At 45.1% G+C, this 143359-nt stretch overlaps 3 protein-coding genes, 1 long non-coding RNA gene and 1 pseudogene across 6 annotated transcripts; 4 read left to right on the top strand and 1 right to left on the bottom strand.

The window, feature by feature from the left end:
- The first annotated feature begins 39746 nt into the window (after positions 1 to 39746).
- On the top strand, positions 39747 to 56648 carry LOC110219731 (cell adhesion molecule CEACAM21-like). Its single transcript, XM_021003329.2, has 7 exons — positions 39747 to 39941; positions 43235 to 43594; positions 47668 to 47779; positions 50143 to 50210; positions 52951 to 53009; positions 54921 to 54974; positions 55499 to 56648. The coding sequence occupies exons 1-7, from the start codon at positions 39878 to 39880 to the stop codon at positions 55589 to 55591; spliced, it is 810 nt and encodes a 269-aa protein (XP_020858988.1). The 5' UTR covers positions 39747 to 39877; the 3' UTR covers positions 55592 to 56648.
- A 36548-nt stretch (positions 56649 to 93196) lies between these two features.
- LOC110219732 (large ribosomal subunit protein eL15 pseudogene) lies at positions 93197 to 93803 on the top strand (annotated as a pseudogene).
- Positions 93804 to 111681: 17878 nt separating this feature from the next.
- DMRTC2 (DMRT like family C2) lies at positions 111682 to 122585 on the top strand. Its single transcript, XM_021004025.2, has 9 exons — positions 111682 to 111845; positions 117453 to 117662; positions 118094 to 118224; positions 118558 to 118637; positions 118850 to 119009; positions 119275 to 119401; positions 121267 to 121327; positions 121727 to 121907; positions 122342 to 122585. Exons 1-9 carry the CDS (start codon positions 111784 to 111786, stop codon positions 122461 to 122463), a joined length of 1134 nt encoding a protein of 377 aa, XP_020859684.1. The 5' UTR covers positions 111682 to 111783; the 3' UTR covers positions 122464 to 122585.
- A 327-nt stretch (positions 122586 to 122912) lies between these two features.
- On the bottom strand, positions 122913 to 131683 carry LOC110220131 (uncharacterized). Of its 3 annotated transcripts, XR_013482625.1 has the most exons (4): positions 131589 to 131682; positions 129221 to 130289; positions 123827 to 123945; positions 122913 to 123252 (listed from the first exon to the last, which is right to left on the bottom strand). It is a non-coding gene; the product is annotated as an uncharacterized LOC110220131 (long non-coding RNA). The 3 variants fall into 3 exon arrangements; XR_013482624.1 differs by having other exon boundaries at positions 122913 to 123942; positions 131589 to 131683; XR_013482623.1 differs by having other exon boundaries at positions 122913 to 123945.
- Positions 131684 to 131734: 51 nt separating this feature from the next.
- RPS19 (ribosomal protein S19) lies at positions 131735 to 134468 on the top strand. The gene is made up of 6 exons (XM_021004128.2): positions 131735 to 131837; positions 132063 to 132133; positions 132410 to 132510; positions 132731 to 132914; positions 133804 to 133858; positions 134399 to 134468. Exons 2-6 carry the CDS (start codon positions 132063 to 132065, stop codon positions 134423 to 134425), a joined length of 438 nt encoding a protein of 145 aa, XP_020859787.1. The 5' UTR covers positions 131735 to 131837; the 3' UTR covers positions 134426 to 134468.
- Positions 134469 to 143359: the final 8891 nt, after the last annotated feature.

Here is a 143359-nt window from a genome sequence, read left to right as displayed (position 1 = left end):
TTATTTATTAATCACTTACTGTGTGCCAGACGCTGTGCTAAGTACTGTACAAAAATGATCTCATAATCAATTGGGTTACTTATATTGGGGGCCAGTATGATGGCAGGGTCAAGAGTTCAGATAATCAGTAGTCTGGGGTGGCATCCAGACCAATGGTGAATCCCCTCAAAAGAACCCCAAATATCCTCAAGATAATTATAGAAAACAGATGAGGAGGAGCTAGAGAGTGAATCATGACCGATTGGTGGATATTTTTGGTTTTCTGCTTAACACCTTGGGTGTTAAGCCAATGTTATGCCCAAACATAAGTTTGTTAATCACTTATGTACTGGTCACATATGGGTCACGATATTCTTGTTATGGCTTTTATTGGTCATAGTATCTTAAGTTATGACTCAATGTCTAAGTTTTGATTCAATATCTAAGTTATGATTTTAATAGGTCACCATGTTCAGGCTTCTGTCTTTCACAGATTTTAAGTTTTTATGGCTTTTCACTTATTATTATATTTTATGGCTTTTCCCCAATTGAAACCCCACACTAAGGAAACTATTACTTTGTCAATGAAGATGTGCAAGTCTACTCCTTTTTGTCCATAAATGCCTTTTGCTCTTATGACAATTAATAGTAGTGGCATTGGGTACCCTTACTTCAATCTTGATCTTTTTGGCAAAGCTTCCACTGTTTCTCCATTAGCAATAAAGCTAAGTCTTGTTTTAAGGAAAATTCTTTGGAGTATATTAAAGAAAAGGGCTTTCCATATCCATGCTTCTTTCTTAAAAACAAGCAAACACAAATTAGGACTATATTTTGTCAAGGGCTTTTTTTGTATCATGCTATAATATTTGTTTTGTTATTACTATGACTTAGTATGCTAATAATTTTTGCTAATATTGAAACATTTTAAAATTTTGGCATAAATTAAATTTCACACAATGAATAACTTTAGAAATATGTCAGTGTAATCTCTTTGCCAGAAATTTATGTAATAATTTTGCATCAAAATTTATTAGTGATCTATAGTTCTCTTTCTCTGCTTTATCCCCTTTGGGCTTGGGAAACAATAGCATATTGTCTCACAGAAAGAGTTTATATAACATAGGAATGTTTGTTCTTTAAATATTTGATAGAATTTACCTGTAAATTCTTGTGGACTGAGAAGTTTTTTTTCTTATAGAAGTTCATATATATCAAGGGTTTTTAAACTGGTTACATGAGCTTGTTTTTAATAAATATTTTTATAACTATATTTTAATATAATTGATTTCCTTTACAAGTCTATGTATTTTATTTTATATGTTAAAAAAAAACTAATTTGAGAAGAGGTCCATAGACTGCATTAGATTTCCAAAAAGGTCCCTGACCCACAAAAAAAGCTTTACACTTCTGATTTATGTCTTGTTCATTTCTTTCTCAGATTGTTAGTTATCTATTTTCTGTTTAGGAAATCTGGGTATTCTATTTGTAGTACCCATTCTGAGCTATTCCCTCAAATGTGCACTTGCAAAATGCCAGAGACACTTATCCTAGGTTCAGGATAGTCTGCGGGTCTTCTAAAACCATAACTTATGAGCTCCCACAGATGTGTTTGACTACAAGAATCAGCCTGAGGACAAAGTAAAGACGTTAACTGGAATGACATAGTAAGACCAGGAGCTACATAGCATCCCTTTCCCCCATTCATTTGGATTGTACCCCCTCATAAATACACATGTGTAAGTGGCCTCAATGTACACAGAGTTCACAAGGAGAGAAGCATATTAGTAGGGAACACAGAAGGCAAAGACAACTCACATCAGGAACTGCAGAATCCCAATGTCTTTTCTCCTTTTGTGCTCTCCTCACAAAGCTCCCCCCCACCAAAGAGAGTATCTCTGCTGCCGTCTCTGGGATTGCTCTCTATTGGACCCAGCATCTCCTGCTGCTGAACAAGTTACTTTGCCATTGCCAATGATGAGGGACAAGAGAAAAAATTCCTTTGCCTTCTCCACCACGCACTGGAAGAGTTACAAAGGAAAAGGCAAAAAGAGCTCTCTTCTCAAGAGCTGGCTTTTTTCTTCCATAGCTGGCTCTTTTCTTAACTGCCAGGGATGACTGATCCCACGCTGCTCACATATGCATTTGAAAGCCACCAGTGGCAGGGCTAATCCTTTAGCCAGCTGATGGATAGAAGTCACCTATGTGATGTTAGTTGCTTTTATCCAATGTCTTATATATCTTATCAGATTGATTGAAGAACTTTTTCACATTTTGTTGTCAAATAATAGAAAAATCCCCTAACAACTCCCTTATGTTGTATGTGTGTATGTATACATATATACACACATATGTATATTTGTAGCTAGTTGTCCATTTCATTTGGGCTTTCAGTTTTGTTGACAAATGATTGGGTACCTGACCATTTTCTTAGCTTCTCCATTTGTTGTGAATTCCCTCTTTTCCGTTCAGGTTTTATTAATTTGATTGATTCAGTTTTTTTTTAAATTGCGTGAGATTATTAGTTCAATTGCTTTAAAATGTTTTTTTTCCAGTTCTGTTTTCTGTGTCATAATATTTTTAAAACCACATTTTTTTTTGGCCTATTTCATTGTGGTTCAGTTGTTTTCAATCATGTCCAACCCTTCATGACTCCATTGGGGGTTTTCTTGGCAAAGATAGTGGAGTGGTTTATCATTTCCTTCTCCAGCTCATTTCACAGATGAAACAACAACAGATGAGGAAACTGAGGCAAACAGAATTAAGTGACTTGCCTGGGGGTTACACATTCAGTAAGTATCTGAGGCCAGACATTTAAAAAAAAGTTTTTGGGGTTTTTCTGGTGACAAGATGGCGGAGTGAGGGAGGAACCCTCTGGATTCTCTGAGGAGCCCAAATTCCCCTTCAAAACAATTGGAAAAACCACCTCAGAAGTGATCCAGGAGCAGGGAAGTGGGTAACCAGCCCAGCAATGGAAGGGGATTGAGGTCCAAGAGCAGCAGCAGCAGCAGCAGCAGCAGCAGCAGCCAGCCAGCTTCATAGCAAGGGGCCTGCAGCAAGGCTCGAAGCCTGGGGCAATCCACCAGCAATGCTGACCTGTAGTAAAGCCCCTAGGCCTGCCAGCAGAGAGACCCTGTTTCCATAGCAACCCAGTAGCAGATCTATTAAGATTCTTCCTCCAGGGCCCACTGGCAGAGACACCCTGTTTCTTTTCTTTTCTTTTTTTAAATAGTATTTTATTTTTTCCAATTACATATAAAGATAGTTTTTAACATTCATTTTAATAAGATTTTGAGTTCCAAATTTTTCTCTCTCCCTCCCTCCTTTTCCCCCTCCCACCTCCTCAAGATGGCAAGCAATCTGATATAGGTTATATGTGTACAATCTTGGGAACATATTTCCACATTAGTCATGTTGTGAAAGAAGAAATAGAACCAAAAGGAAAAGCCACAAAAAACAAAAAAAAATGGAAAAAGTACACTTCAATCTGCATTCAGACTCCATAGTTCTTTTTCTGGATGTGGGTAGCATTTTCCTTAATGAATCTTTTGGAACTGTCTGGATCATTGTATTGCTGAGAAGAGCTAAGTCAATCATAGTTGATCATCGGATAGTATTACTGTTACTGTGTACAATGTTCTCCTGGTTTTGCTTACTTCACACGGCATCAATTCATGAATCCTTTTCAGATCATAATGCATAAAAATTATGTTCAATAAATGGACAGTGGAAAGATAGATTAAAAATTCATTGGAAATTAAATAATCTAATCCTAAAAAATAAGTGGGTGAAAGAACAAGTCATAGAAACAGTTGACAATTTCATTAGATCATTTCATTTAAAAAATGACAATCATGAGACAACATACCAAAACTTATGGAATGCAGCCACAGCAGTACATAGGGGAAAATTTATATCTCTAAATGTTTACATCAGTGAAATAGAGGAAAAAATAGATCAATAAATTGGGTGCTCAACCAAAAAAAAACAAAACTAGAAGAACAAATTAAAAATCCCCAATTAAACACCAAATTAGAAATCCTGAAAATCAAAGGACAGAATAATAAAATTGAAAGTAAGAAAATCATTGAATTAAAAAAAAGAGCAGTTTTATGAAAAAAACAATAAAATAGATAAATCATTGGTTAATTTGATTGAAAAAAGGAAAGAAAGCCAAATTATTAGTATCAAAAGGGATGAATTTACCATCAATGAAAAGTAACTTAAGACAATTGTTAGGAACTATTTTGCCCAATTATGTGCCAATAACTTTGACAATCTAAATGAAATGGATGAACATCTACAAAAATATAAATTACCCAAATTAACAGAAGAAATTAAAAAATACTTAAACAACCCAATCTTAGAAAAAGAAATTGAACAAGCTATCAATGAACTTCCTAAGAAAAAATCCCCAAGACCAGATGGATTCACAGGCAAACTTTACAAAACATTTAAAGAACAATTAATCTCAATGCTATATAAACTATTTAGAAAAATAGGTGGAGTTCTACCAAATTCCTTTTCTGATGCAAATATGGTATTGATAGCTAAACCAGAAAAGCCAAATCAGAGAAAGAAAATTATAGATCAATTTCTCTAATGAATATTGATGCAAAAATTTTAAATAAAACACTAGCAAGGAGATTACAACCATATATTACTGCAGATCATATGCTATGACCAGGTGGGATTTATACCAAGAATGCAGGGCTGGTTCGATATTAGGAAAACTATCAGCATAATTGATCATATCAATAAGAAAACCAACAAAAATTATATGATTATCTCAATAGATGCAGGAAATGCCTCTGACAAAATACAGCACCCATTCCTTTTGAAGACACTAGAGAGCATAGGAATAAATGGAGTCTTCCTTAAAATAATAAATAGCATCTACCTAAAACCTTCAGCAAGCATAATGTGTAATAGGGACAAGATAGAAACATTTCCAATAAGATCGGGGGTGAAACAAGGATGTCCATTATCACCACTGTTATTCAATATGTGCTGGAAACATTAGCTTTAGCAATAAGAGAAGAAAAAGAAACTGAAGGTATTAGAACAGGCAAAGAAGAAACAAAGCTATCACTCTTTGCAGATGACATGATGATATACTTAGAGAATCCTAGAGAATCAAGTGAAAAACTACTTGAAATAATAAACAACTTTAGCAAAGTTGCAGGCTATAAAATAAACCCACATAAATCATTGGCATTTCTATATATTACGAGCAAAGCCCAACAGCAAGAGATAGAAAAAGAAATTCCATTTAAACTTACTCTAGACACTATAAAATATTTAGGAGTCTACCTCCCAAAACAAACCCAGGAACCATATGAACACAATTACAAAACACTTTTCACACAAATAAAGTCAGATCTAAATAATTGGTGTTGACCTGAAAGTTGGTTAAAGGGACAACAGGCTAGGTGTTAAGTAAATTCATTTTGTTTTATTCCTTATTCCCTTAAGTAGCATATGTACATGGAATCAGAACTTTAACTCTGATTGACTCAAGCAATTTTTGGAGGACATTTAAACCCTGACTCAGGATGCCTGTGTTACCAAAAAAAAAAAATACAGCGTCCATATGTTTTTTTTTTAACATATAGCATTGGAAAGGAAGTTTCTTAGTTGAATAGGTTGTAAACACAATAAAATAGGAGAATGTCAAAGTGTCAATTGAAATTATAGATCCAGGGTGTCTGTGTTTCCCCTACATAACATATGTCCACAGGATACCAAGATAAGGAAAAGTCTCATTAACAACAGGATGAATGCTGGTCATTTCCATCTGGTCCTAGAATTTGCTGACACAGGAAAGTGTGTTTTTAGTTCACTCAGAGAGAAAAGATTAATTCAGGTTTTTGGCCCTTATTGGGGCTCAATTAATCTTAAATGATTGTCATTTCCTCCTTTTGGTCAAAGGTAAGCCAAAGGCTTCACCTGTAGACCAAAGAAAGGTGTAGGAAAAACCTTCTTCTTCCTCAGGGGGTGGGAAGAGAAGTCCACTTGGAGGAGGCATCTTCAGATGATCCCGGAGTCCACATCCAGAAGTTGGCAGCTATGGGAATAGTCACATAGACCTGATAGGGGCTCTTAGAAGATACATGAGTTGATAATTGAAAGAAATTTGCATAACATAAGTCTTTAGTTAAAGGCACATAGAGATGGTTCAGTTTTCCCAGCCACACAGGGCTAGGTCCAAACAACACAACAAAGTTTTCTCATAATTCACAAAATTCCACAATTACATCAAGTCAGGTAAAGATTAAATTACTTAGAGGGTTCAAAATAGACTAGTTTTGAGAAGGGAGATTTACATGTCACCAAGATAACCAAGAAAACCATAAACATGAACCATACAGATCAATACAATCATTATTACTGATGTTAACTAACATTAAGTTCCTTGCTCATGTGCAATAGGTTTAATTCATAGGCAGTTCAAAAAGGGAGCTCTGCTTCTCTGGTTTAGATCTAGAATTTCCCAGATAATTCTGTTTTAGTATAAATTAGTACAATGACTAAAATTTGGTTCTCCATTTTTGATATCATCTGCTGCTTCTGTTCTTACCTACATCCTGTACCTGGTATAAGAATCTTTTAAAATGTGAGGGTCCAACCATAAAATGAGCTCTCCTGCCTTTTAAAATCATCAGATATTTTAATAAAGGAGAAATAATTTCACTTACTTTTACCACTATCCTATACAATTTTTGGTGTAAAATCTAAATTTGAGATCTTATTACCTAAACATGCTTAAAGCTTGGATTTCCATGATAGATACATTTTGGAAGCCAATCATATAGATCTGTATATAATCCTTAGAGGAATCAGTCTAATCCTGTTGCTTTTCTCAAAATTTGCTATCCTGTTTAATCAAACATCTATCACATTGCATCTTTGTCTTATTACTTTGTCTAAACATTTCTTCCTTAGGAGGGTGTTATACCTATGCTATTATTATTATTATTATTATTATTATTATTATTATGCCATGAATGTAAGTTAAAATTGTAAGCTATTCATACTTACATCCTATTATGGTAACTCAGAGGTGTTCCAGAGGGACAAGGTCATATATCATATCAGAAGGAAAGAATGTCCTTAGCTGTATTTGATTCCAGGCATGAGTCGTATCTGATAGCCAATCATGTAGTCACTGGATGTTAAAAGCAGGGCTTAGGATTAATCAGGTGGGAATTTTCCTTTTCAGAAAGGAAATAGCACATTTGGGAAACAGAGTCAGGAAGATCCTACCTAGGCTCTGTCCAAGGTCGTCCTCAAAACTTTTCCCAGGCACAGATATCCACCTTTATCAGTTCTCAGCCTGTAGCACATGCCATTCTACTATTGGCTTCATGACAACTCAGACAATTATCCTGGTAATTAAAGCTCAAGACAATAGTACATTTCTGTCCCATAAAATCACTTATCTTAGATAATAAGAATTTAATCTCACACTGGTAACAGTAAGAGACTGATCACAGAAAAACACTACTGCTCTCATAATTCCTTTAAACAACAGGAACATCTTAAGGTGAGTCTTCAGAAGTTTGTATAAATTTCTGCACATGTTCGAATTCCAGATTAATAATAATATTAGATTTCCTATTAAGTTAACACAAAAGAGCCCAGAAGTTAATACTCTTCACTAACATAACTATACTGGAATCTTACTCCTTAAACAAAATATAGAGGTTACTAACTTTAACCTCACAAGTTGATGGATTTATGTCCTTGTTCACAAGCTTGTTTATTCTTCTCTAATTATGCTCACTCTGAAAGAAGGAGACACTTCAGGATTTGATTCTTATACATACAAGTTCTAACACTAATTTAACTCTTGTTTAGGCCATGGAATGACTACAGATTCAGATCAAAACAGCAAGATCTCTTTTGCTTTACAGCTCATTACAATAATTTAGCAATAAATTATCTTGCAAATGAAAATTTAGTAGACCTTCAAAAAAAAATCAAGACATTTCTTCTAAAAGTATTTCCCTTCTTTAAAATCAGTTTAAAATTTATCCTGATGTTAAGAATAATCACTAAACTTCTATGAAGAACATTTGTTGGAAATTTTTAAAGTGATAGATATCTTTCTTTTCCACCTTAAAGTAAAAATAAACCTTTAAAATTGGAATTCATTAAAACTAAGTTGGTGTAACATGTCCTTAAGTAACATAAATAACTTCCCAAAGTACTATAACAAACCAAATTCCTAGTTATTACAGAATTGCTAGATATCACAAAGTTCCTTAATCAAAAAGGTGTTTGTAATGGAGAAAAAAATTCAGTTTTTATAATGCATGAAGAACATACCCATTTAAATTAGCCTTATCACAATAAAAGATATTATCAAGCCTTTAAAAATTTACTCAGTATTTTTTTTTGCTTTGTCTTTAAATATATCACTGGAAATTAGAAAAAACTATTACATTCTGGAGTCTCACATAGATAGTGAATGTGGTAGTCTGTAATGCAGAACATTATTTTACCATTTGGGTAGTAGAACCCTTTAGGCCATGGAAACCTCCAAATTCCTTAGCGAGACCCTTATCTGGCTGCTCAGGCCACAGCCCTCAGATCATATCTCTGGAAGCCTCCATTGTGAGAAAGTTTGCAGAGCATTATCATATCTACACAGAGGGAGAAGGGTGTCCTTGACCAGCCCCCCCCCCCAAAAAAAACCTCTTCCTCTTGCCAGACTTCAAAGATCCATCCCCTCCCTGTCCTGTATACTCCCTATATAAACCCTAGCTCCACCCCTGATGGGGGCTGCTTGATTTGGATGTGAATATCCCTGGCAGCCGCGCGCTAATAAAGTCCACAATTTAAATTAGCTGGGTGTCAACTCGCTCATTTCTCGGTATACCATTTTGGAGGCCCCAGCGAGATAGCAGCGTACCGTGTCGCTGCAGAGACCCACCTGGAGAGGACATCGGCCTCGGGAGGGGGAATTGTTCTGTTCTGACTTCTAGGGGAGCCGGCCCCTGATGATGTTCCAGGGCCCCAGGACTCAGGACTAGGAGAAGCCTCCCTCCCCGACTCCGACTGTACCTCATTTCGGCCCTCGTGGACCTGGTAACCCTCTGGAGGTAAATGTTTGCAAACCTGTTTTCTGGTGGGAACGAGTGCCAGACGTGGCAGAGCACCTAATTAGTGCCTCAATCCCCCAGGCACCCCGAGACGTCGGGACTATGCCTGTATCTGGTTCCTGGTACCCGGTTTCTGGTTCCTGGTTTCTGTCTTAGTTCTGTTGGGCCCGTGTCTCGTTCCTGGTTTCTGTCTCAGTGTTGGTCTATTAGTTTATATGTGTAGAGATTGTGTTTTTAAGAGATTCTGTTTTGCAATCATCTGCCTGAAGCCACCTCTGTTTCATACTGAAAGACAGGTGTCAGACTGGATTGCAGACAGTTTTCTCCAGGGCAGTTCCTTTGACTTCATTGGGAGGATGTGTTAGTGTTCAGGCTCTTATTGTTTGTCTGTGTCTGTGTTCTGCAATAATGGGGGGATACGGCCAGTACATCATTTCCCTCCCTTTTGGGTTGTTTGCAGCCAGACAGCCTGCAGCAGGACTCTGAAAAGTTGCCTTCATTCTCCCCCTCTCCTCCCCAGGTAACAGCAGCTTCAAAGCAGTGCGTGGATGGGAGAGGGAAAGAGAGAAGAATACTTTATTATTTAGGTTATATGGTTGGTAGAGGGCAAGTTGGGAAGGATTTTTGAAGTGTCAGGTCAGAATTAGAAAGGAATGAGATATGTACAGGTTTTAAGGGGATTTTAAATCATTAGAAAGAAAGGCAAGGAAGTTTAAGCATGTAGGAGAGAGGAGTGTGTGTAGAAAATTTGAAGGGAATATGATTTAGTTGCATGGTGTGACTGGAGGTTTTGAAAGTGAGAAGGTTTTGGGACTTTTGCATGAGTAATAGTTTCTCTCTCTCTGCATTCTAACTCTGGCCAAGTTTGAGTGTGGAGACAAAGAGAAAAGTTCTTGTGTACCAGAACATAGACAAATGGTTATGCTGAGGACTATGGCTTGCTGGGTTTAGTTGATATTTTCCCACGAGCCCCAGCTCATCCAAATTGGTAAATATGTGAGGTTTTCAATTTCAGCATTTGTTACACTGTTTTGCACTTAGGTACATTGAAGGAAACTCAGACGTGGATTGTTTTGAGTGCACAGTGAGGGCAGTTTGAGGAGAGATGGAGGGAATTATGTCCACCCACCTTTCAGGCTAGATCCCCGGGTGGGTTCTTTTAAAGACTGGTCATTATGGGAAAGAAAAAGCAATCAGAATACTGGTCCAGTACATTTCTAAGCTTAACAAGGGTATTGCATTTGGGAATATATTCTTGTCTACCCCTCCAAAAACTAAATAAATAAATAGGGGAGAATGAATGGGTTAGAATAAACTTCCAAATTTTATGTGCTTTTAAGAGGAAGTTTCACCTATAATTCTTATCAAATCTGTGTAAACGTTTTCTGTGTTGTGAAATTCCTGAGTAAATGAGAATTCTTGAGAGAAAAATTGAGTAAATTTTTAAAAGTTTGATAATATTTGTTATTGTGGTAATGTTCTTCACGCATTATAAAAACTGAATTTTTTTTCTGTTTTTGACTAAGGAAATTTGATGTCTAGGAATTCTGTAACAACTAGGAATTTAGTTTGTTATGGTACTTTGGGAAGTTATTTATGTTACTTGAGGACATTTTACATCAACTTAGTTTTAATAAATTCCATTTTTAAAGGTTTATTTTTACTTTAAGGTAGAAAGGAAAGATATCTATCACCTTAAAAATTTCTAACAAATGTTCTTCATGAAAGTTTAGTGATTATTCCTTCTAACATCAGGATAAACTGTAAGCTTTTTTAGAAAGGGAAATACTTTTTACAAAGTAATGTTTTGCAAAATCTTTTTGTATGATTTTTAGAAGGCCTACTAAATTTCCATTTGCAAGCTAATTTGTTGCAATAATTTAATACTGATAACAATTATGTCTTAATCCACTGTGAATTTTCTAAGTTTCATTCCTATGTAAATGTGTCCTTGAATTGGCCTTAAATGGGTGCTTTCAGAGAAACAGAGTCAATGGTTCCTGCTTCAGGTAGCATAAGAAAGGGCACTGGTCTCAAGAATGTAGGTTTGAAAGTTCAATGCCCCACTCTAAGTTTTTAAGGGGTGGACATAGAAGTGAAAAAGATAGGACAGCTAAAACATCTTAGCAGATTCTGGAAGTTTTTGAGATTGATCATTAAGGAGTTTTTAAACACCTCCTTACAATCTTGTCACTCTTTCCCCCACTTCCTCCCCTTGAGTCAAGAGGGTATCTCTGTGTGGGGATCCCAAACAGTGCTGGGTTTCTCTATTAACCCCTTTCAGCCCAGATCAGATTAGGAAGAGAGTGTTTTACCCCCCTCTCCCCTGCCCGCAAAATTCACCTTCCCCCACCTGGCTATAGGAAGGAAGGGGAGGGGTAGCAGCTACAGCCTGGAAGTATCTTCCAGCACACAGCCATGGGGAGTAAAAGGGGATGGGTCAAGGTAAAGAAGCCAGTCTATAGGGATGGAGTGGCCCCAGGAGACTGTTGGACCTGGTGAAAGGGTCTAGAAAGAAGAAAGATTTTTTTATTGGGTCAATTGTATTAGTTATGTTGCTGGAAGGGCAATTTCTTTTATAATCTAGAATGTTAAATTAATTGTGTCTTCAAAAAAAAAAGGAGTCAATTTGGCTGTTGGGGCATTTTATATGATCCTGTTTTGTAACATTTCCTTTTAAATATTGTAATTCAAGGAAGTATAAAATTTTCAAATTTTGTCTCTATTGAAAGGGAATTTTCAGTTGAAATTGTTTTGTTATAATTTATAAAATTTGTGAGATTGTTAACTAAGTTATTTGGGGTTATTGTTTTAATATCAAAACCTAAGATTGTTAATTGATTACTTGTGTGTGAAAAGGAGGGGCACATGGCAATTCCCCTTATTTTGTAAACTTACCAGGATCCCTGGAAACTATGGGGGGGGGCAAGGTCATCTGCCCTGAAAAAAAAAAGTGCAGCTTCCATATGTTTGTTTGACATGTGGCATGGGAAGGAATTTTCTTAATTGAATGGGTTGTAAATTCAATAGAGCGGGGGGTGTCAAAGTGTCAGTTGAAATTATAGACCAAGATATCTGTGTTTCTTTTACCATTAACATGACATAGCATAGTCTATGTCCATAAGATACCGAGATAAGAAAAGTCCCATTGTTCTGGAGAGTGTTTGGTCCCAGACATCTTGGGCTCAGTGATAACAAACAGAAAGAATGTTGGTCAGTTCTATCTGGTCCTGGAAAGGGGTGTTTTTGGTTCACTTGAAAAAAAAAAGAATTAGTTCAGGTTTTTGGCCCTTATTGGGGTTCAATTGATTATACTCACCTCAAGATGTTCCCATTGTTTAAAGGAATTATGAGAGCAGTAGTATTTTTCTGTGATCAGTCTCTTACTATTACCAATGTGAGATTAAATTCTTATTATCCAGGATTTGTGATTTTATGGGACAGACATTTACTATTGTTTTGAGCTTTGATTACCAGGGTACTTGTCTGAGTTGTCATAAAGCCAATAGTAGAATGGCATGTGCTGCAGGCTGATAACTGATAAAGGTGGAAGTCTGTGCCTGGGAAGACTTTTGAGGACAACCTTGGACACAGCCTAGATAGGATCTTCCTGACTCTATTTCCCAATTGTGCTATTTCCTTTTGACAAGGGAAATCCCCACCTGATTAATCCCAGGCCCTGCTTTTAACATCCAGTGACTACGTGATTACCTATCAGATATGACTCATGCCTGGAATCAAATGGAGCTAAGGAAGTTCTTTCCTTCTGATATGATATATGACCCTGTCCCTCTGGAACATCCCTGTGTTACCGTAATAGGATGCAAGTACATTCATGGCCACATAATAATAATATAGGGATAACATCCCCCTAAGGAGGAAATGTTTACACACAATAATAGGACAAAGGTGTAATGTGATAGATGTCTAATTAAATAGGATAGCAAATTTTGAGAAAAGCAATAGGATTAGACTGATATGATTGGCTTCCAAGATGTATCTATCATAGCAATCCAAGCTTTAAGCATGTTTAGGTAGGAAGATCACAGTTTTGGATTTTTACACTAAGCCAGAGAAGCAGAGCTCCCTTTTTGAACTGCCTATGAATTAAACCGATTGTACATGAGCAAGGAACTTAATGTTAGTTAATATAGGTAATACTGATTGTATTGATTTGTATGATTCCTGTCTAAGGTTTTCTTTGTTACCCTGATTACATGTAAATCTCTCTTTTCCAAACTAGTCTATTGTGAGCTCTCTGATTGGTTTAATCTGTACCTGACTTAATGTAATTATGCAATTTTGCGAATTATGAGTAAACTTTGTTGTATTGTTTGAACCTAGTCCTGTGTGACTGGGAAAACTGAACTATCTCTATGTGCCTTTAACTAAAGACTTATGAGGGATTCTGGAATACTTAGGAATTCAGTTTCCTTAATACTACTCTGGAATTTGTGTTATTTAAGAACTTTTGTACCAATTTAGTGAGGTTTTATGAACAAGAGTAGAAATGCATGCAAGCTTTTAGGGCTCATTTTGGAAATGTTCCTTAGGCAATGTGACATCTTAGGGTACTATAGAACTGGGACTTGTGTTCTGTGTGTGTTCCTATATGAGTTAAGTTTCTTTACAATTCAGGGGTTTGTGAGAATGTTATTTTGTTATTTGGGTAATATCATACTTGTTTAAAGTTGTGTTACAATTAATAATGTTAAAAGGGAAATGGCTTGTGGTTTATCTTGTCCATGTCATCAGAGAAACATGGCATGACTGAAACATTTAAGATCCTATATGCACTGTGTTAAAATGGATTCTTTCATATATCTATGTATGTATTGGGGCCTGTGGATTAATGTAAGGTATGCATATTGTTGTTTGCTCTTGTTTACTATTTAGTGGGGGGTTGGCAGTATGGGTCCGGCTCTTACGGCAGTCCTCTTCCTTGGATGATTCCTTTGCCAAAAACTAAAAGGGGGGAGTAGGAACTCAGGGCAGATGGCACTAATTCTTCCTTAACCAAGTTCCTGCAGGGACTCCAGAAAGAAAACACAGAGGCCACTACTGATCATACTTCTCTTGTGTTTGTTTGGTCCATGTTTACTAAATATTCTTGCCAGATTCCTTTCTTCTAGGGTCGGAGCCATCAACTTCCAGATGACTGTATACCAACCCAAGGTCTCTAGTCCACTGAACCTGGCATTTGAAGTTTGACCCCTCGAACGGGACCCAGAGAGGCAGGGACAGCTCTACGCCCCTTGCCAGCAGGAAGCAGTTTCAGAAGCAGAGACCTCCGCCCCTTTTCACCAAAAGAATTTGGTTCCAATTTGTTTGAGGGGGGATGATGGGGGCGGAGCCCAAAACAAGATCTTCACTCTTTGCCTCAAAGGGAATCCGACTCACAGGCCCCAGACCCTCATCTCCCTTTGAAAGCCTTAGCCTTACCTTTTAATCTTATTCAGATCTGGCTCCCTTTGTCTATAGGCCCCAGAAAGGCCTTCCTTTATCTCCTTTTGAAAGTCCTAGCCCCACCTTGATTTTGTGCAGATGCCTTTCAAACTTCTGCCTTCCTGTTCCCTCCATTATCTATTCCCATTGTCTATTCAATCTCCCTTGACCCCCCTGCATTTCCCTATTCTCCCCTACCCCTCCCTGTTTCACATGCCCCCACCTACTTGCCCATTCTTCCTATTCCTCTGGCTCCTAGTAGGACCCCTCAGGCAGATCCTCCTCACCCCTCGATTATGAGACTGCTCTGACGCAGCCATCCATAGCGTTGTCAACTCCACCCAGCCTGACCTAGGACCTAGCTGCTGGCTGTGTATGGATGCACAACCCCCATACTATGTGGGAGTGGCAGTTAATGGTTCTGTTTCCCATAGCCCAGACTCGGAAAATTGTCGGTGGGAACAACCTAAGTTGACCCTGGGGATGTCCAAGGAAAAGGTACCTGTCTTACCTCATCCACCACATCCCTGAAAACTTCTCCTTACTCTCCTGTCTGTAATAGTACTGTGGTTGTTCCCCAATCCTCCTCCTTTTTTATTCAGCCATCCGGCACTTGGTGGGCCTGTCTGGATGGGATCACACAGTGTGTCTCCACTGCAGTGTTCCTAAAAGAATCTGAGCCTCTATGTATATTAGTCTCCATTATCCCCAGGGTCTCCCTTCTTCAGGGCCTGGAGGGTTGGGAGTACTTCAGTCATGAGGGCAGTGTGTCCTACTGAAGCAAGCGAGCCGTTCCCCTCCTCATCCCTATCCTCAGTGGGGTTGGGGTTAGTGGGATCAACTGCTGTGGGTACCGCTGCCCTAGTCCGAGGAGAGGCCAGTTACCAGGAACTTAGTGCTCAGGTCGATGCAGACCTCAGTCAGTCATGGAGCACTCTATATCCCAACTGGAGAGACAGGTCAACTCCTTGGCAGAGATGGTTCTGCAGAACCAGAGGGGTTTAGGCTTATTGTTTCTCAGGCAAGGTGGCCTTTGTGCCGCCCTAGGGGAGGCCTGCTGTTTCTATGCCAATAACTCAGGTGTAGTTCAGGAGAGCCTTTCCCTGGCACGGAAAAATATTGCAGACAGGCAGAGGGAACGAGAAGGGAACGAAAATTGGTACCACAGCCTGTTTCGGACTTCCCCATGGTTAACCATTCTTATTTCTGCCTTAGCCGGGCTTTGCTCCTCCTTACTATAGCCCTAATTCTTGGTCCTTGTCTAGTTAATCGGCTCCTTGACTTTGTTAGATCCTGTATTAATTTAGTTAAGTTACTGTTGGTTAAAGGTCCCCGTTATCAGACCCTGGTGCTGCCTTCTTTGCACCCTATAATGAGGCAGCCCCACCACGTCAAGGGTTTGACGTGGTACACAAAAGAAGTGGGGAATGTAATGCAGAACATTATTTTACCATTTGGGTAGTAGAACCCTTTAGGCCATGGAAACCTCCAAATTCCTTAGCAAGACCCTTATCTGGCTGCTCAGGCTCCAGCCCTCAGATCATGTCTCTGGAAACCTCCAAATTCCTTAGCAAGACCCTTATCTGGCTGCTCAGGCCACAGCCCTCAGATCATATCTCTGGAAGCCTCCATTGTGAGAAAGTTTGCAGAGCATTATCATATCTACACAGAGGGAGAAGGGTGTCCTTGACCAGCCCCCCCCCAAAAAAAAACCTCTTCCTCTTGCCAGACTTCAAAGATCCATCCCCCTCCCTGTCCTGTATACTCCCTATATAAACCCTAGCTCAACCCCTGATGGGGGCTGCTTGATTTGGATGTGAATATCCCTGGCAGCCGCGCGCTAATAAAGTCCACAATTTAAAATTAGCTTGGGTCATCAACTCGCTCATTTCTCGGTATAACAGTCCATAAATCTTCAAATTAACATATCTCAAGGAATCCACAACACAGGAACCTTTTACACCGATTTGATAAGAATTTTAGGTGAAACTTCCTCTTAAAAGCAAATAAAGCTTGGAAGCTTATTCTAACCCATTCATTCTCCCCTATTTATTCATTTATTTATTTATTTTTGGAGGGGTAATAATTCTTGATCTAACATCTCTAGATTATAAGAGAAATTGCTTTTTAAACAATATAGCTGATGCAATTTGTTTACCAGATTACACCATATAAAAAATCTCAAAAATATAACCATACCATAAGCGATTATCAGCTATTTAAAACTTGAAACAGAACCAATTAATTACCTGCTTATAACCAAATATACCTCATTAAATGTTAACAGTTTTCAAATTATCCAATTTTATCACATCCTTTTAAAAGAGTAATCCATATGCATCATTTCTACCTCACAATGATCTCTCAAATTTTACAATCTAAGAAAGTTTTAGAAATACAATTTAGAATCATACTAACAACACAAACAATAAACTTCAGATGATGACATCAGTTACATTTCCAGATTATCACATATAGAAATTATTGATCTTATTACTCATGGTATTTAAAAACCACTTCAAAGTTATCAGGTATGGAACAATTACATTAAATTAGAGAGATAATAATATTGTCTAACATATTCCAGTCATTGTTTTAAGCACTTTACAATCATTATATCATTTTGATCCCATAACAACAACCATTATTATTTTTCCCCTTACAAATCAAGAAACAGGGCAAACAGAGATAAAATAACTTGTCGTAAATTTCAAAACTGGAACACAGAAGTATGGGGCTTACCAATAGTAGAAGTTGGCTTCTCACCTCATCATGCTATTGCCAGGCCTTCCAGGGGTTTAGGTGGCTGATGCCAGGGCCTTCCCAGTGCTGATAATGCTTGGTGGCATGGCTTAGGGAATCTCATTGTAGGTCTCACCTGTCCACTTTTCCCCTCCCCACAGCTACAGAATTTACTGAGGCTGGTGCCATTTGCAGCTGCTGGGGCAGGGTGGGCAGAATGTATGGAACCTGGATGATACTCCCAGGCCTTGCCCAGGGGGGTGGGCTGTGAGGTGCCCAGGGCACAGGGCCATTAGAGCCCCTGCTAGTCTGTGATAGCTGCCCCTTCTCTCCTTTTGACAGATGGGGAGGGCTGATATAAGCTTTCCCTACAATTCTCCAACATTCTCTTTTACAGTCCCCTTATTGAGATGCTTATCTCTGAAGAGAGCGGGGGAATGCTGAGGAATCAGGATTAGAAAGAGGTGTTTTAGAAGAGGGTGAACTCCTGGAATTACCCCCAGTCTCAGAAGTTTTCTCCAACAGGCCTAAAATGAACAGCTTCCCAATTTCTTAATGATTAATCTCAAAACCTCCAGAATCTGCTAAGATGTCTTTAGCTGTATCTAACTGTTCACTCCAGGTCTAGGCTGGCCAGACCTGGACTCACAAGGAAAGTTTTACAGGTTTGTTGTTTCCCTAGCTGCAGCCCTTAGAAGTCTCTGGCTGCACGCACTTTAAATCTTACAAGGTACAGATACAGAGACACACACTGACAGACAAACTGACAGGACAAATACAATACAAACATAGTATGACATAGTACACACTTAATGACAGAGAGAGAGGGAATTAGAGGCTTGTTAGAAAACCCCCAACGTAAATTGGCTATCATTATTATTCTGAGGAAGGGGGGTTGGGGAATTTGCGGGGATCCAACAGGACCTGATAGTGTACCTGGATCTTGCTAGCCTTCCTCAGAGTGGCCCCGAGGTTGCAGATTTAAAGGGGCAAGTCCCGATAAAGTTAAGTTTGGGGATCTGAGTCCCTGTCAGGACCATAGCCTTTAAAGGAAAAGGGGAGGGGGAAGGGGATTATTCAGAGCCTGGGAAAGAGTGCTGAAGCAGCTTTGCGAGCCTTAAGGGAAGAGACTTCTGCTTTTCCTTCTGCCTTTCCTTCTCCCTCAGCCATCTCAGCAACCCAGTGATGAAAACATTCACACTCCTGGTTAGATATTTTGTTGGCCTTTAAACCTGATTTGGTTTTAAGATAAAGTAACTTTGACCGGTCAAAAGAACCCCATATTGTGGCCAACATAATTTCGGGTTATCTTTAGTTAACTGACATCAGTGCGGTTACTTGTGATCACCAGATTGGCAATGGCTTGACATATAAGAGGCTGTGGTCTTGTTAGCCGAATTTCTAGTTTTAGTTTCTGACTGACCCATAGCCAATTTCCCTAGATCAATCCTTACTAGAGGGGACCTGATACAGCAGCCTGAGTTTCTGAACCTCGACTTGATCCCTGACCCCACAGCTAACTTAAAGGGAATTTTCTTTTGGACTTCAACCAAACTAGTGGGAAGTCCATGGAAGCTGGGAATAGGAGAAACTTACCTGACCCCATCAAGGTTAGGACTCCAAGAACAAACAGATCTGAGGCGCCTGAGCCACTAAAGCATTACTGGGGTGGTCTGGAGTTTTCTCCCATTCCTTCAGTTCCAATCCGAGTCACAGCACCATTACTGTTGACCTGAAAGTTGGTTAAAGAGACAAGAAGCTAGGTGATAAGTAAATTCATTTTGTTTTATTCCTTATTCCCTTAAGTAGCACATGTACATGGAATCAGAGCTTTAACTCTGATTGACTCAAGCAATTTTTGGAGGACATTTAAACCCTGACTCAGGATATCTGTGTTACAAAAAAACAAAACATAACAAAAAAATACAGCCTCCATATGTTTTTTAACATATAGCATGGGAAAGGAAGTTTCTTAGCTGAATGCGTTGTAAATACAATAAAACAGGAGAATGTCAAATGTCAATTGAAATTATAGATCTGGGATATCTGTGTTTCCCCTACATAACATATGTCCACAGGATACCAAGATAAGGAAAAGTCTCATTAATAGCAGGAAGAATGCTGGTCAGTTCCATCTGGTCCTGGAATTTGCTGACACAGGAAGGGGTGTTTTTAGTTCACTCAGAGAGAAAAGATTAATTCAGGTTTTGGCCCTTATTGGGGCTCAATTGATCTTAAATGATTATCGTTGGGAAAACATCAATTGCTCATGGTGATGGGGTGTAGGCCCAAGCCCAGATCTTAGCCCCTTGCCCCAAAGGGAATCTGACTCCCATTTGTCTACAGGTCCCAGCCCCTCATCTCCCTTTGAAAGCCTTAGCCCTACCTTTTGATCTTATTCTGATGCACCTTTGCCCCTGGACCTAAAAAGAATCTGGCTCCTTTTTGTCTCTGGGCCCCAGAAAGCCCTTACTCTGATCTCAAAGTATTCCTTATCTACTCCCCTTATCTCCCTTTGAAAGCCCTAGCCCCAGCTTTTGATCTTATGCAAACTTCTACCTTCCAATTCCCTTCATTATCTATCCCCATTGTCTGTTCAATCACTGAGACCTTCCAATTGGAATTCTTACCTAGACCCTTTTCCCAGCCCCCTCCTCTGGCCACCCAAAGTTACTTTAGTGTATAAAAATCTACCCTGGCCCCCATTCAGATGCTGAGAATCTCTCATGCCCAAAAGGCTGAGACTTTCTTATGCCTGCTCATCCCCAGGGGCCTTACTAATGTTCAGATTCCTTAAGAGTCTGGCCTGCATAATTTATCTTTATTAAGCTGAGAATCTCTCATGACTCCTTGTCCTTATGGGTGTCACCTGGCCTGTATGATTTATTGCTAATAAACTTTTTCTCTGTCTGGAAGAAGATTTGAGTTGAATTCATTCAGGCAGGGCCTGGTGTTGCAATCTCAGGGGTTCCCAGCACCCCAAACATCTACACTCTTCAATGGGTAGGCAGAGCTAATGTAATAAAAATGACAATTCTACTTAAGCTAATTTACTTATTCAGTGCCATACCAATCAAACTACCAAAAAATTATTGTATAGAGTTAGAAAAAATAATAACAAGATTCATTTGGAAGAACAAAAGGTCTAGCATATCAAGGGAGCTAATGAAAAGAAATGCAGGGGAAGGTGGCCTAGCTGTTCCAGATCTTAAATTGTATTAGAAAGCAGCAATCATCAAAACTGCTTGTGTGAGAGATGATCTCTCAGAAGTGAAGCCTCCTCAGGGGATCAATGGTTCTTGTTAATGTTTCTTGATTGAAACCCTCCCTTCTGAGACCCTGTTTTTTAAATGCTTTGCAGGAAGAATAGCCCTGCCCCCAACCTGAACTGGTTGCCCTTTGAAAAGCTTCCCACCTTTTCTTGTCTCTGGGATAAGGGGGAAGGGGGGGAAATTGCCGTAAATTTCAGTTTCCTAGGAATTACCTAACTCATGGGAATTCAGCCCTAAACCTCCTCCTGATCACCACACCACTGCTACATCAGCATTAGGTTTACTAAATAAGGACATGTATGTTTGGATTGGCTATACCCTGTTTCCTTGTTCTTTGCCTTTGAATTTTCCCGCCTAGAATACAAGCCCTGACTCCCAGCTAATGGTATAGGAAGATTTTTCGTGCCCTTTTTGTCCTTGGTGCTGGTGAGAAGTTTCTGAGCTTAGACTGTGAGCTCTGAAGCCCAGCCAATGGGAAGAAGAACCAGTGGATGGGTGGGGGGGATTGCGGTTAGGATCTATATAATCTGCTGAGCTGAACACTCCTGCTGTCTTTGGTTGGTGCCATCTTGTGGGTGCTCTGAGAGAGCCCTTTCTCAAGAAAGCCAATAAACAAACTATTCTTTTTGCTAATACCTCTGAGTCTCCAATTTATTGGTAAGGTTCTTTGTACCCCACACACTTGGTACTGGTTAAGAAATAGAGTGGTGAATCAGTGGAATAGGTTAAGTATGCAAGACATAGTAGTCAATGACTATGGTAATCTATTATTTGATAAACCCAAAGACCCCAGCTTCTGAGATAAGAACCCATCCTTTGAAAAAAAAACTGCTGGGAAAACTAGAAAAGAATATGGCAGAAACTAGGCATTGATCAAAATCTCACACCATATACCAAAATAAAGTCAAAATGGGTTCATGATTTAGATATAAAGGCTGATACTGTAAGCAAACTGGGAGAGCAAGGAATAGTTTACCTATCAGATTTATGGAAAATGGAAGAATTCATGACCAAATGGGAGATAGAGAACATTATGAAAAGCAAAATGGATAACTTTGATTATATTAAATTGAAAAGTTTTTGCACAAACAAAGCCAATGCAACTAAGATTAGAAGGAAGGTAGGAAATTGGGGAAGAATTTTTACAACCATTCTCTCTGATAAGGGCCTCATTTCTAAAATATATAGGTAATTAAGTCAAATTTATAAAAATACAAATAATTCCCCAATTGATAAATGGTCAAAGGATATGAATAAGCAGTTCTCAGATGAAGAAATTAAAGCTATCTATAGTCACATGAAAAAATGCTCTAGTTGATTAGAGAAATGCAAATCAAAACAGCTCTGAGGTATCACACCACACCTATCAGATTAGCCAACATGACAAAACAGGAAAATGATAAATGTTGGAGAAGATGTGGGAAAATTGGAACACTAATACATTGTTGGTGGAGTTGTGAAATGATCCAACCAATTTGGAACTATGCCCAAAGGGCTATAAAAATGTGCATACCCTTTGACCCAGGAATAGCTAGACTATTCTCAAAGCTAGGGCTGTATCCCAAAGATATCATACAAATGGGAAAAGGACCCACACGGACAAAAATATTTATAGCAGCTCTTTTTGTGGTGGCAACAAATTGGAAATTGAGAGGATGCCCATCAATTGGGGAATGGCTGAGCAAGTTGTGGTATATGAATGTAACGGGATACTATTGTGCTGTAAGAAATGATGAACAGGCTGGCTTCAGAAAAACCTGGAAAGACTTGTATGGTCTGAAGCTGAGTGAAGTGAGCAGAACCAGGAGAACATTGTACACAATAACAACCAGGTTGTGCAATGACTAATATTGATAAACTTAATCCTTCTCAGCAATACAAGTACCTAAGACATCTCCAAAAGTCTCGATGAAAAATGCTATCCACATCCAAAGAAAGAACTATGGAGTTTGAATGCAGATTGAAGCATACTATTTGGTATTATTTTTTCTTCTGTTGAGATTTGTTTCCTCTTTGTGGTGGTTCTTCCTATTGGTTCTAATTCTTACTCGCAACACCACTACCGTGAAAATATGTTTAATAGGAATGTATATGTACAACCTATATCAGATTGTGTGCTGTCTTGGGGAGGGTGGTGGGAAGGAAGGGGGAGGAAAATTTTAAACTCAAAAGCATGTGGAAGTGATTGTTGATAAATCAAAATACACTAATTTAGAAAAAGAGAAAACACTAGAGAGCTTAGGGAAAAATGGGGTTTACCTTAAAATGATAAGTAATATTTATTTATTTATTCATTCATTTTAAATTTTTGACTAAAGAGTCTATCCTCTGCCTCAATTATTATTAAGCCTTAATCACTGAAATGGCATTGCCCCAGTCAGACTGAGACCTGTTAAAGACCTTAGCTTGAAAAGGCCTACATCCCCCACTGCATCCTGGGCCACCTGCAGTTGTCCTGATCTATATCTGGCTGCTGGAGCCAGATGGCTCTGGAGGAGAAAGCGAGGCTGGTAACTTTGCACAGCCCTGCCTCACTTAAATCTAATTCACCTGCATGTTGTGGCATTGATGAATGATGGAATGATGGACCCTTAAAAGGAAAAGACTATGTCTGTGGGACCAACCCCAAAGCCCCTGAACCCAGGTCTCTGGCATTCACTCCAGACACCCTGCCCATCTCAGTCAATAATCCTTTCAGCTGTCCTTTCATTGTGGCCCCACCCAGTCCTTCATTGTCTGTTACCTCCAATGCAATCCCTGAATGTTCCCATACATTTTAATAGTCCAGATCACTAGTGCCTCCACCCAAGGCATCTGGCCCATACCTGCTCACCTGGATTACTTAATTAGCTTACTTCCCACTCCTTAATCCCACCCATACCCCCATTCTCTGTTACCTCTGGATCACCCCAGGTTACTTGCCACTTCTAGATTCCATCCAAATCTCCCCACAATCTTTTTCCCTATAAAAATATCAGTCTTGTCCCTATTGAATGTGCAGACTCACTAGGGGTCTGACCCGCTTATATTGGCACCACAAATAAACTCATTACCTTAACTGGAAGGCTTGAGTTGTCGAATTCTTTTGAGGCAGACCCACAGCCTGTACCCTTTCGTTTCAGAGTTCCCAGCATCCACAGACCACAACAGCATCACCTCCCTGATGTCATGGTCCTCTTTGAGAATGATGGACAAACAACAGCAACTTCTAGCATGCACAAAGTCTTCTTTACCTTGAAGAACTTTGAAGAGGAACACCTTGTCACCCATAAATCTTCCATAAGGCTGTACAGAAAGGCAGCTTAGATGGGTGGGGAAGTCTAATAAAGTTTTGTACCCAAACCAGCTTGCCCAGCTGGCTGTAATATTCAGCAGGGATTTACTCTCATTGACTTTTTCACTTTCAGTGGGAGATAAAGAGGAAAACTGCAAGATTCTTTCTTTTTCTCTGCCTTCACAACCCCTGGCTAGGTTGGAGATTGTAAAGATAAGGGCAGACAAGAAAAGAAAGGAAATTTTTTTGTTTGTAGATATTTATGGCATTATAAACTATTACAGACTAAAAATTGTAACTGAAATGTGATATCCCAAATATAAATTTCTAAATTATGGTTTAAAGATTTTCATAACTTTTAAAACATCTCAGTGGATTTTTGGAAGTATATAGACAGCATTAAGATTAAGGGCAAAAAGCATATGCCTCTTCACTTCCTTGAAGGTGCTAGGTGTATATTTTTTAGTGGAAGGTGATTTCACCTACTAGAGAATAAGCAGAAATAAAGGTAGTTTGACATATTTTAACATAATTTAATTGTTTCAGTAAATTAGTAGCCAAGTCACCTAAATTGAAATAGACTATGGCACTCCAGAAGTAAAAGTTTAGTGATTAATTGGTATTGTACATGAAAATCCGTACAGGAGAGATTCAGTGGAATGTTCGACTAGAATAGGATCAGGAAATAAGATGACATGGATTTAAGAAAAGTAGCAAAGGAAAAATGAAGTGTGGAATAAGGGCGTCAAAAAACAGAGTGTTTTGAAGATGGTTGGCTTTAATCAAAGTTCACTGGAAGGAAAAAATATGCAAGAGAAGGTTTAAGCAAGTAGAGATAGGTAGAGAATAGGTAGAACGTTAAAAGAAGATGGAGCCTCTTTCCACTGACAGTGAATAGAGGGTTTGAAAGTCAAGGGTTTGGAGTTTTGGAAAGGTACGTTTGAGGAAGTTTTTTTCTTTATCTCACTGAAATAAGAAGGATATGAAAGTTTTTTTGGAGAAGTACCTACTACTAATTTCAGACAGATAGTATTCTATCAAGTTGTAACATTTACCAAATGGAAACTGTAAAAACAAATTTTGCAGTATGGAATTATTTGAGTATAGCATACTAAAATTCTGTCCTTGAAGAACAATTAGAAGGTTATGTCCTAATCCTCAGAGCCTCATGGATTCCAACAAAAAGGTGATGGGAAGGTGAGAATACCGCCATGAATCTTTGAAAGCGAGCTAACTGAAAGCAGATGACTCTATAATTTGAGTTAATTGGGAAAACTGAGATTTTGAATGTTACCATTCGGGATTGTAAATACAGATTTGATTTGGTTGAAGTTTATCCTGAAACTAAATTATGATGTGGTCTCATTAAGATTGAGGTGTGTTTTCCTATTAATTGTGGTAAATCCAAATTTAATGCAAAATACATTTGATATTTGGCATTAAGGTGATGTGCTTGGAAACTGCATGGATCAGAAAAACCTAAATTCAAATCTGGCCTCAGAAGTGTTTTAGCCGAATGAACTTGACCAAATCACTTAACTTCTATTTGCCTCAGTTTCCTTATCTGTAAAATGGAATAATAACAGTAGTTACCTTCTAGGGCTGTTGTGAGGATAAAATGAGATAATATAAAGTGCTTAGCACAGGGCCTGGCATATGGTGAGCACTGTGTAAATGTTAGCTATTATTATTTTTAATAAGTATAATTACTCTCTGCTGTTTTTCAAATGTGATTGGCATAGAATATCAAACTGATAGTTATATGATAGGATTTAGAGATGTATCAAAATGAATTGATGTTATTTGACCGGCAAAAAAAAAAATTGTGTTATGTTTTAAAACTCTAGGGGCAGCTAGGTGGCTCAGTGGATAGAGCGCTGGCCTTGGATTCAGGAGTACCTGAGTTCAAATCCGGCCTCAGACACATAACACTTACTAGCTGTGTGACCCTGGGCAAGTCACTTAACCCCATTGCCTAGCCAAAAAAATAAAATAAAATAAAACTCCAAAGATTATTTATGTTACTGTTGAGCTTCTAATTTTTTTTGTATTCGGATTTGGGAGAAATCATTGTATAAGAAATACTATTAATTTGAAAATGATACGCAAGAGGGATACAGTTGTATTATTAAAAAAGTAACTTCTCTTTTAAACTGGATGTGGTTAGATTATGAATTGAGTTGTTGAAGAATGTCGTAACAAAGTTTAAAAGTTAAGTATTTAATTGAGTATATTTTTCTTTACAATGGATCATAGTAGTAAGTACCACAGATCTCTTAAGTGTCCTTATTTGTGAGGTTCCTTGGGGCCTGCGGGTAGGAAAGGTCATAAGATTTTATCAAATCGGAGAGAAGAGGCTGACAACAGCTTGTGAAGTTCTAAAGAATTTATAAGTTTGCTCAAAGAGTGAGTTCGATCTGATAGATTGACTATTGCTTATGAAAATCATGAAATTGTGCCTGTTAACAAATAGTAGTCATTGAAGTTACATCTTTCAGCCAACTTAGAAACAATAGACCTTAGATTCAAAGGTTCCAATTTTGTCTTAGGGGTTAATAGGTAATACAGGTATATGTTAGTCTGAAGGCTTCCAGTACCCAGTATTTTTTCTAGAGTTTTTGAAACAACTGTCATGTATTCACTACATGTGCAAAATCCCAAAATGTGATTCCTGATAATTGATTTCTGCTCCAGAATGGATGTAAATTAGAAAGGATGAATTAGATTAGACCTTATATTATTGTGGGTTTTTCTTTTTTGTTTGTTTGTTTTTGTGGAGGCAATCGGGGTTAAGTGACTTGCCCAGGGTCACACAGCTAGTAAGTGTCTGAGGCTGGATTTAAACTCAGGTCCTCCCGACTCCAGAGCAGGTGCTGTATCCATTGTGCCACCTAGCTATCCTCTGTGTGCTTACTTACATATAGCTGTCCTGTGAATGAGGCCTATTCCAGAATTTCCAAGGGAAGATGTTTCTAGGGACCAGATGGCTACATGGGCACAGCTGGTACACAAAATATAGTTTCTGATTAAGTGGGCATTGGAACTGAGTAACCAGGAACCAGGAAGCTTGATGTTCTTTAATATTGAGGATCATTATTTTTAGTTGCATGGTGTTTATGTTTGCCTAGAAGAGGCATATGCCCTAATTCCTTCTATTTATTGTTCTAGGATCCAGATTATTCCTTCTGCAACTTTTGGTTAACTGAAAGCCTGTCTTCTGTTTTCATTAGCCTCCCAAAACTTCACTTATGGAATAATAATGTTAACTGTTTGACAAGGGGAACTTTGATATTCCTAAAGTGATTTCATTATTTGTCAGCTGCCCTAATTGGTGATATGTAAATCTCTTCTCTCAAAGCTGTCCATCCTGAGCTCTTTAAGTATTTTAAGCTTTAACCTCACTTGGCTTACCTATAGAGTCTGTTTAACAAGATTTGTCTCCTGAAGGGATGTGTGAGGTTATAACTCTGCTGACCTAAATTTGTCCAACTTTTATAACCTTAAAGGAAACATGGGATTATGATTTATGTGATACCCGTGGCCATAGCACACTCGCTTCCCAGTATATGCTTAAGTCCCCTGACTTACAATCCCGGAGACGTTCTCAAATTGTTGTCTCTGACTATAGGACGTTGAACAAAGTTTTTTCCCCCCACCAATCTGGCCCCTATCCCTACTTAAAGGAATGTTATAAAGCTTTAGATAAAGTGGATGAGGAGGACATTTCCATTGATTCAAGTTATTTTAATAAGCTCCATTTGAAACCATAACCCAGCTTTCTGCTTCTGTAATTATGCTTTTGCTAGTATGAGAATGTTGGACAAGTCCAAAAGAAGGGATTGTGGATTATTATTTATTACTTATCAATATTATTTGAGCCTAACTTTATGTAACTGAAGATTGTTTCAACCCAGAATATTACCTTGACATCAGTTATTCTCCAGGAATGCTGGAAATGGGTACAAGGTATTTTGGGCTCCCCCAGGTCTTGGATCCACCCAAAACATTCTTATTTCAGGTCCCACACCCACATCCAGTTTTGGATCTATTGAAGCTTATGTTTTGGGTTCCTTTTTTTGGGGGGGGGCTTCACCCAAATTTGATTGAATGTTTATATTCACTAGTATCTGTCTCAATCTCCCTAGTTTTCAAGATGCCATCTTGACAAAATTGCTCAACAATGTATGTGTGGTTGTGTGTAGATAACCTTGTCTACAACCCATATAAAGTAAACTCTTTGGAGCCTGGACAAGATGGAGCCACACCTCCTTTCTGGCTCACTCTCCTTTACCAAAAGACCTAATAAATTCCTTTCTAAAACTCTTTGAGACTTTGGGGTTTGTTTTTGCAAGTGACGTGTTTTAGAGTCATTTTTTTTCTTTTTTGTTTTGCTTAGGCAATCAGGGTTAAGTGACTTGCCCAGGGTCACACAGCTAGTAAGTGTCAAGTGTCTGAAGCTGGATTTGAACCCAGGCCCTCTTGACTCCAAGGCCAGATCTCTACCCACTAGAGTTATGTCTTGAGTGTCCCTGACACTATAGTAACTCATTATGGTGGAGTTCTTTTTTCATTTGCCCATTCTTTCAGCCAGCTTTTTGATATGAGCCTTGGTGTTAGGGCTGGACTCTGCCACACTTCTGGAGGGATGTGGACTAGTTCTGTTGTTGCTTTCTTGAGGTACTGAGTGTTTTGTTATTCCAGGATTTCAGGGACAGCCTGGGCACCTGAAAACTTTCAATGCTTCCAAAGTGATCTGTTCCAGGGCAAAATCTGATCACTACCCTCTTTGTCTGAGCTCTTCAAGTTCCTGACCTGGGTTTTGGCTTGAGCAAGAGTGAATGCTGCTGGACTCCACCCCTATCAGCCAGCTGGGAAGTCCTTTTGTTTCAAAGAGGCAGAATTGTAGGCTTCTCTTGGAATGAGATTCTTGCCTCGGTTATTCCTCTATAGGCTGGACTAGATGCTCGGAGTGAGGCCCTGATCTGAGCTTGGGATCTGATCCATGCCACTGATGTTATTGGCTTCTGATCTTCCTCCTTTCTGGGCATACCGCCCAGGGCCTCCCTACTTAGAATGCCACTTGGACCTGGGCAGTAAATGACAAAGCTATCAGTTGGTATCTATCCTGTTGTGGTGCCCCTGAGTGGGTCTGATGGTGACCCATTATGGCGTGGAGTGCTTAGAGCTAGGTCAGATACTGAAGACCCCAGGTCATCCACTGTATCCTGGGCCATTGCCAGTATCTTGACTTTTGTCCTGTCACTGGAAATTGATGTCCCTGGAGGAGAGAATGAGGCTGACCACTCTATGCTACCGTACCTTACTTCAATCCAATTCACAAGCAAGTTAAGACATCACTAGAGATGTCACTGGTTCTCTTCAAAGAAGAAGAAGTAGAAAAGTCACTAAGCTGTTCAGACCTTATGATGCTTTTGCTAAACTATGAAGACAGAGGGAAAGGTCCTGTAGATGCAAACATATTTATACCAGCACTTACTGTGGTAGCAAAACCGCCTCCAAATCCTAAGCCTAGAACACAGTAGGTACCTATTCATTGTGGAGGAGCTGGGCCAACTGTGGTGTATGAATATAATGGGATATTGTTGCCTTGTCAGAAACAACGCATGTGAAGGATTCAGAGAAACTTAGAGAGAGCTGTATTTGAACTGGTGTGGAACAAGGTTAGCAACTTACACAATGACCAGTCATGTAAAGGAAAAGAACTGAAATCAATACAGGAATAAAGCCTGACTCCAAAGAATGGACAGCACTCTCTGTGGAGATCGTGGTAGACCACAGGTGCTGTCCAATATGGCCAGTTTTAATGGCTTGTTTTCCTGAACTATTTTTCCTTGTTTCAAGGGATGTTTCTATGTGGAGGTAAATAGTCTGAGGGTGGGGGGAGATTACTGTGAAGTGCTATTAATGAATCCATCATTTCATTAATTAAATTTCAATTAACCAAAAGGAACAATTAGTTTTTACAAAGTGGAATTTACTGAGGAAGTATAGCAAGACCTACAATTTATCATTCTGAATACACCTCCATACCACCTTCATCCCTAAGGGGAGTGGGTTCACACTAAAGCAGTTGCTACAAACATTTCCCTTCCAAATTCACTTCCAGATCTGTATAACTGAAGCATGAAGTCACTCTGAAAAACAGCATCTTGGCTGGTGAATCCAATTTGTTGTTGGGTTGGGTCCCACAGTTCTTTTCACTCTTCAGGGCTTTGATGGAACTGTCATTGAACATTCAGTCAGCTAGCCTTTCACATTGCACAAGGTCATACCCTCATCCAATAAATACTCCTTCATCCAAGAGCAGGAAAAGACAAACACAGAGAGGCAAAGAACAGAGGCTGGAATTTAGGGACTCCAGGCGCACCCTCCCTCCAACCAAAGGCTTGCAGCACATTTTTCTCACTCAAAACATTCAGACAGGAAAGAGAAGTTCAAGCTGCCCCTATGGGAGTCTTTTGTCTGCCTGTCATTTCAGCAGCCAACCAAAAAAGTCCCTCTTCACCACAAGATTGGAAACAATGCCTAATCATACTCTGAAGTCCACATGGGGATTCCATCATATTAGGGAAGCACCTTGTTATTTAAGATTCCATGTTGGGATGAAATGAGGCACTTGCAGGTCATTGAACTAAGGAAAGGAGGTTGCCTTAGCCCTAACATAGCAAGGATAGCCAATTTAGTTTTGATAAAGATGGGGGCCCTCCCTGCCTTCTTCTTTATAAGGAAGTATACCTGGTCATCAGGGTAGGTGTAGCGACTCCCCTAGTCTTGTGATAGCCATCAAGTCTGAAGAATGCTAGGGGGTAGCTAGGTGGCAGCTAGGTGGTGCAGTGGATAGAGCACTGGCCCTGAAGTCAGGAGGGCCTGAGTTCAAATCTGGCTTCAGACCAAACACTTAACACTTACTAGCTGTGTGACCCTGGGCAAGTCACTTAACTCCAATTGCCTAAAAAAGAAAAAAAACCCAAACAAAAAAAAAAGCCAAGTCTGAAGAATGGCAATCCCAGATGGGTGGACATTTTGATGCCCTTAAGTAACCAGGAAGCTATCTCAGTAAGGTCAAAGAGGCATGGTCTGAGCCCTGCCCAATCACTCCTACCCCCAATTATATCCCAACTTTGCCACATTTTAGGAAAAATCTAGTCTCTTATTATGGAATGACCATTTATTAACCATCTATTATGTGCCAGGTACTATACTAAGCACTTTATAAATATTTTCTCGTTCAACTATAGACCTAGAGCTGGAAGAACCTCAGAAGTCATGTAGTCAAACTTCCTCATTTTGCATGTGAGGAAACTGAGGCCAAGAGAGAGACAATGATTTTAGGTAGGGTCACACAAGTGATTTTTATGTCACTGTTCTTTCCCCTAAAGCTCAGAAAAGTCAAGGGAAGATCACAAAGACAGTGGAGAGATAAGTCAGGATTTGGACCCAGTTCCTCTAGTCCTCAAATCCAGGTGCTTTTCCTTCTGAACCACCCTGCTTTATGGGGGGGGGGATCATTCTTGTTGAAACCTTGCTTAAACCAGATTGGGGTATTGACTTCAGTTTAAAAAGCATTTTCTTCACAACTACTCCTTTAAAGTGGAAAGTGAAAGTAATAAATCTCTGTTTTACCAAAGAGGAAACAGTCTCAGGGAGAAGAAGCAACCTGTACAAAGTCACAACATTTGTAAGAGGTAGAATGGGGATTTGAACCCAGGTTCCTGAATCTGATACTCCTTCTGCTGTATAACCTGTCTCCCAAGTCTGCTGATTATTCAGCTATTTCCTAAGAGCCTACTGAGAGAATTTACATGATTTCCAGTTTTTTGCTGTTATAAGTAATGTAACCGTAAACATGTATGTCCAGAAAATTCTTTTGTGCTTTGTTGTTACTGTAATGAGGCTGTTGCCACATGTAGCATGAAGGTGTCTTCCTATGACAAAATAGACATATCAAGCCTCTTTTCCCTTTATCCTTTTCCAAAGGAGATTTTAATTCCTTCAAAGAGGGGAAGCAGGAGGGTGCGGCCAGAAGCTTGGCCACTCACTGTGCTCTCCTCAGAAAGAGGGGCTGCTGGGCTAGAACTATATCTATCTGATCGCTCAAATGTTATTAGCCTAGAAGATTTAGCTTTCATCTTTCATAGATGGGGAAAGGAGGACCTCAAGTTTTATATACAAGGCTTAATAACCCTTCTCACCTAATACCAGTTTCACAACGAGCACAATGTAGCAAAGAGCAAGGAAGCCCATTTACATGAATCAGTAGCAAAATAGAAACCGGAGACGGTGTACATAGGAGAGTATATACCAGACAATACATAGTGGAGGAACTTTCCCATCGGGAGCAAGAAAATTCAGCTCAATCAAGAGAAAGAATCCCAGATCTTACCCAAAGGGGGAAAATACCCTTAAGTCTCTAGTGCAGGAAGCTATAAATAAGGACTCTGTGGAGTTCTATATGCCTGCTTCTTTCCAGAGTCATTGCTTCCCTTCAACAACCTAAAATGGAATTGGCGCCATCCATCTTCTTGGTCAACTCTAGAAGCTCCAGCTTCAGTAAGCTGGCCTTCATTCACCAGCCTTTTTTTCACTTAGGACTGCTATTTGGATGTGATACTTGCTGAGTTCTCTTGCAACGAGAGCTGCTCCGTCTTTCAGGTATGTTGAATTTTGTGCTGTCTATAAGTGTCCTGCATCTACTCCCTGTGCATGGCTTTTCATTTCCTGCCTCTGTCACTTTGCACAAGCTTTACCCCCTGCCTGACATGCCCTCCTTCTTCACCTTTGCCTCTTGGAACACCTGGCTCCATTGGAGCCTCAATTCAGGTTCTCCCTCCTACAGGTCTTTTCTAATTGCCTCAATAGCCTCCTCTTCTTCCCACAATGCCCTGCCTTCTACAAATGGCTTTGTATTTATTCTGTGTTTCTCTCCAGTGGAATATGAGTTCTCTGAGTGTAGGTTTTTCTGCCTGTGCATTATTCCAAGGGCTCTGACATTGCCTTAAACAAAGTAGATGTTTGTTGAATTGAACATTGCACTTGTCCTTGCTGCCACCTTGTGGCCACAAAGGGAGAGTGCATGTCCCTAAATCTTTCTTAGATATTAGGCAAATGCCTAAGGTAGAAAGAGGGACCCCTTGGCCTTCACTGAAGCCTGCTGTTTGGCGGATTCAGACTCTGGGTTCCTGAGAGATTTGTAGGGTGATATTGATGCCACTTCTTGGCTGGGGACCCCAGTGCCCAAACCTCTAAATATTCCAATGGGGTTATGAGATAAGGGAAGAGGGGAAGAGCCCCTGGCATAATTCCAGGTCACAAATTTTGGGGGTTGACCGCATGTACAAAAATATTCATAGCAGCTCTTTTTGTGGTGGCAACAAATTGGAAATTGAGGGAATGCCCATCCATTGGGGAATGGCTGAGCAAGTTGTGGTATATGAATGTAATGGAATACTATTGTGCTGTAAGAAATGATGAGCAGGCTGACTTCAGAAAAACCTGAAAGACATATGGTCTGATGCTGAGTGAAGTGAGCAGAACCAAGAGGACTTTGTACACAATAACAGCCACATTATGCAATGACTAATATTGTTAAACTGAACCCTTCTCAGCATTACGAGGATCTAAGACATCGCCAGAGGCCTCGGGATGGAAAATGCTGTCCACATCCAAAGAAAGAACTATGGAAGTCGAATTGCTATCACTTATTTTTACCTTCTGTTGAGTTTTGTTTCATCTTTCTGATGGTTCCTCCTATTGGTTTTAATTTTTACTTACAACTTCACTAATGTGAAAATATGTTTAATGGGTATGTAAATGTAAAGCCTATATCAGATTAGGGAGGATGGGGGGAAGGAAGGGGGCAAAAAATTTTCAGCTCAAAAGCATATGGAAATGATTGTTGATAAATCAAAATAAATTAATAAAATTTAAAAAAAACAAATTTTGGGGTTTTGAGTTCCTTTGAGTTCCCTGGGTGAGAGAGAGAGGGAGAGCTACCAGATAGCTTTCTCCTTCCTCCTGGACTCTGTCTCCTGCCCCATCTTGGGCTCTATGGCTCCCATCTTTCTCTGCCTCTGTTCTTCCCCATCTCCATCTCCCAAAGCCCTAGGCTTCTACATTTTTCTGCCTCTGGCCCAAGGTCAAACACATCCCTCCCTTGTTCTGATTCCTTGCTCCAAGCATTCAAGGCCCCATGCTATGGCCTCAGCCTTCTGACCTTGCCTCATTCCTCATCCCTGCTTCTCTATATTCCAGCTGAAATGGACAACATGCCATGATTGGATACACGGGGCTGTTGGCTTTGATGACCCTAGGTGAAGGCTGATGGAGGTCAATGGCTCTGTGTGGACAAGGAGATAGAATTTCCCTCTCTGTCTGCAATCATTCATCCCCTTCTCCCCTCTGCCCCCAGAATGTCTGAATGCTGTCAGTATTAGTGTTAGTGGCACAAACGAGGCTAAAAAATAGGGCCTCTTTGTGTGGGGCAGAGTACGGAGTGGTTGTGAGTGAGTCCAGGAAGTGAGTAGGGGAGGCAACAAGCATTTATTAAGCACCTACTATGTGCCAGGTATCTTACTGGGGCTATTTCATTTGGTCCTCACAACAACCCTTCGAAGTAGATGCTATTATTGTTCCATCTTACAACTGAAGAAACTGAGGCAGACAGAGATTAAGTGACTTGCCCAGGGTCACACAGCTAGTGTCTCAGGCTAGATTTAAATTTTGGTCAAACTGAGTCCAGACCCATTGATCTCTCCACTGTGTCCCCAGCAGCCTCAGGCACAGTGGACTTCTGGTATAAGAACATTATAGAAATGTCTTGCTGGGCAGGCCCTTGGCTCCAAAGGACGTTCAGTCCCCCATTTAAGCATTTCTGCCACTCAAAAGTTTCTTCCTACCGTTTCTTCAGAAGTCCTCTCTTGAGGTGCCCCTACACCAACTGAGATAAGTCCAGGTTGTTCTCAACATTCTCTTAGCCAATCAGGAGTCATATCTCCCTTCACGTACCTAGCCCACAGATGCTCCTTCAGGCACTGAACAAGGGAATGGATTGAGTAAGTAGCAGCTTCTTTGTAGAAATGGGGAGTCTATGGGGTAGAAATTTAAGTAACTTAAGTATCTAGTTTGAAGTTTCCAAGCTAGTGGAAAAAGAACACTCAATTTGGCATCAGAGGCTTGGGTTTGAATCCTAACTTAGGGACACATACCCCAGTTTCTTCCCCTGCAAAATGGCGCAGTTGACCTGTAGGGTCCTTTCAAACCTTAGGCTTTGGTTCTGGATTCACTATTACTGGGGTTTTTAAGACTGTTACCTGGATTGAAGCATTTTTTCCTCTTTCTTTTTCTTACTTTTTTTGGGAATGGAGCTAATGTGGAAATTTGTCTTGTATGAATATACACACACACATATTTGTAGGGCAGTTAGGTGATACAATGGATAGAGTGCCAGGTCTAGAGTCAAGAAGACTCCTCTTTCTGAGGTCAAATCTGACCTCAGATACTTACTAGCTGTGTGACCCTGGGCAACTCACTTAACCCCAATTGCCTAGCCAAAAAGAAAGAATTTGAAACTGGAAAGAAAATAAAATTGAATTTTAAAAAAGGATATTGTAGCTATTATTATTTAATAAAAACATAAATAATCTTAATTTGGAGGTTCTGTTAGCAGATTTTCTCCATATCTTATGTGACTATTTTTCTTTGTTGTCTGTTGAAGGTGTTATAACACAAAAGTTTGTTTTTCTTTTTTAAAAAGCAACTGTCAACTTTGATGCAGTTCGGTTCTGCTAATGCTTTGCTCATCCATTGGTGACTGGACAGTGATCTCTTGTTCCGGATACCTGTAGGTTGGTGAAAATTGACCCTCCGATTCCATTGCAGCTACAATCTCTCACTGGGACAACTCAAGCATCTCCTTATTCTGGTTCATCCTTCACACTGCCTATTATAAGATGGGGTCTGCTGGTTTTGAGACCACCATGACAGTTTCCCCTTAAGGGAGGCTACAGCATATAGATTCTGTGCACGTGAGCCATTGTTACAGGATGGCTCAGTTGTTTTTTCAGCTGTGTCCAACTCTTCATGGCCCCATTTGGGGTTCTCTTGGCAGAGATACCGGAGTGGGTTGCCATTTTCTAAGGTTAGGCCTGATGGTTTTGAGGCCACCATGACCATTTCCCCTTAAGGAAAGCTATTGTCTTATAAAACATACTCATGGAAAAATACTGTCAATAATATTTTTTGAAGGTGAGTATAGTTTTGTCTCCCAAATAATATTTTGTCTACTGCCAGCTTTTTTTCTTCTTGATAACACCCCCCCAAAATAATATTTTGTCCTGATCCCTAATATGCAACTCAGCCAGCTCTAAATCAGCACCTAAGAACCCCATTCCCAGAAGAGCACTTTGGAGCACCCCCTTCCTACCGAATGGACCCCTGTCTCTGTGCTTCCCACCACAGTGCTGCTCTATGTTAGCACGTATGCCTGAATTGTATGTAGGGTCCCCTTTTCTTCTTTTCCTTTTCCCCTCTTCCCCCCTACTTGCAATAAACTAATAAAGCTTTGCATTGAACTGACTCCCATTGTTTACTCTTATTCTCAAAGCCTGAATCATTAAGGGGTCGTTTTCCGTGACATCTCTGGCTGGTCCGTGGACCAATTAGACACAAACTGGTAAGAGAAATGATTATTTCTCTCTTATATTAGTAACCAATTATTAAATTAAGCTTAAGGTTTTCCCTTCCCATTTCCTCATTCAGAAACCAACTTATTCAGTTATTCAGTTAGCTGCTGAAGAACATTGCTGATGGATAAGATTGCCCAGATCTTAGGGGTACGTGCTTTTTGGTCTTGGGTGAGATCCCAACCAACTATAAAACCTTACAAATAGAATCCAGTCTAGGCGAGATCTTGCCATTAAAAAATAAGTCCCTATCTTGGGACCTTCCATTAGAATTTAAGGTGATCCAGCTTATGAGGGAGAAAACCAGCCAGAGTACTCTGGTAGAGATGGATTCTTTTGTCCAGTTTGCTGGAGGCAGCTGAGTCTCATGATTAGGTCATGTTCTCTGCAGAAGGAGCTGAAGACTTTTTGCCCAGCTCCTCATTAACATGGCCACTGCTTCATTGATCGTTAACCAATCAAAGTTGATGGAAATCTTCAGGGACACCCCCTTTTCCGAAAGTATTTAAATATTCAAGTGGCCTCCATGAGGGGTCTTTGGTTTATGAGAGAAAGCCACTGACCACATTTTATTAATGATTTTCTAGCCATAATTAATAAAAATGATTGTTAATTTACCCAGAAATTATGTCCCTTAGACTTTTCATTCGTCATACTGGTTACCTGAACAAAGACTTTATCTATTGACACTAGGGAAATGGGGCACTGGGAGCCCAGACCTAGAAAGGAAGAGTCATTAGGGGAACCTATGTTTTCTCAGGTGGGGACTCCCTCATGCCAGAGCTGTCACAAAACACTAGCAAAGTGTTATTCTGAAAGCGAAGCTGAGACTGCCTCACTGCCCTGCTCAAGAAACTCCACTGGGTACCCATGGCCTCTAAGAAAAAATACAGGGGCAGCTAGGTGGCGCAGTGGATAGAGCACCAGCCCTGGAGTCAGGAGGACCTGAGTTCAAATCCAGCCTCAGACACATACCGCTTACTAGCTGTGTGACCCTAGGCAAGTCACTTAACCCCATTGCCTAGCCAAAAAAAAAAATACAAAAGTCTTTATTTGGCATTTAAGGCCCTTTATAACTTGTCTCTAGGTTAATTTCCCAACATTATTATTCATCACTCCCCCTTATGAGCTCTTCAGTTCTGCTGGTATTCCTGCCATTCCTCCTACGTGGTACTCCCATTTCCCACTTCCATTGCTTTGTATAGGCTGCTTCCTATGCCTGGAATATTCTCTCTCCTAACCTTTGCCTCTTGGAACCCTTATCTCCCTTCAAGGGTCACCTAAAAAGCCTTCTTCAAGAGGCCATCCCCTAATTCAGGGTTAGGGAACCTGTGGCTTTGAGGTCACAGGTGGCCCTCTAGGTCCTCAAGTGTGGACTCAAGTTTCAGAAGTTTGGTTTCAGTCAAAGGGCTGCACTTGAGGACCTAGAGGGCCACAGATTCGCCACCCTGCCCAGGTTGTTGGGCACCACTCTCCCCACACACAAACCACTGTGTATTTATTTTGTGTATATCCTCAAGAAGCACCTGGCATGTACCTGGCCCATAATGATGATGGTGATGAAAACAATACTAATAACAAAAGCTAATATAACATAGCACTTTGGGATTTGTAAAGTACTTTACATACGTTAATTTATTTGCTCCTCCAAGCAATCCCTGGACATAGGTGCTAATATTAGCCCCATTTTACAGATGAGTAAACTGAGGCGCAGAGAGGTCAGGTGACACAGCCTATGAGTTTCTGAAGCAGGATTTAAACTCAGGTGCTTAATAAACACTTGCTGATTTGACTGATTGGTTAGTGAAATCCAGTTCCGCCAAAAGCAACCAACCCACCCCTTCCTGCACTACTCTTGTCCACTTGAAGAACTCTTCCCTAATTTCTTCATAGAGAGCCCCCCCAATACATGAGAGACCTTCCTTGTATTCCCTCAACATCTATCGCTTGATTGCCAATGGAGGGCATGCGTCATGTGGCCAGCCCAAAGTTGTGACTGGCAGCCCATTTCCTTGATGATGTCCATCCCACCACCTCCCCAGTTGAATTCCTTTCTGAGTGTGTAATTACCTGCTCAGCCTGTCCATGCACCTCTCCATTGACTTTTGTGGGGGTCATCAATTTCAGTTGGGTGGAAGCCATCATGTTCTATGTGTCATAGCCTTGGAAGGTCACTGGAAGAATACTGGTTTTGAAAAGATGGGCCTTTGCTTCAGGGAAAAGATGGAGGTCATTTAGTGAGCACAGTGATATCCCCCAAAGCAGGCCATTCCCACCTTCCCCCTTCTGTTCAGTGCTGGGTCTGATTTGTTGTCCATGGGCACTCTGTTCGAGATAGACGGTCTGTTGGACAAGATGGTGTTCTAGCCAAATGCACATAATTGTGTGTGGTAGAACAGCCACTTTTCATCCATCAGGTGAGAAAACACTGAGAGAAACCGGAGAAAACTCATGAGGTGAGAACCTAGGGAGATAAGTCACAGAGGGAATCAGTGAATGGACCCATTGAAGAAAGATGGTGCTGAAGTCAAATTCTGGCTGCTCTTCACTCCTAGTCATCAGTCTGACTGTCTCCTTCCAGCCCTGCCACCCCACCCCCAGAAGCAGCTACACCCCCTCTCAGGTCCCAAGAAGGGAAGATCCTCCACCTGGCCCTGCTGTTGGGGAAGCGAGCCAAATCTCCTCCCGTGATTTTTTCCTTCAAACTCACAGGGAGGTTCCCAAGAAAGCCCATCCATGGTGCCCTTTGACCCAGCTGAGCATCTATCTTAGGACTAGGGATCAGTATAACCCCCAGGCCTTACCCTCACAGAAGCACCTTTGCCAGACCTCATGCCCTAAGGTAAGAAGAGATGTCAAGGTCAGGAGGGGAGGGAGGGAACCCATTCTGTTCTGGGCAAGGAGGCTTCTTTATCCTCTGAGGAGAACCTCAGAATGAGAATTTAGGAATGCCCTGGTCACCCCTTGCCTCCTAGATCTCCCCAGGTCTGAGGGCGAGTCAGGAGAAGGGGTAGTGGGGTCACACCAGTGGGAGGTCCTGGATGACCCTGGGGCATTTGCTTCCCTTCTTCTCCATGGGCAGAGGGAAGAGCACACTTCTTAGGGGAGGCAGGAAGCCATTGTATCCATCCAACAGTGGGGGAGGAACCCAAGATTTGGAACCTAAGCTTTTTTCTTAAAGAGCCCATGTGATCTGACCTTGAGGAGTTAAACAAGTGGGGGAGTGAACCATAGGCAAGACTAGTCCCAGAGAGTCCAAAGCAGAGTCAAAGTTGGAGGCGGAGGCAGAGGCAGAGGACCATCTGCCCTGTGGGGCAGGGTAAGAGAGAAATCTCAGCGTGGGAAGGAGAGCACAGACCCATGGAGACATACTGGGACCTTCCCCATGACTGGCCTAGCTGTTGGAAGGGATTTCTGTTCACAGGTGAGAGAGAGGCTGAGTGATAATTCACTGAGACACAGGCCAGGACTCAGGAGACCCCACCCTGGGGCCTGACCCAGTCCCTGCCTGGTCCCCCTGAGGTAGGGGACAGTGGTCTTCCCTCCCCTGGGACTTGGTTTTCATAGGTTGTAAAATGAGGAGCAAGAGTGGAGAGGTGGGGATCTTTAGGATTTTGGATGAATTAAGGAAGGAAGGCATAATAGAAATAGCATTTAGTAACCACCTACTATGTACCAGAAAGGGCAGCTAGGTGACTCTGTGGATAGAGTGCCAGGCCTGAAGTCTGGCAGAATTCATATTTATGAGTCCAAATCTGGCCTCAGACATTTGCTAGCTCTGTGACCCTGGGCAAGTCACTTAACCCTGCTTGCTTCAGTTTCCTCATCTGCAAAATGAACTTGAGAAGGGTCCAGCATCTTTGCCAAGAAAACCCCAAATGGACTCACAAAGAGTCGGACACATTTGAAAAACAACAGTTTGTACCAGGCACTGTGCTAATCACTAGTGATACAAATACCAAAAAAACAAAACAAAACAAAAAACAGACCAAAAAAAAAAAAAACAGGACAATGACTGCTCTCAAGACGCTTTCATTTTAATAGGTGAAAACAATCCAGATGGACTTCTGGTGGCCAGGAAGGGGTTTTGTTCAGGACAGTCATGTAGATGGTGAGGAGAGGCATGGAGTAATTGATGGCTTCTCCTTTTCAGGAATGGTGGTATCCATTCAATGACTGTCCCCACAACTAGAGTCAGAAGTCATGGGTAGGGGAAGGAGTGTAAAGATGGCTTGGGAGCATCATGGTAGTATGGGTTAAGCAGACTGGGTTAGGAAATGGTAAAGGAGGCCCTGGGCAGGAGCTAGAGGGCCATTGGTCAGAGATGCACAAGAACCTGGTTTAAGTTTCAGCTCTCCTATTTATTACTCTATGGTATTGGGCATCACCCATCCTCTCTGGGCCTCAGTTTCCCCATCTTAACAAGGTTAAGTGCTGCTAAGTGACCCTGGGAAAGTCACTACCTCTCAGTGCCCTGGTCAACTCTCTAAGCTTATAAATTGTAGAGAATGGGCTTGTCCATGTAAGTGGAGGGACTTTCCTCACCAGGAAGTTCCCTAGACCAATGAAGTCACAAGTGTAGATTCCATGTGCATCAAAGGACTCTAAATCCTGGGATCCTGTTCATAAGCTCCTATCAGAGGGCCTTGGATTGGAGGGAGGAGAGTCATCTCTGGGTTATTTATGGTTACATATAATATTATTATATTAATACAGTTTTATAAATATGAGGTTATTTCTACCTATATATTATTAGTAGGTAAAAAATAATAATGCAAATGGATTGTTTATATTTTATATGGTATTATTTATATGTAGATATCATTTATGGGATTACATATGTTTGTCAGTTATTAATAACAGGTAAATAATGAGCCCAGTTCCTCTGGTTGCTGAGTGAGGACTCTCTCCATCCCTTTCCACTACTTCTTTAAGGGAGGTCTTGGATGTGATCCTCATTAAGACCAACAGGAAGAGGGGGAGGGGGATTAATGATCCCTCTCCCCACCCTCCCTCTCCCTCTCTGGGGCTCTCTGTCACTTTCTAGTTCTTTGAAGTGAGATAGCTGAGCTGTCCCACACAACAGGGTCACTTAGAGATGCCCAGGGGGGTCAAGTGTTTCATAAGGGGGGGGTGTCTCCCTCAGGTACTTCTGATGGCAGTCCCACCTCTGAGGTCACAGGCTGGGTGGCGGGTGTTACCAATTATTGAGGTTAAGATGGAAGAAGGAAGATCCCAGATTTGGAGGTTCAGGGTGGGGATGGGGTCAAGAGGATGGGAGAGGGGATAGCAGGGAAAAGGATGGGGCATGAGGGGGCATCTATCAGAGATACCAGAGATTTCCCTGGGCTACTCCAATAACCTTAGACAAATCACTGAACTGTCCCTGGATCTCCTTCCTTGTATAAGTAGGGTACTGAAGGAGATGTCTAATGGTATTGGCAGTCTGAAATCCTGTATCAAACCCTGGGCTAATTATCTCTCTGGCTGAGTGTCAGAGAGGGAGTGAAAGAGGGAGAGAAAGAGGAACAGAGAGAGGGAAAAGAGCAGAGAGAGAGGGAGAGAAGGAAGAAGGGAGGGATAAGGAAGGAGGGAGAGAGGGAAGGAAGGAAGGAAGGAAAGAAAGAAAGAGGGAAATAGGCAGAGAAAGAGGGAAGGAAGGAGGAAAGGATAGGGAAGAAGAGAAGGAGGGAGAGAAAGAAGGAAGGAAGGAGGGAGGAAAAGAGAGAGAGAGAGGAAGAGCAGGAAAGAAGGAAGGAAGATAGGACCAGCTCAAAGACACAATGAAGCTAAGAATGGGGAGGTCCTTGGGCTTCAGGTATAGCCAGGCAGTGCTCCCACCTCAGGGACTTCCCACTTGACTCCATGACCTTGGAGAAGTTACTCCCTCTGCCTGGGCCTCATTTTCCCCCTCTGCAAGATTTAAGGCTGGACAAAAGCATCTTAAAGGATCCTAGCCCTAGAACTGGGTCAGACCTGAGAGGCCATCTGGCCCAATTGCCTCATTTTACAGATAAGGAAACTGAGGCTCAGAGAGGTTAAACCCCATATCCAAAGTCACACAGACAGTAAGGAACAGAGCAGTTCTAGAACCCTGATCCATGATTGGCTGAGGATTCCTCTCCATATCTTTCCCAGGGTGACATGGTAAATGTCTGAGGCATATTTGAACCCTGGTCTTCCTAATTCCTAGTCAAGATACTTAATTAGGACCAGATCACCAGTGCAGGTCCTCTCCATACCAAGAAGTAAGTATCAGAACTGGGAGTGGAACCCAAGACTTCTGGCTATAAGTTCTCAGCCCAGTGGATTCTAGGGGAAAGCCAGACCAACCAGGGTTGATTCTGAAGAGATGACTCTCCCTGGGAGATGCCCCAAGGACAGGTGGCAGGTCCCACCCTTCTCTGGGCTGGGGGTGGGGTATAATTCTGCCCTCAGGGTCCATTGCTGTCTCCAGGGTATCTACTTTCATGGATCCCATAATATCTGAACTAAGTCATATAGATGATTAGCGATAATTAGTGACAGTCATGTAATTCTAACAGCTCAAACTATCTCCTTTTCCCTGGTCCCTTAGGAAGATGAATGAATGAATGAATGAATGAATGAATGAATGAATGAATGAAAAAAAAATTTATTAAATGCTTGCTACATGCTGAGCACATGCTTAGGAGGGGGCCAGTGGTACTGACCTTGTCTTTCTCCCTTCCTTCTCAGCCACAATCCTCAGCTCTTCCGTGCAGCTAGCTTCTTTGGTCCAGCTGAGCATAGTACCTATTCCTTCCTATGGGTCAATCGGGAGCAACGTCACCCTGTCTGTCCATGGGATCCCAAAGGAGCCTCAGACTTATTCCTGGTTCCGGCAGATGATGGAGGAATCCAACAAGATTGTTAGCTATGCAGTCCATTCCAGAGAGCAGACTTTAGGACTCAACCACACTGGCCGGGAGAGCATTTTCCCGAATGGCTCCCTACTTATCATCAACCTTACTTCTAAAGATAATGGTGTTTACATTATACAAGTCGCCACCACCGATTTGAAGCCAGTATTGGGACAGGGGCATTTGCAAATCAATGGTAAGAGACTTCCCAAGGACTAAGGTCATCTAACCCGTTTCTAGAAGATTATCTCTCCTTCTCTCCCAGTGTCTAGGGGTGGGGGTGGATTTCAGAAGCATGGAGAGGCGCCCTGCGGATTCCTGACAAATTCATGGATTGTGCCTATTCTGATGGAATGTTAGCTCCTTGAGGGGAACGGTTGTTCCCATCTTGTGTTCTCACCTTTACTGCCTAGCACAGTGCCTGGCACGTAAATAAATGTTTTTTGGTTGGTTGGCTGATTCATCTGAGGATAAGACCAAGAATTAAGAAAAGGTGGCGAATCCTCTTTCTTGTTCCTCTTTATACTTCAATTAAAAGAATTATTAAGCATCTGCTGTGTCCCAGGCACTTGAGGCAGGGCCCTAGAGGACCTTCCTTCCCAGCTGTGGCAGGAAGGGATGAGAGTGAATCCAGGGAATCAAAGGACGAGAAATTGGAGATTTGCCTTTTCCATTCCCTACCCCAGGGGAGAAACACCCCCTGTCTTTATAAAGACACTCCAACAGAAGACACATCCATGTGTCTGGGCACTAGAACAGCTGAGCCTGGACAGCCTGGGCCATGTCTCAGGGAAAGGCCACATCTCGCCTAGAGGAGCCAACGAAAGCTAGGGTGAGGGTAGGGCATGGGGCATTCCACCCTCAGTCACCATTTCTTACAATGCTTTCCTTTGGCCTTAACCCAGGTCCAAGGCTCCACCTGCCCCATGGATCATGATAGGATCTGAGCAAACCCAGGAACTTAGAGGATCATTGAACCATAGATTTAGAGCCAGAAGGGACCTCAGAGGCCAAGCCCAACCCTTTTATTTTACAGCTGAAGACACTGAGGCACACAGGTGAAGACTTGCCCAGAACCACAGTTAGTAGGTGTCTGAAGTAGGACTTGGACACTGGTCTTCCTAATTCCTAGGTCCAGTGCTTTAGGGTCTCTGATCAGAACTGCAGGACATCAAAAGTGGGAGGAGCCTTAAAACAAAGAATGATAGAGCTGGGAGAATCAGAGAATCACAGATACTAATAACAGTTAGCATTTAGAGAGCGTTTTAGAAATAGTGCATTTGCCTCACAATAACTTGTTGTTGTTGATTCATTTCAATCTTGTCTGACTCTCCATGACCCCATTTGGGGCTTTCTTGACAAAGATACTGGAGGGGTTTGCCACTTCCTTCTCCAGATCATTTTACAGATGAGGAGACTGAGGCAGACAGGATTAAATGACTTGTCCAGGGTCACACAGCTAGGGTGTCTGAGGCCACATTTGAACTCAAGAAGATGAGTCTTCCTGACTCCAGGTCTGGCAGTCTATCCACTCTACCACCTAGCTGTGCTATCTCTGGAAGGTAGGTGCTATTATGCCCATTTTTACATATGAGGAAACTGGGGCAAAATTATTTGTGCAGTGTCAAACAGCTAAGTTACTGTCTGAGGCAGGATTTAAACTCAGATCTTTAGACTATAAGTTCATCACTCTATCCATGCCACCTAGGGGTATGTTTGTGTGTGTTGTGTGTGTGTGTGTGTGTGTTTGTGTGTGTGTGTGTGTGTGTGTGTGTGTGTGTGTGTGTGTGTGCTTTGTCTCAGGTACTAACATCTGAAGACTTGAGGGTGGGGGATGAAAGCAATCTTAATATAAGAGATGGGGTCACTGACAGTGGCAGAAGTGGGGAAGGAGAAGTATGGGACAGAAAATCTCTTTAAAACTGGGAACTCCCTGGAAGCAGAAACCTTGACTGCCCCCATTAGATTGGGGGCAGCCTGAAGGCAAGCCTTTCTCTCTTCTCTTACCTGCTATTTCCCTACAGCTTCTAGCAGAGGGTGCTGTTTTGGAGGGACCTTAGAGAATGTCAGAGATGAGAAGGGCCTTAGAACAGAAAATGTCCAAGTTAGGAGGGTCATTCCTACACAGAATGCAGAGGAAAGAGGGTAATTAGTGTTTAGAATGTCAGAGCTGGGAGGAACCTTAGGACAAAGAATGTTTGACCTGGAAAAAATGTGGAAATCATTTAACTCTAAATCTGAACACGAGAAACTGGGAATAAAGACAGACAAGAACACCTACCCAAGAGAGGAAGACTAGTCCATACAGGGTTGGCCTCTGATCCAAGAAGGCCTGGTTCAAATCCTACCTCTGAACCATCCTGGCTGTGTGACCCTGGGTAAATCACTTCAATTCTGAGTGGTCCAAGCAACTAACTCTCTAAGACTGTAAGTTGGAGAGAAGGTGCTGACCTGAACTGGTGGAGAGTTTCTCACCCAGGAGTTCTTTCTGCTAGTGAAATCGTTGGTCTATCCCACGCAGCTGGCCAAAGTAGAACTGTTCCTCCAAATTTGGCTCTCTCCATCCAGTCCCAAACTCTAAAAGCAGAGACACCTAGACAATACTGGAAAGTTGGTGTCATGTATTTGATGAGTCACAGGCATAACTTGGCTGTCTCTCCCCTGCACCCAAGCCTTGTCTTCTCTTGAATGGATTCTGCCCCTAGCCTGTTTGCTGGCTTCTTGGTCTCTGATCTTTCATTTTCTTGTCTCCCCTGTCCAGGTACTGGATCCCTCCCCTCTGACCTCTGCTCAGAGACCTCTGGCCACCAACTTCCTATTATTTGCATCTATAGCTCTGAGGGTGGGGCAGACAGGGCTTTCCCCTAGGGTAGTGATACTGGGGTGGGCACTGCTTCTTCCCCTCAGTTTTCCCACACTTGCTGGTCCTCTATTAGTCCCATGCCATATGGCATGACAAGGGTCCTTTCCTGTAGTCTGCATTCTACCACAAGTTTCTCATTCCTCTCGGACCCTACTACTCTGCTCCCTTCCTGCAGCCTCCTTGATGTGGTATCCTCCTCCCCTGTAACCCCCTCTTGGGGCAGAGGTCATGGGATTATAGATTTAGAGCTGGGAGGGATCTTTGAGACCATGGAGTCTAGCACCTTCATTTTAGAGATGAGGAAAATGAAGCACAGAGAGGTTTTGGTGACTTACCTAGGGTCATACAGCTAATAACAGTCAGTCAAAAAGCATTTATTAAGTAGTTACTAATAAAAGTGTCTGAGGTGGGACTCGAACCAAGGTCTATTCTGACTCTAAGTCTCATCCTCTGTCCACTACACCATGGTGCTGCCCAAGTATTACCTTGTATGACCACACCTGAGACTTGGAATAGAGTATTGTCCACACATCTCCCCTCCCACTCCTTCTGGGTGCCAGGATTCCTAGCTACATTTCTGTTAACAACAATAACAACAAGAAACATTGATATAGCACTTACTATGCACGTCACACCAACCTTGGGAGGTAGGTGCTATTACTAGCTTCATCTAGAGAGAAGTAAACAGAGGCAGACAGAGGTTAAGTGACTTGCCCAGGGTCAGAGATTTTGGAACTATCCGAGGCTGATTTGGTCTTCCTGACTCCAGGCCCAGCACTATCCATTGCACCATGTAGCTGTTTAGATTCTAGCTGCCCTGTTCTACTCGTGCTATTCATCCTGATATATAGGAGCTACCGAAATGTGCCCCAGACCCTCCTCCCAAGCCCTGTTCTCTAGCCATTCTCCACATTTCTTTTACTGCAGAAAACAGGGCTTAAGCCTCTTCCATGCACCTGTCTGTCTCTCTGAGTTTTTGGTCTCTTCCTCTTCCCTTAGCACCCAGGGAACTCTCCCTTCCTTGTCATTCAAAGCCCATCTGAAGACATGCAACCCCCGAGAGCCTCGCCCCAAGCACTCTTCCACAGGGAACTCTCCCTGCTCTGACCTGATAATGCCAGGGGCTCTCCCACATGTGCCTAATTATCTGCAGCCCTGCCTTTCCTCCCCCTCACAGAACATAAGTTCCCCCAGGTCAAAGTTTTAGCCTTCACTCCCCACAGAACTGAGAACACAGCGTCCTCCAGACACCCAGGTTCAAGGCTCAGCTCAGTTGGACTTACCGTGAGACCTTGGGTGAGTCCCTGACTCTCTTTGGGCCTCAGTGTTGGACACTATAACCCTAAATTCAGGGACTCAGGTCTTCAGGCTTCAGTCTCAGGCTGCACCCTCTCCTCTCTTGGCAGATTCTTCTAAGACCTCCCACTTTGGATTAGTCGCCAGCATTGTCCTCGGAGCCCTGGCTGGTGGGATCGTCGTGGGTGTCCTGGGCTATTTCCTCTTCAAGCAGACTCAAGGGTAAGGACTCTGCAAGAAAATGGACTTTACTGGGACCCATTCTTTTCTCAGGTCCAAGGATAAGCCTAGCCCCTGGGGGGGGGGCAATATGAAGAACCTTGATGATTAAAACCTCAGAGGCCTCATCATCAGCTCAGCCTCCCTGGGGGTCTCTGACATACAGCCAAGCACGAAGGATAAAGCCCACCTTGCTACCCCAAGTCACAACCCTTGACTGGCAGCAGGGTGCTAGGAGGTTAGTGCCTTGTTCTCACTCATCCTCCTGGGGAATGGAGTCCTGCCCTGGACCCCAATCCTTTGCCCAGCTTCCTGAGCCCAGTTCTAAACCCCTATGCTGCTGTGCCCCTATGCTTCCCCAGAGGCTCCCCAATGGGACACCTCTCTCTTAGTCTGTCAGAAAGATCCCCTGGCTGAGCCTTCCTGATGGACATACTCTGACTTTGTGTTTCCAACTGGGATCATTTTGCCCCCTACTTGTAGTCTTGGCCTTGGTGTGCTGCCTGGAACCTGGTTTTTGGCCTGTCCCCGTTACTTCTCCTGGAGTCCTTCCCCTAAATGCCAGCCCTCCCTACTCCACACCCTGATCTAGTTTTTGTTCTAAAAGGAACATTTTTTCCTAAAGTCCTGTATGCCTCATCCCACGTGCCTGCTGAGACACCCTCCCTCTCCCCCTCTAGCCCCCATGGTTTCCTGTTTCCAGTTGCCTACAGATAGACTCCCATGATGCCATACTCAATATACCTACCAGGTCCCATGTGTTATTCCCCACCCCATCCCCACCTCATATTCTTAATGTGTACTCACCGCTGGCTAGACTTCATCCTATTTCCTGCTGCCTGGTTTCCTAACATGAGATGCTTAGATTCGGTCTACTTTACATACATATGCATGTACACATATACATACATATACACATATGTATATGTAAATATACATATACATATATATGTGTGAAGTATTTAATGTGTGTATATACATATAAATATATAAAACAATATTTATATGTTTGTAATATACATATTTCTGAATTTAACCAAAAAACGAATATTTTCCTATTCAAAGTAGAACAGAGAGAAGGTTATTTGTGAAACTGCACATCTCTACTACATACAGTCTGCTGTTTTAAAAAAGTAAATTTGTATTGATATTGTTTGTTTTAACATTGCCTAAAATTTCCACTATATCTCTTCCTTCTGAGAGAGGAGGGGGTATATCCCTTATGTGTTATAACCCCTGTAACAAAGATTTTTTTTTTGAAGAAAAAGGAAAGCAGACAAAAACAAACTGATTGATATTGAAAAAAAACCCAACAATTGATACTATGTATGTAGTGTTCCACTGGACCCTACAGCAGCCCCCTGTCCCCGACTCTGCAGAGGAATGGCTGGGAAAGTGTTTTCTTCAGTCTCTTCTTTGGGAATCACTGGTTGCTATTTTAAAAAAGTATCTCCTAAAGTCAACATGTCACTTTCAAAGCTGTACTCTTTTGTGTATTAAAAAAAAAAAGTTTCCATGACCCACTTTTCTTTATTCATTTTTTGGCAACACTATCTCCTCCCTTCATTCCCTGATGAAAAAGAAAAACTCTTTGTAACAAATTAGCAGAGTCAAGCAAAACACTCACACACGAGTTACATCCAAAAAACTCGGTCATTCTAGCTCCTCGAGTCCACCCAGCCTCTGTCAGTGGGTGAGCAGCAAGATGTATTAGCAGCCCTCTACACTAGTGGTTGGTCATTATGTTGATGAGACTTCCTAAGTTTTTCAAGTTGTTTGTCTTTACAATACTGTTATTGTATAAGTTGGTCTCCTGCTTTGAGTCACTTTACTCTGCATCAGTTCACGCAGGTTTTCTCAGGTTTCTCTGAAACCTCTTCATTTGTCATTTTCTGCATTTCTCCTAATGTGCCTTCCTCATATCTGCTACGGTCTGCTTCTTGCCTGATAATCCTAATGCTTTACTTCTGCATGCCTACCAGGCTTCCTGTCTCCTCTCGATTGCCTCCTCTCAGTGATTCCTCTCATGACTTGCCTCCACCCCATACTCCTTCCAGCACATCCTCTGTTGAACACTCTTATATTGGCACTACCTGCTCCCAGACTCCCAGGAATTCCACCTCCCACTGCTAGGATGCCCACTTGGTTTCCCAATTACATCCTCACTCCAGGAAGTCTTTTTATTCTTCCAAGCTTGGCTTATGTCATTGCAACCAACTGCTGGCACTGATAAGATCTCTCACTGACCCACTAGCTTGGCTGTGCCCCTGACTTTGGCAGTTATCAGCATGGGAATGGGAGTGTAGCTGGGAAAGGAGAGTTGTTTTCATGCTGGCACAATGCTCTGCCTCTTCCTATATCCTCAGGTCTTCACAGAGCAAGAGGGGAGATTCTGTCCGAAGACGAAGGAATCATCCTGTAAACCAGACTAATGGTGAGTTTCTGAGTTTGGGAAGGGAAGGGTCTGTTGGGGTTGCCTCTTCCCCATTTGAGCATAACCAGTGCGGCTTAATGGGAGGAATACTTAGTTAGAGTCAGTACTTTGAGGTCTGAGGCCCAGCTCTAGTGCTCACTGTGAGACCCTGGACAAGTCACAAGGCTTTCAGAGCCCTAGTTTCATTGTCAGTAAAATGAGGGTGCTCATACATGTCACATCTTCCTTCAGATTTTCATTGCATCTTTGAGCTCACTTGGCCATACTTTTCCTACATATAGGTCATAACAGGAAAATTCATGAGTCATCGGCAAGTCCTCCCATAGTTAAGATACTCATGGGTGACTTAATGAATTTATATCAAGTTGAATGGATCTATGATTGATGAGGGTGTTTCCTACAGGAATACAAACCCCAGCCTCTCTGTGGACTTTCTTCCATGTGTTCCCAGGATAAGTTCACCACAAGAGAAGTCCACCCAACATATGGAGGAGGGGGGCTTCTTCCTGGACTTCTCTCCTCATCCCAGATGTACCCATGAAATGTGTGAGTTGTCACTGAACCACAGAGTTGGAAGAGACCTCAATGGTCATCTACTCTAGCCCACATGAGAAAGAAAGACACTTGACAGGTGGTCCTCCAGCCTTGACTAGAAGGCCTCTAGTCAAGGGGAGCCCAATATATCCCAAGGTAACCCATTCCACTTTGGACAACTCTTATTGGTAGGAAGCTGTTTCCTGACCTCAAGTCTCAATTTGCCTCTGGGCATCTTCTACCTATGGCTCCTGATCCTGCTCTCTTGGGGTCAAACAGGTCATGTCTAATCTCTTTTATACATGACAGCCCTTCAAATACCTGAAGATAACTGTCATGCTACACCCTGCCCTGCCCCAGTCTTCTGTTCTCCAATCTAAACAACCAATCCTCATATAACATGGACTCCAGGCCTTTTGCTATCTGGTTATCATCCTCTGGACACTCATGTCCTAGTCAGAACTGAGCAAATTACTCCAGTCAGCAGTCAGCAGTCAGCCAATAAACATATATTAAACCTCAAACTCTGAAATGCTTGATGGCAGTTTTTAAGCTACTTGCCTGTTTCTGTATATAAAAATGACAAATTAATATCGTAAAAAAAATATTGATAGACAATGTTGTAAAAAAAAATAACTGTGAGTCTGTGAACTAAACCAGTTTGGAAATGTTACCTAATTTCTATGCATGTTAAATGTCATACCAGAAGCACAGAAATGTAGTTTTATTATAATAAATTACAAAACCACAAAAACCCCATATATTAAGCACTTACTATGTACTAGGCACTGTGCTAAGTGCTAGGGATACAAATAGGAAAAGGAAAGTCCTTGCCCTCCAGAAGCTTACAATCTTTTCTTTCGGAGGTAATCAGGGTTAAGTGACTCGCCCAGGCTCACACAGCTGGTAAGTGTCTGAGGCCGGATTTGAACTCAGGTCCTTCTGACTCCAGGGCCGGTGCTCTATCCATTGTGCCACCTAGCTGAGCCAGGAGCTTGCAGTGTAATAGAGGAAAAAGGACACTCAAAAGAATACGATCTGGCTGGCTCAGAGTCCATACAGTGCAATTACTTTTTCCTTCTTCTTGAAGGCTGCGCCTATGTTTTTGGCCACCATATCACTCTGTTCACTTGAAGTCCACTGAAACACTTAGATCTTTTTTAGATAAGCTATTGTCTATCCATCTTTCTCTTGAAAAGTTGATTGTACCAAATGTGACACTTTTCATTTATCCCCATGACATTTCATCTCACTAGCTTTTTTTTTTAAGGCAATTGGGTTAAGTGACCTGCCCAGGGTCACACAGCTAGTAAGTGTCAAGTGTTTGGTCTGAGGCCAGATTTGAGCTCAGGTCCTCCTTACTTCAGGGCCGGTGCTCTATCCACTGCACCACCTAGCTGCCCCCATCTCACTAGTTTTTGAACAATGCTTGAGCCCACCAAGATCTGTTCTGGATACTAACTCTGTCATCCAATGTGTTCCTTCTCCCAGCTCTGGGGTTCTGTGATCTTTTTGGTGGGTCATCAGCCCTCATTCTTGCTAACAGAGAATCAAAGATAAACCAGTGCAATGCTCTTTAGCCTTTAAAATGGTGTGGAAATCCAATTATTATTGTTGTTTTGTTCTGAACTTGTGATTTGATCAGTGGTCCAGGGAATGGAAAGTCCCTCTGCCAACGCATACTGGTACTCACTCCGCAGCTGAGAAGCTTAGTGAGCTGTCTGGGCCACTGAGATTTGCAGAGAGTCACACAGCCAGGTTGCCTCTAAGGCTGAACTCAAACCCTGATCTTCCTGACTCTGAAGTCAGCTCTCTAGCCACCACATCAGCCTACCACTCAGACTCATTGCCATTGATGGCAATGACAAGCAGCTGCCAGTCTCCATGACTATTTTCACGTCTCAGATATGTTCCCTCCCTCCTCTAAGAGCCTAGAAGAGAAGAAGTATGGCCAATGGCTTTGCTTCGTGGAGTTGTCTCCCCCTTTAGCAATTCACATCTCACCTTGGAGAGAGAGAGAGAGAGAGAGAGAGAGAGAGAGAGAGAGAGAGAGAGAAAGGCAGAGACAGCAACAGAGAGAGAAGAGGAGAGAGAGGAGAGAGGAGAGACAGAGAAAGAGAGAGACGGAAAGAGAAAGACAGAGAGAGAGTGTGTGTGTTCTGGTCTTTGAGGTTCATAGAGGACTTCTGGATTTCTCCCCCTCCAGGTGGAGAAGATATCATGTGTGAAAATCAGTGGTATCAAAGCATGACCCTGATTCGCCAGGTGAGAACCCCCCCCCCCATTCTTAGCTCCAGGTCCCTGGCTCAATCCCTCCTCTCCCTTCCTCTCTGACACAGATTCCCCAACCCAGGCCTCATAGAGCAGGGTGTCCTCATTAAAAAGACCCGTAGACTCTAGAATGTTAGATCTGGGAGGGTCCTCAAAGCACAGAATGTCACAAATGGCTTTAGAATAGGAAAAGGTAGCACTGGGAGGGACCTTACAATGGAGAATGAGGAGAACCTTAGAATACAGATTGTCAGAACTAAGATGGACCTTAGAACAGGGAATTCTAGAGCTGGGAGGGTCTCAGAAGTTATCTCATATAATCCTTCATTTTACCATTGAGAGAGCTGAGATTCAAAAAGTTTAAGTGACTCGCTCAAGGTTTCATGGGTAGCAAGTAGGAGAGTCAGAGTTCTTTTCCCATTGCCTCACCTTGGATTTTCCCCAGATAAATCAGTGATGATTTATCCAAACAGAAAAGCTTTCGACCCCATCCCTGTACCAGGAAAACTGACCCCTCCTCTCTGGAACATCTGTATGTCACAAAGCCCTAAGGACATGAGGAAAGCATATCTTGAGGAAGGAGTCTGCCATGCAAGCAATCAGACAGGCCTACTAACTGTCTATAGCGTTTTGACTCACAGGTATAGACTCAACAAAAGGGGAAAAAACCTACAACATATTGAAACACTGTCTGCAGCTTTTCCCATAACCAAACAGCCAATCAGTGAGACTTTATTAAGTGGCTACAGCCTGCTAAGCACTTTGCTAGGGTCTGGGAATACAAGAACAACATTGAAATAGGCCCTGCCCTCAAAGCGCTTACATTCTAATGAGGGAGACAAGGTATAAACATAAATATATGCACATATAACGTGTATTTAGGAGGAATAACTATACGCACACAAGATGCATAGATATTTATGGAATAAATGCACGCATATGCAATATGCATAGATAGAAAAAAACCAGAAGAGTTCCATCCTCAGGAAACCTACCTTTTTTGGTTGGGGGGGGCACACAAAATGTAGATAGACTGTTTAGGAAGACACAATGTGTATCCATACACATATGTATATTTTCTATATACTTATATGAATATGAAGCACTCTGAACACTGTGTGCATGTCCTAAAATATTAAACATGCTCAACTCTCAGAAATTTTAGGAAAGATGAAGGCCAGGTTGAATCCCATCAACCACTTCTGCCATCGTTCTACAAGGAGGGAACAAAGTGAATTCAGTTAATAAAGCATGCATCCTAAATGCTGTCCTACTCAGCCTTCAGGAGGGTCATTGCCAAGTTCTTGAAGGACTCAGCAGCTCAAGGTGAATCAGTGCCCTTCAGCATCTCCTCCCTCACCATGTGAACCAGCTGCCAAGCTAAAAGCCACAGTCTTCATAAGGGAAAACTGGAGTTGAGGCCAGAGAGTTGTCTTCTCACTCCCATCACCATCTTGCTTTTTCTTGCCCCTATGTTGAATCATAGATCTAGGTCTCAGAATTCATCCCAAGGGTTAATATAATAGATTTCCTTTATAATCTCACGTATCTTATTTTATACATTTAAAAGCACAATTCTGGGCTTCACCAGACCGTCAATGGCATCCACGATGCCAAAAAGGTTAAGCAACCCCCACATTCTAGTTTATCTCCATCATTTTACATCTCAGGAAACTGAGAGTCCAGAGACATTGAGTGACTTGCCCAATGGCACGTAGGCAGTGGCAGAGTTGACATTTGAACTCAGTTCCTCTGACTGAGGAGGCAGTGCTCTTTCCACCATGCCACACTGCCCACTGTCACATTGGTGCTCCTTGGTGCTCTTTTCCTCCTCCATCCCTGAAGCCTTGGTGAGATGAGGGGATGGAGGGAGGGTGCAGCTACCTGTCTCTTATTTTTTCATAGGGAGAAGGCTTGTCCTCCATTTCCTCTCCAGAGATATCGGAGGCCCCCCACCAGGTAATGTGGGTGTGAGAAAGTCAAGGAACATGGATTTGGAGCTGGAAAGGCCCTTAGAGATCTTATAGTTCATCCCCATCTTTTTACTTCTGTCAGTCAATAAGCATTTTAAAAGCACCTACTATGTGCCAGACACTGTGCTAAGAACAGGAGTACACATGAAAAATAAAAAGTCTTTGACCTTGAGGAGCTTAAATTTTAATGAAGGAAGACAACACACAAAAGGATGTTGGAAAGGGGTGGGGGTAGAAGTACCTGGGATGGGGGTAGGGGTCATAATGGAGAGGTCAAAGGAGTACAGCTGAATGGGAAACAAAGAGATGCCTGGCCTCCCTCCTTAAATGGAGGTTTGGGGAGGAACTTGTCCTGCCCGATAATCAGAGGGACAGAAGGCATTAGGAGGAAACTGAAGCTGAGGGAGTTCATTGATTTGTCCACGGTTATAAGAGAAGTAATCAACAGAGCTGAGATTCAAGTCTGGGTCTTGTGACTGCCAGCCTCAACTATCTCTCCTTTCTTCACAGGCACTGGACGTCAGCAAAATGGATGTTTATGATGAAGTCATGGTCTGGCCAACAGCCCAAGCCCCTAGGGGAGAGGGGAGCCCTGCAAGATGATGAGGCTGTCCTTTTATTTTTCCCTTCAGTGATGACCTCCTTCACTTAGGGGCATTCCACAGAGACAGCCTGCATTTTGTGGTGGAAGAGAGCATTCACTCAGTAAACCCTGGGAGAGCCTCCACCCCAAGGAGCACCTGCCTCCAGCCTGGAAATGAGCCCAGGTGCCCCCTGGAGATCCTGCCATGGCCTTGGGCTTCAGATTTAGAGGTTGTTGTCTAGGGGCAATGGGGACTAAGGAAAATGAGAGCATCAGAAAAGGGGAGATCAGGGAGGGGCCTTAGGATATAGAACATGGGATGGCGGAACTGGGAGGAACCTTAGAAAAAGAGAACACGAGACTTCTAAGGAAACTGCAATGTTCTAGCTTCTGTTTTCAAGGGCTACTGCTTCCCTGCCCAGCCCCAAATGATTGTGTTCTAAGATCCTTCCCAGCTCTGGCATTCTAGAGTCTAGATTCCATATATGATCTGATTAGTGTAGACTGTCATCTCGCTTGTTCTAGGCACTTTATTTTTATTAATTCAGCCCAATGACGGCGTTAATTTAATTACATTAAATAAACATTTAGGTACCTACTACATGACAGATATTGTCGGCATTGGGGTGCAGCACCAGGTGCTGGGACCACAAAGACAAAAACCAGAAGAGTTCTGCCCTTAGGAAGCTAACCTTTTCTTGGGTGGGTGGGGGGCACACAAAAGCAAAAACAAGCTAAATGTAAAATGATGATGGTGGGAGAGCGGCAGAACACGAACAACTGAGCTGTGGGGAGGGGAGACGTGGAGTGGGTTGGGAAATGCTGTCAACAAAGCCTGAATAGGATCTTGGGATTCAGAGGCAGAGATGAGCAGAGGTGAGGGCAGATGAGGTGGGGGCAGCATGCCTGGGCAAAGACAGATGTACCAGCCCCTCTCCTGCCTGCCACAACTCACTCTGGTGGTTTCCTATCTCACTAACCAAAACTCTAAGTCTTTTTTCATATGACTTGCTGTTAATCTAATGCTCCTGGTTGGTTGTCCAGTTTCCTTCTTTTAGCCTAAGTACAAGACTTTACATTCATATCTATTAAATTTTGTCTTGTTCATCTGGTAATCCTTTGCAAAGATCACTTCTATTAAAAAAAATTATCTTGATACCTTCTATTTTTACATTGCATTAATTTTTAAAGAAATCAAACAATATTTATTGCGTACCACGGGGAATACTTAATGTAAAACAGAAACATTTTGATGCGAGCAACAGGATTTTAAAATTCGTGGAACTGAATATTCCTGCCAACTAACATTAACTAATACTCCGGTTAACTGAAGAATGGATGTTCTCAATTATTTCTTAGCTGAATGTAGTGACATTGACTTGGGCAAGTAACCTTTGTATGTTAAGAGTCATCCTGATTGGTCTCATGTATTGTTAGAAACACAGTCCTTTAACCATTTATTTAATTTAGTACCCAACCCATCAACTTAATTTCTTTCATCTGATTTCTTCTGTTTGCCTCAGTTTTCTCATCTGTAAAATGAGCTGGAGAAGGAAATGGCAAACCACTCCAGTATCTTTGCCAAGAAAACCCCAAATGGAGTCACAGAGAGTCAGATATGATTGAACAACAAATGCACAATCTAAATGCTGTTTTCCTGAAGACATCTGAGTCAGAAGTCAAAATTTGTTGTCTTGAAGCACATAGATGCCCTGATGATTTGTCCTTAGCTTATCAGTTTGTTTCTTGAAAGCTGTGGTCCAAAACTCTTTACAAATGAACTTCATGATATCTAACTCATCCTTGAATCTTGAAGTGTCCTCTGTAAACCTTTGTATCAGACCTTGTCCTGCTCTAAAACCCATGTTTTCCAGCTTAGTGGTGCATCTTCCACTTTCCAAAATTTTGGGGATATAACCAAAGCAGTCCATAGGGAATATGTTTTATTTCTATCCCCATTTTACAGATGAGGAAACTGAAGCAAACAGAGATTAAATGACTCATCCAGGGTCTCCAAGATAGTAAGTGTCTGAGGCCATATTTAAACTGAGATCTTCCTGACTCCAAGCCCAGGATTCTACTGTGGCACATGGCTGCCCCAAAGTTAAGCATCTTGCCCAGGGCCACACAAGCAGTAAGTAGTAAAACTGAGATTTGAACTCTGTCTTCTGACTCCAAATCACGCTCCCTAGCAAGACGTGGACTAGGGATTATATCATAGGAGCATTATTTGAAGGATTTGGGGTTGGCTAGCCTGGAAAAGAGAATACTGTACTGATTGTGAGCGAGTTATTCTGAGGAAGAGAACTTAAACTTAGCCTGCTTGGTACCACAGGTCAGGACTAAGAGCTGTCCAAGAGTTCAAATGGGCTGCCTCAGAGGGATTGGAAGAGAGATACACTTGAAGTCTTCAAGCAAAGGCTGGGCATCTTATTGGTCATATTGTAATAGGGATTCTTGGCAAGGCATGGGTTGGGCTAGATGGCCTCCGAGGTCTCTTTCCACTGAAGTTCTGTTACTCTGTGATACTATCTTTCATCTTATATTTTTCCATCTTGTCCACAAGTTTCCCATCAAAGACATCTGGTGACACAGTGGTTAGAGCACTGGAGCAAGACTCAGGAAGACTTGAGTTCAAATCCAGCCTCAAGTACTTATTAGCTGTGTGACCCTGGGTGAGTCGCTTGGCCCCTCTTTGCCTCAGTTTCCTCAACTGTAAGGGATAATAATAGTACTTAACTCACTGGATTGTTGTGAAGATAAAATGAGCTGGAACATGTAAAGTGTTTAGGCACAGTGCCTGGCACATAGTAGGCTCTGTATCAATGCATATTTCCTTCCCTTTACCCATCTGTATAATAAGGTGCCTCAACTAGATTATCCCTGATGTCTCTCCTTGTGCTTCATGTTTTGTGTTCTATTTTTTCTGTTCCCTTCTGGCTGTGACATTTTGAGTTATGAGACCTAAGGCTGGAAGGGACAGGAGAGGCCATTAAGTCCAACGCTCTCATTCTAAAGATAAAGAAGCTGAGGCCCAGACAGGGGAAGGGATTTGCCAGGGTCACATAGGGAGCAAATATCAAGAGTCCAGACGCGAATGCAAGACCTCTGACTCAATCCTATGTTGTTGTCGTTGAGTTATTTTAGTTGTATCAGATTCTCTGTGACCCCATTTGGGGTTTTTTTTGGCAGAGATACTGGAATGGGTTTGCTCTTTCCTTCTTCAGCTCATTTTCCAGATGAGGAAACTGAGGCAAACAGAGACAAGTGACTTGCCTAGGGTCACACAGCTAGTAAGTGTCTGAGACTGGATTTGAACTCAGGAAGATGAGTCTGATTACAAGCCCACTGCACCACCTAGCTGCCCTGAAAAACCCTATATACTTTCCACTATGCTAATGTTCATAGGTCCTCATTCATGTAATACTGGCTTTGTCTCTCTCTTATTCCTACCATCTATTTCATAAAATGATGGAATTTTAAGTGAGTTCCAAGGTCATTTATTCCAACCTTCTCATTTTATAGATGGGGAAACTGAGAACCAGAGAATTTAAAGAAAGTAGCCAGGTTGTACAATGGACAGAGTACTGGACCTAGAGTCAGGAAGACCCAAGTTCAAATCTGGCCTCAGACCCTTACTAGCTATGTGACCCTGGGCAAGTCATTTAACTTCTGACTGCCTCAGTTTCCTCATCTATAAAATGGGGATAATACTAGCACCTACTTCTCAGGGTAGCTGTAAGGCTCCAACAAGATAACATTTGTAAAGCACTTAGCTCAGTGCCTGGCCCATAGTAGGAGCTTAATAAATCCTTGTTTCCATCCTTCCTTCCTTAAAAGCCATGCTCCAGGTCACACAGATAGTAATCAGCAGAGTTGGGATTTGTGACCAGCCCAATTCCATGCCGTAGAAATATGAATTATTATTATTCTTTTTGGCTCAAGAGGGCTCGGCTGTACAAAAGGAAAGATGAAGGGGCTGGAGATGGATTCTACCTCCGTCAAGCTAAGATCAGCTGTAAGTTCTAGCAGCCTATGTCTTTGTTCCCAGTTCCTGGTCCCAGGCCAAAAATTTCCTCTAGTCCTCTGGGAGCAAGAGCAGGACATCCAGAACTGTGTGACGAGCTCTGGCTTTCTACATCGTATGATCTGAGGTTGCTGCCGTCCTTGCAGCTCCGATGTTCTACGTTCTTTTTTCAAAAGGCCTTTCCATGAAGACATTTTGTGTCATCGGGTCCTTCCTAGCTTTGGCATTGTCCTCTATTGTCCAAGATTTCTTCCAGAGCTGACATTTCATGATCTGTGTATGTATAACCCTTGTGTCAGAGACTCATTGGTGACATAAAGGACAGCTCAGTTACATAACAACAACAATAATTATAATAACTCAATTTATATTCATACTTTAAGATTTAAAAATCTCTTTACATGTCTATCTGACTTTATCCTTGCAAAAACCATGTGAGGTAGGTGCTATCATTATCTCTTTTTTACAGTTAAGGAAATTGAGCTAGACAGGGGTCAAGATTTGCTCAGGTCAGGGAGAATTCAATATAGATAACCCCCAAGGACAGAAACAAGAACCAAGAACTACATTCTCCCTACAATAAAATTCTTATTTAAACTAAAAAAAAAAAAAGATTTGCTCAGGTCATATATTTCAAGGAAATCTTTCCTAAAAACAGAGTTTCCACCTACATCAATATATTTCTTTTTCCCTCCCCACTTAACGATATTTTATTTTTTCCAGTTATGTGCAAAGACAGTTTTCAAAATTCACTTTTTACAAGATTTTGAGCTCCAAATTTTCTCCCCTCCCTTCCCTCCCACCTCCCCAAGATGACAAACAGTCTAATATAGGCTATACATGTACAATCATGTTAAACATACTTCTACATTAGTCATGTTGTGAAAGAAGAATCAGAACAAAAGGGAAATCCGCAAGAAAGAAAAAGAAAAAAAAACAAAAAGAAAAAAATGATATGCTTCGATCTGCATTCAGACTCCATAGCTCTTTCTCTGGATATGGACAGCATTTTCTATCATGAGTCCCTTGGAATTGTCTTAGATCATTGCATTGCTGAGAAGAGCTAAGTCTGTTAAAGTTGGTCACCACACAATGCACCAACACATTTCTAACAGTCCTTTTCGTGGTAGCAAAGAATTGGAAAGTGTGTGTGGACTAGCTACTCAGTATGCAATCTCTAGGTTAGCCACCAGGCGGCGCCCTCCTCCCTGAGCTACAAGCCTTTCTCGCTCAGGTTCCCTAAGGTATGAAAATTCCTAATGTCATAGTTATAAAATGATTAATGCTCCCATTACCATAAGTTTCTCATCTCCTTTCCAATTTCATGAGACGTAAATGGATTATATGCTCACGTTATCGAGTAGAGCATGTTTACCAAATGGAATCTAAGGCAAATGCAGTACCCTGAAAGTTTTGAGCAGCTGACTTTGCTGCTCCTACAATAGTTTGAAATCAAAGCCTTCGAGCAGCTGCAGCCCCTCCTGCTAACATCTATTTTTACCAAGGAACAGGTGCCCCAAGAGGCCACTTGTAGAGGGGAGTTTCAAGCGTTGACTCTCCCCATCAGCATTATAAGGCAAGGAATGGGAGCCATCCCATTCACCATGTGGCAGGTGTGGTGTCTTAAAAGGTTCGAGAGTTCTAATTTCTGGGTAATTTAGCCATTTTACTAATAATGCCAGCATTTTAATAAAAGGATGGTCATTTGACCATCTCTCTCTTAGACCAAAGACAATCCTGGCAGTGGGCTCATGACTTACATGCCCTTTTGGAAGATTAAGAATTCATCCCCACCCAAACCTCAGTAGAGCACAATGACTTCCCCACCTGGGTAGGGTCTGAACAAGAACATTCAATCTCATTATTAGTAATGTCCTTCAAAAGACTGAACTTTTCAAATCAGGACTTTTGAAAAAGGAGGAACTCTCGATCTCCCCAAGTTAATTATTATTGATTAAAAATAATTTCTCTCACAGGAGATGACCTTCACCCCAAATACTGGAGGGACAGTAATTACTTTCTGGTCTATCATCATGCAGAAGTTCTTTGCACCCCCTGATCAGCAGGATGGCCAGTGGAAGGTCTCTGGCATCTCCAACATCATCTGGAGCTGCCTGTGGGTTTAAGGTTACTTCCCCACCCCTTCACCTCTGGATACGGTTTGCCATTTCCCTCTCTATCTCATTTACAAATGTGGAAACTAAGACCAACAGGGTTAAGTGACTTGCCCAGGGCCACACAGCTAGTAAGTGTCTGAGGCCAGATTTAAATTCATGAAAATGAGTCTTCCTGATTCCAAACCCAGAATACCTGAGTTCAAATCAGGTAAATTTACTATGCAAACATGGACAAGTCACTTCTCTATGTACCTTGGTTTCCTCATCTGTAAAAGGGGGATAATAATAACATCTACCTTCCATGCTTGTAAGTGCTACATAAGTGTTAGCTATTATTCTTCTTTCCATGTGCCCTCATCTGGCATGTTTTCAATTACAAACAAACTTTTTTTTTTGTTTTTAAATATTCCAGTATAGTATAACACTAAAGTAAGCAACTCCCTTTATGTTAGAAACTCTCAACCAATCAGTTTCCATCCCCTACAATCCTCCTCCTCTCTGGTACCTAGAGACGCTAGGTCAATGGCAGGGAAAACAAAGGGATTTTGTCTGCAAAGGGATGTCTCCCCTGTATAGTACACATGGGTAACGCGTAACTCACAATCTCCTGCATTTGGGGTGGCATGGGTTTACATGTTTATTTTGCATCTTTTCCTATAGAAGCAGTGTGATGTGCCAGAGTGGCTAGAATCTCAGCTCTGTCATCTGTGTGACCTTGGGCTATGAAACCTCGAGCAACCTCTCTGTGCCTCGGTGAGTCCCAGGGACTCCCTGCTAAGTCATTCCTCTGCTGAGACCTGTGTCACAGAGGGAGTTCCTTCCCATTCATTATCTCCCCCACTCCTACCAAATGCTCCCTTATTCCTAACTTACTTATAGCTGTCGAGGGTACCAACATCCCCCAAGTCACCCAGACTCAAAATGGAGATCTCATTCTTGACTCCTCACTGTCTCCAACTCCTAATATCCAATCAGTGGTCAAGGCTTGTGGCTTTTACCTCCACACATCTCTCCCGTATGCTCCCTTCTCTCCTCAGACACTGCACCGCTCCGGTACAGACTTTCATCACCGCACGTCACACACAGGGCAACAGCTGGTGGTTGGTCTCTCTGCCTCAAATTGTTCCCCACCATCCTCTGCTCGGATACCAAACTGATCTTCCTGAGACAGGTAGGTGGTGAAGTAGACAGAGCACTGGAGCTGGAGTCAGGAAGATCTGAGTTAAAATCCAGTCTTAGACATATGCTAGCAGTGTGGCCTGTGGCAAGCCACTTCATCTTATATGCCTCAGTTTCCTCATCTGTAAAATGTGGATAATAATAGCACCTAACTCTCAGGGTTGTGAGGATAAAATGAAATGTTTTGTAAAGACTTTGCAAAGCTTAAAGTGTTACATAAATGCTAGCAAAAAAAGGAGAGGGTAAACAAGTCTGACCATGTCACCTTCTCTGCAATAAATTCGTCTCACCCAACAAATCCAATCTACTACCAGATCTTGTCATTTCCACCTTTGCAGCACCTCTCATGTGCTCTACCACAACCCTAGTTCAGGGCCTCATCACCTCTCACCTGGATTACTGCAATAGCCTTCTTCTCTCTGGTCTCCGTGCATCAAGCATCTCCCCACTCTGACCCACCCTCTTCTTAGCTGCTTGGATGACTTTTCTAAAACATAAACCTGGCCATGTCACCTCACTACTCTGTAAGTTCCAGGGCCCCCTTGCATCTCCAGAATCAAATATAGCACCTTTGTCTGCCATTCAAAGTCCTTCATAGCCTGACCCCCTTCCTATGTTTCCAGTCTCCTTATACTTTACTTCCTCCCATGCTTTCTACCACCTAGTAGGCTCCAGTAGTCTACTTGGTGTTTCTCACACAAGGCATTCCATTTCCTGATTCCATACCTTTGCATTTACCGGCTGTTCCCCATGGCTAGAATGCTCTTCCTCTTCATTCCTGGAATCCCTGGCTTCCTTCAAGACTTGGATCAAGCAGCATCTTCTACATGAAGCCCCTGGCTGCTGATCACACACACACACACACACACACACACACACACACACACACACACATATACCCCTATATAGGTATAGGTTGTCCCTCCTGTTAGAATGGAAACTCCCTGAGGACTAAGACTGTTTCATTTTGTCTTTGTATCCCCAGCACCTAGCATAGAACCTGGCACATAGCCATTTAAAAAATGATAAATAGATGGATTATGAGGCAATTAGGTGGCACAGTGGATAGAACACTGGACCTGGAGTCGGGAAGACCTAGGTTCAAATTCTCCATCAGACTTTTATTAGTTCTGTGGCCCTGGGCAAGTTGCTTTACCTCTCTCAGCCTCATCTATAGCATCTATAGCCTCAGTTTCCTCATCTATAAAATGGGGACAATAATAGCACCTACCTCCCAGAGTTGCTATGAGAATAAAATGAGATAATATTTGTAAAGCACTTTGTAAACCTTAAAGTCCTTTGTCATTGCTAATTATCTTTGTTATCATTACTAAATGCTTCATTGATTGTGTATGTTCTGAGGTCCTTTGGAGTTCTGTCCTACTTTCTAATGTCTGAGGGGTGAGGAAGAGTGAGGAAGAGCTGGTTTGAGCTCTGACTCAATGCTTAACTAGTTGTATGACTTTGAGCAAGTCACTTTGCCCCTACCTCAGTTTCCTCATCTGCAAAAAGGGAATAATAAGGTCTGTAGTAACTCGTATGAAGTTATCAGGAGGATCAAAGGAGCTAATATGCATGAAGTGCTTAGCAAGCCAAAAAGCAGCATAGAAATGTGAGGGAGGTATCATTACTGCCATCATCCCACATTCTTTGGCTCTACCTACATGAGAAAAATATTCACAGGTTCCCAAAGTTTGAGGACCGGCTCAAATAGAAAATTGTGTGTCCTTGCTGCCACCTAGTGGCCACAAGGGTAAAGGCATGTTCTTAGGAAACCCTGGATGAAGAGGCATTCTGGGAAGAGATGCAGCTCTGGCACATTGGGGTGCCTCTATGCTTAAGGGGAGACAAAGCCCTGGAGGCACCCTGATCTCAGGAATACCCCCGAATGTGGAGGAGGTATGTCCATCATGTCTTTGTCAGTGCATGGGTAGAATGATTCCTAGTCTTCTATACTTTCAGAGTTCTTAAGTCAAGGATATTTTCTTGACCTCATCCTCTCCTACCAGTTTCCCATGTACTCTCAGCCTTCTACCCAAAGTGGACAGACAGCTCAGCCTCTCCAATCACGCTGGTTGCTAAACTGGACAAGCACTGGGTTTGGAGTTAGCAAGACCCACTACTCTCTCTGGTTACCGTGCTCCTTAATGGCCAAAGCTACTAGATTTGTCTCAGTCCTCATCCTTTTTTACTTCTCTATAGCCTTTGACGCAGTTAATCAGCCTCTCTTGGACTCTCTTTTCTCTCTAGGTTTCTACACCCCTCTCTCCTAGTTTTCCTCCTACCTATCAGATCACTCCTTCTCAGTCTCCCTTACTGGATCTTCATCCAGGTCATAATTGTAGCTGTCCTGAGCTCTCTTATTTTCTCTCTATACTATTTCACTTGGGAAGCTCATCAGCTCTCATGGATCCAAATATTTCTCTATGTTGATGATTCTCAGATCTATTGTCAGCCCTAAGCTCCAATCTCACATCTTCAGTTGTGCATTGGACATATGCAAAAATGAACTCATTGTGCGCACACACACACACACACACACACACACACTCCATCCAAAATCCTTCCCTTTTCCTAACTCCTGTATTATTGTCAAAAGTACCACCATAATACCAGTTACCCAGGCTTGCAACCTAGGTGTCATCCTTGATTCCTCCCTCTCTCTAACTCCCCATATCCAATCTGTTGTCAACTCTTCTTGTTTTCACCTTCACATCTCTCAAAAATGCCCTCTTCTCTCCTCTGACACTGCAGCCACTCTGGTCCAGACATCCATCATCTCACTCCTAGACGGTTGCTGGTTGATTGCCCTGCCTCAAGTCTCTCCCTACTGTACTCCATACTTCATTCATCTGTCAAACTGATCTTCCTAAAGGACAAGTCTGACCACGTCACCATCCCCTAATAAACTTTGGTGGCTCCCTAGGATCGAATATATGACTATGTTTGGCTTTTAAAGCCTTCCTAGTGCCTTCCTACCTTTCTGGTCTTCTTCTACCTTACATCCTCCCTACCCCAAGTACTCTGAAATCCACATACATTGGCCTCCTTGCTGTTCCTTACACAGGACACTCCATCCACTGATTCTGGGCATTTTCACTGGCCATCCCCCATGCCTAGAATACTCTCTCTCTTCATCTCTGCCTCTTTTCTTCCATGGCTTGCTTCAAGTCCCAGCTAAAATTCTACCTCCTGGGACAGCTAAGTGGTGCAGTGGATAGAGTACTGGCCCTGAAGTCAGGAGGAGCTGGGTTCAAATCTGACCTCAGACCAAACACTTCATACTTACTAGCTGTGTGACCTGGGCAAATCACTTAACCCCAATTGCCCCCCAAAATAAAAAAAAAATATATAAATAAAATAAAATAAAATTCTGCCTCCTGCAAGAAGCCTCTTCTATTACCCTTCAATGCTAGTAATGTCTTCCCTCTATTAATTATCTCCAAGTACATACATGTGTTTATACACATATATTATATACATATATGGAGAGAGTATATATATATATGTGTGTGTGTGTGTGTGTGTGTGTGTGTGTGTGTGTGCATACATACACACATGTCTTGTTTGTACAAGATCATGGTTTACAAGTTGTCTTTCCCCATTAGACTATGATCTCCTTGAGGGCAGGGATTGTCTTTTGCCTTTCTTTGTATCTCCAGAGTTTAGCACAGTGCTTAATAAATGACAGCTAACTGACTGACCTGAGTTCAAATCTTGCTTCAGACACTTATTGGCTGTGTGACCATAGGCAAGTCACTTAATCTCTTTCTGCCCCTGTTTCTTCATCAGTAAAATGGAGGAGTTGTACTCAGTGGGCTCTCAGGTCTCCTCCAGCTCTAAATCTATGTTTAAAAGTTGCTTTTAAAGGAACATGACCCAAGCCTGCTTCTATGCCCCACCCCTTCAAGGGACTCTGGGTTCAAACAGGTTCAGGTTTGATACTAGGGAGGGTCTGACCCTTGGCGGATTCCTGTCCATTGTGTTTTGGTCAGAGACGTCAGTGTAAAAGTGAATTTCCCCCTTTTGTTTAGATTACTCTAGATAGGGCGATATGGGCATAGATAAGTCTTTTTGAGCAAGACTGAGTGATCAGAGTCACTTCTCCCAGACTCTCATTAGAATAGGGCCACCTCTCATTATAATATTCATTCTCAAATTACTTGTTAACCAATGAGACTTGATGTCCACCTTCAGGAACACCCACTCTTCCAAGGGCATATAAGTGTTGAGTGGGTTCCGTGAGGGGTCTTTGGCATTTGAAGTGTCACTGATCTTTTTTATTAATTATATGGTAGCATGATTAATAAAATGATTAATCACTCAGAAATTATGTCTCTCGAACTTTTATGCATCACACCACTCTCTTTCCATCCTCTTCTCAGGCTGTGGCAATCTAGTGTCTGACCTCATCGCTCAACTGCAATTGCCCTTTCCAATGTTACCAACGATTTCTTAATCACTAAATCTCACTATCTTTGGTCAGTCTCCTCTCTCTCAACTTTTCTGCAGCTTGTGATGCCATTGACCATCCTCTCATCCAAGATACTTTTTCCTCCCTAGGTTTCCAGGACAGAGCTCTCTTCTGGTCATTCCTAAATGTGCCTTCTCAGATTCCTTCGCTGCAGCAGCATCTATGATCCTTCCCACTGACCTTGAGTTCCACCACGGTCCTGTTGTGAGCCCTCTTGTCATCATCTCCAAGGAGATCAATGATCATTTCTATCCAGGTTAACTCCCAGATTTCTCTGTCCACATCTGGACAGAGTCCTGTATCACTAAGTACTGTTAACATTCCAAAGCGGATATTCCACAGATGTCTCAGACTCAACATGAACAGAGCAGAACTGCTCCTAACATCTCTCTTACTATTGAGGGCGCAAAATAATGACAGCTGGAAGCCTCTCCTGACCTCTCTTATTTCTACTGCCTTCCCTCTGTTAATTATCTCCTGTTTAGCCTGTATATAGCTTGCTTTGTGTATATTTGTTTGCAGGTTATTATAAGCTCTTTGTGGGCAAGGATTGTCTTTTGCCTCTTTTTGTACCCCTAGAACTTAGCAGTGTGTGGTACATAATAGGTGCCTAATAAATGCTTACTGATTAATTGAAAACTATCATTTATTTGTATAGTACTTCAATGTTTGCAAAGCACTTTACTCATACTATCTCATTTGATCCTCCCAATAATCCTGAGAGGTAGGTGTTATTATAACTCCCATTTTACAGATGAGGAAATTAAGGCTGAGACAGGTTATGTGACTTGTCCGTGGTCACACAGCTAGGAAGGGTCTGAAGCTGGATTTGAATTCAGGTTTTCTTTGCTCCAAGTTCAGTGTTCTATCTATTATGCCACTTCAATCCTCTGAATCACCCAGGTTTATAAATTGAAAGCGATCTTCCTTCACACTTCCCCATCCATATCCAATCAATATCCAATCAAGGTCTAGTCTATTTTATTTTCACAATACATATCGTATATGACTACTTCTCTCCACTAATACAGCACCCGGTCCAGGCTTTCATCATCTCTTGCTAGAGCATCCTAATTGGGCTCTTAGCTTCCAGCTTCTCCTCTCTCCGATCTATCCTTCATACATCTAGTCCTCGGTGTGGCATTTAAAAAGTTCAAGAAGCATAGTTTTTGGGTAATTAATAATTTTATTAATCATGCTAGCATTTTATTAATACAAGGAATGATTATTTGACTATCTCTCTTGGACCAAAGAGGAGTCATGGTGATGGGCTCACAGTTCATATGTCCTTGGAAGAGTGAGTGTTCCTGAGAGTGGCAAACAACTCTGATTGGTTGATAATTAATGATAGGTAAACTTATTTTAATGAGGGGCTGAGAGAGTGATGTGTCACTCTTGGACAAGGGGACTATCTCAACACCCAGACCACTCACAGCCTCAGACAACCTAGACAGAGGTTCTACTTCCACCCAAATTAGCTTGAGTGGAACACATTGAGCAAGAATTCATTTTAGAAGTCTGATCTAGTTGGGTTGAGAAGTAATGCCCAGAGTGAGGAGAATGCTAATCCTATCTTCCATTAACCCTGTCCTTGAGAGACTGGGCTTCATACAAGGAAATAAGACAGGGAAAAAAGCTTGGGTATTCCCAATTTTAATAATTGGCTATTAATATGAGAAAGAAAGTATCATTCTCTCATCTGCAAGTGGGGTGGGCTGCCACAACAGGTGATGGGCTCCACCTTTTCAGAGGTCCTCTAGCAGAGAATTGGATAATCAGGCATCTGGCTGTTACTATAAGTGAGGTTCAGGCGAGATGGCCTTTGTGGTCCCTTCCAACTCCCAATTTCAATGTTTCTGTGATGCCCTTGCAAGGCTCCAAAGGGCCGGCTCACTTTAATCTCATCTAAAAAAGCATCTTGACTTGGCCTGTCTCCATCAGCATCTGTCATGCTTCTCAGAATGCTGAACCACTGGCACATGCTGGAAGAAAGAAGAGGCTAATGGAAACATCACCACAAACATTTGGTAAAGGCAAACCTGGAACACTAGGTCAACACTGAGTGGTTTGTTCTTCGTCATTTTTCTCCAAACTGGGATCTTCCTGTGGTAGATACAGGCACATCATGTATCCACAGAGAAGGTCCTCTTTCCTGAACAGGCAGTGTGTGAGCAGAGCTAGAGACCAGACCGTCCAGCGATGCTGTCTTACTGGGCCATGGTTCTGCCATGCCCCTTCTCTCTACGCCCTTGATCCATGAGGACTGAATCAGAGGGGCTGGTTTATAAGCTCAAACACCAGCATATCTCTTGCTTCCTACTCCTCAAATATAGAGAGAAGTTATGTAGCCTAATGGATAGAGCACTGGACTGAATCAGGAAAATCTGAGTTTGAATCTTGCCTCAGACATTTATTAGCTGTGTGCCCCTGTGTGTCAAAGAAAAAAAATATCAGTACTGCACTTGAATTTTGGGCACAAGTCTGATGAGAACAATTTTATTTCGCATAGCATTAATCTCTAATATCCAAGCCATTTCTGGATTACAGAGAGAGGTCAAACTGGCACCATTCCCCCATACCTTCCATTTTCTCTATCCCAAGATGATTTAAGGAAGCATTTATAGGGATATCAAACAAGGAAAAGATTTTAATGTGATAAAATACAGTTTGGAAGATTAACATTCCAGAAGAGCTGAGTAACAAAATTACCATCCTGTTCCTTCCTGCATCACTCCTCTCAAAGAATGAGCCTCCCAGAGATCCCCACATCAAGGATTTCTTCTGAATAGGAGAGGTTAAATCTCTTCTGAATAATAGAAAAAGCCTCTTCCCTGTGAATGCAATAGAGGGACTTCCCTGGCCTAAGTCTTAGGCTAATCCCTCCAGGGGGTGAAGAAGAGAAGATTGCCCCTCCCACGGATCAATAGCCCAATCACTTTGTGTAAGGGAAGGAAATATTCTAGAGAGGAAATTTATTCTTTATTCATTCCCTAAGAAAAGCCCTTTGTCCTACATACTTTCCTAAGGGAAAAGCTCCCTCTGTTGACTATTTCCCATTTCTGCTTTGTCTGTGCCTAGCTGTTTACATCTGGTATCCCCCAATAGACTGTGAGCTCCAATTTAGTAGGGACTGCCTTTCCTCTCTTTGTATCTCTAGGGCTTAGCACAGTCCCTGGCAGGTAGCAGGCACTTAATGAATACTTACTGACTAAATGCTTATGTGCTAAAAAGATTTCAGGCTGGAGAAAATATTATTTCTGTCCCACACACTTTTAAGATTTTTTTAACATTCATTTTTTCAAAATTTCAGTTCCAAATTCTCTCTCTTCCTCCAACCCCTCTTCCCCTATTGAGAAGTCAATCGATATGATATCCATTATACATGTGAGGTCACATAAAATGCATTTCCATATTTGTTGTTGTTGTTCAGCCATTTTTCAGTCCTGTACTACTCTTCATGACCTCATTTGGGGTTTTCTTAGCAGAGATACTAGAGTGGTTTGCCATTTCCTTCTCCAGCTCATTTACAGATGAGGAAACTAAGGCAAACAGGGTGAAGTGACTTGCCCAGGGTCACACAGCTAGGAAGTGTCTGAAGCCCAATTTGAACTCAGGAAGATCAGTGCTTTATTAGCTATGTTATAAAAAATTAAATAAAATATAGTGAAAAAAAATGTTTCAATCCACACTCAGTTCTCTCTCAAAGTGGAGGGTAGTTTTCATCACGGGACTGGAATTGTCATGGACCATCATATGAGCTCTGTAACTAATTGTGTTGATTTTGCCATTCATGATGTCACACTCTTGTAACCAATCACACCTTGTTCCCTATCTGTGAAATCCTGGTCTTCATTCTTTACTCTCCATATATAAGAGAACTGCTCTGCTCATTTGGGGTCTTAGCTTGTTGAGGAAGCCGAGATCCTATTTACTAGTAAATTTGTGCTTTATTAATAAATTTATTGTGCTTCCGTTTACCCTATTTTAACCATTACAGTGGAAAGGCCCTGTGGTGCTTAGGATGCAACAGCAAGGGTGGATAACAAGGCCCCAGGGTCCTTACTGATCAGTTAGTTGCCAGGTAAGCCCAGTGCTGTGCCCTCTTACCAGAAGGTTTACGGTTAGTGATTCCTTGCTCATCCAAGCAACATGAGTGTCTCTGTCAATTCTGCAGCTGGGGACCGAGGCCCACAGCCCTTGAAATTGGGGAATCTTGATGGGATCTGAGAAGGAGATAACAAGTGGGGGGGAAAGGGTCGCACCCTGACCTGGTCTGCTCAGCCCTGTGGCACCTAGGAGTGACACCTGAGGATAGCTAGTTCTAGAAGGGACGTAGTACTTTGAGTCACTGGCTAATGGAGAGTCAGTATGAAGGATCTCTTGTTGATGGGGCCTAGGGTCTGGTGAAACAAAGACTAACCTATCCTATACCTCAGTTCTGCCCATGGCGAGGCCAGCCCAACTCCCCACCCCCACCCCCACCCCAAACCCTGTTGGAGGAGGAGAGTTCCAGTCCAAGCCCAGCTTAGGCCCCTCTACATCCCAGTCCAAGCTAGAACTTGGGAATATGACTTCAGGAAGGCTTCTTGTCACAGAAAGACTTGACCCTGGTACCATCCATTCCCCTGAGGCCCCAGGATACACAGAGAGGATGTATTCTTCCTTATCATGTAACAGAGTCCTTTCCTAACCTGCTGTGGGGGCCTTGAACTTCCCTTATTGTATTCTATCTAATCCCTTGACTTTCAATCATCTTGGGACTTCTTGATGTGGGTGTTAGAGTGGGGCTGACTCATGGGGGTCCTCCTTTCCCAGCACCCTCCCCCTCAGAGGCTTCTGCTACTTTGCCATCATCTCCAGGAAAAGAATGAGGCAGGGAACACATGAGTTCTGCTTTATCCTACCCTAGACTATGGGATCTGTCCTGCCTCTCCTTCTGGGGCCCTGCACTGGACTGGTGAGTGGGAGGACCAGGCAGTGGATGTCCACCAGGGAGCCCTGAGCATTCCTGGGATGAGGCCTGGCGGGGGTAGTGTGCTCTGGTGGTCAGAGTGAGGCATTCAGGAAGGCAACCCAGCCTATTTCCCAACTCTTACCAGCTCCAAACTTCCAAGAGCTAACCTGTGTCTAGCTCCAGCTTTCTGCTTCCCCAGGGAGCAAGTGTTTTGCCTTCTAGCCTCATTCCTCAGAACCTAATCCATCCTGGGCTTAGAATGCGGGATGCCCTAAGACCAGGGACTCATCACTTGCCTTCTCTACTACTGAGACTATTTTTCAGAGCAGGGAAATGAATGGGCCTAGGGTTTCTCAGGTTACCTGGGTCACCTTTCTACCATCTCCTGTTCTGTCTTTCTAGGTATCTCTGCAGAATCTGACCCTTTCTATGGGTTCACTCAGCCCCCTGAACCCTGTGCCTTCCAAAGACACTCTGTCTTCATTTCCCTCAACATCTCCCTCCCGCAGAAGTTGCACCATAGAGATAATATAAAAATTTACTGGAGGTGGAGGCACTTCCATGGGGGATTTGTCTATAAATTCAGACCCCTTTTCACACCCCTAGAGTACCAGGAGCAAATCTTCTTGATCTGGAAACCTGGGCCATTGCCTCTTCCTATTCCAGCATCTGAGGAAAAAAGATGCAAATTCAATATTATTGCAGGTCCCAAGCCCCTGCAAAGTGTGGCATGGGCATCATCAGGACAAAGCTCAAAGCGACTCCATCTCAGTGACCAGCAGCAAAGAGCCCCCTCCAACTGCCAGAACCACCCTCCTCTTCTCAGCCCAACCCAGGCCATTGAAGAAGGCCCCTGAAGCAGGCAGGGGTAGGGGAGACCAGTGACCCTTCTTACTTCTGCTTTCTGGCATGCTCCAGAACCATGGGAAGAGTCAGGTAGGAGGAGGGAATTATCATGGGAAGGGCCCTGGACAGGACTGCCCTGCCAGCTCCAGCAGTCATTCCCTGAGGGGCCTTCTCTTCTCTTTCCTTCTCACCTTCTCTTATTTATCTGGTCATGAAAGAGTCTTGAGGGGCAAAGAGAGTGGTTTCTATTCCCCTTTTCCTCACCCTATAGTCCTGGGGGTTTCAGATTCTGCACATGACCCACCCCAGTCTCCTCTCTTTTTTGTTTTGGTTTGTTTTTTTAGGCAATTGGGGTTAAGTGACTCGCCCAGGATCACACAGCTAGTAAGTGTGAAGTGTTTGGTCTGTGGCCAGATTTGAACTCAGGTCCTCCTGACATCAGGGCTGGTGCTCTATCCACTGCACCACCCAGTCTCCTCTCTCTTGCAGCCTTGAATCTCCCTTGTTGAATCTTAGGGCTAGGAGGGAAGCCCCCTCATTGGGGTTCTGCACTTGTGACTGGTGGGCAGTGATTAAGCATAGGCAGTGGGCCATTCTTAACTTCTTACATCCCAGTCTTCTAAGAAGTGTCTGGGCAGGCTGCTTTATGCTTCCTAGAGAGCAAAATTTTACAAACCCTCAAAATAAAGACATTTCCATGTGTCCATCTTTGGTGTCCAAGAAATCCACCGTATCTATGTCTAGTTCTGGCTTTGGGGGAGATCCCAAGTTCCTCTCTCCTCTGGTCCTGGCTATAAAGCCTGAATTCTCTCTACATGCTGACCTGATGGGACTTTTCCTCTCTCCCCAGTCACTTTTACTGGAGACCCCTGGCCCAGAACACCAGACTCATTGGACTCCTGAGTCTCCCCGCAGCCCAGACTCCCAGCTTTTCTCCATCTCTCTTATACAGATCTGTCCTTGGTACTATCCTTCTGCCTCATCCAGAAAATTGGCATCTGTGGGGCCATGAGAATTTTGGTGCAATACCAAGGGTCAACAAGACAAGGAGGGGAGAGCAGAGGTCAACAGAAGATTCCATAGACCCTGACCAGGCTGGTTCTTCCAACTCTCTGTAGCTCTGAACGATCCCACCTCTTTTTTCCTTTTCAAGTTAAGTGTCTTATTGAAACCTTTATATTGCGATACAACCACCTAAAGTTGTTTATAGTTAACTTAATTTCAATGAACAAAATATCATACCCTGTTCCACCCACCATGATTCCAGAGGACTTGTGATGGCCCCCTACCTTCTGGTAGAGAGGTGATCGATTCAGGGTACAGACTGAGACATATTTTTAAGCATATGGTCAATGTGGGAATTTATTTTGCTTGGCTATTCATTTTTTTAAACAAGGATTTTGTTTTTCTTCCTCAAGTGGAGGTAGGGCTATGAGCTCATTAGATTGTGAGATTCTTGAGGGAAACTGTCTTCTTTTCTCATTAATTGTTTCCCCAGTTCTTAGGACAGTGCCAGGAACATAGCAGATGCTTAATAAATGTTTATTGGATTGGATTGGATTGGACATAGGAGAGGGAAAAAATAGTTTTTGTTCATTGAAAAAAATTAATTTAATTTTTAAAAGGAAATAAATGCTTATTAGTCAGGGGAAAGTAATTTAATTAAATTGGGGGGAAGAAGAATTCCACTGTGTGACCATCATTTTGTTTTTCTTTGCGTATTTCTTATTCTTGGGAATAATGGAAAGACATTTGGTTAATTTGTATGATGAGGAATTTGCAGGAAATGGGGGAGGGGGAAAAGTAAATGAGGGGTTCCAGATTAGAAAGGCAGCGGTGGCTCCTCCCCAAGTCTGGCATGGAGCCAGGGCTCTGTGGCTACAGGCTGGCTGATTGATTCTGGGGATCAGAGCTGCTCATGTTCCACGATTAGCATAAAGGCTGCTCGGCTGCTTAGCTCAGGCCACAGCTGCTCCGAGGGAGCTTTCCCTCCTCCCTCGGTACTGCCCCTTCCTCACCAGCTTCCCCCTCCCACCTTCACCCCCTCCTCTCTGGGGATGTTTTCGGACAGCCTGCACCCTGGCCTGAAGAAGCCACCCCAGGGAGGATGCTGCAGGGATTTGGGCCCCATGGCTGTTTATTAACTCGGTGCTGATCCAGTCCAGGGCAGCCCTAGGCAAAATTCCAACAGCAAAGCTCAGTGTGCAACATGGAAATGAACTCTGGAGAGTTCATTTTTTTTTTTGGTGGGGTGGCAGGATGGGGTGTGTGTGTGTGTGTGTGTGTGTGTGTGTGTGTGTGATGAATGCCAGGAGACTGGTTGGCAGGAGCAGGGCAGAATCCTGGCAAGCTCAGATTGTGGAAGCTGGGTTTTCATTGCCCCTTACCCACTCGACAGGCCAGGAGCTGTTCCCTCCAGGGCAGTTGAGCCTGGCATCCCTCCCCAAGCGCCCAAAGCCTGTCTGTCCTCAGGCAGCAGAGACTGGCTCCTCTCCTCCCCAGCACTCTTGCCACTAAACCTACATCTGGAAGGCAGATCTCCCTCTCTGGGTCCGTCACCCACCCAAGGCCCCTCTTTCAGTCCAGTGGAGCCAACCAGGGCTCCTGATTAGGTAACTCTCACTCTACCCCGTATGCCCTATGCCCAGGCTCATGGGATACCAGAGATGGAGGAATGAACTAGGTCCGGTTCAGGGAAGAGTCTGAGAGAGCTGAAAGGGAAGGACCATTTACCTTGAAGAGATATGTAAAGTGCTTCGCATGCTTTTAAGTGTTAAGAGCAAGCCCCTTTTCTTGCTTCACACAGTTCCCAGAGAGATCTTGGCTCTCTGCCTTCTTGAAATCTTTTATGAAATCTGGGCTGGCTATCTGTTCCAAAGGCTATAGGACCATAGTGTTATCCTACCTGTTGTCTTAGGGCCTCTAGGTGGAGCCATATTGGGTAAAGTGTGGGGCCTGGAGTTGGACTCGTCTTCCTAAATTCAAAACCTGCCTTCAGACACCTCCTAGATCTGTGACTCTGGGCAAGTCATTTAACCCTGTTTGCCTCAGTTTCCTCATCTGTAAAATTAACTGAGAAGGAAATGTCAAACCACTCCAGTGTCTTTGCCAGGAAAACTCCAAATGGGGTCATAGAGAGTCAGCCATGACTGAAAAATGACTGAACAACAGCCTGCTGTCTCAGCAGTGATATCTATACATCGTAATTTGAGGACTCTGAATTCTACCCAAGCTGTTCCCATAGAACCACAGAATTGGATCATCAAAAAGGTTCTTCTCAGCAGCCATACATGAAGGAGCAATAATATGTTGGGTGCTTGGGGAGCTTTGGGGCCATGGCTTAATGGCTATGCTCAGTGTACTTACCTAAGGGTCTAAGGAACACCCAGCACCCACCAGGTTCTCAGAGGGTCTTTCCCAAGGAGTGGGTTTTGGTACAGCACAACCATTATCTCCTTCCATCACATCACTGCTGAACTTGGAACCAGGAAGAATTGAGTTCAAATCCTGCCTCACTTTGTTTGCCATGTGACCCTGGACAAGTCACTTCCCCTGTCTGTCTCAGTTTCCTCAACTATAAAATGGAGGAGGTAATAATGGCACCTACCTAGCAGTGTTGTGACAATCAAACGAGGCAATATTTGTAAAGAGCTTAGCACCCTGCCTGGCACCCAATAAATGCTTCTTTCCTCCCAGAGTTCTTGTGGTGTTTGTCTGAGCTCTCCACATCCTTTGTCCTTGGTGCCCTGTCCCCTAGTCCCCACACCTGGGATTGGTTGTCTGGGTTGGCATCCTCAAGAGGCTTGTCCTTACCTGCAGACCCCTCTGAGCTGCTTGTGAGGGATAAAGTTGGGCTCAGCTGCCCAGGACTGACCACTTCCCTTTGCTGGTGCTTGTGAGTGGGTGAGCTCAACAGTCCTTTGAGTAAAGAAGCAATTAATGAACAGCTATTAAGCACCTTCTATGAGCCAGGCACTGTGCTAAGCCCTGGGGTTACAGAAAGAGGCAAAAGATAGCCCCTGCCCTCAAGGAGCTTGCAATCTAGCGGGGAAATAGTATGCCAACAAATATATACAAAACAGGCTATATATAGGATGAATAGGAAATCATTAACAGAAGGAAGGCACTAGAATTAAGAGGCATTAGAGAAGGCTTTCAGTAAAAGGTAGGATTTTAGTTAGGATTTCAAAGAAGCCAAGGAAATCAGCAGATGGACTTGAGTGTATTCAGACATTTGACTGGTGAATAGGCTCAGGCATCTGTTGTTATCTGTGGCAGACTTGGGCCAGGGGTCCAGCAGCCCCCACACTTCTCTTGTGCTCCGGTTGGGGCTCATGGGGAGCACTCCCAGGATGAGTCCAGTCCCCCACTAGAGGAAATGGAGCCCCTCCACTCTTTGGGGGCTGGAACTTTTCCTCAGCCCATCCATCTGGAGGAGTTTCTTGGCCACACTAATGCAAGGCAGATCTGTAAGTCAGCATTTATTAAATGCTTCCTATGGGCCAGGCATGATGCTAAGTGCTAGAGATACAAAGAAAGGCAAAAAGGATCTGGACCTTGAAGGAGCTCACATTCTAATGGCTTAGCCTGGTACATTGTTGTTGTTCAGTCATTTTTCAGTCCTGTACTACTCTTCATGACCTCATTTGGGGTTTTCTTGGCAGAGATACTAGCATGGTTTGCCATTTCCTTCTCCAGATCATTTTACAGATGAGGAAACTGAGGCAAATAGGGTTAAGTGACTTGCCCAGGGTCACCCAGCTAGTAAGTGTCTGAGGCCAGATTTGTACTCGGGAAAATGAGTCTTCCTGACCTCCCCCTGGCACTCTATGCACAATGGTGCCACCTAGATGCCCAGTCTGGCACATAGTAGGTGCTTAATAAATGTTGACTGATTGATTGGTTAATTGGGGATGAGGTGTGGAGGAACAACATGAAAAAATATACATAAAAGATATACTTTTTTGAAATAAGATAGTGGTTCTTAGCCTTTTCTGGGTCATGGACCCCTCTCTTGTCAGTCTGGTGAAACCTGTGGACCCTTTCTCAGAATTATGGTTTCAAATGTACAAAATAAAAACATAGGATCAAACAGGAAATCAATGATTATTAAAGAATGTTCAGAGATGTAAAAACAAAAGATATTGATGACATTTCAAAAAACGTATATACTATATAAATGGAAAGTAATCTCAGAAGGGGATTGGGGAGCCAGGAAAGGCCTCCTGCTGAAGATGGGATTTGAGGAAATAACGAACAGAAGGAAGGCTCTAGAATGATGAAGGGTTGGGGAAGGCAACCTTCTTGGAGGAGAAAAGAAGGTAAGTGAGAAGATAGCCAAGGTGACTGGGCACTCCAAATCCTCAGGGTTGGTTTATCCCATTTCTACCCTCAAGCAGGACTTGGGGCATGAGCTGGGGATCCTTCTTTAGCCTCTGAACAACACCCACTGGGAAGGTGATTTCTCTAAACCCCCAGATGCCAGCCACATAGGACACTTTTGGGCTAACCACCGAGAATTCCTCCTACTTAGGGTAGCTGAGTGCCCTTTGAGAGGCCCGGACCCTGGTGTCAGAGGCAATGACAGTGACCTTCAGTCCAGCTGGGCTGGGCAGAGGCTTCTGCAGCAATGGCCCCCTGGCCCATAGCTGGGTCTTGGAGTGTCTCTTCCTGGGTTGTGCCTTCCAGGAGACACAGATCAGGGCTGAGAGTCCTGGGATGCCCCAAACATCCCTACAACCAGTCAATCAGCTGATCCCATCCTGCCCCTACTGCCTTTGCATGGTTCTTTCTTCAACTTACAAGTAAACCCAACCAGTGCTGAGTTGCATCATGTGAAGGAAATGACTTCTGATAATTAATCTTATCCCTACCAAGGGTGTGGTTCATTCTTCACCATCAGCTTTCCTATTCAGAGGCCTCTTCTTTGCTCACATCCCCAAGAGGAGAAGGCACAAAACACTTTGGTCCTCTCTACCTGGATCTATCACTGCGTGGATCATGCAGAGTCTCTTGGCTCTGCTGCTGGGGGCCCTGAGCTATGTTGGTGAGTGAGAGATGAGAGAGGGTGACTAATGAGGAGTCCTGAGCATTTATAGGCAGGAAAACAGAAGGAAGAGGAGTAGTTAGAGGACTGGGCTGAGGGTAAGGATGAGGTAGATGAGATGGTTCACTCCCCGGGCCAGATGGGAAATTTCATTTATGTCTTGTTCTGGGTTCTCCCTTCCAAAGACACAGGAGTCCTTCCTCCAAGCCAGTAATTCTGTCCCAGACCTTCACTTCTCACACCCTGGTCCCCCTCTAAGGCCTAGAAGGTGTGGTACCCCAGGACAAGGAGCTCAGCCCTTGCCCTCTGATTTACTGGATTCTCCTGGAAGCAAGGGATGAAGGACATTGGAACTCTCTGTTTGGCTCAATCCACAACCAAAAGTCTCTTTGTCTCTCTAGGTCCTAAGTCATCATATGAGGTCACTCAGCCTCCTGAACTCTCAGGCCCTCTCCATGACCCTGTCAACATCACCTTTACATTCTCCTTCCTCTGGAAGTTGAAGCAGAAGTCCAACACGAGGATTTCCAGGACCCAGGAACAACTATTTGAGCAAGTAATCTACAACTCTAGCTTCGCACACCACCCACTTTTCTGGGGCCAGCTCTCCCTCACCTGGACGTCTGAAGAGCAGAATGGCTTCCTTCTCATCCAGGACCTGAGGAAGGAGGATGAATGTCAGTATTATTGCACATTCTGGGTTTCCACAAAGCACCATGGAGTTAAGAACGTATCAAGCTTCTGTGGGACCAAAGTCAAGATTACTGAGGGTGAGTCTCTTTTCTGTGCTCCCCCTCTGAGGAGTGATTAATCCTTTCAATTCCCCCAAGACCCAACTCTCAGCCTGGGTAATAAAAGATTAGAGGAGATTAGAGACTCCTTCACCTCTGCTTTCTGATGCATGGAACCCCTGAAAAGAGATAGGAAGGCAGGTAGGAGATGGCCCACGGGTATGCTACCAGCTCATGCCAGTTCTTGAGAGCTGGCTGTTAAATTTTCAGTGTGAGCATTTCCATCTTGGAAATTTGGCAGACTACAAATCAGGGCCTGATATCTTGTTTTGTTGGTTATGCAACTTTAAAAAGTAATGGAGAAAGCATTAATAATGCAGATTAAATTTACAATGTAAACTTTCCCACCCAAGAGCTGGTTGGTTTTTTAAAAAATATTTTTAACCATTCATTTTTTTAAAATTTCAAGTTCTAAATTTATCCCTGCCTCCATTCATTGAGAAGGCAAGCAATATAATAACCGCCATACATGTGAAATTATGTAAAACATATTTCCATATTAGCCATGTTGGGGGAGAACAAGAAAAACAAAGAAAGTGAAAAACAATATGTTTCAATCTCTGCTCAGACTCTATCAGTTCTCTCCGGAGATGGATAGTGTTTTTCATCATGTGCCCTTTGGAATTATCTTAGATCATTGTCTTGTCTTGATCAGAGTAGCCAAGTCTTTCATAGTTGATCATTGTACTGTAGCTGTTACTCTGTACAATGCTCCCCTGGTTCTACTCACTTCACTTTGCATCAGTTCATATAAGTCTTCCCAGGTTTTTCTGAAGCCATCCTGCTCATCATTTCTTATAGTACAGCAGTATTCCATCACAACCACATACCACAACTTGTTCAGCCATTCCCCAATTAATGGGTGTTCCTTCAATTTCCAATTCTTTATCACCACAAAAAGAGCTGCTAGAAATATTTTGTACATATAGGTCCTTCTCCTCTGATCTCTTTAGATCTATATATACATATAGATATGTATATATATGTATGTATATATGTATATACCTATGTATATGTGTATATACATATGTGTGTGTATATATATCTATAGAAACAAATAAATGTATACAAAGTCAGCTATGTACAGGATAAACAGGAAAAAAATGAACAGAGAGTAAGCACTAGAATTAAAAGGGTTGGGGAAGGCATCATTAGCATTGAAGGCTTTGGGGAAAGAATTCTTGGAGAAGGAAGCCAGGGAAGCCTGGAGGCAGAGATGAGGAAGATCATTCCAGGCATGGGAGACAGCCAGGGAAGATGCCCAGAACCAGAGATGAGTTGCTTTGGTATTTGATCCTTGAGAGGGTAGGGAGCCCTTGGAGTTTATTGAATAGGGCTGGGGAGGGCGATGTGGCCAGACCTGAGCCTTTAGAAGATTAATTTGACAGTTGAGTGGAGGATGGGCTGGGGGAGAGGGAGAGACTCAAGGCAAGCAGACCCATGAGCAGCTCGTGCCACAGTCCAGGAGTGAGGCAATGAGGGTCTGCCCCAGAGTGGGGGCAGTGTCAGATGACAGAAGGGGATGGATAGGAGAGATGCTACTGGGGTAATACTGACTGGACTTGAGCAGCACATTGAATAAGAGGGCTGAGAGAAAGAGACTCCAGGATGACCGGAAGGACAGTATTGACCTCGACAGAGGAAAAGAAATTGAGAAAGGAGGAGAAATTGAAGAGGAAGCTAATTAGTTCAGTTGGAGACATGTTGAGGTTGAGATGTCTATGGGACATGTAGCTTGAAATGCCCCATAAGTATTTGGGAATGACCCACTGGAATTCAGGAAAAGTAAACGGAGGGGGTAGGGGGCAGAGCATTTGTATATTAAGAAGGGATCCTCATGAGGAGACATCTAGGAGCCAGAAGGAAGAAGCAGACAGAAAGTAATCGGGTGAAAATCAATGGAGGGAGAAAGAAAGTGAGACTAGATATGGAGACCTGGGGGTCATCAGCATGGAAGTGATCATTCAAACTCATGGGAGCTGATGAGATCATGTCCTTGGTCCCAGATTTGGAGAGGTCCTAGGGCACTCCCCCTCCACCCCTCTCCTCCTGCCTCTGTCTTCACTGGGAAGCCTGAATTCTCCTAGCAGCCAGATCTAATGAAGCTTTTATTCTCTCCCCAGTACCTTTTAATCAGAAGGCCCCCCCCGCCCAAGGAAAGGACAAATCACAACCCTGGAACTGCCCTGGATCTAGTCCCCAAGTTTTTCTCCGACTCCCAGGCAAATCTTGCTGTGATCTTATATCTCTGCCTCATCCATAAAATTGGAGTCTGTGTGATTATGGAAATACTGGTGCTGCCTAAGGTATGGCAAGTACATCATCTTTGTGGTGGTCCTAATTAGCATCAGAGGTTGGGTGTTGCCTTAGACTCACCCCACTGACTCTCTGTAGACAGGATCATTTCAGAGTCAGACAGTCAGTCAATCAACAATAATTTATTCAGCACTTACTATATGTAGAGTAGGACAACTAGGTAGTGCCCATAGAGCACCAGGACTGGAATCAGGAAGACTCATCTTCCTGAGTTCAAATCTGGCTTCAGATATGTGCTAGCTGTGTGACCCTGGGCAAGTCACTGAACCTTGCCTCAGTTTCCTCATCTGTAAAATGAGCCAGAGAAGGAAATGCAAACCACTCCAGTATCTCTGCCAAGAAATCCCCAGCCAATTAGTGCCCAAATTGTGTCCAACTCTTCATGACGCCATTTGGGGTTTTCTTGGCAAAGACATTGGTCCATTCATCCTGCTCTGTTTCCTCATTGACATGCCTATACCAAATACCGCCTTTCCCCCCTCCCCAAAGTATGAGAAGCAGAAAATGATAAGAGCTTCAGGATTAAATCAGAGAAAAAGGAGAAGATGAAGTCAAGAATCCTACAGTCACAGATGAAGAGAATCTTAGAGACCATGTAATCCAAGCCCTTCATTTTGCAGATGGGAAAACTGGGGCCCCAACTGGGGAACTGACTTCCCCAGCTTCCCACAGGGAGTTAAGAATGGACCTGGGACAGAAATCTAGGTCATCCTGGCTCCCTGTTGAGTGAAGGTTCTGACTGGGACAGCATTTTGCCAGAAATGAGGCGTGTTCGTAAAGGAGTGTGTAAGTTTGTGGGAAACAATTTGACAGGTGATTAGAATTGAGTGCCCCCTTTGGGATTCAGAAGACCAGGATTTAAATCACCCCTAGTTGTATGAGCCTGGGCAAGTCGCTTAATGGAGGATACTGAGCCTCAGTATCCTCATCTGTAAAATGGGAGCGATAATAGTGTTTTCGTGGCTGTTGGGAAGCTATGTGAGATAATGACTGTAAAACACTTTGCAAACCTTCAAGCCTGTATATTTGTCCTGGGGTGTGTGTGTGTGTGTGTGTGTGTGTGTGTGTGTGTGTGTGTGACCTGCTCAGGAAAAAAATCTTTTCCTTCTACAAAAAAGGAAAAGGATGGGACAGGACATCTCACCTATTCAAGTGAAAACTCCCTAGAGAAGGAAACCTAGTCTGCCCTACTCAGATTGGGGGCATTTTGAAGTGAGGGCCTTCTTCCCTTTCCTACATCTTATTTCCCCACAATTCCCAGCACAGGGAACTGTCCCTAGTGCTGAGGCCAACACTCCCCTGCAAGTAAGGGGAGATAGAATGAGAAGGACAAACCATTTGGGAGCATTTGCACACCATACTGGACCCTTCCTGATCATTGGGCTCCTATAAGGAGGATGGGGGCTGGTTTCTGATGCCCTTTATCCTGTCCTCACAGAACCGTCACCTGTCGTGGAGGGGAGCCTTTCTTCTTACCAGGGACCTCCACAGTGGGGCTAATGGAAGACAGTGCTGCCTACTACCATGCTTCCTTGAGTCAGTGAATGAGGGGCTGTGCTCATAATTATAATCCCATGCTAGAGGTGGGTTCTTGGGCTTTGGGCTTGGAGCTCATCACCTCTAACATAAACTCATGGGTCCAAAAGCAGAAGTAGGGGTAGGGTGAGGTGGGGGAATCAATCAGTTTCAATCAATTGATTCACCTAGGGTCTTACTTCTATGGCCTGAGTTGAGCTAAGTGTGGGCCCTAGGAGGTGGAAGGTTTGGATCACTGCTTGTCACAGGGGTAGGAGCTCAGCCTCAAGCCCCTTGAGCTCCATCTCATGGGTGGTTATCGATACTGGATTTTGGTAGAGGTCCTGCGGTCATATTGACTTTTGTCTTTCTCCCTTAGGTCCTGGATTAACCCCCTAGGATCCCAGTCCAGGACCAGGCAGCCCTGGAACTCTAGGCATGTGAAAAAAGTGCTTTTGAGGCCCATCTCAGTGCCATTCCTCAGTATCCAGTCGTCATCAGATTGAACCTCTTGACAAGCTCCCTGGGCAAGAAAATACTACAAGAAATGATGAAGAAGCAATCCAGGGTAGAGGTGGGGATGAAACTTCATGGTGCTGAGAGACATTCAGAGCAGTGTTGGGCTGTGCTAAGAAATCTAGAGGTACTTTAGACAGGTCATCAAGCCAGCCTGAGAGACCCCAAGTACTTCATCCCCAATTCCCAAGAGGCTCTAGCAAGAGAGAGGGCAAGGGGTGAGCCCCCATCCTAGGGGTGTCCTTACATTCTAGGTCCTAGGACAGATACTCTTAATATTTGGGGGATCATGGAGACCTTTGGCAGTCTGAGGAAACCTATGGACCCCTTCTCAGAATGTTTTTAAATGCATAAGATAAAATACATAGGATTACAAAGAAAATCAATTACATTGAAGTGTCACTTAAAAAAAAAGTTCTTGGACCACTTGAATCTAGAGGAACTGGACAAAAGGGAACCCAAAAAGAAGCCATCCCAGGGTGGTTAAGACCTACTTAGAGTGTTCTATTCCAGAGGAGCAAGGAGAGGGGATATACCATGATGGTAGATTCACCATCCTGACTGAAGGGCAGGAAGACTGGGCTTTCTGGGGGAAGACTCTGTGGGATCAGGGAGCCAAGATATTTTCCAGCCTCACTGACTCCCAGGGTAACCCCAGGGAACCATCCCCATGCCTCAGTTTTACCATCTGGAAAAACACCTTTCCCTTAGTGCTGTAGCCCTGACATCTCAACACCACCCACTTTGGTGAATTAGGGACAGGAGCAGCAAGAATGGGAGGGGTCTCATGGTTCCACACCCACCTGGATGTCCTAGAGAACACAGTACCTTTGTCTCTACTCTGAGGTCCTTTGGGAAACAGGGTGAGAGGGGCAGCTAGGTGGCACAGTGGGTAGAGCACTGGCCTTGGATTCAGGAGGACCTGAGTTCAAATCCAGCCTCAGACACATAACACTTACTAGCTGTGTGACCCTGGGCAAGTCACTTAACACCATTGCCTATCCAAAGAAAAGAAAGGAAAGGAAAAGAAAAGAAAAGAAAAGAAAAGAAAAGAAAAGAAAAGAAAAGAAAAGAAAAGAAAAGAAAAGAAAAGAAAAGAAAAGAAAAGAAAAGAAAAGAAAAGAAAAGAAAAGAAACAGGGTGAGGATAGAGATGACACAGACATTTGGGGAGGAAAGGGGAAAAGCAAAGGGGTGGATAGTGGCAGAACCAGGGTAAGAAAGAACTGAGAGTTATGAAATTCCAACTTTCCTTTGAAATTCCTAGGGTGTTAGCCCAAGATTGTTTTTTCCCTTCCTCTGACTCAAGGTCTGATAGGCCCTCCTACAGCTTAGACTAGAAGGGCTCGATCCTGTCCTGGTTCTCCCAGAGTGGAAGCTGCCTTTGCTCTCTCTCATGCTCATGACCCTTCTTTGATAACGTAAATCTCTCCTTTGACCTAACCTGCATCCTTCCTGTAGCATTTTCAACCCACATCCTCTCCTGCCTCTAGCCCAAAGTAGACAAAGAGCTTATCTCTGTTCTGGGAAGATTTCTCAATTTCTCAAGGTCAACTCTAAGGAAGGACTTCCTCTCTGGGAGGGCAATGGCTCTGCTGAGAAGGGTGGAAATTCAGCACTCAAAGAGGCAGAGGGAGGGATGTAATGACTTTTCTTTCCCTCTGTGTATCTCTTGGCCTTCCCATGCTTCCATGGATAGAGTCCTGAGTTCTCACACTAGCTACTATGTGACTCTGAAATAGCCCCTGCCCCTCTCTATGATTCAATTTGTCCATCTGCAGCATGAGAAAAGTCCCTTCTTGATGTCACAATCAATTAACCAACCAGTTAGTCAATAATAATAGCTAACATTCACGTGGTGCTTTACAATTACTCATTCTATCCTCACAAGAAGCCTGGGAGGTAGGAGCTATATTATTATTATTATCCCTATTTTGCAGATGAGGAGACTGAAGTTTAGACAAGCAACTTGCCCATAGTCATATAGCAAGGAAGTGGCTCAAGGTAGGATTTGATCTTGGGACTTCCTGACTCCTAGCCCACCACCCAGCTGCCTTGAATCAGTCAACAGGAACTTAGGAAGCTTCCCCTGAGTGCCTGGCACTGAGCCAGTCTCTAACTTTAGATGATTGTGGAGTAAAAAGATTTCAAACTGGATGGAATCTTAGAGATCCACTGGTTCAGCCATTCTCAAATTTTTTGGTCTTAGGACTGCTTTACACTCTTAAACATTATTGAAGGATACCCCCCCCAAGAGCTTTTGTTCCTGTGGTATATATACACTCATACACATACATATACATATATAACATATATTATAGAAATATATATTTGCCATATTAAAATTGAATTCAGTATTATTATGAAAATAATTTTGACCTCATGGGCTCCCTGGAAAGGTTTTGGGGACTCCCAGTTCACAGACCATACCTTGAGAACTGCTGATCTAGTCTGATTCTGTCATTTCACAGATAAGGAAACTGAGACCCAGAGAGGAAAAGGGTCTTGAACATAGGCACATCCTTTTTTTCCAATTCAATTTCACTTGTTTTTCCTCTCTCTCTCTCTTCCTATACAGACAGTGATCATATCAGGCTTAGTGTCCCTGGAACATTGGGGATGGCCCCCATTTTTCTCGGGCTTTTCCTAGAAATAAATTCATAAAGCATAAAGAATAATCCTTTGTCTAAGACCACATGCTTTGATGTTTGATTCAGAACCAGAGGCAACTAATTATGTCTCATTTGGTTCTCTCCATGGTCTTAGGGTTGGCAAGGACTCTGTACTCCCTGGATTGATTTTCTTAGTGGAAACAGGGTCTTTCCCACTCTAACCCATAGTTCTAAGGTCTCAGACCTATTTCTGCAGGGCTCTCCAGATAGACTAAGAGGCTGAGTCAGGAAAGGGAAACCACAATGGCATAACTCAGGGGGCTATAGGAAAGAAAGTCTCTCCCATGTAGCCTTGGGGATTCTGGTCCCACACTGGGTCCCAGGGAAGGACAACGGGGCTACACATTGGATGGGTTTCAGAGTTGGGAAGGGCCTCATCCTTCTTCTTGGATTGGCTTTCTCCTCAATCTTATTCAGATCTCTCCCGGGTGGGGAAGCACATTGTGTTCTACTCAGGTTTGGGTGGGGATAAATTCTTTGATCAGATCCGCTGGGGAGTGGTTTGGAAGTAAATGATCAAAGTCTCATCCTCAGCCTCTCATTAAAATAGTCATTCTCTCTTATTACTTGTTAATGCATCACAGTTGATTGCCACCCTCAGGAACACCCACTCTTTCAAGGGTATAAAAGTGTTGAGTGGGTTCCATGAAGAGTCTTTAGTGTTTGAGAGTTCCACCAACCCCTTTTATTAATTATTGCTAGCATGATTAATAAAATGATTACCCAGAAATTATGTCTCTCAAACTTTTTATATACCATAGTGCCATGTTTCTTCTTTATCTAGGTGGAAAAAGGCACATGAGAGCTTCATTTAGTGTTAGCATAGGACAAAAGGGGAAGTTTGTCTACCCTTTATTATATTTAAATGCTGAACAGCATTTTGTTTGTTTGGTTTTTTGGTCCATACCTGTGATTGGGAATTCCATAGTTTCCAGCACAGAATCTTCCTCTGATCCTGTAGATCAGCATCTCATTTGTAATTTCTAGTGTTAGAGAATTGTCTGAGTCAGTCGATCAGTCAATAAATATTTATTAAATGCCTATAGTGTGCCAGGCACTATGCTAAGCACTAGGGATACAAAGAATGGTGAAGGACAGTCTCTGCTTTTAGGGAGCTCACAGCCTAATGGCGGAGACAACATGCAAATAACCAGGTACAAACAAGCTGTGTTTAGGATGAACTTGAAAGCATCCACAGACAGAGAGCATTAGAATTAAAGGCAATTGGGAAAGAATTTTTGGGCAGCTAGGTGGCACAGTGGATAGAGCTCCGGCCCTGAAGTCAGCAGTACCTGAGTTCAAATCCAGCCTCAGACCAAACACTTGACACTTACTAGCTGTGTGACTCTGGCAAGTCACTTAACCCCAATTGCCAGAAAGAAAGAAAGAAAGAAAGAAAGAAAGAAAGAAAGAAAGAAAGAAAGAAAGAAAGAAAGAAAGAAAGAAAGAAAGAAAGAAAGAAAGAAAGAAAGAAAGAAAGAAAGAAAGAAAGAAAAGGAAGGAAAGAATTCTTGTAGAAGGTGGGATTTTAGCTGGGACTCGAAGGAACCAGGGAAGCCTGGAGGCAGAGGTGAGGAGGGAGAGCATTACAAGCATGGGGGACAGCCAGGGAAAATGCTCAGAGACAGAGATGGATGGTGTTGTTTGTGGAATAACCAGGAGGCCAGGGACACTGGAATCAAAGAATATGTGGGGGTAAACAAAGTGTAAGAAAGATAGGAAAGATAGGAAGAGTCTGAGTTCTGAAGGGCTTCAAATGCCAAACAAAAGATTTCTTGTTGATCCTAGAGGTGATAGGAAGCCCATGGAGTTTATTAAATGAGGCTGGGGAGGGTGATGTGGTCAGACCTACTGAGCACCAGGCACTGTGCTAAATGCTTTACAAATATCATCTCATTTAATCCTTACAATAACTCTGTAAGGTAGAGTTACTCCCCATCCTATCCTTATAAGTTTGCAAAACACTTTATATACATATACATGCATACATACATACATACATATATATATATATGTATATATATATGTGTATCTATATATATATATATATCTATATCTATATCTATATATATATATATATATAGATATAGATATAGATATAGATATATATATATATATATATATCTATCTCAGGTAGTGACTTTGCACTCATTCTCTAGTCAGGACAGAGAATTAACTCTTCCCTCCTCCTCAGGGAGATAGCAGGGAGGAGGGGAGTTCTCTGGAGGTCTGTTCAGGAGAATGATTTTTCCAGTGAATCAATAACAGGTCAGATGGCAAGATGTCTAGGGTGCATGGTGATAATATTGATGTAAATGAATTTTGTGACTTTGGGACTATTTCATTAAGGAAAATAAAGACTCTCTAGCCCTTTCCGTTAGGAGATTTTGGCAGGGGTAGATACCTAGAGTCCTTGAAACACCTTTCTACCATACAATTCGGGTGATCCAAAATTTCACAAGGGAAAGAAACTGTCTAATTCAACATTAGCGGAGCTGAATTGAGTCGACAAGCCTGTTAACTACTTGCTCTCCCTCATTTTTTACTAAATGTATTGGTATAGTTTGTTTTAATGGTAGCTATTTCCCAGTAAATACCTTTTAAAAAAAAAAGCCCTTAAAGAATTCCGAGAGACCATAGTCTGATTTTCAATTATTAACCAAGAGGAAGAAGGGGTATGTTCTTTTACCTCATCAGTAAGGTATTAAATTGACCATTGTAATTGACCAACTTTCCTTTGATTTTATTAAATTCTTGTACATATCATGTATATGATTCTTTTGGTTATGTTTAGCTCTGCATCAGTTCACACAAGGCCTCCCACATTTCTCTAATTTTTTTCTTATCCATCATTCCTTACAATAATATTGTTATTTATTTCATTATTTCAGTCATTATTTCACAGGCAGTGTGTCATAATGGAAAGGGCACTGAACTTGGAGAAGGAAACACCAGAATAGCACTTCTGACACTTGCTAGCTATGTGCCCTATGAACATACTGAGATATATCATTTAAGTTTTGTGGGTCTCAAAACCACACCCCCTAGGATTTGCCTACAAATGAATAGCAATCTTTCTTAGTGTGGGCTATTCCCCAAGCTAAGGAAATCCCAGATCCTTCCTATACTGGTGTATTATTAAAATCTGAATCTTTCCTCCTAGAGGTGAGAAGGTAGATTTTGCTAAATTTAAATTAAATCAGATAGGGCCATTTAGAGCTTTGAACTCTGAAAAGAAAGGGAATTTCTGTGATAACAGGTAGTGGATTGTAGTTTTCAATGTGGATGCCAAGAATTAAATGGGGGTGGGGGGTGGGAAATAACTCTTATCAGCAACTCCTTAAGATAAAGGCAGTCTTTTAGATTTGTAGATTAAGGACTGGAAGGTACCCTCAAGTCATTTAACCCATTGAACCCAGATTCTTCAACTACAAATTCAGCATTCTTTCTCTGGCACCCTGAAGCCTGCTTATGCCATTTATAGACTTTAACCCTGGGGTAAGAAATTTGTTAAAAGGGATGATTCCAATTTCACTGTATCTTGATAGACAAACAGATAGGTAGGTAGATAGATTAGACCACTGGAGACAAAATAGATAAGGAATACATAAGTACATTGCAGTATATGAATGTAATAGAATGTTACCATGCTCTGAGGAATGATGAACGTGATAAGTACAGGGAGGTACAAGAAGGTTTATGCGAACTGATGCAAAGTCAAGTAAGCAAAACCAGGAAAACAAGTGTAATGTCTTCAGCAATGTAAATAGCAAAAACAACATCAAAACAATCAAAACTGAATGCTAATTCAAGAATTCTCCTCCCACCCCAGTGTCACCGCCTAGCAGAGGGGCTTATGTAGCTTAATGAGATTATGCCATTCAGGGTTACCTAAGATGGACAGCTCATAGTGAAGAGTTCTGACACAAAGTGATCCTCTGGAGGAAAGAAATGGCAAACTACTCCAGTATCTTTGCCAGATGATGAAAGGAAAGTCAAGCAATAAAGATTAGCATTGCATAGGAACCTGGAATGTAAGATATATGAACCAAGTAAAGCCGGATGTGGTCAAAAGATTAAACATTGACCTCTTCAGTGACAGTGAACTTAAACAGCTGGGAATGGGTGAATTAAATTCAGATGATCACTACATATAGTACTGTGAGCAAAAATCCCTTAGAAGAAATAGAGTAGCCCTCAGTCAATAAAAGGGTGAGAAAAGCAGTACTGGGGTATAATCTGAAAAATGGCAAATGATAACTGTTCAAATCCAAGGCAAACCATTCAACATTACAGTAATACAACCAACCACCAATGCCAAAGAGGTCAAAGGTGATCAGTTCTATAAAGATCTGCACCAGAAAAAGATGTCACATTCATCATAGAGGATTAGAATGCTAAAGTAGGAAATGAAAAGATCATTGGAATAACAAGCAATTTTAGCCTTGGAGACAAAATGAAGCAGGACAGAGACTAATAGACTTTTGTCAAGATAACTAGCTGGTCATTACCAACACACTTTTTCAACAAGCCAAAAGGCGACTCTACACATGGACATGGGTCAATACAGAAATCAAATTGATTATATACTTTGCAACCAAATATGGAGAAGCTTTATATAATCAGTTAAAACAAGACCTGGAGCTGACTATGGCTCAGATCATGAACTTCTTGTTGAAAAATTCAGACTTAAATAGAAAAAGTAGAGAAAACCATCAGACCATATAGGTATGACTATGTAGGTATATTACATCCCTTATCAATATGAAGTAGAGGTAATGAATAGATTTAAGGGACTTGATCTGATACAGTCCCTGAAGAACTATAGACATAGGTTCACAAAATTGTACGGGAAGCAGCAAAAAAATGAAATTAAAAAAAAACATTCCAAAGAAAAAGAACAAGAAAGAAAAATGACTGTCTGATGAGGCTTTAAAATAGATGAGAAAAGAAGTAAACAGAAAGGTAAGAGAGAAAGGGATATTAAATACAAAATTCCAGGTACTAACAAGGAGAGATAAGAAGGTTTTATTAAATGATCAATGCAAAGAAACAGAAAAAAGCAATGGAATGGGAAAGACAAGAGATCTCTTCAAGAAAATTGGAGACATTAGGGGACAGTTTCACACAAAAATGGGCACGATAAAAGACAAAAATGCTAGGGATTTAACAGAAGCAGAAGAGATTAAGAAGAGATGGAAAGAATATTATGACAATACTAATACAAAAAACTATACAAGAAAGGTCTTAACATCACCAATAATCATGATGGTGTGGTTACTAATCTAGAGCCAGACATCCTGGAGAATGAAGCCAAATGGGTCTTAGGAAGCACTGCTAATAGTAAGGCCAGTGGGGATGATGGAATCCCAGCTGAGCTATTTAAAACCCTAAAAGATGATGCTGTTAAAGAGCTGCACTCAATATGCCAGCAAATTTGGAAAACACAACAGTGGTCACTGGATTGGAAAAGATCAGTTTATGTCCCAATCCTAAAGAAGGACAATGCCAACGAAAGTTCAAATTTCTGAACAATTGTGCTCCTTTTACATACCAGCAAGGTTATGCTTAAAATTGTGCAAACTAAGTTTCAGCAATATGTGAACCAAGAGTTACCAGAAGTACAGGCTGGTTTTCGAAGAGGCAGAGGAACTAGAGACCAAATTGCCAAAATTTGCTGGATTATGGAGAAAGCAAAGGATTTCCAGAAAGAAAAACCATCTACTTCTGTTTCATTGACTACACTAAAAACTTGATTGTGTGGATCACAACAAAATGTGGCAAGTTCTAAAAGACACAGGAGTACTAAATCACTTTGTTTCCCAACAAACCTGTATTCAGGGCAAGAAGCAACCATTTGAACAGAACATGGAATAATTGATTGGTTTAAGATTAGAAAAGGAGTGCAATAAGGCTGTATATTGTCACGTTATTTATTTAATTTATATGCAGAGTACTTCATGCAAAATGCCAGGCTGGATGAATCAAAAGCTTGAATTGAGGATGCTGGGAAAAATATCAACAATCACAGATATGCAAATGATACCACTCTGATTGCAGAAAGTGAATATGAATTAATAAACCTCTTGATGAAGGTGAAAGAAGAGAGTTCAAAAGCTGGCTTGAGCTTTCTGGTTGGTAGCAGCCATCAGGCAGGCTAAGCGTGAGCCAGAATGGGGGCCTACAAATACATCCAGGAGCTATGGAGAAAGAAGCAGTCAGGATGTCATGTGGTTCTTCCCGCTCTTGCACTGCTGCCAGCTGTCTGCCCCGCACCAAGCCCCACGGCCCACCACATCCAACAAAGCTTGCATACTAGGGTACAAGGCCAAGTAAGGTCATGTCATCTACCATATTTGTGTTTGATGTGGTGGACGAAAGCATCCAGTTCCCAAGGGAGCAACCTATGGTAAACCCATGCATCATGGTGTCACTCAGCTGAAGTTTGCCAGGAGCTTCGATCTATAGCAGAAGAATATGCTGGCCACCACTGTGAGGCCCTAAGAGTCTTGAACTCCTACTGAGTGGGTGAAGATTCAACCTACAAATTCTTTGAGGTTATTCTTATTGACCCACTCCATAAAGCTATCAGACGAAACCCCGACACTCAATGGATCACCAAGCCAGTGCACAAACACAGAGAGATGCACGGGCTTACCTCAGCTGGCCAGAAGAGAAGGGGTCTTGGAAAGGGTCACAAAATTCTACCATACTATTGGAGGGTCTGGCCATGCTGCTTGGAGAAGGTACAATTATCCCCAACTACATCGATACCGCTGATTGATGCACAATAATTTGTAAACATCAATGTTTAATAAACAACATTTATGATGGGAGAAAAAAGCTGGCTTGAAGCTTAACATAAAAAAAAACTGAGATCTTGACAATTGGTCCCATCACTTCCTATCAAATAGAGAGGGAAGAAATGGAAGCAGTGTCAGATTTTATGTTTTGGGGCTCAAAGATCACTGCAGACAGCAACTGCAGCCATGAAATTAAAAAATGCTTGCTCCTTGGAAGGAAAGCTTTGGCAAATCTGGCCAGCATACCAAAAAGTAGACACATCACTTTGCTGACAAAGGTCCATATGGTCAAAGCTATGGTTTTTCCAGTAGCAGTGCATAATTATATGAGTTGGATTGTAAGAAAAGCTGAGTACTACAGAATTGACACTTTTGGACTGTGGTGCTGAAAAAGACTTTTGAGAGTCCCTTGGGCAGCAAGCAGATCAAACCAGTCAATACTTAAAGAAATCAGTTCAGGCTATTCACTGGAAGGTCAAATGCTAAAGCTGAAGCTTAAATATTTGGGCCACATAACAAGAAGACAAGATTCATTGAAAAAGACCCTGATGTTGGGAAAGATTGAAGGCAAAAAGAAAAGGGGATGGCAGAGGATCAGATGAATAGAAAATACCATGGAAACAATGAACATGAACTTGAACAGACTTCAAAAGATAGTAGAGGATCGAAGGTCCTGGTGTGGTATGGTACATGAGGTCATTAAGAGTTGGACACGACTAATTAACAACAAATTCAAGAATTGTAATGACCATGATTGTCTCCAAAGGGAAAAAAGAGAGAGAGAGATAAGAGAAGCATCTCTTCTCCCACCCTGCCCACTCTTTTACAGAAGTGAGGGACCATGGGTGTGGGATACTACATACAATGTCATACTTTTTTAATAGGTTGTCTAGTTTTGCAGAACCTTTTTTTGCCCTTCCTTAATACTTTATTATAAGGGAGGGAGCTGTGTGGAAAACATTAGTGGTATAAAAACAAAAGATACCAACCAAATTTATTTTTTTTAAATTGTAATCAGTGGAGGTAGAAAACTACGTCTTTCATAGAAACATAACTTTTTGTTGGAAAATATATATATATATATGTGTGTGTGTGTGTGTGTGTGTGTGTGTGTGTGTGTGTAACTGCTTTAAATTCACATAAGCTTTCCTTACCCATGCTACTAAAAAAAATTTATTTTGCTTAGCAGCAAAATTCTGACAATATAAATTGATTTTTAAGTGATAAGTATTGAAAGTGAGTGAAATTTCACAAAAGAATCAGTCAGTGATTGGAAAAAAACTAACAAAAGTGATTCAGAAAAAAACCTAATGTAAAATATATTTTATGTCAGTAGGATATCTTGAATATAGAGAAATTTATTCCAACAAAGCTGTAATGAAAAATAACTATATTTGAAAGTGTGGAAGAACTGGCCTGTGTCTAGTAATCAAACCAGTTAAAATGATGAAAACCAAAATATTAGATTTTTTTTTTAATGTAACATTTGGCTGGGCACTGCCTCCCTTAACCACAGAGGGTAACATCTCTGACTGGGTTATATCCAAAGGAGTTTGAATGTACATGACGTTCACCACCAGATGGCGCTCTACTTGAGTTTCTAGTCTAGGACTCTTCAGTCACTCTCTAGAACATGTTCCAGATGGCTATTTTTCAACAGGCTGCAGCAGCACCTTTAGTCCCTCAAGCTTGGACATGCCCGGGCTGCTCCTTCTACCTTGGCCAGATGACTTTGCCATGCTCGGCTCATAAACAGAAGAGGCTTTTTCTTTTTTTAAAAACTTTTTCTGTCTGTGTTCCAATTTAGTCTAAGAATGAAATGCCTCCCAAATATTAAAATATGAAACACACTATAGCTAATTTAAGCCCTCATCCCTTAGGGGTATTTTACTCTCTTGAATTACTCCTAGTGGTATTCACATTCAGCCTCCGCATTAATATTCAAACTCTTGGCATACTGTGATCACAAAGTTTTTAAATAATATAGACAAAAATGAAAAAGGAATACATTTAACTCTTATCTCTAGGTCCACATCTATCTAGATTTTTGGTGCAGATGGGAAACTTCCAAGTATATGTGAAAAAAAAAAGTAACAGGGTAAGGAGGGTTCACTCTCCCCTCTCCCTGATCGGGCTTTTGGATTAAAGGAATTCTGGGTAGATGAAGTTCCCTAGGAGTTAGATTCAAAGCAGCTCATAGTCCTCATCACAGTCTGAGCAATGCTGATCAAGACTGCACAAATCCATATGCCTGGTTTGGCCCAAACTATTCACACCTCTGTGCTGCCTGCCTCAGCCTCCAGCACAGCTATCTCTGCAGAAGAGGAAAAAGAACAAAGTGCAGACACCTTCCTTTTATCTTCTTACACTGGCTGCTGTTCTCAGTAGCAAAGAAAGGACCATTGTGATCTCAGATAGGGGTCGGGGAGGGGGTAGGCCTGGAAATAGAGCAGTCCTGTTCTGTTGCAGAATAATAGAGTTTCCAACTGCCTCTCTCTTTCCATGAATCATTTTCTTGAGTGCAGAGGAAAAGTTCCAGAGATAAAAGGGCAAAGATAGCTACTACCAGGATACATTCACAAGATCGAGTCAACATTCATTTATATTGCTTAAAACTTTTCAGAATCACAGAGCTGGGGAAAGGGGCCTTAGAGGTTACCTTGTCTAACCCCTTTACTTACAGAGGCATATGAAGATTACTTGCCCAAGTTTATGGACCAAGTTAGTGACAAAGCCCAGACTAGAATGCGGGTCTCCTTGCCTTATATTACTATTTTTCCTCCCATTAGACCATAATGCATTGCGGAACTGTTAGATTATTAACAAAGCAGGAGCTCCGGTCCAGTTGATCTCCTTCTAACTTTGATTCTGTTCATCTGTGAGTTGTTTTTCTGCTGGAATCTAGGGTATGTACACAAGTTGGATAAATGGTTTCCTTCGTCCCTTTTGACTTTAAAATTATCTGATTCTGTGCCTGGAAGATCCCCAATACTGAGTGAATGAATGAAATAAGAAGCATTTATTAAGCACTTATAGTATGCCAGGTATGATGCTAAATGTTGGAAATACAAAAGTAAGACTGTCCCTGCCTTCAAGAGTCTTACAATCTACTAGGGAAGACAACACATACAGATTGCCAGGAAAGGGAGTTTCGGTCTAGTTAATCATCAGGATGGTGAGTTGATCCTTAGTGTAGGTGATTGACAAACCCTTAGGAACAATGGCGGTATGGGTTTGGTGGCTGTGCCCAGAGCAGGAGAGGGAAAGTAGAACAAGAGAGAGAGAGATATACATGCAAGATAACTGGGCAGGTGACTGGGATGCAAACAATGGTCTGGTGGGATGGTTTCTGGAGGCCCAGGTCTGGAGTGTGCTGTCCAAGGTGATGAGAGGCAGAGCAAGATAGCTTGGGTCGATGCCTGGCTGGAATGGGAAGCAGAGTCTGGTCTGAGGCCAGCTAGAGTGAGTGTTTACACTCACCAAACAAGACATCTCAGCTTGAGGGAAGGAGTTCCAAAACTTAGTGGACTAACTCTCCTCAGAAATATCATAAGGCCTCCAACATGCTGGGTAGAGCCTTTATAGAAGATTTCTAGAAAGGTATGGACAAGGTTAGCATGAGATGAGAAGCCACTAATGACTGAGATATGCATCTGCAGAGAAACCAGCCATCCTTCATCCCTCCCATTAGAGACAGGGTATTTCTCTAATTCAGCTGCCGTCTCTTTGCAGATAACTCCCATTGATCCAGACCTTGTATCCTGAACACCAGTCCTGAATCACCAACTGCCTATCGGATGGCCCTACTTGAATACAACATAAGTATCTCTAACTCAACATTTCCAAATCAAAATTCAATACTTCTCCATTAAACTGCCATTAAACCTCTCCTGACTTCTCTGTGTCTGCCAAGGACACCACCATTCCTCCAGTTTTGCATCGCATCCTTAGCACAGTCCCCAACTCTTCATTCTCAGTCACTCTCCATATCCAATCAATCATCATATACTGTCATTTCTACTTCTACAACATCTCTCATAAACTTCCCCTTCCCTCTACTCACAAGGCTATCACTCTAATTTAGGCCCTCACTATCTCTTGCCTACACTATTGTGATAGGCTCCTAATTCATCTCCCTGCCTCTAATATCTCCCTTCTCCAATCCATTGCCCATGTAACTGTTAAATCGATGTTCCCAAACATGTGAACCATGTCACACTCTGGTTCAGGAAGTTACAATGGCTCCCTATTTCCCCTAGGATTGAAAACAATCTGCTTAGCATTTAAGGACATTCCAAATGTAGTACACTAATGCATTGTTGGTGAAGCTATGAATTAGTCCAACTCTTCTGGAAAACAATTTGGAATTATGCAAAAAAAAATCTACTAAGTCTATACTTAGTACAAGCATATTATATAAGTATAAGGAAGAAGGAAAGGACCCATATGTACAATGAATTGGAAACTGAGGGGATGCTCAACCACTAGGGAATAGCTGAATGAGTTATGGTATGTGAATGTGATGGAACAATATTGTACTATAAGAAATGATGAAGGGGATGGTTTCAGAAAAACCTAGGAGAACTTTTACGAACTGATGTAAAGTGAGGTGAGTAGAACTGGGAGAAAAATATTACAAAGGTGACCATCTTTGAAAAACTTAATAGTGCTGACCAATACAATGACTAACCAGAATTCCAAAGGACTCGTGAGGAAACATGCTACCCACCTCCAGATAGAGAACCGAAGGACGAGAGGCAAATTGAAACATTTTTCTTTTTTCTTTCTTTCTTTCTTTCTTTCTTTCTTTCTTTCTTTCTTTCTTTCTTTCTTTCTTTCTTTCTTTCTTTCTTTTTTTGAGCATACCAATGCTGGAATTTATTTTGCACATGAGTTTTGTTTTTCTTGCCTTCTTAATGGGTGGGGGAAGGGGAGAGGAAAAGGAGATAACTCAGAACAGAACATAAAATAAAATTGAATTTTTTTTAAGTATTCAAGGTCATTCACAATAGAGCTCTAATCTAATCTGTCCTTCCAGGCTGATTTCATATTACTCCCTTTCACACAATCTACATTTCAGCCAAACTGACTTATTTTCTGTTCTCTTTACATGAAATTCCATCTCTTGACCACAGACTTTTGTTCAGGCTGCCACCTCTGCATGGAATGTACTCCTTCCCTCACCACCTGCGCCTCTTAGAATCTTTAGCTCTCTTTATAATCCTGCTCTTGTCATCTACAAGAGGCCTTCCTAATTCCCCTAGATTCTAATGCTCACTTTCCCAAACATTTACAAATACATAACTCCTTATATAGCTATATACATATATGTACTGGGGCGGCTAGGTGATGCAATGGCTAGAGTGCCAGGCCTGGAGTCAGGAAGACTCATCTTCCTGAATTGAAATCTGGCCTCAGACACTTATAGCTGTGGGACCTTGGGCAAGTCACTTAACCCTGTTTGCCTTGGTTTTCTCATCTGCAAAATGAGCTGGAGGAGGATAGCAAACCTCTCCAATATCTTTGCCAGGAAAACCCCAAAGAGGTCACGAAGAGTTGGACTTGACTGAAAAACAACTGAAACACGTATATATACATACATATATGTATATACACGTGTGTACATGTAGGATATCCACATATACTATACACACGCATAAGTATATATGTGTGTATATACATGTAGTGTGTGTGTGCACGTAGGTATAGAAGCGATGGGGAAGGCAGTGACCAGGGGTGTTCAGACACTCTTGTCGTTTCTTCTTGCCTCATTGCCTAGATGGGTTTCCCTTCTGTATTGAGAGTTGTATGAAAGGATCTATAATTCTCTGTAATTTTTAGCCCTAAGTCCCCAGTCAGAGGCAGCACTTCTGACCAACTAAGGTGTTTCTCTTCTCTAGGGATGCTTGCCATCAATTTCCTCTTCCCATCTGTACTCTCGATAAGTATTCCCAGACGAGCATACGCCAATGGATAAACATTGTTTATAAATACAAAGAAAGGCAAGCAGACTTTCCGCTTGCCCAGAGGGAAAGACTTCAGGACCCTAAGAGGAAAGAAAGGAGATTCAGAATTATCTCCCCAGGGTGAGAAGGAAGAGGAAAGGGCTCAACCCCACCGCATCAAATATTCCTGGGGCCCCTTCAAAGTCCGAATGGCCTCTGTCCCTCCAGTCTCCCTGCACCTGATCTGAATTCTAAGGGTCCTTCAAGGGCATGGCTAATCATGTTCCTCCTCCGACTTTGCAGCCTTTCTGACTCATTCAGGGGACTTGACATAAAAGCTTCACCAGGTCTGGCCAGTTTCTACAGTTAATTTAACTGTCTCTTGTCAGCTCTTTTCCTTTGACTAGGTCCTGGGTTTTCAAGGACCACTCCCTTACATATGTTTTGTATGTATTTTGCACATTAGGACATAGATCTTCAGAGCTGGGAAGGGCAATTGTATTACTCAAGTGAGTTGTGTTTGAAACATCTTGGGTTCCTTTCCCCTGTGATTTCCTGGACCTTTTTATAGCCTCTAACAAATGCAGGAAAAGGCAAGGAGCTGGGAGTGAATCATTTGGGTTTGTTAACATAAAAGGAGCTTTCAAAAGTTATGTTAATTAACTGCCTATTAATTTAAAATTGTGGCAGTGGGACATTTATAGTGAGTGAATTACTTTAAGGAATTCACTGCCAAAGTGCCTCACAGTGGTTCCTCTATGGTCAGTGAGCCTGGTTATGCAGAGGTTCTGCATGGGGGTCATTCTGGAAAGAGGACCCACACTATCTCTTAGGTCTATGGGGATCAGGACAGGTAGCAGGTACTAATGAAGCCACCGCTGTCGTGGGGAAACCTGCCTGAGTCCAGGCAGAGACAGTGGGGCAGGGTGCTAAGCAGAGAGATTCCTCTACAAGTCTGATTGATCCCCAACCTTGAATCTCCCAGTGACACGGGTCCCAAAGCACTGGGAGCTGGAGGGAAAGTTGGCCACACAATCCCCCTTTCCCTCCTTGACTTGGGAAGTGGGGCAAGGGTCACTGTCTCCAAAAAGATCACTCTTTTGTACTGACTTTTTGTACTGACCCCAGACTGGAATCTGGGAAATCTCTACCGGAGAGACAAAGGGGGCCTGAGGGTTTTCATGCTGTATCTTTTGAATTCTGAATTGCATTCAGTGAATACAATCTATATTGACAGCCTATCACTTTGGGTGAGACTCACAGGAAGAAGCAGCTTAATGGGATGGAGGCCGGCTGAGCCAGTTTGGATAAGTTTGTAAAATATTGTGGCGTAATCTATTTTCTTTATGCTCCAAGCCTTGGATCGGGGAAAGAAAAACTGAGCAGGCACTAGAAGGCTGGGGGGGTGGGGGTGGGGCAGGGGAGGGGTCTTCCTGGTACATGCACAAAGATCCAGGAAGTGGGCAACATGCCCCTGGCTTGCTTCTGGAAGGGGCCTTTCTCTGGATAACTATTGTTCCCATCTATATGTGTTTGTCTTCCACCGGTCCAGTGTCTCCCTTGACAAAGGCAATGGGAGTACGGGAAGTTGGGAGAAAAGAACTCTTCTCCCTCCCTCTCAGGGGGCTGGCTCTAAGTGAGCACTTGGGGAGGGAAAGCTTAAGCTGCCTGAAGCCTGTGGGGATAACAGCAGCTAGTCCAGGAAACTGATAGAGGAATCATCAGTGACAGAGTGGGAGGGGCCTTAGAATAGGGAATGTCATAGGTGGGAGGGCCCTTAGAACAAGGAATGTCAGAGCTAGGAGGGGCCTTAGGACAGGGAATGTCAGAGGTGGAGGGGCCTTAGAACACAGAACATCATAGGTGGGAGGGCCCTTAGAACAGGAAATGTCAAAACTGGGAGGGCTTTTAGAACAAGGAATGTCAGAGCTGGGAGGGGCCTTAGAACAGGGAATGTCAGAGGTGAAAGTAATAATAATAGCTTTCCTTCCCCTAAGGCTTTTGGCATACAAAGTACTTCTCTCACCTCACCTTACCTCTGTATGGTAGATAATACAAATACCATTATCTCCATGTAGTCCCAAAGACTTCCCTTCATACGTGCCCCACCCCACAAATGCTACCCCAACTTTAAGTCATGTTGTGGTTCTGAGTCAGCATTGTCTAAAAGTCATGCTCGTGAAATCCCCACCAGTGTGTTTCATTTACTAGTCAGCCAGAAGACATATTGGATCAGAGAGAAAGATATTTAAATAAATAACGCAGCAAGATTAGTGGCAAGAAGAACCATGCACTCAGGGGAAGACTTTCCCACCAGTTACCAAATCACCAGGGGGAAAGGGACACAGAGAGGGAACACACGTAGGCAAGAGCACACCCACTGATAGAAGTCTCGTGTGTGTGTGTGTGTGTGTGTGTGTGTGTGTGTGTGTGGACATATATATAACCAGAATGCCCCAAATTCCCATGTGTGTCTGGGAAAATTCCCAGGCACTCTACTGCAGAGCTCTGAAGGTCCTCTGGTGATGACACCGGGGGAGCTGAAGTCCCTGCTACACACTTCTCCCTCCTCCCTCCCTCCCTGTCTTTCTGCTGAGATTTTCCAACAATCTGTACTCTCCATTCAAGGATCTCCTCCACTTCTGATATCCTATGGGTGCTGTGTGCCACCAAAGGTATCTCTTTGTCTTCATCATGACAGACGTGTATCTTTCACCTGTCTCATATAAGCTGGGTTTGGACCCTGGGGAGGGGAAGAGTTACGGGGCCTCCCACTTATTTGGGTGTAGCTCCTACTAGGAGTGGGGAACCTTTGGCCTCCAGGCCACACGTGGCCTTCTAGGTCCTTGAGTGTAGACTTTTGATTGAGTCCAAGTTTGACAGAACAAATCCTTTTATTAAGGGAATTTGTAAGTGAAATTTGGATTCAGTCACAGGGCCACACTTGAGACCACATGTGTGAGGCCATGGGTTCCACACCCCTGCAACTCTTTATCTACTACCCTTTGACTTTCCCAGGGAACTTTCCCATCTGCTCCCAAGCTCTGTACCACAGACTCTTTCTCCCAGATGCCTCTGGGAGGACTCAGAGCCTCTCACCCACCATCAGGTTCTAATGTACAGCTACTACTATGGCTTACAAGTCCCACCAGTGTGGTTCCCATTAAAATTCGTCTGACAGACACAATTAGCTCTTAGAAAAGGCATTTAGTAAGATGGCTTTGTAAGGCTAGAGGCTACAGAACCTCCCCTCATAACACTGAGGCTGATATAAAGCCCGTGGGAAAAGTGGGTACAAACTTCAGGTCAATGACAATGGGGTGCACATGTGGGGAGCACACATGGCCAAGGCTTGTCACCCAGCCTCAGAGTCTGTTCTCTGTTCCTGCAGTCCTCTGAGCCCATTGAGTCAATCTGGAGGCAAGGTCTCAGTTGTGCCTCTAAGTCTCTGTAGACTCCACCTCTCCTGGATGGTGCATGTGTTCTCAGGCTGATGACTGTCCTTAAGGCTTAGTAAGCCCCACCCTAGCCCCGAGGCCAACTGCACTGGCCCTCTAACTCCATCAGAGAGGTGTTCACATTCTGTACAGGAATCACTAGGAGTTAACACCAGATCTACAAGGGGGTTTCAGTGACTGCAGCCTTTAACTCCATCCACTGGTTGACTTGGAGGGGATGGACATGAGCACACACTTACAATGACAGTCTGCAATCCTCTGACCCTGCAGGGAGATAGGGCTCTAGGGAATAAGACAGCGAGGGCAGATAGGACAGGAGAGAGGATGGGATGGGAATGGAATGAGGAGAAAGAAGAGAAGGAGGAAAGAGAATAAGGCACAGAAGGGGAGAGATAGGGAAGGAACATAGGTTTACAAGATCATAGGTTTTTAGCTAGAAGAGAACAACTTTCCCATTTTATAGATGAGAAAACTGAGGCCAGAGAGTGCCCAGGATTACCCAGCTAATAAGCATCTGAGGTAGGATTCATACCCAAGGTATGACCCCAAGCTGAGTGCTCAATCAACTCCATCAACCTATTAGAGGCCCTGGGGGACGAAGGAAGAGGGGATGGTGGCTCTGACACTGAGCCACCCTGAAGGCCGTCCTGGCTGATTGATCTATATTCCAGGCTGAAGCAAATTTGGGGGCAGGGGAAGCCCGAGAGGATGGGGACACTAGGGACTGAGAAAAGCATTTGGTCAACCTCAGAGCAGAAATGGAAGTGGCTGGTAGTTCCCACCAAGCCACCCCCTCCTGGTTAATGCCAAGATTTCCCTCAGGAAGGTTCCCAGGGGGTCAGCCTGGGGTGGGAGATGAGAGGTAGAGGACCCGGATCTCCAAAGGGGAAGAGGCTGGTGCTGAGCCAGGCCCTTCCCCCTCTCCAGGTACTGAAGCCTTGACTTGTTATAAGGGAGTAAAATTTCACCTGGGACCAAACCTGGCCAAACAACCAAAGGGCCTAACACTGAAAACGTGATCACCTGTGAGGCTGGGGACGTATGTCAGGTGGCTGTGCTGATCCCAACTCCAGCCCCCTCAAAGACCCAGCCTGAACCATTGGCCCCTAAGCCCTTGGAGACCCAAGAATCCTGATCTGTAACCTGTCTCCTCAGGAGCCTGTGTCCCCTAATCCTCTAGCTCTCAAGCCCTCAGGGACCCAGGAGCCCTGATCCTCCATCTCTCACCCCTCTTGGTGACTCAGACAACTTGACTCCCTTCGTCGGTGCCAGACCTCGACCCCTTCGGGCCCCTGCCCAGGCCTCTCTCTGCTACCTGTCTCTATCTTTAGGGTCCCATGGCATCACCATGGGTAGTAAAGGGTGCATAGTGCATGGGAGTGCTTCATCTGGAAGTCTCCTATGGGGTTGGGCCTCCTACCTCTGGGTCTGCAACGCCAGCCTGGGTAATGACATCAGCAGCATAGCTTTCACCCTGAGGCTGCCTCCCTCAGGTAGCTCGGGAGGGAGACGAGGCCCTGGGGAGAGACAGGAACATGCACTGGGAGAGATTCAGCAGACCCTCCCTTTGGAGGGGAATTCACCATTGGCATGCGCCTGATGGCAGGCAGGGGCTCTGGTTCTAGTCCATCTCTGCCTGTGGGTTGCTTGGGCAATGCCATTGAATTAATTTCTTTTCTTTTTTTTACTTTTTTTTTTTTTTGGCAAGGCAGTTGGGGTTAAGTTACTTGCCCAGGGTCATACAGCTAGTAAGTGTCAAATATCTAGTCTGAGACTGGATTTGAACTCAGGTCCTCCTGACTCCAGGGCTGGTGCTCTATCCACTGCACCACTAGCTGCCCCCATTCAATTAATTTCAACCAATATTAAGTACCTACTCTGTTCAAGTCAAGAGGCAGCATAAACTTCAGTGGACAGAACCAGAATCCGTAAGATCTGGACTCTTGAATACTGGCTCTGGAACTGTGACCAGACCACTCACCCCCTCATGGTCCCTGGTGGTACTCTAAGACTGCTAACTCTGAGTTAGAGAAATCACTGCTTGGTGTGGGTGGGAAGAAGCTCCCACACCAGGAATCCCTTACATGATGAAGTCACAAACCCAAATGGGCAAGGCACCTGCTGAGCAGTGGATGTGCTGAGACAAAAACCCAACAATCACTTCCCTCAGAGAGCTTATATTTTATTGGGTAGAAGGAGAGATACAATGTGTACAGAGAAATAGATACATACGTAGCCCTTGTTAGAGACGTTTACAGATTGATGAGAGAGACAGAGACAGAGAGACACAGAGAGAGAGACTGATGATTGATGATGGATAGATAGATGGATAGAAAAAAAGATGGACATACAGAGAGATGGATAGAGATAGATTGACTGATGGATGCATAGATGATGGATACATAGGTGGACTATTAGAGGGATAGAAAGAGGGATGGCTAGATAGATCAACAGATGATGGATAGAAAGATGATCTTTTTGGGGTGGGGCTAGGCAATGGGGTTAAGTGACTTGCCCAGGGTCACACAGCTAGTGTCAGTGTTTGGTCTGAGGCCAGATTTGAACTCAGGTCCTCCTAACTCCAAGGCTGGAGCTCTATCCACTGCACCACCTACCTGCCCCTTTTTTAAAAAAATTTTTTTGAGGCAATTGGGGCTAAGAGTCTTGCCCAGGGTCACACAGCTAGTAAGTATTATGTGTCTGAGGCCAGATTTGAACTCAGGTCCTCCTGACTGTAGGGCCAGTGCTCTATCTACTGCACTATCTAGCTGCCAGATAGAAAGAAAGATGGACAGACAGATAAATGGAGGTAGACTAGCTGATGGATAGATAGATAGGTAGATAGATACTGAATAGGTAAGTGAATGGATAGACACACAGACACAGACAGAGAGATAGATGTTGGGTAGATAGATGATAGATAGACTGATGGATAGATAGACAGAGACACATGCACACATACATACAGTCATTCAGTAATTTCCAGAGAGAACACTAACAACTGGGTGAGGTCAGAGTTGCCTTTGAGTTGCCCCTTAAAAAGGCTAGAGGGAGGAAGTGTATTGCAGAAAAGGGTCCACTTGTGCAAAGGGGGTGGGAGATAGACAGTCATGGATGAGGAACATCTGGCAGCCCAGTCAGACCAGAACAGAGAGAACGTGAATCTAGAAAAATAGGAGGGAGCCATACTGGGGAGAGTCTTAAATTCCAAGCTAAGGATTTCATATTTTGTCCCAGGGTGATCAGGAGTTATTTAAGATCTTTGAGTAGGGGAGTGACATGATCAGATTTGTTATTTAAGAACATCCATCTGGAGGCTGTGTGGAGAATGGACCAGAAAGATGAGACTGGAAGCTGAGGGAGCTAGGGAAGGCTTCTGCTTAGAGTGTGTTGCATTTACAGTGGCAAGAGGAGATAAGGGTAATGGTTCTGGGCTCTGTCCGTCCTCCCCGCAGTGAAGATGTTGGAATGTAAGAAGGCATTGGGAAGGATGCACGAAGCGGGGTGGGGCCTTTCTAATACTGTCTGTCCTCCTGCCCCTAAACAGCTGCCCCAGCCCCCTCCCTCAGGGGTCCTCAGTGCCCAGTATGTTTGGGTCTGAGATCTTCCTGGAGCAGGATTCCTTCCCCTTGGATCCAGAAGGATCTATTCACTGTTACAACGGAACCTTCAGTTTCCAAGGAATGAATTCATCACCAGGGTCCTATGGAGGCAGGGGTCCAGCTTGGAGGTGTGCATCTGTGTGCCCAAGGGGACAGCAGGGCCCAAGGGCCCAAGGGCAGTTGAGCCTTGAGTTGAATTTGGGGAAAAGGGAATGTGAGATCAGGACACCTGGGTCTCTAGCTGTGGATCAAGAATGCATTCTCTTGGGGCAGCTAGGTGGTGCAGTGGATAGAGCACAAGCCCTGGAGTCAGGATAGACCCGAGTTCAAATCTGTCCTCAGACACTTGACCCTCGTTTACTAGCTGTGTGACCCTGGGCAAGTCACTTCATCCCACTGCCTAGCCAAAAATAAAAAAGATGTGCTCTCTGTCCCTGTCTCCATTTCTCTTCTTCCGTCTCCTTCTTTCTTTGACCCTTTTCTTGCCTCTTTCCCTGTCTCTTTCTCTTATTGTCTCTCTTTCCCTTTCTCTCTCTCCTTTTTCTCTCTCTCTTCAATTTTCCTTCTCTCTCCCTCTCCTTGCCTCTCTCTCTCTTTGACTCCCTATATTTCTCTGTCTGTCTCTATCTCTCTCTCTCTCCCACTCTCTGCGTGTCTCTGGTCTCCGTTTCTGTCTGTCTGTCTATCTTTCTGACTCCTCCCTCTCCCCTTATCTCTCTGTCTCTGTCTCTATCTGCTTGTCTCTGACTCTCTTTGTCTCCCATCTCTGTCTGTCTCTCTCTCTGACCAACCAGGTTCCACTGGCCATCTGATGCACCTATGAGCTGTGGCCCGCTGGAAGGGATGCAGGCTGTTGGGCCCACTGCTGTAACAGAGAATTGCTAGGCAGAACTCTTGAAGGTCAAAGGGCTCTCCCACTGTCTTCCACCTCCCAGATCTTCCTCCTTCCAAGCAGAGGTGGGGGCAGGGCTGCTTCTGGCCCTTGGGGAAATCTCCCTCTACCCTGATATACTCACTTCCTCAGGCCTCCTCCGGAGCCTCCACCTCCTGGGCCTATGGCCTCCACTTCTCCATGACCCTATTTTATTTTCCTGTGATCAAGACCTTAAACATGAATGTCTCTGGAATCTTCTGTGACCTGCTGAGCCCAGCAACTGAGTCCTGGCTCTGGAAGGTGGAGGTGGGGAGGGCAGAAGGTGGGATGTCAGTGCAGCTGGAGGATAACCTGGAGGATAAGCACCCCTTTATTGTACCTGTGCTGCTGCCAGAGGCCTAGGGGGAGGCAGTGGGAGGGAGAGGGGCCAAAGACACACCCAAATGCAGAGTATGTCTTGTCAGATGGTAGCTCTCTCCCCTCACCCCAGAAGAGCCCTCAGCTTTGCATACTGGATTCACCCGGCATCCCCCCTCTGTTCGTTCAGTGACATCATCCTCACACATCCCCGCCTCAGTGGTCCCTGTTCTAAGACCCTTCCCAGCTCTGTCATTCCCTGTTCTAAGGCCCCTCCCAGCTCTGGCATTCCCTGTTCTAAGGCCCCTCCCAGCCCTGTCATTCCCTGTTCTAAGGCCCCTCCCAGCCCTGACATTCCCTGTTCTAAGGCTCCTGCCAGCCCAGACATTTCCTCTTCTAAGGCTCCCCTCATTCCCCCGCCCAGACCTGACATTCCACATTCTTAGGGGTAGTATGGTACAATAGAAAGAGGGTCAGAGGGCCTGGGTTGAAATTCTGCACGTGTTACCTTAAACACTTCAACTTTTTGGGACTCAGTTTTCTCATCTGCAAATTTAGGGGGGGCCTGCAAGAGTCCTTCCAGCTCTACCTCTATGACCCCAGGGGTCCTCTCAGCTTCTGAGATTAGCGTTGACTGGCTGGCTTGAGGGTGGGGTCCTTTGGGGATCGGCTGCATTAGCACCTCCTCTGTATTCCTTCCACCACCTAGTGATGCCAGTCTGTATTGTGCACCCCTCCCTCACAGATGGATGAGATGAGAGGAAGCCCCAGCCTAGCCCTGGAGGAGCAGAGCCCTGGCCCCAGCTCTGGGGGGGGCCTCCAGCCCTCTGGAAGTCTGAGTGACCCAGGAAAGGCATCTCACTGTCAGCAACTGAAAAATGCGGTGGTCACAGCTTGCTGGCAGCTGGACCGCCTCTAGGGTCAGCGGGGCCAGCCCACCCCTCCTAATAGCCCCACTGTGACTCCTGCTTTTGTTTCTGGGCCAAGCAGAGGAAGAAGAATCTCTCTTTCAGGGGACAGACCCTGGAAACCTGGAGAACAGCTCCCTTGACATTCCCAGGCTTCTCCTCGGTGGGCATGGCATCCCACTTTCTTTTAAGGATCCTCCCGTGGGAACAACCTCAAGGCTCTTCACCACCCCCTGGAGAGGGTTTCTAGGGTATCCATCAACAGATATACCTCCCATGAAGGTCCCTTCCTTCTGCTGTCTTACCCAGTCTCTCTCTCTCCTCTGTCTGTCTGCTTCTCTGTCTGTATCTCTCCCTCTGTCTCTCATCTCTGGCTCTGTGTCTCTCTCCTCTTTGCATCTCCTCCCTCTGTCTCCTCTCTGTCTCTGTCTGCCTCTCTGTTTCTTCCTCTGTCTCTCCCTCTGATTCTGTGTGTGTATGTGTGTGTGTGTGTGTGTGTGTGTGTCCTTCCCTCTTGCCTTCTTTCTCCTCTCTCCCTCCCTCTCTCTGTCTCCTCTGTCTCTGCCTCTGAGTCTCTGTCTCTTTGTTTCTCAGCTGTGTGGCCCTAAAAAAACCTGTCATTTCTATTCACCCCAGACCATCAGCACTGCTCCCAACCTAGCCCCCTCGATTGAGAACAACCCCTGCAGAAGGTGGGATCCGCCTCTGAAGTTAGAATTTAGAAGCCCTAAACGCCCCTGCTTCCCCGTACAGCCACAGCGCTGAAGCCCTGAAAAGAAATTCTTTCGGCCAAAACCCTTGGCCTCCACCGACAAATGGCCCAGCTCAGAAGCAGATAGGTCTTTTCAGCGGGTGCCCTCCAAGGACCACGGCACCCTTCGATCTGCCCTGAAGCTAAGCCCCTTCTCTGCGCTGTCTTTCCCTTCCGGAATGGGGGCTCCCGGGGAGCACAGGCGGCTCTTTGTAGACCCTGCGAGGGGTGCTTGGGGTGGATAGAGAGCCGGCCTTGGGGTCCGCCTCTATCTAATACTACCTGCGTGACCCTGAACAGGTCACCCAACGTGGTGCAGAGAAGGTGCCCAACTGCCTGGGTAATAAGAGTGTTCTGTGTCTGAGAAAGCACGTGCTCGGTCCCTAGTCCTCTCCTGGAGCAGACGGGATGAGGGGCATAACAATTGTCTTCAAATATTTAATAAAAACATCAGTCTTCGAGGTAGGATAAGCTAGCCATCTAGAGATGGATGTGCAATATATATATATATATATATATATATATATATATATATATATATATTATACACATATTTGTGCATATACGTAGACATGTATATGTGCACATACAAGTATATATGCATAGGTATGCCACACAGCACAATTATCGACTTTTTGGTGATCAAGGAAGGAACATTTATTAAGCACCTACTGTGTGCTAAGCACTGGGGATACAGAGGGAGTCTCTGTCCCCAGGGAGCTTACAGTGCAGGGGGAGGAGACAGAGGCTCGGAAAGGCGGAATGGTTTGTCCAGAGAGGCTCAGCCCTTTGCCGCTGGGAGGATGAACTGAGGGGATCTCTTAGCTTGCAGATAGATACACCGCACTGTCTCACTCCACACAGTCATTTCCCAGCAGGGAATACCTCTGCCTCCTTGCCAGGTGGAGCTGGCCCTGGGTTCTGAGGGTGGGGGTGGGAGTCTTCCATCTACCCTAAGACCCCCCCCCCCAAGAACGGAATAATAGAAATAGAGAAATAGAAAAAGAGCCCAGTCCCTGCTCTAGCAGCGTGTCTGGCCAAGGGCAGCCTGGACAGCAGCAGAAAGCCTCCCCTCTGAGGACCCGCCTAGCCAAGCAGGCAGAGGCTGGCCCCCTGGTCACTGCTCCGTGGCCATGGTCAGTGCAAGTTGGCCCCCTCCCCTTCTGCAGCAGGGGCAGAGGGGGGCTGAGACTCTCTAGGAGCTTTGGCCCGGCTCGCCGTGGGAGATCCCACCGAGTGATGCCCAGCCTGACATCCTGCTGACCGGGGGGGGGGGGAGTCACGTGCCAGACCCCCCCCCCCCCCCCCCCCCCCGCCAAGCCCAGTCCTGCCTGCCCAAGAGGGCAGAAGGAGGGTAGGGGAGAAGAGACAGACTGATGAGGAGGGACTGTTCTCATTATCAGTTATCATGAGTCCTAATGAGTATTACAATCAATATAATTTATTACATCAAATTATCAGTAAATGCAATTAATGTATTCGCTAATGTGTCACCGGGTTGTGATCCTATACCACATCATGATGGGCATATGATTAGAGTATTCTATAAGAGGGGGCTAGGCGGCAGGGTGGTTAGAGCATGCGGTTTGGGGGGAGCAGAGAGACCCCAAGGTCAGGTCTTTGTTCAAGTTCGTCATTCTTCAGCCACTGACTGGCTGTGTGAGCCCCGCCCCTCCCCCTCGCCCCCCGCAGGTCACGTCTCTCTGTGCCTCCGTTTTCTCATTGTGAAATGGGACTAACGCTAGCCCCTGCCTGCCGGGCTTGTCTTGAGCGCAAAGAGATCGTTATTTGTAAAATCCTCACAATTTTGCTCCATAAAAGTTAGCTCCTCTCCACCCCTTCCCCCCCCGGGGGCGGGGCCAGCCTAGGTTCGAACTCGGCTGTCGACGCCTCATTGGCCGGCTCAGCTTCAGCCTTCCCCTCCCCCACTGACTCAACTCGACGGCCCCATTGTCTGAGAGCTGGAGAGAGGGAAGGTCGACTCGATGCCCCATTGGCCAGCGGCGGAGCTCGGAGGCGATTGGTGGAGGCTTCGGAAGGCGGGAAGGAGGCGAGGGAAGCGATGCCCCGCCCCCTGGCTCTGGGCTCCACGGCTCCCTCGAGCCCGCTCCCCCGGAGGCTGAGGTAAGTGGCCCGGCCACGCCCCGCGTGATTCCATCCCGCCCCTCCCCCATTCCTCTCCCACCCATGATTCCATGCCGTCACGAAATGCGACCCTCCCCCCCATTCCCCTTCGGCTTTCCCGGTGATTCCTGATTCCGCTCCTTCCCCTGTGACCCCCCCCCTTACTCCGGCCTGCCCCTTGGGGGGATTCCTGCCCCTCCCCCCGCTGACTGCGCCTCCCTCTGGGGGATCCCCCCCTACTTCTCTTCCCCTCCACTTTCCCACGATCCTCCCCAACCCCACCCGTGCCTTGACTTCTTTTGGGGTGACCCCTCCCTGATTCCAGGGGGGAAGCCATTTCTTCTCATTATTGTTATTCTGCCCCGTGTGCTGGTCTGTATTATAATCGCGTAATTTATTAAATCATCTTTAAATGTAACTAGTACAGGGAATGTGCCGCCATATTGTGACACAGTAACAGATCCTGGGAGCAGCCTCTCCCATAAGAGGGCCCCTCCCCCACTCGAGGCCAGGCTTTGCCCCGTGGGCCTGGCCCTCGGGTCAAAGCTGCTCTCCTGGCAGTCCGGGAGGCTTTCCTTGTCGGTAGCCATGGCCCACGCACACAAAGCCCTTTGGGGACCCTGGCCCATTCTTACAAGGGTTAAAGGTCTAAGGGGAGACTGCGGGCCTGGGGAGCTAGCACTCTGGTGGAGGGAGGAAACCGGGGAGCCTTGGGGAGGTCGGGGGGGGGGCAGAGGAGAGGGAGAGGTGCGCAGCCATCCGACAGGCCGGCTGGGCAGCTTTCGTTTCAGTTTTCTCCGGCAAGAATGGTTTCGGGATCGGGAGGGAGCCAGGAGGCATAGTCAGCAGGGTCGGGGCGGCGCGAAGGGCCGGCTCGCTGCCCTCAGTAAGTGTAAGCCCCTGGCCCGGTCCGCTGCCGGGGTCGGGTGGGAGCGTCTGGCCAAGGGGCTGCTGGGCCCTGGGGAGGCGCCCCCAAGGGCATGGCGCCCACGTCCCCGGCTTTCCACACCCCCCTTCTTATAACTCTAATTGTGAGCCCCTAGAATGGAAAGTGATGGTGACGGCAGCGGAGAGAACCGACATCCTTGCATGTCAGCTCCAGAGAATGCTCCTGCAGCCCACCTTCTCACAGTGTCTGTGAGGAAGGGGAGAAATGTGCTCTGAGTCACATTTGAACTCAGGTCTTCTTGAATCCAGGGCCGTGCGCTATCCACTGGGCCATCTAGCTGCCCCAAATATCACGTTTCTCTAACACCTAAGGTTTACAAAGCACTTTATTCACCAGACTCCTTAGAGACAGATAGTACAAATGTCATTATTCTGTTATTTTATATTTGATACTGCTGTTAGTACATTCTTACTTCAGTGTTTCAGTGGATCACATAGATATGAGTACTCCCTCCAGCAGTGCAGATCAAAATTCATCTGTTTCTTGGCCTGTGGGATTTTTTGCCCCTGTACAATGAGATAAGGTTGGAAAACCTGCATAGGCGCTACTTCTTGTTTGCATTGTGCTGCCCCACAGTCCTCTGCCAAGGAGATCCTAAGGCCCCGGAGGCCTTTCTCTGGGTCTTCTCATTCTCTAGATCCCAGGGCACTATTACGGCTGTCCATCTGGTATCTTTCTCCTGCTGCGTGACCAGCCCACCTTTCTCCGACCACACAATTCCACTGTTTAGGCCACTCAGGATTCTTACTCTTTGAGGGCTGTGGCCTTTCAGGATTCACAGACAGCACAACTGAGAGCATCCTGGTGTTAAAAAAAATGGCTTTTTGTGTCAGGGAACAGTTTCAGATCATTGAGCACTGTCCAGCATCTTCAGTGCCCACATTCTTCCTCCTGTCTGTGCCCAGCCCAGTTTATTATCCTTCTTCAGTGCCTGTCCAAGATAAACATACGGAGAGACTACCCAGTGGACTGCCCCTACAATTGCATGCCATGGTCTGTGCAGTAGAAATTCTTCATGCGCTTGTTTGTTTGATTTTTTTTCCTTTGTGGATGGTGAGGGCGATCTCTTTTGAGTATTCCTGGATCTGATTAATGCAATGGGGAGCCTAATGCAATCAGAAGGAGGTCATTGCCAATGACAGGAGCAGCTGCAGGGGCTCATCCTCTCCAAGAGATTCTTCTTCTATTTAGACTCCAAGCTGGGTAGTCTCCGAGATAGAGGCAAACACCCCTAGAGGGCGGAGGTCACACTCTTTTATGGATTAGTTGATATTTGATCACTAATGATTTGTTGAACAAAGTTATTCCTGTGGCTGTCTATTAAAGGACGGTATAAGACTTTAACATATGCATGGCAGTCTTACACTTGTTGGAAAAGAGCCTTTAAGGCAGTTTTGCACTACCAAGTCAAATGCCTTTTTATAATCAACAAACAGTAAACACAGAGAGACCTTGTATTATCTGTCTTTCAGTCAATTGTGTAGCTGTAAAGATGTGGTCTGCTATAGAAAATTGGCTGTGAAAGCCTGCCTTTTTCCTTGTCAGATTTTCATCAAGAATGCCCTCAATACATGAAGTTCATTCTCATAAAGATTTTATAGAGATGAGAAAGTAGGCATATGGGTCAGTAGTTGCTGATGCCTTCTCGTTCGACTTTTTTGGTAATAATACCATTTGAGATTTTTTTTCCAGTTGTTTGGTGTCTTCCCTTCTTTGAGAGCTCAAAAATCAATCCCTTCAGCGCTTACAAAATTGTGTTACCTTCAGCACAGATTTCTTCTCTGTGTGCTTAGTCCTGTCCAGTCTCTTCTTCTGCCTTCTTCTTCTGAGATACCCTTTCTGCTTCCTCACAGAGCTCTTATGGTAACAAAGCCCAGTGTAGTGAGACCACTGCTATCAGAGATGGGAATAGACCCCTAAAGGAATGCTGACACTTTCTCCATTTTGCTTCCATTTCTTATCCTCCCATTTTTATCTCTCAATGCTCTTGGGACGATCTGGCTTGGCTTTCTGAAGATTCATTTTCCCCTTCACTGCCTCTCACTGGTCTGGGGAGGTGAGACTGTGCATAATTTGCTTTTCCCCATGTCTGTGATGCGTTTTTTCCCCCATTCTTCTCCATGTTTTGCAGATGAGCTTGTTCCCTAAAGTTGGTGGCAAAGAGAACAAATGTTTAATTGCTGAGGTGTTTTCTGGGCTCTTTTGGTCTCCATGTTATGGTCACTGCTTTATTTCATTACATTTTTATAAGAAATGGTGATAATCAAAGTCACTAACTTTACCTTTATCCATTTCCTATTTTTCAGTCAAAGTAGTTCGTTAGAATAAGTTAGGCTGGGGCTATTGTAGTTGCAAACAGTGTCTTCTCATCTTAGCCTTTCTTTTAATTTGGTGTTGATTTTGACCTGTGCTTCAACTGATTGATGTCTGACTGCACCAAGACAGCTGGTTTTTAATGACTCCATGTAAATAAGCAGTCATTTGCTCTCCAGCTATAATTATTTTAGTTTTTTATGATGTTTTGTGGTCTCTGACCTGTCTCCCAACTGTCTCCTTAGAGAAAATATTCGTGATATTTGGCCATGATCTTTCTGAGTAGTCTGCAAACCTGTGGTTGCTTTTACACCTCAGCATGTTCTGGTGTGGGGTCTGCCCTCTCTCCTCATGCCCCCCTCACGTGAGGGTCTCCAGTATATACTTGAATTGGAGGACTTGGTCAGGATCGTGGTTTCTGTCATTTTGTCTCTACTTTTTCATTCTCTTTGATTTGTGTTAACACACATGCTACAGCCGTCTTCGGAAGGGTCTTTGGCTTGGGCTGGCCCTGAGTGAGATGACAGCTCACACGGTGTTTCTCTGTGCCTTTTGGTGCACAACAAAATTAGTTGCTGTGTCTGACTCACTGAGAGAACCTGTGAGCACCTTTCCATTTAGCCGCACCTTCCTCACATCTTCTGCTTTTGGCTGTCACGTGGATGTCACGTCATATGACTCGGTCTCTCTAGTAGCGTTGCATAGCACTGGGCAAAGATGTCACATTTAGAGCGGCAACAGTAAAATAAAGGTTTCAGGTCAGTCTGAAAATTGTGTGATCCTTCACCCCCTGCCCCTTTACCACCTTCCTCAGTTGTCCTTGAGGCCTCAAAGGGAGGGAGCCACAGAGGCCTGAGGGCCGTTTTATCCTTCTCTTTTCTTCATGGGCTCTCTGGGCTAGATAATTCCTTCCCTCAGGTGAGGAACATCTCATCTCTGCACTTAGCTCGGCTGGTCCACAGGCTCTCCTACTAGAGCTGTAGTCCTAGAATTAAAGGCTGCAAGGAATCTCTGCGATTGTCCAATCCAGCCTCCTTGTTTTACAGATGAAGGAACTTGAGGCCCAGAGATGTTAAATCAAGGTCACTGGGTCTCGTGAATATACATTCGGTGCCTTTTCTATCAGATTGTAAAACACAGCTCCCTCCCAAAGCTTGGGTTCTGTTGGCATAGTCTTCAAAAACCCAGGGGCTCATGGCATGGTGGCTGCATGTGAGCACATTTAGCCCCAGCTCTGTGCTACTACTGGGCCCTAACGAGGCAGCCAATTCAGAGAGGATTATAATAATTAGAAAACTAAATCATATCACAGCTAGCGGCAATCTAGAGGCAGTATGATATAGTGGATAGAAAAGTCAGCCACGGCACCACACACACACACACACACCACACACACACAATTGGCAGTGTGACTCTGGGCATGTCTCCTCAGTGCTGCAGGCAACTCACTAGGAAGACTAATAATAATAATAATGTCATCATTTATATAATACTTTACAAATATTATCTCATCTTCTCAACAACCCTAGGAGGGAGATGCTATTGCTATCCCCATTATACAGATAAGGAAACTGAGGCAGACAGAGGTTAAGTGACTTGCCCAGAGTCACAGAGCTAGTGTCTGAAATAATGGGTGCTGACCAGTATTGAGGTGGAGGTCTCTCTATGCTCCCGTCCAAAGGAACAACAAAAATACCCCGATCATTATACTGTAATAGTAACTATTACAAACGTATCAGTAACACAGTGTCTTGGATGGAAGGCCAGATTGGGAGTCAGGAACATACACAGTCACTAGGTGTGTAACAACAGATAAGTCACTTAGGGACCAGCTAAGACTACTCCCTCCCCCTCCCAGCCCCAGCCTATCAGGGCCTCAGGTAACTCGCTGAGACTATGAGTTGCCACCTGTATCAGTGAAGGGGGTTTCCATGCTGGGAGTTTCCTACATCAATGAAATTATAACTCTAGGCCCAAAAACATATTTGAAATTTTGTTATTTTATTATAATTATAATGAATTAATGTTATATATACCATATGTCATGCTGTTTCTATGTGGTTGTTATAATTATTCCATCCTGATATAATTTTATTCTACTATCTGGTTGATTATAAATACCTGGGGAGGGGGTACATAAGGAAACATGATTGAAGAAAAGGGAGAAGTATGAAAGGAGGTATATGCAGAGAGAGTATGAGTGTCTGAGGCAAAAAGGGGGTAGGCTGGATTGGGGCAGTGGCTGGAGACCCCACCGTCCACATGACCCCACCAGGGTTCGGTGAATGGCTGGGCCAGGATCCTTCTGGTTTGGCCTCTGTCCTCACTCCCTCATCTTCTCCCAGCTCCATGGAGGCAGATGGGGCACCTGGTGTCCAGAATTGCCCTTCAGACTCTACCACTGGAGATGGGGCCACACCCCCCGCCGGCCAGACCTTGAGCCGTGCCCCAACCTGTACCCGTTGCCGCAACCATGGCATCACTGCCGCTATCAAGGGCCACAAGCACCTGTGCCTCTTCCGGGACTGTGAATGTCATAAATGCATCCTCATCTTGTGAGTGTCCCAAGAGCGTTCTCATCCCTGGGGGGAGCTAATGCCCTAAGCGCTCCCTGTTTGCCTGCTGCCCCTATATATGGGTCCTAAGGGGGGGGCACAGCCTTCCCTGAGGGCATCAGCCTTTTGTCCCCTGCCATTAAATCACTTCAGCTTTTATCCCAAGTCTTAGGATCAACAGATTGTAGCAGTTAGAACTGGTTAGAACTGAGAGCGCATCTGTTCCCAACCCTCTCATCTTACAGATAGGGGAAACCAAGGCCCAAAGAGGATCGGTGACAATTACACATGTAGTAAGTAGCAGAACAGGAATTTGAACATGAGTCATGTGACTCCAAATCCCAGAATCCTACCGTAGCTGACCACACTAAAGAATGCCTTTCAACCCTAAGCCCTAAATGACCACTGACCTTTGACCCTTTCTCATTCAGGGAACGAAGGCGTGTCATGGCTGCCCAAGTGGCTCTTCGGAGACAGCAGGAAGCCCAGCTGAAAAATAGGGCGGCCCCCCTAAAGATTTCCAACCGTGGAAAGCGGGGGCCTGCCCCCCCACGGGCACCTGGTAAATGTTCTCCCTCTGGCTGAAGGAGGTATGCTGGGGCGAGAAGGAATCTGGGGGAGCTGGATACAGCGTGACAGTGGAGCAGAGTGACCCGGGAGGCCGGACACCTGGGCTCCCAGCCGTGGCTCTGTCACTGGCTAACTGGGACTTCAGAGTCCCTCCCCTCTCCAGTGTTCCCACTCACCCTGTGCCAAAATGGGGGTGATAAAGTTTGCCCCTTGACATGGCAGAAGTGCCTACTGCAGACTGGTTGTAAGAGATTATAATTATGGGGTAGGGGAGAGTGGGTATCTGAGAAGAGGGGTTCCTACAAACGTTTCCTGTCATTCCCAGCTGGGAAGGAGAATGTGAGCCCCCAGCCTGAGGGGGCCCTCCAAGGAGCTCCCCTGGCTCTGCTGATACCCCTTGAAAAGGTAAGGTGGGCCCCCTGCCCAGATAATTCCCTTCCGCTTCCCTCTGGGGTCCCAGCCTGGCCACTGCCCACCCTGTGCTCTGTACCACAGTCTGGTTCCTCTCTACCTTCCTCCATATTCCCAGCTTGGGCACCATCCACCCCTTCCCACCGTGGCTCCAGGCTGGTCCCTATTCACTCCTAGCCACCTCTCTTTGCCCATTGCCTTTCCAGGACAGCACCCCCCAGGCCTTGCTGCTAAGCAGGCCGTTGGACACCGTGCCGCTGTCCTGGCACCCTGGGCCCTGGCTTTCCTCCCCCCTGTCAGTGTCCCCCCCACTTCGGTGTCATCTGCTATACCAGGAGCCTGGCGTCGCCCTGCACCCATTCCCTGGTGAGAAAGTGGGAATTGGGGTGGGTTGGGGATTGAGGCCCATGTCCTCCTGTACCCATTCCCCAGTGACTGGGAGGGAGGATCAGTCCCCAGCCCTGGCCCCACCATCTGCATGTCCATTCCGTTCTGAGACTGCAGAGGAAGGGAGGGGCTGGAGAGAGCAGGAGCTGTGACCAAGCCTGCTAGATGCACCAGGAGCAGCTTCCACCAGGAAGAGACCCCAGTGCTGACCCCATCCCCTTCTCGCCTTGCCCACCTGCACCAGGCTTTGACTCGGACTCCTCCCTCTACCTGGCCAACCACGGAGCCCTCCCAGTCTGCCTAGGACAGGGCCAGCTACTGATGGCCGCCATGCCAGAGGAACCCTCCGGGCTTTCCAACCTGGCCCAGCCGTGAGTCCTGAGGCCCTGAGCTGTGGGTGGGAAAGAAGAGAGACTGTGTGTGTGCGTGCGTGCGTGCGTGTGTGTGTGTGTGCATGCACGTGCATGTGTGAGTGTGGACCATAGGATCTAGACCAGGAAGGAACCAGCCCCTGTAGGCAGCTGGTGGTGCCACCATGCACAGAGCACTGGACCTGAGGGCAGAAGATCCGAGTTCAAATCCTGTCAGATGCTTTCTAGCTGTATGACCCAGGGCAAGTCACTTAAGCTCTGCCTGTCTCGGTTTCCTCATCTGTAAAATGGGGATAATAATAGTACCTGCTTCCGAGGGTTGTTGTGAGGATCCAATGAGATAATCGTCGTGAAGCGTCCTGCCCAGTGCCTGGCACATAGTAGGGGCCGTATACATGTTAGTTCTTCTCATTGTGGTACCACTATCCCTTCCTCCTCCCCACATCTTCCTCCCTGGACCATGCCCCCTGGCCAGCGGGGCCTTAGATGGGGACAGCTTCCGTCTCCTGTGCCTGGGTCTTCTCTAGGGGTGGCCTTTAGGACCCTCTTTCAGGAGCTCCCCTGATCCCCTGCAGGTTTTCCCAGGGCCCAGTCTCTGCTGTCTTTCACTCCGTCACACCCCAGTACGGGGTATATTTGGCTGCATCTGTACTGTGTCTCTGCTGCACCCCCCCCCCAAGTTAAACTCCTCACAGGCAGGGGCTTCGTGAATGTTAGTGGAGGAGGAATTGCCATACGCAGAGGCAGAGGGACTTTAGTGAAAGGACACTTCACATCCCATGCAGTGATGGACAGCCAGAAAACCTGGCTTCTCCTTCTGACTCTGCCCCTGTTTCTCTGTGGGATCTTGGGCAGTTCCTCTCCCTTTGGGGTCTTAGCATCTTCCTCAGTAAAAGAAGCGGCTGGCAGTGTTGAGGCCTGCCCCCTTAGCAGGTGCAGGGATGGGCAACGTTCCCCAGCCATGGTGGCGGAGAGGGGAAAGTGCTAAATCATTGGTGGTCAGAGGACCTGGGTTCGAATCCTGACTACACCTTCCTCGCTGTGACCTTGCTCAGTCCCTGCATGCCTTTGGGTTTCAGTTTCCTCAGGTGTAAAGTGAAATTAGACTGGATGATAATGATTATAATAATATGCATCATGAGCCTTAAGGTTTACAAACTGCTCTCATAATTATTATCTCATTTATCCTCGTAACACTCGGGGTGGGAGGGGCAGGTACTATTATTATCCCCATTTTATAGATGAGGAAACGAGGCACAGGGAGCCATGACTAGCCCAGGGTCACACAGCTAGCAAGTATCTGAGGCTGAATTTGAATTCAGATCCTCCTGACTTCAGAGCTCAGCACTTCTGTCCACTGCACTACCCATCTGCCTAGATTGGAGACAGATTGTGGAGTCAGTCATTAAGCATTTATGAAGCACCTGCTGTGTTCCAGGCACTGGGAATAGAGTGAAAGGGAAGAGACAGTGCTGGCTTTCGAGGAGCTGGGGGACACATGGGGGATCTTAAATGATAAACTGGGGAGGTGTATTTCCTCCAAAGGGTTTTGGAACAGGGGAGCAACGTGTTAACAAGGAAGGTTATTTTAGTAGTTGGGTAAAGCATGAAGTGGAAAGAAGAGAGACCAGAGGCAGAGAGGCCAATTAGGAGGCCATGATGATAGTCTAGAAAAGAGGTAGCGAGAGTTTGAATCTGTGTGGTGGCTGTGTGAGCCGAGAGAATCAGACTAGTGTGGAAGACCTTGTGAAAGGACAGCTCACGGGCCTCGGCAGGGGGCTGGATGTAAAAGGGTAGGGGGCGAGGGCAGGGAGTCAGCCCTGACTCTGAGCTTTCCCTTCACCTTTGCTCCTTCCCTGTTCCAGATGCTCAGCATTGATTCTTGAGCCCTGTGGCCTCGCAGACCCCCTGCTGCTGCAGCCCCAGGTCCTAGGAGGGGAAGGGGGTGGTGGCCCCAGGTGTCTGGGTCCTGCAGGGAGGGGCAGGGCTGATGCCTGGGTCTTGGGGGAAGAGGAGGCTGGAATTCTGGAAACCTGGGGTTTCTCAAGGGCTTAGGGCAGGGGTACCCAAATATCTGAATCCTCGAGGGCCTGGGGCCGGGATGCAAATGTGGGCTAGACAGCCTTGCTGTCTGCCCCAAACGGGATCTTACATTAGACCAAGGAGGTGAGGACTGGGGCCTTGGGGGAGGGAAGAGCCAAGGGAAAGAACTGGAGGCCAGGGAGGGTGAGCAGGGACCTCGAAGGAGAGCAGAGGGGCTGAGGGAGGGAGAGGGGCACTGTGTGAGTTTCAGGCCAAATTCTGCCTCCCCCCCTTCTTCCTTAGGCCCCAGGGGCCTCCACCCTGGCCTGGGCGTCAGCCTCCGAAGAGCACCGGCTGCAGCGGGAAGCCGCTGAGGCCTTGGTGGGCCTGAGGGACTCCTCCCTTCCCCCTCGGAATCTGCCACCTCCTGAGGATCCCCCCACCCCTGCCCGGGGGACCCTGCTCTGCCCTTGCAGCCCCTCAGGTACGGTTGTGGTTTGGGATGGGGAGGGCTTCTGGGAGGGCAGAGACTCTGAGTGGGAAGTCGGGAGGAACCCAGGGAGGCCTGGCAAAGCAGAGAGGTCTGGGGATACAGGGTGTTCCAGATTGGGAAAGAGAAGTTGCTTTGGGGTGGGAGACCTTGAATACCAGTCTGAGCAGTGCGGAGCAGAAGAACCGTGCTCTGTTGTGGGGGAACAAGGCGCTGGTAGGATCTGAGCCAGGCTGGAGGAACAGGAAGCCACTGGCCAGGAGGTGAGGAAGAGCAGCAGAGGGGGAGAGCTGTGAGCCCAGAGCCAGGAGGGCTGGTCTTTAATCCCAGCTCTGGGTGACCTTGGGCCTCTGTCTATGCTTACACTTACACTGCCAGCCTCTGAGAGGCCCACGGAAGGAGAGGACCCACCCCCCTCCCACCCCCAGGCCCAGCTACCCCCAGGGAAGACAAGGAAGCTGAGGAAGAAGGGTCCTTGCTGCGGCCCAGCCAGGCCCCCTCGGTGGCCCTGCACATTGGCCGCATCGGATCCATCTCCCTGCTGGGCTGAGGCCTCTGCCCCCTCCGAGCAGGACGAGGAATCAGCCGGCTGGTGTGCCGTGGTATGGAGCGGGCTTTTCTCCTCACCCAGGATCCTTCCCCCCAATAAAGTGCTGTGAGACCTGACCTGAAGCCTTCTGTCTGAATGTGTAAGTGTGCCTTGTGCATGAAAGTGTGTGGTTGTAAACATGCCGCTGCAGTACAACGTGGGCACCTGCTTATACACCCCTGTGTATGTGTCGACACACTGCTAGGGGGCGCCACAGAGCAGCTGGCCTGGAGTCGGTGTGCCCTCAGACACTTCCGGTCTCTGTCATCCTAGGGCAGTCACTTTCCCTCTGTCTACCTCAGTGTCCTCAACTGTAAAATGGGGCTAAGGACAGCACCCACCTCGCAGGGACCTTGTTGTGAGGACCAGATGAGACCATGATTATAAAGCGCTCACCACAGTACCTGGCATATAGTGCACACTATGTTTATCATTTGTTATTATCGTATATTACCCACAAGCACAAAACCCACATGCACGTGTGCCTTCACGGCCTTCTCTCCCCAAATGGTGGATTCCAGGGTCCTGTTGTCTAGAAAATTCTCTTCTCTAACCGGAGGCAGGCGTTCAAGAATAATGCTTTTCTTCAGCCACGCAGATGCACATGTGGAGTTTCCACATGTAACAGGTCCAGCAAGGGTCTTGGCCAACCTTGGGGGTATCTTGGGGGTAGCTCCAGGCACTGAAAGCCGTATCCTCAGAGGCTCCCAACCAGTCAGTCCATCCTGGGGCAGTGCCCGTCTCTGAGACCTAAACAGGAGTGAGTGCCCTTTGTCCTCTTAACCAGGGCATCAGTAGGAATGGCTATTCCTACTGTTGGAGGAGGGGTGCTTTCAGAAGCGTGACTGAGGCTGGGGCCCTCAAAGGTCCCCACCTTGTCTGCAGGAGTTACCTAATTACAGGGATTATAGATTTCATCTGGGAGGCTTTGTATCAGGCCGGGGCTTGATGTAATTGGCACCTGTCATGTGCCATGTCTAGGACCCACCTAGTGCAGGCTTCTCAAGAGGGCATGAGGCTATAGCCAAAATCATCGGCTGTTTCCAAGTATAACGCCTACCTAAACACCACCTTTTTTTCAACAAAAGGAAATTCAGGTTGGTCAGTGACAATGGAATGAAAGGCAAAGCCAGGCCAACTGGTGGGGGCAGCAGCCTCGGGCCTCTGTGGAGCTCTCTGCTGACCCTCCCTGCCCTTCTCTCAGCCCCCAAGTGGCCAAGACCATCTGCTCTTTTGTCAGTGGCGTCTTCAGCTGCCTTGAGGCCTCAACCCCTCTTTTTCACCCTGAGGACTCCTTCCAATCCTCCCGCCTCTGAGTTCTTACCCAAGTCGTCCCCTTGGCACTGGTTGCTGTCTTCCTTCAAGTGTACTTCATCCCGTCCCTTGCCCCACACACCCCGGCCTTGGGTTACTCCCACTGCCTTTGGTCCTGCTCTTGTGCTGCTGGATGAGGGCAGAGAAAATCACACAACTCTCCTGCCTGGGCCAATTGCAAATGTGTGGTACCCAAGCCTGATCCCTTTACACCTCCCTAACTAATTGTCCCCCTCACAACAGCTTCTCCAAACCTTTTCATCCTTCCTCAAGCCCCTTCCCTATCACCCCACCACCACCCTCTCAGCTAGACCTTGCCTTATATTTCACTAAAAAAAACTGAGGCCATTCACCGAGAGCTCCCTTTCCTTCTCTGTCCCTCATCTCACATCACCCAGATGTCACTTCTGCCACTCTCCCCTCATTCTCTTCTTTAACATTAATTTTTTTATCAATTTATTTTTAGTTTTCACCATTCACTTCCACAAGATTTTGAATTCCAAATTTTCTCACCATCTCTCCCTTCCCCACACCCCAAGATGGTGTGCATTCTGAATACCCCTTCCCCCAATCTGTCCTCCCTTCTATCACCCCCCCTTTCTCTTATCCCCGTCCCCTTCTATTTTCCTATAGGACAGGATATTTCTATACCCCTTTGCCTTTATATCTTATTTCACAGTTGCACGTAAAAACAATTTTTAACACTCGTTTTTAAAACTTTGAGTTCCAAATTCTCTTTCCTCCTCCCCACCCACCCTCATTGAGAAGACAAGCAATTCAATATAGGTTATACATGCAAAGTCATGCAAAACACTTCCATAATAGTCATGTTGTGAAAGACTAACTATATTTCCCTTCATCCTATCCCCCCTTTGACCCTGTCCCCCCTCAAAAGTGTTTGCTTCTGATTCTCCCCTCCCCGAATCTGCCCTCCCTTCCATCATCCCCCCATCTCTTATTCCCTTCCCCCCTTTTTTGCCCCTCCCTTACCCTATAGGGTAAGATAGATTTCCATACACAAATGAGAGTAAGATTCACTCATTTCCTCTCACCTCCCCCCTCTTCCCCTCCACTGTAAAAGCTTTTTCTTGTCTCTTTCATGAGATAAGTTACCCCATTCTACCTCTCCCTTTCTCGTTCTCCCAGTACATTCCTCTCTCACCCCTTAATTTTTTTTTTAGATATCATGCCTTCATATTCAGCTCACCCTGTGCCCTCTGTCTATATATATTCCCTCCAACTACTCTAACACTGACAAAGATCTCATGACTTACAAATATCATCTTTCCATGTAGGAATGTAAACAGTTCAGCTTTAATAAGTCCCTTCTCTCATTCCCTTCTTAGCTCCACAGTCTGGCTTCAAACCTTGTTATTCACCTGAAATTGCATTCTCCAAATCTTTTAATCACCTAATCAAATGGAGTTTTTCCAACCCCCATTCTTCTTGACTTTTTCAATGCCTTTGACTGCCAATCGCCCTTTTCTCCTTGGTACTCTCTCTAGATTTTGGTGACTCTGTTGTCTCCTGGTTCTCCTCCCACATATCTGACTGATTCTTCTCTGTCTCCATTACGGGCTCTTCATCCACAACTTCCTTATAACAGTGAGTGTTCCCTAAGGCTCTGTTCTGGGCCTTCTCTTCTCCCTGTTTCTCTTGGTAATCTCATCAGTTCCCATGACTTCAAATATTACTTCTATGCAGATGACTTTCAGATCTATTTGTCTAGTCCTGACCTCTCCCTGACCTCCAATCTCATATCTTCAATTGTCAATTAGACCAATCAGAACCAGATGTTCTGTGGGCATCTTAAACTCAACATGTCCAAAGCAAAGCTCATTTTCTGTCCTCCCAGACCTTGTACAGTTATTTTTTCAGTCATGTCCAACTCTTTGTGACTCCATTTGGGGTTTTCTTGGCAGAGATACTGGAGTGGTTTGCAACTTCCTTCTCTAGCTCATTTTACAGATGAGGAAACTGAGGCAAACAGGGTGAAGTGACTTGCCCAGGGTCACACAGCTAGGAAGTATCTGAGGCCAGATTTGAAGCCAGGAAGATGTCTTCCCCTCTTTCTAACGTCCTGTTATTCATCCTTCATTTTTGAAGAGGACCGCTGACAACACGGGGTGATGTCTTAACTTGAATTGGATTGAAGAGCGGCAGAGCTGCACAGACTCTCTGCCAGGGTCATCAAGTCCAGTGGCAGGACAAAAGCTAAGGCAGCTGGCAACGGCCTGGCATGGCATTGGCATCTTCCATGTCTCACCAAGCTCTAAGCACTTCACAGTGCCTGCTTCAGCTGCCTTCATGGCTGTCGGAACAGACTGTTCTCATTCACCCTGTAGGGGAACTCCTCACATGCTTGGGATGGACATCCTCTAAGTCCCCAGTGGGTAACACCCCTTGATTATCATCCGTCTGGTTTGGCCCACCTGCCAGGACAGTTTTGCCAGGGTATGGCCGCTGCATATGCCACAGCTTCTTGAGTGATGACAGGCGGACACCAAAGGCAGAAGATCAGCCCTGCCATGGGCATGGCAGCCCCACCCCAGAGGTGCCGGCCCTCCTGAACACCCCCTACCTATTACGTCAAAGTAATCACAGGCAGCCTAAGCATCATCCTTGACTCCTCATTCTCTCACGCCATAGTGGCCAAGTCAGGTAGTTTTTAATTTTACAACTCTTTTTTACAATATTTTTAAATTTCATTATCTATTTCCCAATTACATGTAAAGAGTTTTTTTTAATTCATTTTTTTAAATTTTTGAGTTCCAAATTCTCTGCCTCCCCCTTCCTTGAGAAGGCAAGCAAGTTGATATTGACTATGCATCACATTAGCTTCTCCCCTGACATGGCAGCCACCTTCATGCCCTCAAGCCCAGATTACTGAGACTGGTGTTGTCGGTGGTGGTCCTTGGTTCTGGAAGGGGACCGATGACACTGAGAGCCTTTGGGTTGGTCTCCTCTCGTTCCCCTCCACTCCGATTCATCCTCCATTAGGCCTGACTAAATTCCCCATGCAGTCACCACCAAGATCAAATAGAAAGCCCTCTGCTCAGCGTTCCGAGCCCGTCATAACCTGGCCCCTTCCTCCCTTTCCAGCCTGCTCACACCTTTCTCCCCTTCATAGATCTGGGGATTCAGTGACACCCCGTTCCGTTCCATTCCTCCACGGGACACTCCAGCATTTTCTAGTGCCTAGAACTGTCTTACTCTTCCTGCCCCTCCTCCCCATCTCCTGGCTCCTCTGGCTTCCTTTAAGTATCAACTACCAAATCAGGGCATGGTTTGTCTCAGTTCTTACCCAGCCCTCAGTCACTGAATGGGCTTTGCCTCAGACAAACAGGGACCTGGGAAGGACCCCAGTTAAGACAGGCCGTCGCTGGCCATCACCTGTGGTCTGGACTTTTGTCCTGCCTCTGGACTTCGATGACTCTGGAGGAGACAGTGAGCTGCTGACTTGGTGCTGCTCTGCCTCACTCATATACAATTCACACGTGAGTCAAGACACCACTGGTGAGGTTACTGGTCTTCTTCAAAAACAAAGGCCAAAAACAGCCCCTCTTGTGCAAGAAGCCTTTCCCAGGCTCCGGAATCTTAGTGCCTTCTCTCCTCCACTACCCCCAATCATGTTTGTCCACAGTTGTTTGTGTCCTGTGTTCCCCATTAGACGGGGAGCTCCTTGAGAGCAGGGTCTGTCTCGCCTTTCTTTGCATCCCTAGTGCCTAGCACAGTGCCTGGCATGCAGTAGGGGCTTAATAAATACTAGCAGACCGATTCCCAGGAGACATCTGAGGAGAAACCCCGAATCAGCCTGGGGGCACGCTCTCTGGCTTTTGTCAGCTGGGTGTGGTGAATAGTGCCGAAGAGCCGGAGCCATCTGGTCTGCCCTTAAGCAGGACACACTTCCTGCCCCTCTGTCCTAGCAGAGCAGTTCTCAAAGCTTCTCAGTCTGGGGTCTCCTTTTGACAGTGAGGTAGCCAAGGGGAAGAGCACCAGGCCCTCAGTGTTCCAGTCCCTCCCAGCTCTGTGACCCTGGGCAAATCACTTAACTTCTATTTGCTTCAGTTTCCTTATCTGTAAAATGGGCATAATAATAGCACCTCCCTCCCAAGGTGATTGTGAAGACCACATTAGATAATAATTGCAAAGCACTCAGCCCAATACCTGGTGCACAGTAAATGCTATATAGATGTTAGCTAGTATTCTTATTGTTGAAAATTATGGAGGACCCCCAAAGGGCTTTTGTTTATGAGGGTTCTATCTATTGAGATTTATTGTATTCAAAATTTAAATATCTCAGCATTATTGTGAAAATAGTTTTGACCCTGCAGATGCCCTGAGATCCCTAGGGGTTCTCCAATCACACTCGGAGGACCACCACCCCAAGCCAACTGAAGCTGGCCAGAGTGGCCCTTGAGATCAACAGCGCTTGGGTGACACCAGCGTGTCCTGGTGCCGCCCAACAACGTGCCCGGCTCTCATCTCGAGGAGACGGTGACCTGCCCCACAGAGTATCCGCCCAGCCAGAGGAAGGCCCTGTGAGAGCGGCTGATGGCATCCCCTGGCATCTAAAGCGGAGGGTGACACAGCGTGCAATGTCGGTGGGCACTCACAGGCCAGCATTTTAGGTGAATGAGGACCCAAGGTAGCCATTCTGGGCCCTCAGGTGTGAGACAGTACTCCCCTGGGTGCTACACGCAGGGAAGTGTCTTCCGTGTGCCAGGCTCTGTGAACTTTTTACAAATATTATCTCACTTGACCTTCACAACAACCCTAGAAGGCGGGTACTATTATTATCCCCATTATACAGTCCAGAAAACTGGAGCAAACAAAGTTAAGTGACTTGCCTAGGATCATATAGAGAGGTCGCATTTGAACTCAGCTCCACCTTAGCTGCTTAAATCTATTAACTTAAAAAGGAAGAGGGCTTTTCTACATAAAGTTTGGAAAGTACTGATCAGTAGAGAATCCTTCGATTTGGACTCATGAAACACTGGAAGTCAGAAGTTTTTAACCTCGTTCATACCCTGCAGCCCTTGGGCAGTCAGTCTGGGGAAGCCTTGGGACCCCTTCTCAGAAAAGTGTGTTTAAATGTATAAAATACCCAGGATTCCCAAGGAAATCAATTCTATTGAAATATGGCTAGCAAACACACCCCACCCCTTTATTTTATGAAGTTCATGGGCCCCAGGCTAAGTATGCCTACTCTAAAGCGAGCCTACATAACCCAAAATTAAGGCAGCCAAGAGGGCAAACATTTCTCGAAAAAAGGTGCAGGTCTGAGTGTGCTGCACCCTTGTTGATCAATTCCCTTTCGGCAGGACGGTGGAATATAGAACGCTGGCTGGCTTCTTTTAAAGCCCTTTGTACCCCAGCCCCCCTCCCTTTCCAGCCTTCTTACCCCTTACATCGCTGCCTCCAAGTACTCGGGGATCCAGGGCACTGGCCTCCAGCGGGACGGTTGGTCTCTTCCTCGGTGGCTCCTATGTCGGGAGTTCACCGCCTCCTCATTCTGCCTCTGGATACCTGGTGCTCTTTGGGTCTCAGCTAAAGACCCGCCGTGTCCGGGAAGCCTTCATTCTAGAGCTGTCCCTCTCAGGACCATGCCCAATTTACCCTGTCTATATCTTGTCTGTACATTTTCTCACTGTTGGTCAGTTGTCTTTCAGTCACGTCCAACTCTGTGACCCCATTTTGGGTTTTTCTTGGCAAAGATACTGGAGAGGTTTGCTATTTCCTTCTCCAGATGAGAAAACTGAAGTAAACAAGGGTGAAGTGATTTGCTCCGTGTCACCCAGCTTGCTAAGTGTCAGAGGCCAGATTTGAGCTCAGGAAGACGAGTCTCGCTGACTCCAGGCCCGCTGTGCACTATGGCGCCCCGTAGCGGCCCCCATCTTTGCACATAGTTGCACTACAGGGTCTGTCTGTACGCCCAGGGCTTACTTAGCACCCCGTCCCAACACATAGAAAGTACCAGTGAGTTAAACTCTGTAGAGGCAAGATTCAAACCCACCTTTCCTGACTCCAAGTCAGCCAAGTATGTTAGGAGGCAGCTTAGTTTATAAAGGAGCCCAGACCCTCAAAACTATTTGATAAATTCAACTGACTATAAAATAATCACAAAACATTAATTTTTGCATAATAATTTGCATAAAATGTAAATGTGTTATTTGGGGAAGTTCAGGAAGAGAACCTTACGAGTAGGGGACGGAGAGGTAACAAAGCATGAGCCAAGCCGAGTCTCCTGAGGAGGATGAATCATGTGGGAGAGGAGGAAAGAGGAGGAGAAGTAACCCCCCACCCTGGAAGTCTGCAGTGACAAGATTTACTAGTCTTTTGCACCCTTCTCTTCTATGGAGAGGCCTAGGACCCTAGCAGCTAGCGTACCTGACCGAGAGAAAGGACATCAACAGGTGAAGGGCCGCCATCTTAGCAAAGTCACTTTGGTCTGTCTTTGCTGTCTCCACGGCCTGGAGGACAGATGAATGCCCATGTGTTAAGGGCTGAGATCAGAGAGTGAGTCTAGCAAAGGCAGCCCAGTCAGCCCATTTCCCCACAAGCGCCTATAGTCACAGGATTGGTGTGAGGCTCAAATGAAATCTCATTAACCAATCAATAAATATGGACTGAGCCCTGGGACAGGAGACAAAAGAAGACTGTCCCTGCCCACAAGAGGCATACAGTCTACAGGGGAGGTTTAGGGGTGCTGGGACCCCAAAATCACAACACGCAGGTCCTGCCGAAAAGAATTCGACTCAAGCCTTCTTTCAGCCAGTTGGTTTGTGAAAGATCCGCCATATCAGCCAGACCCTTCAGGAATCTGAGCACCCGTGAGCTCTGGCTAGATTATGAGAATCTGAGCACCTTCATGGAGGCAAGATGGCCCTTACATATGGAAAGAGCGTGGGAGGGATCTAGGAGTGGCCAAGGAGTCAGAGGGGACTGTGAAGCAATGGATTGCCCAGGACTGGACCACCAGGCCAAGGGAGACTGGAGCCTAACTAGGATTAAGGGTGGCAAGTGGCCAGGGGCCATAGGGAGGTAAGACAATGGAGGGCTAGGCTAGGTTAAGGGTGAGAGAATTGGGAGGTGAGTCGTAGACAATAACAAAGGGGCCAGTGGTGGGGATTATAGCCTCAGGGGAAATCCAGACACTTGGCCACAGGAAAGTCCAGGGTTTTTCTTTCTGGGTCCAGATCCCAACCCCATGAGGGGGAGGACAGGACACGCGCCCAAATGAGTAATAACAACACTGACGTGGTTCAGTCGCATCCGACCCTCTGTGACCCCAGTTGGGGTTTTCTTGGCAGAGATACCAGAGTGGTTTGCCGGTTCCTTCTCCAGCTCATTTGACAGATGAGGACACTGAGGCAGACAGCATGAAGTGACTTTAAGGTCACACAGCTCATGTGATTTGAGCTCAGGAATATGAGTCCTCCTGACTCCAGGCTGGGGCGTGGTGGATACCTTTAGCCCTGAAACACTAATAGCTAGCATTTACATAGGCATACAAGGGAAGGGGAGGGAATAAGCCTTTATACAGCGCTTTCTGTGTGCCAGGGGCGCTGCCAAGTGCTTTACCAACTGATCCTCAGAATAAGGTCATCTGAGGTGGGGGGGCGAGCAGCATAAGGCTTCAAGAAGCTGAGGGAGGGAGGAAGAAAAGGATCCGGCTAGGAGCCGGTGGGCAAGAAGGGGCCAGCGTGGGCAAAGGCACGGAGGCAGGGGATGCCGAGCCACGTGCGGGGTTCTGGGCCCAGGGGACTTACGTGACGCGCGGAGTCGCACACGCCTGGTACTGTCCGAAGCACTTCCGCCCTCACTAGCGAAGCCGGGCGGGAAGGGGCGGGGCCGAAGAAGCCACTTCCGCCCGGCTCTGGGGAATAAAGCGCGGTCCGTTATCGCGAGACCTGGGGGTGAGCGGGACTAGCGGCTCTCGCGACGTTTTGCTCCCTTCTTGTGCGGCCGGGAAGCCCTGTTTCTCCCTTTCCCCTGGCTGGCCGCGCGGAGCCCGCACGGTGAGTAGTGCCTGTGGCCGGAGCCGGGGCCGGAGGGCTCCTGGGGGAATCGGGGTGGCGGCGGGGAGTGGCCGGGCGGGGAGTGGGACGCGTGGGGCCTTCCCCACGTGGGACGCCGGCGGGTGGGGGCCGCGGGGGCGGACGGCCCGGGCCCGGGGCTGAGGCGGGCGGGGGTCCCCGGCTGCGCCCCCGCCGCCCACCTACTGCTGCGTCCGCCCCCCGCAGATGCCCGGAGTCACGGTGAAGGACGTGAACCAGCAGGAGTTCGTCCGGGCCCTGGCCGCCTTCCTGAAAAAGTGAGTGCCTCAGTTCCCCCCTCGTCCGCTTCCGGGCGGGCTCAGTCCCTCCACCGCCGGGCCTCAGTTTCCCCCGTCGTAAAGCGAGCGGACGAACCTCGCGGCCGCTAAAGTTGGGCGGGATCGCCTTAGATAGCCAGCCTGGGGAGGGGGCGCGGCGGGGCCCGGGGTACCCTGCAGTTATTAGGTGCCTGCTGTGTTCCCGCACTGGGTGGGGGAGGGGGGTCTCTGCCGCTTCCTGGGGCGACCCACGGCCTGACACCCCCCTCCCCCCAGGTCAGGGAAGCTGAAAGTCCCCGAATGGGTGGACACAGTCAAGTTGGCCAAACATAAGGAGCTGGCGCCCTACGACGAGAACTGGTTCTACACCCGGGCCGGTGAGTGGGACCTGGGTTCAGATCTTGCCTGCCTCCTGGGCTTCTGGGCTGGGTCAGCAGGCCGGGTGGGGGGGCTGGTCCTGGGCTCCCGGCCCAGAGGAGGCCTGGCCCTGTCCCGGGGCCGGGTGGGGGGGGGAGCAGGGGCTGGGCACTGGAAGCCAGGCTGCGGAGGTAGGGGCCCTGGGACCCCCACCACCAACCCCAGGCCGCCTGTCCCCAGCCTCCACAGCCCGCCACCTGTACCTCCGGGGCGGTGCCGGCGTGGGCTCCATGACCAAGATCTATGGCGGGCGCCAGCGCAATGGGGTCATGCCCAGCCACTTCAGCAGAGGCTCCAAGAGCGTGGCCCGGAGGGTCCTGCAAGCCCTGGAAGGCCTCAAGATGGTGGAGAAGGACCAGGACGGGTAAGAGGGTGGATGGGAACGTCGCCTGACTAGCCTGCCTCAGTTTCCTCATCAGCAAACTCAGACGGAGCAGGTGGGCTAGGCCTTTAATTTTCCAGCGCTGAATCAAGGAGGTAGTTGGGTGCAGGGCGGGTCTGTCTGTCCCCAGTCTCCCGAGGTTGTGGATTTAGTTAAGTGCTCGATCTTGGTGGCCTGTTCTTCCTTGTCTCTCTGGCTGAGTCTTCTCCACCCCCATCCCCACAAACACAAACAGCCGTTGGCAGTAAGGGGTGACTGCCTTGAGCCGGCTTCTCCTCGGCTGAGCCCAGATCCCGACCTGTTCCTTCGCTTTAAAGAGGAGCCTTGAGCGACCTGCTCAGTCTCTTAGCTGAAGTCTGATGTGGCATTAGAACCCAGGTCTTCCTGATTGTGATCCACTGCCAGGCTGCCTCTGAGCCAGAAGCCGGTGGTGCCTGTACAGTTACTTTGGAAAGCAGGGGAGACATCCCTCCACAAGGCTGGGCTCAGTAACCCCTGGCCCCAAACTAGCCGAACATTTATCCCCAGATCCTGCCCCCCCCCAGGGGGGTTGTCAAGGTTCTGAGCAAAGCAAACAGCGATGGCTCACCCGACCTCTCTGCTGGCAGTGCTGGGGGCTCTGGGAAGGTAATTTAGTGACTGTCAGCTCTCATTAGGCTGCTCGTTAACTTTTCCCAATTGATTTTTTTTCCCTCCGAGAGCTCTTTGACACCCCGTCAGCGGGTGCTGGGCCTGAATGGCTTGAACAGGATCAGGGTTGTAGGTCCTCACTGGGGCTGACTGGAAACCCTTGGGGGGAGGAGTGGGGCTGCAGCCCAGCCTCCCATGCCTTCTGAGTGAGGCCCTAACCTGCTCCCTGTCTACCCCCCAGGGGCCGGAAGCTGACACCTCAGGGACAGAGAGACCTGGACAGAATTGCCGGACAGGTGAGGTCCGAGAAAGGGGGCTGGTGCACTGAGGGCATCCCCCTGTCCGTGTTTGGAGTCATGGAGTTGCAAAGGGAATCCTAGTTACCCTGCCTGATCTCTAAGCCAAGGGTCAACAGCTCTCCTTCATTCTCACCGTCATTATGCTGGTCTGGTTGGGTTAGAGCCTTTGGTACCTGGCCTCTTATTTTCCTTGTGTGCTCAGAGTGGGTTTAAAAGGTGCCACCATGGCTCAGAAGGGCCTGTGTGGTGGTTGCGGGGTCCTAAGGCTGGCGCCTCTTCCCTCAGGGCTCCCAGGGGAGTGGTGGGAGGGCAGTAGGCCAGGGTGCCCTGTGCCTAGGTTAGGCAGGCTGGTCTGATGGTGCCCAGAGCTCTTGGGCAGGGGGGGGCTTCAGGAGGCTTGGGTTACAGGGCTCCCCTTTCTGCTCTGCTCGGCCTGGAGCTTGGTAGTCCAAGGTCCTTGTGTTGGGTGGTGGGGCGGGGCAGCACAGGCCGGGCTTGCCTGAGCCCCCACCCTTATGGTGCTCTTCTCTCTTCCAGGTGGCAGCTGCCAACAAGAAACATTAGGACAAACCACACCAGATTCGTTAATAAATTGCCTTGTTCGTAACCTGTCTGGGTCCTGTCTTCATCAGCCAGGGATTCTCACCTAGAGGGTCTGAGGGTGGAGCATATGGACACTGGGTGACCGGGGCTGGAAGTCGAGCTTCGTCCCAGGTCAGGGGGCTCGTCTCGCCCATCTGCCCGTGTCCCCATCTGACCTTCAGCTGCCACGTTGGCTGAGAGCCAAGAACATGCTGTCAGGGGCATCGGGCTGGAACCCCGCCAAGGCCCTGGGGGTCCCTGCTGCCACTGGTCAGCCAGGTGGCTCTTCTTGGATACCACCCCCAGCATCTTAGCCGGAAGGGACTTGGCCCTGAGGTTATGTCAACAGAGCAGAGTGTCAGCCCCCTCACGTTGACAGGAGGCCGTGGGCCCAGGAGCAGAGCCCAGCGGTGCCCTCTGCCCCTGTAAAGGGCGGGGTGGGGTGTGGGCACAGGAAACTGCCTCTTCTCAGGAATGGCAGCCTTGGACATCTCTCCCTCTCCCAGGCCCTTCTGTGGGCCTGGGTTTCCTGGCCTTCAACCAGGAGTCCCTAGTGCTGCCTCTGGCTACAGGCGTGACTGAGGGAGGGGGTGAGGGACGCTGTGGGCGGTGTTGGCTCTGCAGTCACCCTGTGTTTAAATTCCACCTTGGATGGACACTGTGTACCTAGGTAGGATCACCCCTTAGCTGGAGAGTGACCAGGTTGGGCTTTCCCAGGAGGCAGGCGGGCATCAGGTGGGCCTGGGTGCTGGCCAGGGTAGACGTAACCCAGGCCCTGGGGTGCCCACTTAGAGCTACCTGGAGCATGGGTCCATGCTGGTTGGTGACCCTGGGCAGCTCTAGCTCTGCCTGGATGAGCAGCCCAAGCACTTGGCAAGCCCAGACCCCTAACCTACTGCTCTACCCCAGGCTCAGGGGGATGACCTCAGCCAAGGACCACTGCAGTGATGAGTGTTTAGGATAGGTCTTGTTCCTCTATTGTTAGAGAAGTTTCCCCACAAAGGCCTAGAGAGGAAGTCACTGACCTCAGACAAGGGACCTGCCCAGGGTCTTAAAAACTCAAAGAGGCTCCCCTCCTGAAAACTGAGTTACTTTGGGTCCTGGGTTTGAGAGCATGACCCCAGGCGCATTTTGGCCATCGTCCTTGCCAGACTACTGAGGCTGCCTTGGGATCTGACGGACCCTGCTTCAGGCTGGCCAGCTTGCAGTTTTCCCATCTGTGCGCTGAGAAATGATGCCCCTCTCCCAGGGCTGCGGGGACTGCGGCGTGTAAGCAGTAGTTGCTGCAGACCCTGCTACTGGGTAAAGTCGGTTTGAGTGAAGCTTGAATAGCACCCCCAGCTTTCTGCTTCATGAGGGGGAGGCGGGTAGCTCTTGAGAGCCCCTTTCTCCTTTCACCCTCAGGCTGGATCCAAGCACGAGAGACCCTTCGTGGGGAATGAGGGGCTAGCAAGTGCTGTCTGCCCTCCACCCGCCATAGCTCGTCCCTGGGCACACGTGCTCCCCACCTGGTAACTCTTCTAGACTAAGTGGGTCTCTGCGCCTGCGCAGAGTGCCCGCCTTTAACCTCCGCGAAGGCCACACGGTGGCGCCAGAGGCCTGCATTCCCTAGTCCAGCTGGCCGTGACTCAATTGGCTCTTGCAGCACAGAGGGGCAGGGCCAAAGGGACGCCTCTGACACTGATTGGCTGGTATGGGGAGGCGGGGTTCGGCGCGGGAAATTGGTATTTGTCGCAGGGCTGCTCCCTTGCCCGCCCCTCCCCCTGGCGTACGCCGGAGCGCGTGGGGAGGGAATCCACGTGGAGCTCCGGGAGCTTCCTGGTCCGGGTGGGCAGAGCTGGGGGTGGAAGGAGCAAGGAGGCTGGTGTGGGCTGGGAACCCCAAGCAGGGGCTGGTGGGGTGCCAGAGAGCCCCTGGGGTCCCTTCCAACCCCGAGATAAGACCCCTGTGAGCTTAACGGCATTCGGACCCTGAGCCTCGTTAGACGAGGAGTCGGGCCAGGTCACTGCCCGCTCTGGATCCAGCAGCCTGAGAGTCTGGGGTCCAGGATTGGGGGGGGCCGTGGAGAGGATCTGACACGAGTGACAGAATGTCAGCCTGGGCCAAGGACCTCAGCGGGCAGCTGAGACACCCAAGAATTCCCTCGAGACGGTCCACCAGAAGGAGATCCCCCACAGCCAAGCGCAGTCTCCAGGGGACCCCCTTATTCTTTGGGGGTAGCTCTATCAGGAAGGTTTTCCTGACATCAGGCTCAAATCCACCTCTCTGCCCCATCTGCCTCTGTCTCCTAGTTCTCTGGGGCTGCTCTAACACGGACAAAATGGCTACTATGGACCAGGGACCCACTGGAGATACAAAGAGAAGGTGGAAAACAACCCCACCCTTAAAAACCTTATGTTGGCTCAGATTCTTATAATCTAGCCATTGCTCAGATTCCTAAAATCTAGCCACTGCTTACCCATGTTCAGACTCCTTAAGAGTCTGCCCACTATGACGGATGTTCTAATAAACCTTGTCTTTGGCAGGAAAAAAAAAAGTGTACCTTCTATTGAGGGGGTATAAGTTGGGTGAGAGGGGGCAAATATGAAGATAAAATCAATGGAACTTAGATTAAAGGAAATGGATTGGTCAGTCCCTGATCAAACTGGAATGTTTCCCTAAACCACACAAGAGCAAAAAAGAGGTTCTCAGCCTGTCGATGAGGAGCTGATGGAGCATCTGAAGTGGGGATTCTTAACTTCTGTGTCATGGACCCCTTTGACAGTGAGTGTCATGAAGCCTGTGGGTCCCTGCTCGACTGTGTTTTTAAGTAGTTGAAGGAAATTCTAAATTTTAGTTAAAAGCTTAGTGAAAATAAAGATTATATATACATGTACATATTTCCCCATGCAAGTTATGAATTTCCTGAATCTATCCCCAGATCCCTTGGAGTTGTGTGGATCCTAGGTTAAGAATTCCTATTCTAGTGACTGGCTGGCTGAAGAATCAACAGCACCTCTAGTGGCCTCTAAAAAGAGGCAGAAGGAGGTAGCTAGGTGGTGCAGTGGATAGAGCACTGGCCCTGGAGTCAGGAGGACCTGCTGTTCAAATCTAGCCTCGGGCACTTGCCTCCCACTAGCTGTGTGGCCCTGGGCAAGTCACTTAACCCTGATTGCCTCATCAAAAAGAAAAAAAAAAGGCAGAAGTCAGAGGATATGCTGCTCTGAATCTTTTCCCTTTCACCTCTCAAAATTCAACAAGGAATAGGAGCTGTTGACTTCTCTCTCTTCCCCCAATGGTGTCATGCAAGAAAAGTATCCATGGGAACTGAGAGAGTCTAACTTAAGCTAGTCAACATGAGTTGATTTGATCAGAGGAGTGGAGAAGACAGTGCTTGGAGCTGAGATCCTGCTTGGGACATGTTGGAACCCAGGGTGGAGAGTCTTGCGTTCCTACAACATGGGTTCTTCCCCCAAAGTTCAGAGTAGTACCATAGGCTAGAATTTCAGTTCAACCTGAAGCTGAAGGAAGTGTAGACAAAAGCCACGCATCAGAGCCACAAATCTCATCCAGGAGCAGGTCCAAGGCATCTTTGGAGCATCTCAGCTCAGCAGAGATTCTGTTCCCCACGAGGAATAGAGCAAAGACATTATGAGAAGATATGCTGGGAGTGGGGCACGGGGGAAGGTTGTGGCTTTACTAGGTAGGGCTTTTCAGTAAATTCCTCAGCCTTGATCATGGCAAGGAGAAACTTTGGCAAACTCTTCATCTGTTTCCCCCTTCAGTCAAGGTGGTCTGTAGTACACTCCCATGACAATATTGCTCCATTGATCTTTCCTTATATTTCCACCTTCCAATTGCTAGATTTCCTCACAAAATTATGTCTTTTTAGTATACATTCATACTTCTCCTCCAGTTTTATCTATTGTATTTCTTCAAGTAAGGTATAACTTTAGATAAGCACAATCCAATCATAAGCCCATTCCACCAAACCTCATTAATTCCTACAAATTCAATCAAAAAGGTTGAATTTCCTTACATTAATCAGTCAAGCATCTATTAAGTACCTATGACATGGAAGGCACTGTGCTGAGTGCTAAAACCCCAGAAGCCTAGCCCTGTGTCCTACACTGAATAAATGCTTCTTGACTTGGCCATACAAAGAATGAAACAGTCCTTACTCACCATGAGCTTACAGTCTAATGGGAAAGATATTTTAATTGGGGATACGACAAGTACGTATAAAAATATAACCAGCACAAATATCTCTTGTTCAATTTGTTTATTACCTGTACTTTATACATTTGTGTATAGCCATCTGAGCCCATGGATTTTATTGGATTTTGTCTCCTGTGAATTATTGGACGTATCTACCCGCTCGCCTTCCTTTGTTGTAACTGCTCCTTTCTACGGTATCTGGCTTGGCAGATATATGTAGGAAGGAAGTTTTTTTCCCTTTTCTCCCTTTTCACTTTTCAGCTGTCTCCATAAAAATGGTCAATAAGTCAAATACATACACACAATATGCACACACGTGTATATATTTGCTTCAAGTCATATGTGTGTGTGTGTGTGTATACACTCATACACATCCATACACACATATGTATATGTTCTCTTTAGGGACCCTCCGAATTGGCTGAGAGCTCACCTTTCCTACATTTTCCTGAGAGCGATAGAAGGATCGTAAGATTTGGAGTTGGAAGGGACCTCATTGAACATCTAACTTAATCCCCTTGTTTGACGGATGAGGAAACAATGCTTGGCTTAGTAGTATGCCATCTCTGTGCAAGAAATGAGCTCCCTAGTAGAAACCCTATCAAAGTCCTCTCTAATGATTCTCTTCTCCGCCCTCTGCCACCAAAATTACATTTGTTTCCTTTTTCTTTGTCCATCTTGTTTTCCCCAAGTGGGGAAGAGGGACTGTTGGGTCTTGTCTTTCTTTCCCCAGTCCCTACCAAAGTGTCCAGTAGAAAGTAGTCACTTAAAAAATACTTGTTAAATGAATGAATTTATAGTCCCATTTTTCTCTTGAGTGAGCTAACTTATTCAATTGCCTTTGTTCTGAAATTGCCAACTGGTCTGGTCTGGTTCTGTTTGTTGACCTTTGTTCTGAAGAGTACCAAAATAATGTCACTCTGTCAGGGTCAAGGTATGGTGCATCCTACGGTGGCTGATCAGACCAGTAGGGGTTTGGAAGGCTCCACCACAGGTCGGGCACAAACCGTCCATATGAACATTTGGAGTGAAGATAGCTTTAAATTTGCTCATCTTACATTTCTTTTGAACTACTGCAATTCTGCTTTGCTTATGGAGCACACTGCCTTCTTTGATGAGGGCATACCACGCTGGACAGTCCTGTGCCAGTGCCTCCTATGTCTCATAATTAATTCCAAAGTTCTTCAGAGAGACCTTGAGAGTGTCCTTGTATCGTTTCTTCTGACCTCCATGTGAACACCTGTCTTCTGTGATTTCTCCATACAATAGTCTTTTATGCATTCAAACAACATGGCCAGCCCATCAGAGTTGTGCTCTCTGCAGTAACGTTTGAATGCTTGTCCGTTCAGTTCAAGAAAAGAGCTCAGTATCTGCTATCTTACCCTGCCAGGTGATCTTCATAATCTTCCTAAGACAATTAAAATAGGAGCGATTCAGTTTCCTGGCATGGCACCGGTAGACTGTCCAGGCTTCACAGGCAAACAACAGTGAGGTCTACAGTGGCTCTGTAGACCTTCAGCTTGGTAGTCAGACTAATACCTCTTCTCTCCCACACTTTCCTTTGGAGCCTCCCAAACACTGAGCTAGCTCTGGCAGTGTGTGCATCAACCTCATTATCAATGTGAACATCCCTGGAAAGTAAGGTAAGTGAACTTATCGACAACATTCAAAATTCTCCATTTGCTGCAACCAATGGCTCCAAGTATGGATGATGCGGTGCTGGCTAGTGGAGAACATGTGTTTTCTTGGTGTTAATTGTTAGGCCAAAATAAGCACAAGTGATAGAGAGTGGACCCATACTTTGTTGCATCTCTGCCTCAGAGGCTGCACTGAGTTCACAATCATCTGCAGACAAAAAGTCATGCAGCAACTCTCCCTGCACTTCAGTCTTGGCTTGTAGCCTTTTCAGGTTAAATAATTTACCATCAGTGTGGCAGCTGACCTTGATGCCGTTTTCATCCTTATTGAAGGTGTCTGACCACATCGCTGCTAAAAATCATGGTAAAACACAGTCTTGCTTCACTCCACTGGTAACTAGGAAAGTTTGAGAGCATTGCCTATTATCCAGAATCCATGAAAGCACAATGTCATGAAATCGATGTATAATACTGATGAATTTCTCCTGGGTGACCAAATTTTGCCATGACTTTCCAAATTATGATTTTCACTGCTACCCCACTAATGACTGGAAGAAACTTACAGCTGGTGTTCAGGAAGACAAACTACAGGCCAGTGGACTTGGCTTCTCTTCTGGACAAAGTTCTAAAGGCTACTACTTCAGGTATGGTTCATCTTGGAAAAGAAGCAACAAGGCTAGACTAATTTGTTTTATTTTTTAATTTAATGTTTGGGTTTTTTTTGCCACAGTTGCTTCCCTGGCAGATCAGGGAAATGCTGTCAGCTACTCTGACCTAGATTTTAGCAAAGCATTTGACAAAACTCGTGCTATTCTTGTGGACATGATGAAGAAAGGTGCATAAGATAATGGTATCAAACAAATAGAAATGGGGCCACTAACCCATGCATAAAAACCCCTACAGGCCACATATTAACTTAGTTTTAAAATGTAATGTTATCTATGTTTTACTGTATTTTTATTTATTTAAATATTTCCCAACTATATTTTAATCTAGTTTGGAGAGCCCCAGGGATGCTTGCTTCTGCAGCAGGGCTAAGGGTGGGGGGCAGGGTGGAGAGTGGTCCCCAGGTATTTAATCCTCTGCTTACTAGCTGGTCTGATTAGGTGGATTTGGAACGTGTCCAATGAATGGACCCAAGGAATAGTCACCATTGGGTGAATGTAGAAGATTTCCAGTGGAGTCTCCCAATGAATGCAATGAAGGCTTTCATTCAATCCAATGCAATGTAATCTGCCCCTCCAGGAGTTTAGAGTCTATTGTCCTGGAACACTTGTGGTACCTCCTTTACAAGGTGGTTTTGAGATAAATGCTTTGTAAATCATTATAAGGGATACCAGTCAGCCACCCCCTCCTCCTTCTGAAATACACAGTTCTGTGTGCAGACAAGCATAGTCTAAACACAGCTCTTCCTCACTTTCTGTCCTACCACATCCACAGATGACACTCACTAGCTGTGTGACCCTGGGCAAGTCACTTAACCCCAACTGCCTCACCAAAAAAAAAAAAAAGCCAAGACCACTGGTGATGGCCTGGGATGCAGTGGATGACCTTGGTGTCTTAAATGTCTGACCAAGTGCTCCGCAGTGCCTGCTTCAGCCGCCTTCACAGCTGCTGGAACATCTTGTTCTCATTTGACCATTTGCCATGGAAAGTCTTTATGTGCTTGGGGTAGACACCTCCCTAACTCACCTGGTACCATCAACCTGGTTTGGCCCTTCCACCAGGACAGTTTTACCAGGACGGGGGGTGGTGACTGCTGCACACACTACAGCTTCTTGGTGCCACAGGTGAGGGCTGGGTGACAGGTGGACCCCAAAGATGGAGGAGCAGCACTGCCCCCCAGAGGGGCTAGTCCTCCTGAACACCCATATACCCCAAAAGAGCATTCGTTAGCTGGAGAGTGTACAGAGAAGAAGGCAGCTAGAATGGCGAAGGTCACAGAGATCACACCAAATGAGGATTCGAGGAAGGAATTGGGAATGTTTCGTCTAGAGAAGACCAGAGGGTGGGGGCAGGGAATGAGGCCTGACTTTCAGTACAGGAAGGGCTGTCCCACGGAGGAGGCATCACGCTTGCTCGTCTTGGCTCCAGAGGGCAGAACGAGGAGCAGCCGGTAGACTTCAGCTTGATGCAAGGGGAAAATTGCTTATAATTCGACTTGTTCAAAAGTGGACTGGATCACCCTGGGAGGTCGCTGGCTCCCTCCTACTGGAGGTGTGTGGGTGCAGGCTGGGTGATCACTTGTCAGGTAGGTTGGAGAGGGGATTCCCAGTCAGGTAAGGACTGCGCTGACTGGCCTCTGCAGTCCCTTGGGACCCTGAGATTTGGTGAGTCTGATTCCAAGGTCTCTAGCCAAATCCGATCATCAGCCGTTTCTTACCTCTGGGCACCCCTGCTGTTCTCTGTGAGCCATTGCTTTTCTGTCCCCTCAGAGGCAGGGGATTGAGAGAGAAGGAGAGAGATGGGGAGGGGGTGGTGAGTGACATGGGCAAATGAGACAGACAGAGGGAGAAGTGGAGGATTGAGGGAGGTGTGGGTTGTGAGAGCTAGAGAGTGACGAGAGAGATTGAGAAGGAGGGAGAGATGAGGGGTTTGGGGAAAAGAGAGACGGGTAAAATGAGGGCCTGAGAAAACAGGAGAGAAAGAGAGAGAGAATTTAAGCCCTGGTCACCTCTCACCTGGATTTTTGCAGTACACCTTTAACTGGCCTCTCTCTCTCTCTCTCTCTCTCTCTCTCTCTCTCTTCTCTCTCTCTCTCTCTCTCTCTCTCTCTCTCCTTGAGGCCGGGGGCATCTTTTGCCTTTTTTTGTATCCCTAGCACTTGGCACAGTGCCTGTCATACAGTAGGGTGTTTATTAAATGTTAATTGACTGACTGACTGACCTGCCAACCAGATTGTCTGTAGCACACATCCAATTGTCTCAGTCACCTGTTCAAAAACCCTCAGAGGCTCCCTGTTGCCTTGAAGAGAAAACACAGACCTCTCAGCCTGGCATATAAAGCCTGCCACAACCTGGCTTCAGCCTACCTTTCCAAACTGATGTCATATTGCTCTTCTTTGTGCATTCTGCATGCCAGC

This window comes from Phascolarctos cinereus, unplaced genomic scaffold, assembly GCF_003287225.1.
Source record: "Phascolarctos cinereus isolate Bilbo 61053 unplaced genomic scaffold, phaCin_HiC Scaffold_726;HRSCAF=1367, whole genome shotgun sequence".
Taxonomy (NCBI): Eukaryota; Metazoa; Chordata; class Mammalia; order Diprotodontia; family Phascolarctidae; genus Phascolarctos; species Phascolarctos cinereus.
This window is presented reverse-complemented; position numbering and strand designations above follow the sequence as displayed.

Excerpts from the sequence above, each read along its gene's own strand:
- RPS19 (XM_021004128.2), top strand. The coding sequence starts at position 132,063 with ATGCCCGGAGTCACGGTGAAGGACGTGAACCAGCAGGAGTTCGTCCGG. Across the intron at positions 132,915-133,803 it reads GTGGAGAAGGACCAGGACGG|GGGCCGGAAGCTGACACCTC; the intron begins GTAAGAGGGTGG and ends TCTACCCCCCAG. Across the intron at positions 133,859-134,398 it reads TGGACAGAATTGCCGGACAG|GTGGCAGCTGCCAACAAGAA; the intron begins GTGAGGTCCGAG and ends TCTCTCTTCCAG.
- LOC110219731 (XM_021003329.2), top strand. The coding sequence starts at position 39,878 with ATGGAGACATACTGGGACCTTCCCCATGACTGGCCTAGCTGTTGGAAG. Across the intron at positions 39,942-43,234 it reads GAAGGGATTTCTGTTCACAG|CCACAATCCTCAGCTCTTCC; the intron begins GTGAGAGAGAGG and ends CTTCCTTCTCAG. Across the intron at positions 50,211-52,950 it reads TCCTGTAAACCAGACTAATG|GTGGAGAAGATATCATGTGT; the intron begins GTGAGTTTCTGA and ends CTCCCCCTCCAG.
- DMRTC2 (XM_021004025.2), top strand. The coding sequence starts at position 111,784 with ATGCCCCGCCCCCTGGCTCTGGGCTCCACGGCTCCCTCGAGCCCGCTC. Across the intron at positions 111,846-117,452 it reads CCGCTCCCCCGGAGGCTGAG|CTCCATGGAGGCAGATGGGG; the intron begins GTAAGTGGCCCG and ends ATCTTCTCCCAG. Across the intron at positions 117,663-118,093 it reads CATAAATGCATCCTCATCTT|GGAACGAAGGCGTGTCATGG; the intron begins GTGAGTGTCCCA and ends TTTCTCATTCAG.